The sequence below is a fragment of the Cavia porcellus genome, unplaced genomic scaffold, assembly GCF_034190915.1.
Source record: "Cavia porcellus strain 051 isolate PalLab524CR breed Dunkin Hartley unplaced genomic scaffold, mCavPor4.1 scaffold_24, whole genome shotgun sequence".
Taxonomy (NCBI): domain Eukaryota; kingdom Metazoa; phylum Chordata; class Mammalia; order Rodentia; family Caviidae; genus Cavia; species Cavia porcellus.
Genome location: NW_026947507.1, coordinates 33,713,105 through 33,856,312, shown reverse-complemented (window position 1 = coordinate 33,856,312; position 143,208 = coordinate 33,713,105). Strand labels below are relative to the sequence as shown.

Genomic DNA, 143,208 nt, shown 5'->3' with positions numbered 1-143,208 from the left:
AAAGGAAGCAGACAACCCCCAACTTACACTGGCTCGTTTATCACCTTTAATTTTAGCATGGGGTGAAACAATACAAGTTCAATAGAAACCACACTTCGAATGTTGACTCTGTCTGTTACTGAGTTAGTGATTCCCAGGGTAAACAACAGTCTCTTACCACGGCCAGCTGCTCTGTGCACACTTTAGCTAGGATGAGCTCAACTAGGATGAGTTCTTTGTTCAAGAGGCACAAACAGCATTTTCAACTTCCAGTGGGTTTATTGGGACATGAGTGCATTATAAATCAAGTCTGTATATTAGTCCATTTTCTGTTGCCAATAACACGATGCCAAAGACTACGTAAGCTGAAGCAGGGAGTTTGTTTTGGCTCACAGTGTTGGGCCTGATGTTATAATGACAGAGAGTCAGTAGCACAGGGTATCACATGGCGAGCCATAAGGAGCGGGATATGTGTGTGTTTTCGGTTTTTGTTTCTTTATAAAGCCAGCAGGATTCAATCCTGGGAATCCCATACTGATGACCACACCAATCTCAGTGTTCTCCCAAAGGTTCCAACTCTAAACACCACAGATGAATTAAGTCCTTCACCTCCTTTTTTTCCCCTGGTACTGAGGATTCACTTCAGAGCTTTAACATCGAGCTACATCTCCAAGTCTTTTTTTTTTTTTTTTTTTTAATTTTGAGACATGGCCTTGCTAAATCGCCCAGGCTGGGTTTGAACTTGCAATCCTCCTGCCTCAGCCCCTCAGAGTGCTGGGATTACAGGCATATGCACCATACCCAGCTAAGTCTCTACCCTCTGAACATCTCACAATGAGAGCTAAATTTTACCACAGGACACCTTGAGGGACATAACTTAAGTTATAATAATCTGTATTCATCTTTTGCCTCAAACCGACACAGCTATCCAAGCTCCATTTTGCTCACATGCAAAATGATACAACTCAGCTGTGGGTACCAATAGCCTATCTGACTTCCATAGCCAAGTGTAACACACTGGGTGTCTAAATCAGCGAAATTGTCACAGTTCAAGGCATCGGGAGAGTAAATTTCTTCTGTGGCTTCTCTGTTTGGCTCATAGAAGGTTATCTTTGCCCTGTATCTTCATGAGGTCATCGTTTGGTGTGTGTTTCTGTCCTGATTGCCTTTTTTTGAAGGATACCAGTCACATTAGACTAAGACCTATCCAAGTGACCTCATCATAACCTAATTACTTCCCTTAAAGGCCTTAGGTCCAAGTACTATACCATTTAGAAGTATTTGGGGTTAGGGTTTTAACATACAATTGGTAGGGGGAGTAGATATGACTCAGCCCAAACCAGGAATTATTTAGTCCCTAGGGATGCTCTGATACTTGGTTTCCCTGATGGTGAATCAGGAGCTTTGGTTGGGCTTTTCTCCCCTAGTGCACAGCTGCAGGGACCATATGAGCTTTGCAGAGAGGCCCTGGGGAAATGACCAGGTTGCCCACTGGGCCATTCATACAGTGGAACACTCAACAAAAAGGAAGTCCTGTGGGTGCACACCACAGAAGGGAGAAATTCTTGGCCAGTAGCAACCAGAGTAAGACCTGCACTCTGTGATGCAGACACAAAAAAACTTCTTAGCAATCAAATGGATACCTTGTTTTCCAAATCTAAAATTGTTTCTAAAAATTGTTTTCTAAAACTAAAACACTTGAAGCTATTAAAGTCATATGTTGAGTGAAAGAAGCTGATTAAAAAAGCCTCTTGGTTTGTGATTCTATTAATATCCATCCCGGAGTGACAGAAAGCAAGTCTGGGGTGGGCAGAGAGGGTGTGAAGAGGGTAAAAGAGAGGATCACAAAGCTGCCTGGGTAATGGGCAAGTTCACCAGCTTGATTGCGCTGAGGACAGGTGTATTGACATGACCCGAGGTACCACAGAGTAGACTTTAAACATGTGTGTTTTTATTATGTGTCACTTATAATAAGCAGCTAGAGGAAGACAGCTGACTTATTAGAAAGCCCACTGAGAGGAGTATCAGGAAGATAAGAGACAACTTGTCTACAGCTCCTGAGAAGTTCTGGGCCAAGTGAGGAGAACCATGAGCAGGTGGAGTGGGTAAAACTCAGCACTCAGTAGCCACACACCCAGCTACCCTCTGAGATCGGACAAGGGAGGGACTGACCCAGCATGAGCTTTCTGGGACTGGGTTCAAGTGTTTGAATGGAGGAAAATCCCTGTGAAACCCACTGTCCTTTCCTCTACTACCTGAGTCACAAAAGAGGGAACCTGAGCACTGGCCCACATTATGCACAGGTGCTAGCTGTAGGCAGGAGCAGGTGACTTACCCTGTGCTCTCTGGGTCTCCCCTAAGGCAGAGACAGTAATCACTAAGCTTCAGGACTTTGGTGGCATTAACACTTGGGACACTGCCTGTTGCCATGGGCGCATCCCTGACTGCAGGCTCTGTGGTTTGAAGAGGTCCAAGGGGGAGACATCTCTCACACTCTTCTTCCTTTCACCCCTGCTGCCCGGTATGTCCCCTTCAGACCACAGGGCTGCTCTGTGGCTGCACTTGTGATCCCCTAGGTCCCAGAGGTCCAATATGCTTCCCAAATCCATCATAATACCACCCCAAACACTGGCCGGAGATCTTCCAGGAACTTGACTTTCCCTCCCTCTTTCTCACCCATTACCCCCATCTCTGCCCAGTTCTACCCACATCTATTGCTCCCACCCACAGCCAAGCACCATAAAGCACAGAAAGAGTGTTCCCCACTCCTGTCCCCAGGGCTGGCAGGCAGCGCAGCCACTCAGCAGACATCCACGTTTCCCATCACTAGCATATCTAACATGGAACTGCACACTGACTTCTTCTTCAATGCTACCATTTCATAGTTCACTGTGTATTTTTATTATTAGTAGTAGTACACGTGTTGGTTAAACTTGACTGTCAACTTCAAGGGTCAATAAAGTCCTGAAGAGGCGACGGGATGGTGAGAGCATTAACCCACCCATGGCACCTCGTTCATAGCTGTATGGACTATGATGTACTGAGCTACTGGGAAAAGTGGGCTATGGGGGCATTTGTTAGGGTCTACAACGGGCCCCTCACCTCTTCTTATCTGAAGTTCTTTCCTTGCTCTTTGTTGCCCAGATGCCTCAAGTTGAACAGCTTTCCTCTGCCATGGCTTTCCATCCTGAAGGTTCTTGGAGCCAGTCAGCCATGGACTGGTACTTCCAAAACCATGAGCCAAGTGAATCTCTCTTTTTTGAATTGCAGCTGTCAGTTGTTTTGTCACAGAAACTAAAAAGATGACCAAAACATTGTACATCATTATTTAGTTTTTGAAGTAGGATAGAAGAAATAAAAGATAGGTAGAAAGGAGACAAGGAGATCAGAACTAAGAAACTGTACTTTTAAGAAAAGTTCATCTAAGCATTCTTTTGGTTAAATTTAGGCCCCTTTCCTATCAGACCCATCACACTCAAAATTCTTCAGGAATACTAAAAGTTTGTAAATAGGCTTAATTGTGAAAGTAACAAAAAGGATCCTGATTCCAAGATAAAGAAGCAGATTGAGAGACACCAAAGAATGTTCAAACTACCAACCAAAAAAACATAAACTACCCATAACTGTAGAAGGAACAAACATTTCACAGTTGCAAAGCTCAGTGCACCTCATTTCTCTGAGTACCTCCACTCCAATCTTGAGTGTGCCCTAAAATCTCTGCCCAATAAAGCTGTATGATGTCTTACTGACTCTTTCTCCACAAGAGTCAGCAAACCTGCTGCAAAAGGCTGGGTTAATTAAATTCTTTATTTCATCCTCAGGGGTCCTCAGACCCAGCCTGTTCTTATATAGAGGATTTGGAGGAAGGTCTTTGGTTCCAGGAAACCCATTGTCCACTGTAAGGATTGCTGCTGTCACAGTTCTGAATGCACATGCAGATGGCACCTGACACTCTGAGGAGAGTGTGGGGGTGGAGAAGGGGTTAGCTTCTCAGGACACCATAACTACTACCTCTGTATCTAGAATATCATCCAGCCAGCTTGTGCAGCCTTGGGGAGGGGAGAAGGGAGGAAAAAGGGGAAGAGGAGTCCAGGAGCCATGGGGATGGGACGGGTCCCAAGCACAGAGTTTTCCTCCACACACACCCCGTAGAGGCTGAACATTTATTTGCTTTGTACAGAGGACCATTTATTCAGGGGAATGTGGGAGGGAGAGGCTGAACAGTGTGAGGTGGCTTGATGCCAGCATCCTACTGCCTGGGTTTGACTCTTGCTTCTGCTTTCCAGTGGTGATAGTCTTTAGAAAAGGCATTTAACTTCTCTGTGACTCAGTTTACCCATCTATAAAATGGTGGCTTAAATAGTCCTTTCAAGTAAAATTGTTGAAAGAATATATATGCCATTCCATTGTCTGCTATCTTGGCCGCTTTATCTAGGCCAACTGCAAGAAACTTTCAGGTTGAAGAAACTAAACAGGTTGTGAAAGAATTGCTCACCCAAGGACAGGGTTCCTAGGATGGAACTCCATCTTCAGATTCCTGATTCAAACCCTTCCCTTCTGTTGGAGCTTCAGTGGCTTTAAGCTAAGCTGTTAAAATGCAAACTCTGAGGCCAGAGACGTAGCTCAATGGCATAGTGTTTACCTGGCAGGCATGAGGTCCTAAGTTGAGGTCCTGAGTTCAGTTTCCTGTACCAAAAAAAAGAAAGAAAGGAAAAGAAAAAATGCCACTGTTTCCTGGGAAGTCTAACCCCAGGTTATTAGCACCTTAATGTTCAGTGATGTAAATGGGGTTAACACATCATCTTTCTTTCATTTATTTTCTTTCTTTCTTTCTTTCTTTTTCTTTTTTTTTTTTTTTTTTTTAATCGGTACCTGGGATTGAACTCATGACCGGCTGCTTGCAAGGCAAGTGCTTATGCAGCTGAGCTAAATCCCCAAACCCCTTTTATTTTCAACTCAGGTTTGAAAATACAAGCACAGAAAGGGTTGACTTTATGCCAAGGATTTGTCAGCTCCCTTCTCAAAGACATCCTGTCTCTCTCAAGTGTGCACCAAGGGTGAGATTCCTGTTCTGGGAGTGTGTGGAGTCAAGTGCTTGTCCACGTCACCCACCTTGACGGCCTTTGTCTAAGAAAAAGGCTGAGAATCAGCCTCTGAACTCAAACTGGCATCTGCAGTGGGCTTGGATGATGAAACAGGAAATGGAGAGACTTTTCCAAATCTCGAGTTGCTCCAGGAGTGAAAGCAGGTGGGTGAGACAAGGCCTGTGCTGTCCTTTCAATTATCTCTCATTCACACACGCAGTCACACACTATGAGCACCAACACCGCGCCAGAGGCAGATGACAGCCCCAGTCTTTGGGCAATGGATGAGCCCATTGGGCTCTTGATACTGGGAGTGATGTTTAATCTAGAGATTGGACAGTCAGTCCAAAAACCCAGAGATAGCCAGAAAATCCATTGATCATCCTTCAGCACCCTCTCTCAAAAAAGGAGGATGGTTAAGTAATTGGTGCTCTTCTCTTTCTTTACTTCTTAAGAAAAATAATAATAGGTTGTTTTTCTTACTAATTAAAGCTTCTAAGTTTAGACCTGCTCCTCTGAGTTTCTTATCTAGGGAACAGTGGACTAGAGGAACGGCAAGGAGGAAGATATTCCGTCAACAAAAGCAGGCCATCTGTGCAAGTTAACTTTGTCAACTTGGCTGAATCCAGGGACTGCAGGAGAGGTGCCTGGATCGGGTGCTACACCCATCTGTGGACTAATTCATGCTCGTAGGTGAAGGTTTTGTTGGGAAATGGAGTCCAGTTGGAGCCAGTGTGTCACTGGAAGCCTTTGGGAGATATATGTCTTACTGGTGCTCTTTCTCTGTGTTCTTCTGCCCACCATGAAATGAGCCCCTTTGCTCCCCCATACCCTTCCGCCATAGTGCTGCTCCTTGGATCCAGTCAGCCATGGACTAAAACCTCTGACACCATGAACTAAATAAACAATTTCCTCCTTTAAATTGTGTGTGTCAGACTTTATGTACCAGCACCAGGAAAGCTGATCAAATACTATCTTCTCATTATGCAACCCGTGTTTTTGAGTTTTATATGACCTTAAAATACTATTTCCTTTGATCTTCATGTATTCCATGAAGCCCAGAGTGCCAAGCATGGCCTGTTTGCTACTCAAAGCCAATACAAGACCAGACCTGAGATTTGAAGCCAGCTTGATCTAAGCCTAGAGCCAGACTCTTCCTATGGTAGCTTCTCCAGCCTTTTGAAGCCTACCAGTGAGCCTCTACCCCCTACCACCCTAGCCCTGCACTCTCGCCATGCCTCTCTCTACTCAGATGTCTGCCTTTATGAAGAACCTCTCCCCTCTTGAAGTGGTCCTCATGCGTCTCTTATAAGTTTACACACAATTCTGCATCCCCACCAAATCACCTATTTAGGAAAAGTGCTCAGACCCGAAAGCTACCAGGAACTCTGTGATACTTTTACATCAATGTATAGTTCCTAATCACAACAGTGTCTACACACATTGAAAAATAGTCTCATGGGAAACTATTACCTACTGCTTATCCAAAATGCTTCCTGTGCCCAAGAATTAGAAAAACCCCCTTGAAATAACTCATGTTCATATCCCTAGGTGCTGGGACTGACTGAAAACACTGCTATTTATCCCTTAATCTCTCCACTTACTAGGTCAAGGAGATCTGGGTCTAGTACATATCTTTTCTGTTCTTGTTTATCTTAGGCTAAAGATCCCTGGTCAAAGGCACTGCCCAGCCCTATCTTCCTGGCTGCCCCACTCAGCCTGGAGAGCTCACTGAAGGCCATAAGGTATTCCAATCAGATTTCTTCTCTTAACAGCAAACAACCCTGCAGCAAAAGCAGCATTTTAAGTTCCTGACAGTTCACACAGCACACTTACTTCAGTCCTCAAACAGCCCCTGAGAAGGTGAGCTTATTCCCACCATTTTCTCCAGGAAACAGTGCTTCCCAGAGGTTAGAGCAGTTGGCCTCGGGCAGCTCAGCTCAGCTTGGGAGAAGCCCCTTCCAGGAGGGTGCCTCTCCTGGCTCCACCTCCCTCACCCTCACCCTCTGGCCTGGGAGGTTTCCAGGCTGCTTCCCTCTCCAGCCTGCATGCAGTGACAGCCCCTTTGGTGGTGGGACGGGTCATTTCCTGTCCTGAGCTCCCTGGACAATGGGAGCGGCTGCCTACAAGCACAGAGACTGCCCAGGAGTCTGGGCCAGCAGAGCCTGAGCCCTGAGCCATGTCTCCTAGACTGTTCACTGGCGATTGCTCCCTGGAGCCTGGAACCAGAATGCAGGCATTTGAGGAAGTCCTGGCTCCACTGACTCCGGGCCCTTGTCTTTCCCACACTCAGCACATCCCTTCCAAACAGGCCCCTCACCTACAACAGAACCCCTTCTGTGGTGCCCAACACTGCTGCGACAGGACAGCCTGCTTTCAAGGCTCCTCCCCAACCCCACAAAGAGCACAGCAACAGAAGCTGCCCCACTCTGGCATCAACCCTGAGTCCTCTCCAAGCCCCCGGGGGTAATTGCCTAACAAACCCTGTCTAATAAAGAGGTGCCCCTCATCTCTGCCCGAGATGACTGAGATGGGATAGAATTTGCACCTTGAGGCCCAGAAGCAAAGGCCCATCTGGTGTTTCTCCCTCCCTCTCCTGCACTAAACAGTTGCAGGCAGGAGCTGGCCAGCTGAGCCAGGCCTCTCTCTGAAGCCCCTCCCCGGAGACTCACCGGGGTGACAACCCCTCCCCATTTAAGGGCTGATGGGGACCATCTGTGCCTGAAGTCTGGGAATCAGGCAGCAGGCCCCAGACCTCCGGGGGCCTCCAAGCTGTGAGGAAAGTCTGCCAAGCCCTCGGCACCTCCTCTAAAGCCCCTGATACTAAAAATAGCCAGCAGTTCCTCTGCCTTCCCCACCTGCCTGGACGGAGAACAGGTGCAGAGCCAGGAGATTTCCTGCAGCCCACCCTGGGAAAACTCAGTCGCTGTTGCTGTCAGAAAGAAGTTTTGAAGCTACTGATTGCTCAGCTCCAGGTACCCACACAATTCAGGCTGGCGACACCAGAGAGACAAGAGGATGAGTGAAGGACAGGGGTGACAGGCAAACACCTCCAATCCCCTGCTGATAGAGAAGCAATGTCAACTAATAGGGTGTGGAGCAAAGAAGTGGGGTGCTGCAGGCCCACTGCCCCCAACTTCACCATAAATTACCACAGGACTCTGGGGCCAAAATGGGTCCTAGAGTTCACTTTTTTTTTTTTTTTTTTTTAAATGGGATTGAACATAGGACTTTCACACCAAGCTGCATCTCCTCCTCTTTTTATTTTTATTTTGCGACAGGGTCTTGCTCCGCCTCCCAGAGTACTAGGATTACAGGCTGGTCCAAGACTTTTATTTTGAAAATGACAAAATCAAAACTCAGTGAGGGTGTAAGGAAAGTCAGCTCATGGCACATTCTGTTCGAGATGCCACCTCTCCTCCCCGTCTTCTGGGGTCTTTCACTGTTCAGCTCTGTCAGCATGAATTTATCACCCCTATATCTCCATGCCTCTGTTTCCCGATTATCCCTATTCCTTTGCATTAGAAGAGAAGGGAAAATAGGAAACCAAGAGAACTTCCTGGAAGACAGTCCTGGAGACCCCTGCCAAGTGCTTTGTGTGACAGTTGCCCTCCCTGTGGGGGGCAGTTGCACCCCAAAGCCCTCTCTCCTCCTAAAACAACCAAACCTGGAGTCCCCAGGAGGGAACCAGAGAAAGTGTGGTGGTTAGAGCAGTTGAGATCTGATGTTCTTTGGCCTGCAGACCGGATTATAGCTTTAGCCCTGTAACGTCCCGATTCTCTCTGTAGAATACATGTAGAGAAAACAACCCCAGCACGCCGGGGAGGAATACAAAGTTAATACACATGTAGCAAATACCATGTGGACATCAATGCACTGAGCCTGCCACCTGTACTGTGCTTACCGTCTGAGGACTGTAAAGAGTTCTTTATTGTCCTGGAGACCCAGACCGGTGGCCCACCCCAACCAAGAAGGGCAATAGATAGAGAGAATCAGTGTATCTTCCCTGGGCTTGGGCCTCCCCTGGGGGTGGCACTTCCTCTGGCTCACTCCATGGATAAACAGATGGTGCTCACGCTTCCCATGGTGCCTGGCCTCCCCCTGAAATGCACTGCCCTCCACCCGCTCAAGTGTTCCTGCTCCCAAGGTGTCACCGCTGCACAGAAGACTCCCCCAGAGTCTACTAACTATTTATATCCCTCTTCTCCAAACTCCTGCTGTGATCCAGCTCATTACTTGTTTTCCCTTCATCTTCTGACAGGATTGGAAGCTCCTTAGGGGCAAAAAAAATCACATCTAGTTTAATTTAAATCTCTTTCATGGTCTGGTGCATGACCAAGTATATGTTTAGTTGGAGACCCATTTGCACATGGTCACTTTCCTGTCTCTCTCAATCTAAAACTCTCTTTTTAGAGATCCTTCTACACAGGGCTGAAATGAAGCCAGAGCTCCAAGGAGATCTGCACAAAGAAGGACTTGTCCACTTGCTTGAAGACACGAGGCTTCCTATTTTTACTCCTTCATTTGTTTTTTTCCATTTCAAGGACAAGGAAGTGACTATCTCTGACAGGCACAATTCATGCTAGAAGGACTCTCATTAGTCATGGGCAAAAGGCTGGGAGACTCCTTCATGCCTTGAGATAGAGCCAACAATTCCTGTGGAGTCGTTTTATATCAATAATCAGTGCAAAGCACTTTTTATGCATCAGTGATCCTAAGAGTTTTGTATTTTTACATCTATAAGCTCCTTCTTTTAAAAAAATAGGATTATTGAGATATAATTATACTATATAAGTCATCCATTTAGACTGCATAGTATAATGCTGCCTTTGATTACTCATACCTGGAAAGCCTCGGACTGTGTTTCAAAGTAGGAACCATTATTATTCCCACTTTGCAGATAATGCAATTGACACAGATAGACAACCTACAAGGGAGTCAGAATCAGGAGGGAAGCCCGGCAGGACCTTGAGTTAAGCGTCTGGCTATGAATGCATCTCAGGCTACAAGCCACAGAGTGCCTGCAGGTGGAGGGACCCAGGGAAGGACAGGACACAGAGAGACTGCAGGGATAGAGCAACTGGAGGGTGCCAGCCTCTCAGACAGAGCCTTGAGTTGCCTGGCTCCTGCTCTGCCACAGCTGCTGTGAGCCTTCTCCTTGCAAGAACATCCTGAGCCTCTCCTGGCAGCTGCTTTTGGAGCTCAGCTCATAACTAGCCAGGCCCAGGACTCCGAATTCCTGCTTTGCGCAAAACCCACCTGCGATGTGAACTTCAGGTGTCAGCTTGACTGGTTTAATGAGTAGATACCTGATAAGCCATTACTGGGCATGCGTGCGTGTGCATGTGTGTGCAAAGTGTTTCCAGAGGAGACTGGTGTGTGTCTAAGTGGGCTGATTGGGAACACAGACTCTCAGCAAGGGTGGACATGGAACTCCAGGCTTTTTGACCTTAGAAATCCAGGACTCGACCCATTTGTTTCCTAGGATTCTCACGCACTGGACCTGGACTGAACCACAAAACCAGACTCTCAGAGTCTCCAGTTTACACATGGAGTGTCGTGGGACTTTTCACTCTCCACAGCTGCATGAGCTAATTCCCCTAATCATCCCTTCTCATCTCTCTAATCTATCCACTGACCAATTGACCCTATGGGTCCTGGCTTTTGGGGGAATCTTAATACACCATCCTTTGTATTTCCAATGCAATTTTCTTCTGCACTGACCTTGTAAAATCTCTAAAGGCCACGCCCCATCTTCAGATCACACAGTGACAACTGCAGGTCTGTTTGCTGTCTGCTGGCATCTACATGGCGGTGATGCAGAAGGAAAATCCCAGTGAGGACAAGAGAGACACTCAGACAACGTGGAGAGGGGAGGATGTGTAGCATCAGCTGCTGAGAAAGCTGAGGCTGCCAGCAAGGGCTCTGCCTCCCTGGAGCTGGAGGGAAACAGCACCTCAGAGTGTCCTTAAACCGAGGAAGGGGAGAACTCAGAGCTGGGCCCACTTAGGCTTGGTGCAGTGACAGCTGTCACAAGTGCAGGGAGGGCACTAGGCTACTACTTTTAGATATGGCCATGTGAGGTGGCAAGGCGTGGCGTGAACTGGACAAGAATTACACCAGCAAACCCAGGTGAGAGTGGAAACTGCTGGCATTGCCCAAATAGATTTGGGAGAAACCGTCAGCAATTAGTGCCCCAGCACTTGTGTGGGAGACCAGCATTTGTGTGCAGTCAAAGACAAGTTCAAGTTCAAAGGGAGCAGGAGCCCCGGGAAGCCTCCTGGCCAGCTGCTATGGGACCAGGACTGAAGAGCAGTCACCTACAGCATGGCTGAGGATGGCTCCACACAGCGGCAAAGCCAGGGCCACAAACTCTTGACATCCTCCTGCCCTTTTGAGGTTCAACTGCTGAAAATGCAGATCACCCCTGGGAACCCCTTAGAGGCAAGGCAGGAGGGATTGTAGTCAGTAATATTTGCTCTGGTAACCATGTGAGTCATTTTCCTTCGCTGTTTTCCATGGTGTCTCAGGATCTCCTTTCCCTGCAGCTGCTGCCCCAGTGTTCTCCCCCACCGCTCTCTACAGGCTCATTTTATTTCAGCCACACTGACCTTGTTTGCCCTTGAAGCATCAAGCATGGACTTTTTTTTTTTTTTTTTTTTTGGTCTTTTTTCATTTTTATCGGTACCAGGGATCGAACTCACGACTGCCTGCTTGCAAGGCAGGCTCTTATGCCGCTGAGCTAAATACCCAGCCCCCAAGCATGGACTTGGCTCAGGGCTTTTGCACTTGCTCTTTCTTCTTCCCAGAAACCCACACAACTTGCTCTTCTCCTTTTGGTTTCTGCTCAGCCATCACCTTGATCTCGCTGAATGCCCTGAATACAATGCATCTCCCCTCAGAACACCTTTCTTGGGTACCCTTCACCTTGCTCTGTATCTCCAGATGATTACCCTCACCTAATATCCATATTTTTATATTTAAATATGTGTGCATGTGCATGCATCTTCCCTTTGATCCTGGTGGAGCACAAGTCCTGTGACAACAGCTCTCTTTTGTTTTTTGGTATATCTCTGGCCCTTGAACAGTGCCTGGCCCCATTTTCAGCAGACATTCAAAGTACCTGTGGGATGGAATGAGCTCCCCTTAGACTACACGATTCCTTCTCCTACAGCTTGAACATTTGTGTTCCATGTGGAAACTTAAGCCCCCATGTGATAATATTAACTGAGGCCTTCTTGATATTAAGTCACGAGGGCAGAGCCTGCAGGAATTGATGAACGCCTCTGTAAGAGATTTGAAGGGGTGAATTCATCACTTATGTCCCTCCTGACATGAGGACCTAGCAAGAAGGTAGTATCTTGGACCCCACTGGCACCTTGATCTTGGACCCTTTCAGTCTGCAGGATTGTGAGATTGTTCTGCAGTCTTGAATATTTTGTTAAAGCAGCACAAATGGACCAACGCACCTTCTCAACCATGCTGGTGACTTGTCTCTTTGTTGTTGTTGTTGTTAATGATGTCCTGTTTGTTGGCTTGTTTCCTAAACCCATGTTTACGGCTGTGAATGGTGATCTTCCTTCCTCATATCCTGTGATGTGATCGAGGGCCCCCCAAACAAGGCTTCACCTCTATCCCTGCTGCTCTCCAAACTACAAACTTGTTTCCCCTGTGTTATTACTGGCTGGTGCTGTTCCCCACAAAATATGAGCTCCCTTCAGTTCATCTAAATCCTATCAAATTTCCTACTCCATCTTCTACCTGCTTTCTCCTGACCCCATCTGTTCAGCACTTTTTCCCTTTTCTGAATCCTTAAATCTCTTCAACACTGTTTAGTGATAAAAGGTAAAAACATGCTAGTTTTACTTCCGAATCAGACTATAGTTCTTTGGGGACACAAAACACACCTTCCTCCTCTTCTGAAGCCCTGTAGGAGAACACCATCCAAAGAGATGGGGCTTTGATGCTGATCAGTTGTCAGAAAGTAAATAAAATCAGAAGGCAGTGTAGAACATTTCTCCCTCTTGCTGACGCGGCTCCTGCTACCTCCATGCAGGTGTCTCTTCAATCACTGGGAAAGATAACAAAAAGCACAGCAAAAGGAAAGACCAGGCAAAGGTCCTGCTACTCATGGGGTCACTTTCTCAGCCTGGATCTAGGGCTCCAGCACTTCACTCTCCAATCTTATCACAAACTCTAGAACCACAGGTCCCTCAGATAGAAGGAGCCTTGGATAGCACCTGGTCCAAGCAGGCAACAGAACCTGGCATGGGCTGAATTCAGCAGGAAAGCATCATAACCAAAGGGCAGAGAAAGAACCCAAGAACTGGCATCTAGGAGCAAAGCTCCAAAATAGGCCATAGAAGATGACAGGCGAGAAAATTATTGCCACTCTTGTGGACCCTGGACTCTATGACTTGCATTAGAGAAATACAGCCCTAAGTATGACAGTGCGTATCCTTCAGAGGGCTCACCACTGACCAGTGGCATCTGATTGGGACAGCAGAGGTCACCATCATGACCACCAAACAGGGCAGGAAAATGCAGATTTGTCATTCTTGGTGAGATGAGATTCTGCTTCTGTCTCCCATTCTTTGGAAGACAGGTTTGCCAAGCAGAAGAGGGGTTCTGATGTCCCTTCTCCTCCTCATACCACAGCACACAACATGGTGGTCCAGAGAGATGGAGTAAATCACATCCCAGGAGTTGGGATAAGAATCCAGGTTCCATGACTCATCCTCTTTCCACTCAGGTGTGAAAGAAGCAAGTCATAAGAAAGAGGAAAACTAGGACAATTCACAAGGAACAATGACCAGTGGTCCCCGTGCCTGGCAGTTATTTTTGGTAATAGCTATTAGATTTGATCACCACTCTGCTTTCCCTCACGGCAGTCTTAGTTCAGACATCGCCTCCTTTGGGAACCCTCTGGAATTTCTACACTCCCTTCTTTCTCAGACTTCAGCTGTCTCAAGCTTGTCACTTAGCTTGTCATTATCTAAATGTGTCTTCCTCACTAGGCTGTGAGCAGCTGAGGGCCAACCCCAGGGCTTGACAGAGCTGAGTCCCCAATGCAATGGGAAGAGTGGACTCTCTGCCCTCAGGTAGGTCCCTTCAGGGAAGTCCTGCATTTGGTGCTCTGAGCTCATTCATGATTAATTTATACACCACGCTCATTAGCCTCTACGCTTGCTTCTGCCTACAATCATCTGTTCTACCACCCTGGCCCTCTGAGGAAGGTGGTTCTGTGTGTCCTGAAGTCCTGAAGTTTTCTCAGTCTTTTCCTTAGAAACAACATAGCTCATGTGTGTTCAGCTAAGTGCTATTTCTACTTAGCACATGAGGTCCACAGAGGATACGCGAAGTTCTGAGGCCTAAGTCCCAAGGCCAGTTGGTGGCAGTGTCTGCTCCTTGTCCCCTGCTTCTGTAATCATCACAGAGCCCTGATCCATGGTCCTCCCAGCAGGCCAGTCCACTGGTGGTGCTCCCTGGGCACAGCCTCTCCCCACACCACCTGGTGTGGGTCAAGATCACACCTGTCACTCACCTGCTCTGTTCTGTCTGCCTAAAGTCACCTTCTCCAAACATCTTTCAAAGCATCCCAGCTACATAGCACAAGCCTCAACTTTCAGGTGCTGGCACTTCAGGTGGCCTGGAGTCACAAAGTCACAGGCAATGTCTCTTCCTGAAAGCAAAGGACAGAGTTAGCAAAGTAGGTGCATCGAGTAGGGAGACAGAGGCCGAGCTGGGCAGCCCTGACAGGATAGGAAATGCAGGCAGGTGCCTGACGGCAGGAACCAGACTCTTGGTATCCAGACGCCTTCAAAACAACAGGGACGGACCTGCCGAGACGCTGACTCAGGCAAGACAAATGTCACAGGAATGAGCTAAGTGCTCCCTGGAGGGACATGTGGCCTTCCCTTCACCTTGGAATGAAAATACTTTGATGTCTGCAAACCTACTCAAGCTCACCGTGGTCCTCCCTAGGTCAGGTCCACCCAGTCTCTGCGGTACTCCAGGCGTAACATACCCACAGCCATCTCTGGGCCTTGGCCTGGCTGTTGTCATGTTTGAAGGCCCCTTCCTGGTGTCTGTCCCTCTGAATTTTCACATCCTTTAAAACCAAACAGCAGGTGCTATCTCCCCCAGAGAGTGTCTCTGGCCACACCTGTGACCCTGCTGATCTCTCAGGGCAGTTTTTGACTCTGTCATTGGCTTTGACACTTTTTTCCCATTGCTATCCTATGCTTTTTTCTGAATGTGGACATATTGTCTACACTCTCCTATCAGTCTTCCAGGAGTTGGTCATGTCACAGTTCCCTTTTCCTCTATAAGGACCTTGTAAAATATGGCAAATATTATTAACAAAACAATCCACTGGTATAATAGTTCACAGTATTTGTTTGGTCTCCATTAAAATAATCTATTGATTATTAATAATCTCTTTTAAAATTAATCCTGCTATCAAGTCAGTGTATATTCTATCAGACACCAGACGTTGAGCCTACAGGACACTCTCCGCAGTTGCTCCTTCTCCACCCCTAACTTCAAGGCTAGAAAAGCCTTAGCTTTTCTAGCTCAATCCCCAGCATCCCTTGCACTCAGGGAGGACAGGGCACACGTCGGTTCTGATCAGTAAGACTGAAGGCTGGTCTACAGTGTCAGCCTCCTTCCCCCTTCCTCCTGTTTCTGCCTGGAATGCAGACAGGATGGCGAGGCCCATCAAGTCTCGTGGCTAATGTGACAAGCATAAAGAAAAGGCCCTAATCCTCCCAGAGATGCTGTCTTCCCTGTCATCGTCAAACCCCCGGCCCAGAAGCCACCACACCTCCAGAGAATGATGAGGGGACTCTATTAGATGAAGCCACTCGGATCAGGTTTCCGTAATTTGCAGGCAGATAAGAACATTCCTAACTGATACTCATCTACACTGCCAAAAAAAAAAAAAGAAAAAGAAAGAAAAGATCACAAAGATGAAAAAAACATGAGAAGTTCATTGCCTATGATCCAGTTTTTGTAAAAATGTAAATCACATCTTTTTTGAAGCAGGATCTTGCTTTGTAGTCCAGGCTGGATTTGAACTTATCGTGTGTCTAGGCTGGAGTTGGACACACTGTGCTTTTCCTGCCTTAGCCTCCCAGGTACTGGTATTATAAGCTAACAGTCACATTTTAATAAAAAAAAAATTGTAATTATATCTTTTACCAGAATCATTTAACACATATTAAAATCTTACCAGCAAGAAGTACACTATACCCTATACCCATCACTATTTTAGGTCATATATACCAGAATTTATTTTCTTCAACCCCTTCTCATAATGTTGGATATCGAGTTGTTTCTATTGCATAACTCTTATAAATATTGTTGTGGAAACCTCTTTGCAGATAATTGTGAAAATGGTAATTCATAACAACTCATTTTTAGAAATGGATTTTGACCATGTGCATGACTTTAATTCGTTTGATATATTATATCAAATTTTCTTCAACAAATTCTATATTATTTTTCCCCATTTATCATTTAGCATAAATGATAAAACACAAAATCTTTGCTATTTTAAAAGGTCCAAGAATAACAAAAGAAAAATAAATGCCTAAAATAACATCAAGCCAGCGAGGCGTGTTGACAATACAGGTAATCCCAGCGGGCTGAAGCTGAGGCAGGCAGATCGCAGGCTCAAGCCTAGTCTAGGCAATTTACCAACTTAACAAGGCTCTATCTCAAAAATCTTTTTAAAAAAGGGTAGGGATATACATCAATATGAAGATCCTGGGCTCAACCCTTTTTCTATGAGAGCTCACAGAACAAAAGAGATACAAGCAATCTTCATTTCTTAATTAATCAGAGAACTGGCTCTGATTAATTGAAGGTGTGGTCACCTTGCCTGGTCAGATCAGGGTCTGTGCATTGCTGCCGCCCTGCTGTCTCTCCATCACCTTGTTCCTGGACTAAGGCCTCCAGTCTCTCTTGCTCCATTTTAAACTCCTCATGCTGTTTGGTAATCTTGTCTGTAACTCAAATCTAATTATATTGGTCTCTAGTTGGAAAACCTTTGTAATTTTTATTGCTGCAAAGTTCCCCCTAATTTGGCCCCAACTTTCTCTTCCAGTGTTTTTCCCATGATTTTCCTCTACTGCATTCTATCCAAAACTTTTTTCTGGTTAGAGCACATAAACCAGAATCTCCCACCCTTTTTCCTTCTCTCTCAACTCCTGCTTTCTTCCATTTCCCTAGAATATTTTCCTTTTTTCAAATATTTGAACATAAAAACATTATCTATCTTAAAATGTCGCACTCTAACACTGTCGCATTTGTGGAAATGTTCGTATTTTTTTGTTGGAAGAAATCTCTCTTTCCTCTCTCATAGTGTTTATTCTGAAAGTCATTATTATTTGTGACGCTGTCTGCCTTATAACAATTCCAGGAAGCCCCAGGGTTAGCCTTGGATTCTTCACTGTAGTTCTATAAGCATCCAGAGCACAGAGCTGCACATAGGAGTGACCACAGAAGGGTCACCAAAAGGGTCAGCCCTTATACTCCTGTTGTTCCTGCTGGTAAATTTAAAATGCATTCATCTAAAATACATGAAATAGCTGTAGGTCAAACATAGCTACCAGAAATCTCAATTGGTTCAAACTTACACATTTTATACACCATTTTAATCCGAACTACCCTCTAGCAAATACATTATTCAGTTCATGAAAGATACCTACATTAATCTGGAATGAAGGATTCTCATTAACCAAATAAAATGTTGGAGATAACTACATGTGGGAAAACTAAGTAAAGATGCACAAAAATGTGTATCTACTTGAACCGAGCTAGCTTACTTTATGAGTATCTAGAAAAGAGATATTGGAAGTCTCCAAACATTTTTCAAAAATGCTAAGGAGAGGGAAAGGCTAATTACTCTGATTTGATGAGCACACGCTGTATGCATGTGTTGAAATATCACACTGTACCCCATTAAGATGCACAATTATTGCAAGTTAATCAAAAATAAAAATTTGAAAAGGGAAGTATTGGCAGGATGTTGGGGTCCCTCACTGTCAGAACAAGGTGGAACTGGAAGAGACAGGCCAGCTGAGTACCTTGGCTTCTCTTTCTGTAGCTTTGACACCCAGTCTGCTTCCTATCAAATACCACACTCCTGATGCAGGGCATGTGCTTGGTGCTACCCAGGCAAAGAGTCTGCCCATGCTGCAATTGAGAGGAGGCTTCTTAGATCCTGGATGCTATGGTTTAGATAAGGTTCATCCCCATCCAACTTCATTAAAATTTATTTCCCAATGTAACAATGTCAATAGGTGGTTGGACCTCTAAGAGATAATTCGGTGTAGGAGGTTTGCCCTCATAAATGGATTAGTGTTTCGTTTTAGAGAATGGGTTATGTCTCTCAGACGTAAGCTGGGTCTCCTGGGACTGGATTAGTTATCGCGAGCACTGACTGTTGTAAAGCAAACTTACCCTTGGTATTTTGCTGTCTTCCATGTGCACTGCTTGCCACTGCTTAACACTCCTGTGTGCCTCCACGGTGCGATGCCATCTGCCATGAGGTTCTCATGAGAAGTCCATGGATGCTAGCACCATACTCTTGGATCTCCAGAACTGTGAATTGAATAAATAAAAATATCTTTTCCCTAGAAATCATCAAGTTTCTGGTATCTTCTTATAGCAACACCAAACAAACTAAGACACTGGTCCTATGATCCAGTAATTGAAGTGAAACAGTGTATAGACAGAAAAGGATTTTTACAACAAAAAGCACATGAATTCAAAGAAATTCACCTATGCCACTCCACAGAAGACATGTGTCTTCAAGCAATATGTTTGGGAAGCATCTAGTAAGATGCTCTCTATAGTGTCTTCAACCTCTAGCATTTTCTAGGTCTGTATATCTCTATAGATAGACCTTACCTTTCTTTTTCCTCTTCCAAACCAGCTCAAGGTTTTCAGAGTTTACCCATACGTGAATTTGGGATGAGATAGAAGAAAACAAGGGAAACTACATTATCAACACAAATTAATAGTTTGACATAAGAATACATTTCAGATCTCTTTTTAATCCATTTATTTCATTTTTTAAAATTTTATCTTGAAGGTAGTAACATACAACAGAACAAGACAGAATAAAGCCCATCGAGACAATGCAGTGAAATGAATACAGAACTTCACAGCAGGATACCGGGATAACAGTAATAGGTACCACAGTGTATCTCGTTATCTTCACAATAGTTGTCCATTCTATTAGGTATAGTGAAATCAAACCAAAACCAGAACATCATAAAACCTATCAAAACAAAATACTGAATAGAACAAAACAATCAGAACAAAGCCAAACAGTGAAAACAAATTTGCCTTCAAACAGAAGATAGAAGGAAATCCCCCATGTTTGCTCTATTACATATGGTCATTCTCCCAAGAGATGCTCAGATGTCTGTCCCTAGTTGCTGGCAGGGAGGGGTGTTTGATTCTCAGCCCACCAGTAGGCTCACAGGAGATGTTGACTGCTTCTCCTCCTGACTGGTACCAGGGAGGGCTTACCAGGAAGGGAGGCGAATTGCTTTTTGCTCTGCTGCCTAAGTTCTACCATGGCTGGATCTTGGGAGATGCTGACTGGTTCTCCTCCTGGCTCGCACCAGGGGGGACTTACCAGAAAGGGATTTATTTCATTTTTGTTCAGCATTTACTCTGCAATGAAATCTAGCTCTGGCGATACAAAATTCACAATGTGGAGTGCTATTAGTTACTGTGAGAAATACAAAGACATTTAAAGAATGGTCCTGCAGTTGAGAAGTGATGATCTGTTTAGGACACAAGCTCAACACACCAGAGGCACTGATGGCCACGCCAGCTTAGTGACTGAGGCTGCAGATATATTTTCTTAGGTGCAAGCTCAAACATTCCTGGCATCGCATGACAAAATATTACACAGACATGGTCCAAAAGAATCATTTATTGCATGGGATTATTTGCTATAGAAAACTGGCAGCAACCAGATCAACAAAACCCTGTACGGCTGACACATTTGCCAAGACCCAGAAATGGAGTTCTTCAAAATTCACTGTGAAAGATGATTTAATCTGCGTTCCTTTGTGACTGTCCCACCCACAGAGCTGAATGACAATGAGTGGGGTTTAACATTTTAGCTACCTTACCATCACTGAGCAGAGACCAGCAAACATTTTTATATTCTCCACACACAGGACTTGGAAGGGAACTAAGACAGGAGTAGAAATAAGCCTGGTGGATTGAAAAGTGAATGAGCTGGGAGCCAGAAGACCCTGAGCCTCATCTTTCCACTGACTTTATCTCATTATATCAGGTTGAGCAAGATGTAGGTATATTAGTCACTTTTGCCATTCCTGAGACATAGTACCTGACCTCCATAACTCAAAGGAGGAGAGATTTAATTTAGTTCACAGTTTCAGTGAATTCAGTTCCTGGTCATCCAGCTCCAAGGCAGAGAAACATTATGATGGAAAGGGTTAGTGGAGCCAAGTTGCTTAGTTTATGAGGCCAGAAAGCAGACAAGGGGAGCAGCATCAGAGAGGAAGAGGAATCACACATAAATCCCACACCTCCGTGAATCACCCAGAACCCACCCAGAAATATGCTCTACCAGTGCTTCCAAAACTAATCAAATTAGTGTTGTACCTTCGCCACCACAGTAAGGAAGGGTTAAAATTTGATATTTATTGTAAGTTCCCAAGGATGTGCCCTGCTCCATTTAATGCTAGTGGGTAAAATTGGAACCCTAATTTTAAATGGCAGACTCTAGGGTGTCTGATATAGACCATTAACGGGGGTAACATCTGCTCCCTTTTTCCAATCCTAGCTCGCATATTTGAAAAGACAAACCATACGGCTCCTCTCCAATGCAGTGAGACTGCCTGAAAATAAGCTGAAAGAGATCATTTCAGGGACCTGCTCATGCCTCAATTTTAACTTTTCAGAAGTTCTGCATGACAGGAGCTTATGAGCTTCAGTGTGATTCTGTGCAGAACTCACAAACCAGACTCCAATCAGAAGTGTTCCTGCTGGAGGTGGATTGCTGAAAGCTGTGGGTTTTGACAGTGTTACCCAGGGACAAATCCCTGTAGTCCCAAACCCTCCTCCTCTCCTACCTCTGTTTATGCTCTTAGTTCCGGAGACTTAGTCAATGACAAAGGGCCAGCTCTGACTCACAACTGCGCTGTGAATACTGTGACCCTGGTGGGCTGGGGGGCCTGTGATGTTTATTTCATTTCCCTTTCCTTCTGTACTCAGCTGGGCTCTTGGGAAGGAAAGGGAAGGAAAGCAGCCCACGCTGAGTGGCCAGTCAAGAGACACTGACTGGGCACTTTCCAAGTAGCATGCATTGTGGGCAAACAGGAGGAAACTCCAGAGCCCAGAGCTTGAGAGCTGCTTGGGGACTTGGTGAGGACCGAATGTCCTGACTTCCTTAAACAAGGCCACCAGCCCTGAGAAAAATCAATCCAGCTGTGCTGCAGTGTGTGAGGGAGGGGAGAGGCCTGGGATAGAGGTTACTGGAAAGCACTTATGACCAGGAGGCTTCAATGTATTAGTGCATTTAAGTAAGCCCTCAAGATAGTCTGAGTCTGAATGATGTGGAGGGTGTAGATGCACATCCTGGACCAAATATGTTCTCAGAAAAAGCAAGGCTGGAGTAATATATAAAGGCACAAATACAGAGCCCCTTGCTTCCTCCTTCAGCCTCAACCCGGGTACACAGTTAGAAGACCCAAGGGTCTGCTCACAGTATGTGCAGTAGAAGATACTATCTCTCCCAGATCAGTGCTCAGGGGAGCAGACTCATGAAAAGGTAGAGGGAAGAGGTTGCAAGTCCAGACAAAAGGGACCATGACAGACAGCAGACAAGAGGCTGGGAATTCAGCATGCTAGGGCACCTCAACACTGCACTGTCTAGAGTAAGTTTTCTGCCCAGTGCAAGCAGGAAAGAACAGCTGCTCCCAATTGCAGATCCCTTACCAGTGGCCAGACACTGCACCAAATGCGATGCTATACTATCTCATTTCATCTTTGCATCACTATCTCTACTCCCCAGGGAGCTGTAATTATCTCCATTTACTAATGAAGGAAGTTAAGGTTCCCAAGGGTTAAGTGACTTGGCCAAATTCACACAGAAAAGGAGAGGAGGAGGGAAGAAGCGGATTGGGTTTGTCTAACTGCAAATGCTGTTGTCCTTTGTGCCTGAGAGGACTGAGTAGGACAGAAGCTGGAAACTCTAGAAAGAAAAAGGAGAAGGAGTTACAACAGAACTAGAGGGCAGGGGCACTGAGGACCTGGGTCCAACCCGGTGAGGACCTCAGCTTTAAAGCAGGATCAAAATCACTTTCCAGAGCTGGCATTCACAGGGGTGCGGGGCCACTCTTGTGTGTCTTCACGTGGATAGAGAAGGTCCTGGACAGAGATTCTCCAGGACCAGAGGACAGACTTCAGACCCTCAGAAAGTTTCCAGTCCCAGTTTTTCTAAGTATTTGTGGACCCAGCCTTCTCCAATGCCACAATAAACTGCAAAGGAAAAGGGATGACCCTGGAGAGATGAACTCTATCACGGCCTGGTGTGATCTTCAGAAATATCACTAAGAAATAGAACCTTCAGATGGGGGAGGATGGCGCATGCCTGGCACCCTAGAACTCTGGAAGGCTAAGGCAGGATTGGAACTTAGACACCTAGCCAGACACTCTCAAAATTTAAAAAGGGCTGGATGGACCTCAGTGTAAAGGGCCTGGGTTCAATCTCCAGTATCTCAAAAAGGAAAAAAGCATGAAGGAGGGAAAGAAAGGAAGAAAGCGAGGGGAAGGAAAGAAAGAAAAGAAGGAAGAGAGAGGTAGAGAGAGAGAGAAAAGACAGGAAAGAAAAAAAAAAGAAAAAGTAAAGAGGAAGAGAAAAAAAGGGAAGTGCAGAGAATAGAGAAATGGGATCTTTTATTGTTTTCCGTGTTATCAAGTCTGGCTTTGATAGAAACTTAACCATAAGGGAAATCGGCAAAACCCACACCTTACTCATCTGTACTCATCCTCGTTGTTTACAGAAGTATAAAGCACACTCTGCCTCCAAGAAGCATGCAATTTTTGTTTGGTTTGGTTTGGTTTGTTTTCTAGGTGCTATATTGAGATATAATTCACATACCACATAATTCCCCAAGTATGCTTTCAGTGTTTTTTTAGTATAGTCACAAAATTGTGAAACCTTCACCGCACTCAGTTTTGGAACATTTCGTCATCCCAGAAAGAAACACTCTAGCCACTCCGTAGGCACTCCTTATTTCCCTCCAAACCGCCCTCTGCTCCCCAGCTAGAGGCTCCATCCATCTATTTCTGTCTGTATAGATCTGCCTGCTCTGGATTGTTCACATAAATAGAATCATACAATATGTCTTAGTCACTTTCTTGTTGCTAGGACAAAATAGCCAACACCCATGATTTAAAGGACACGAGATTTATTTGGGCTCACAGGTTTCGGCCCATAGTTGGCTGGCTCCAAGGTGGAAGGGCATGGGAAAGAGCATGGTGAAAGAAAGATGGGAACTAGAGGCAGCAAGAAAGCAGAGAGAGAGGAAGAGGAGCCAAGAAGAGGAATATGCCCCTCCAGGCCACGCCCCTAGGGGGGCCCCACTTCTTCCTGCCACAGCTATCTGGTAACAGCACATCCAGCCCTGAATCCTTTGTTGATGACTTATAGCACCCTAGTGATCCAGTCAGGTTCCAAAAGCCTTGCTTCCAAAACCAGAAGCCCTCTGGGGGACATTGTAGGTCTCAACCTAGCACAGTATGTTGTCTCAGTACCTCATTCTTTTTTATATTCTGAACCCTAATACTCCATGGTACACATGCACTGCATTTATGTGTCACCAACCCACAGACGTAGGTTATCTCCACCTTTTGACCCCTATGAAAGTGCAGCTGTGAGTTCACAATCAAGTATTTGGCTGGATGTAGCTTTTGTTTTCTCTTAGATATGTAACTAGAAGTGAAATTTCTGTGTCATATGGTGACTTTATGTATAGATTTTTGAGGAATTTTCAGATTATTTTCCAGAATGGCTGTGTCATTTTACATTGCCATTAGCAATACAACTTTCTCCACTTTCTCATCAACACTGTATCTGTCTTTTTTTTTGTTATTATCCTTGTCCTACTGAAGGTGGCATATCATTGTATTTTAATTTATATTCCCTAGATAACAGAGATATCAAGCATCATCTCATGTGTTTTAGGGCATTTCTATGTTCTTTTTGGAGAAATGGGTATTTAGATATTTTGTTCATTTAAATTAAAGACCTTCTCTAAGCTGGCTGTGGTGGCGCATGCCTATAACCCAAGCACTCAGGAGGCTAAGGCAAGAGGATCGTCACTGGTTTGAGGCCAGCCTGAGCTACACAGTGAGTGTAAGGCCAGCCTGAACTACATAGTAAGACTCTATCTCAAAACAAGCAAATAAAGCTTCTCAGTAAGATTCTTGCTCCTAAAAAAAAGTTACAAAAGCAAAATGGCATAGCTGTTTTCTCTGTGGTCCAGAACTGAAAAAAAACCTGCACACTTGATAGAGCAGAGGCTGGAGTTGCCATAAAAAGCTCATCCTCAAAGCACTGAGATTCTAAGAAATCAGGGCTGGGGGGAGGGAAGACACTAAGGCATGTTTGCAAGTTCTGTAAGAAGGCAGTGGTATCTCTGTGCTCTTCTTAGACACACAGACCTTACACACAAATGGCATCTCAGTCCAGTTTAGGTAAATTTGTAGTGCTAAAAACAACCCAGGGTGCCAAAAATAACCTATCGCTAGCAGATTTCTTCCAATTGGGATTAAGTTCATCAGCTGTGCATTCCAGATAACTTGAAATGAGCCGAAAGGCATGGTGGCAAAGTGGATGCCAAGGTCTCCTCCGACAGAATGGCCCTGAGACTGCATACTGGAGCCTGAGAAGACCATTTTTGCCTGGGCTCAGTGCTGGAAGTTGACTGATATTCTTAATTGGCAGTGTAGGAGGACATGAAGCTGTCCTGTGATCATCTTATGTGTCCTGTTAACTGATCAAGCCCTTTCAAAATGAGGTGTCTTAGACTTGGCATTGGATTAATAGAACTTCCGAGGCCCTGAAGGAATTACATCAGCCAGCAGGAGCCCAGGTTGCAGCAGATGAAGAAATCCCAGCTCAACCTGACCATCAGGATCTCCGCTGGCAGAGTCTGAGCAGAATAAGAAATTGAAGAGAATAAATTTTACACTTTAATTTCCTCGAACTACAACTTGCAAAAGCAAGCAAATTTGATTATGGAGATTAGCTTCTTCGAACTTTGACTTGGTAAAGGAATTTAAGTCTTTGAGCTTTAAATTCTCCCTGGGAATCCAACAGTAAGGTGGAATATATATTCAAATCTGAGGTGTTCTTAGATCGTACACATTTAATTATTGATTTGTTTTTATGTAGTTTATAATTGAAAGCCCTTAGTAGGTCATTTAATTTCATTAAAGAGCTTTTGATGTGCTATGCTGACAAATGGGATTACACATAATCTAGGGATGGAGAAGGGAGTCAGGTTGTTTTTTGTTTGGTTGTTTTGTTTTGTTTTTTGGTACTGGGGATCGAACTCACAACCCTGCACTTGCTAGGCAGTTGCTTATGCTGCTGAGCTAAATCATTAGCCCAGGGAGCCAGTTTGTAATCATGGGTACAGAGTGGTTTGGAATCATTTATTTAACTGGTGTACTATTATGACCCATTTGAGAACCTCCAAGGTGCATTACCCTGGAGCGATCCCAGGAAGTTACCAAGATACAGGCAGTGCCCAAGAAGCAGGGACTGAGTGGGGAAGCAGCAAGTCCTGGTTTAGTGTGGTCCTCCAGTCTTAAGGGAAGAGCCTCATGCTTGGTGGGTTCTTTGCTAGATGGCCAGACCCTGTGGAATAAGCATCCAGACTCATGGAGCAATGCTTCTTTCTTGCTCTTAATGTTTCCTTTTCTGTGATGTGTGGCGTCCCTGATTCCATGTCTCTCACCAGTGGGTTTGTTGAGATATCTGTCACTGACTCAAGTCACATTCTCCAACCTCACTTTTGTGAGTAATAAAGGTGATGAGTGTGTGCACTTCCACTATTTCTCTGTCCTTTTAATTAGTTTTGAGTACAAGGTAGAAAGAATGACACTATTTAAAGTCTCAAAAGGACATAATTTTTAAACTGCATACAAGTTTAAACTGCATGAAGTTTATAGATGAAATATATCAACATTTACATATACAAAACTGTGTCATTTGCTGTTGCAAGCTTTTAGAATGCACATCTCTTGCCATTTCTCTTGGTCAGTCATGGGTGAAAAAGTAAAAATGGCCCTGGTCACTCAGAGTTAAGGCAGAGAATCTCCAGATTGAGAGGCATGAAAACCACCTAGAGAGCTTGGTGAAACATAAACAGTTGAATCCCAACCAAAATTCCTGCTTCTGTAGTATGGAGGTGTTGCTGAGACTTCAAATTTTTAACAAATCCCACACTTTGAAAATTACACAGTGGACAATAAGTGCAAATATTCCTCTCCCTCATATCCCCCTCTCATCTTCAGCAGTGGCAGTTAACAACAGTTAACTGATGTCCAAAAATATTACATACGAAATTTCAGAAAAAATTTACAAACTGTAAATTGTGCTCAGTGCTAAATAGTGAGATGAAATCTCACACCATCCCCCACCCCCTCACCCCCAGCAGATATGAGTCATCTCTGTCCACAACATCCACACTGTATATGCTACTCTCTTGTTAGTCATCTAGCAGCTACTGTGGTTATCAGATGGGCTGTTATGGTATCACAGCACTTGCATTCAAGGAGCCCTTACAACAACATTAAATCATAATTCCTAGATCGTTTTCCCCCCTTCATCTCCTCACATGGGCTTTGTTATCATTTCACATCACCACAAGGAGTTAAGGAAAAGTGAGGTGATACAATAGAATATTTTAAAAGAGACTACGTTGACATGTTTTTATTGAAGTAAAGCTCTGCTTGATTCCTAGTTTTTGTTAATCTCTTATGCCTAGTTTACAAATAAAACTTTGTCATATCTATGTGTAGATAAGAAAAACACTTTTTGCACACTGTTTCAGGCATTCACTGAGGAACATATCCAGTGGATAGGGGGACTGCTGTTTTTTGGTTTATAGTTAGAGATCCTCTCTATTTATCTCAGCTCATGTTGTAGTGACCATAGCCAAGCTCAGAATTCATGGAGGCCAGCACTTGTTGACTCCACTTGCAAGTAACTAGAAAAGTAATTGGATTCCATGCTTAGTTGGGAGCAGCCAATGAATACTTGCTTAGTTGCCAAGTTGAGTGGCAGCTTTCTGGTTCCACAGATCCTATAAAGCTCTGTCAAACAAACAAACAAAAAAGTGATCCCAGAGTATCTGACCACAGGAACCTTGAATGTATGTATCGCCACCCTTGCAGAGACCAGCTTGAGTCTCCTTTCTTGGTGCTCATCAAAAGCTAGATATGGAGACAAGAAGAGAGAGTACATGGCAAGACTCTGAATGACTGCCAACTCCACCACACTTTTGGAGGATACCTTTGTTGATGTATAAGACATTCCTGTTATAACAGGCATTGTATCAAGTAGATTAACATCAATAAATCTCTGGGTCAAGTGACAAGTGGTTGGGGTCATGATTCTTGCTTCTAGTATACATAGGAAGAGGAAAAGTAAAATTGCTCACTGCTCATTTTTTTTTTTTTTTTTTGTCTTTTTCATTTTTTATGGGTACCGGGGATCGAACTCACGACCGCCTGCTTGCAAGGCAGGTGCTTATGCCGCTGAGCTAAACCCCCAGCCCCACACTGCTCATTTTTTAAGGGACAGAGTGGGTCCAATGAAACCTAGAAAACATAAAGCAAGTCCTTGAGGGCATAAAATCTTTATATTAATAAAGAGCTACTTGTCAAACCCTCAAACTCTTTTGGTGAGTTGAAGCGTCTGTGCTCTGAGACCTGCACATCCACACTCCTCTTGTGAGAAGTTCTTTGTTCTTCAGTGAGTGCACGTGGTTTGACATGATGCTGTTTTCCAGTCCATAGCTGATTAGATCAGGGATAGTATTTGATACAAATAATCTGGGCTATAAATAAGATGGTTGACAAGGTTGGCTGACGTAATCAGACCTTCCTGGTGTTCAAAAGTGGAAAATGCAGCTGATAAGATAATGTAAAATACATAGAGAAAAGACAACAGGGAGAAACTATACGCAGAAAGAAACTCAGGCAGAAGTATGAAGAAGAGTAGAAAAGGGAATAGAGGAGGGGAAGTAGTTCAGTAGCGATGAGCCCCAGTGTCATTCTCTCTTTATAGCTGCTGTGGTCACCTCCTTGGGTACAAACAATAGTCCTTTCTCTGGGATCCCTCCCTGGGCCCTGCAGAAGCTCTTTTTGTCCTTAACTCCCATGAAATCAAGATAAGCTGAGCATGTTTCTAGTTCTTGCAAACATAATTTTGTTAATAGAATAGACACAAGAAGAGATTCTTGCAGACTAGAATCTCGGACACAAAACGCAGATGAAATAGAAGAGGAGTAAACTGTGATTGTTTCATTTCCATTATAACCACCAAACAAGTCTGACTGGGCAGTAGTGTATGGATTTTAAGTGTCAACAGCCTACCGGAAGCCAGCAACACAGTGCATCTGGTGGAAAAGCAAACTCAGCCTGCGCTTGCCTCCACAATCGCTGAGTGTGAGAGAGAGGCAGAAAGCAGGGGAAACGGCTTCTGTCTGTCTTGAACAAATATTTATATTAATAGTTCTCTTCAGGGGCCCAGATTATGGAAACCTTAACAAGTCAGCGTGTGGGCACCTGGGCACGAAGGTCGGCTGATGGTGGCCCGGATCAGGTCCCTTTCCTAACAGGACTCCTGGATGGCCATGCATCTGCTACTGTGTAACTCTTCACTCACCTTATTTGCTATAACATTTCATTCACCACACCTTATTTTACATATTTGATGACTCTATTTTCTACTGAACTGTCCCACAAAGTTCCACAAGAACAAGGACAAATCTGTGTGCTCACTACTCTGGCTTTAGCACCTAGCTTGGAGTCAAGCAAAGTTACTTCTCTTGAAATATTTGTCGAGTAAGTGAAGAAACAGCATCCCCTGAGTAACAGTGAAGTGAAGTGGGAACATTATATTTGCAAAGAAAAAAACTCAAGCAGCCTGGGTTGTCGTCTCGAATATCTATGAGACTTTGATGTGGAAGAGGGAGAAGGCTTAATAGGAGTACTCAAGTGGGCAGAACCAGGACACAGTCAAGTAGGACCAGCCTATTGCCAGAGCCCTGAGCCCACCACCAACTCAACTCAATTAGCCCTGGGCCAGTACTGCACATCCATACAGGAACTATTGACCTTTGCGTAGATATTGCTGGAAGAATTTTATTTTGACTTCACCAAAACTCCCTAACATTTACAGGTGTTAAAAATAGAATGAATTCTCTCAGAATGCTGAGGTTTTTTGGTTCTTATTTGTGTAAATCTTCAAGCAAAGTTGGGCAACCTCCTGCAACATGTGTCATGGTGAGGATTCTTGCATTGGGTAAGATGCTGGTCAGGCTGACATTTAGCTCCATCAAATTCTAATTAGTGTGTTGGCTTCAGGAGTCAAGAATATAAACCAAAGAAAAGCAATCTCTGTTTAATTCTGTGGTTTAATCTCACAGAGCCTCCAATTTTTTGTTTTTACCTTCTTAGTGAAGCTAGGGACACCTGCTCTTCCTGTGGTTTTTAATACTGCCAAAGATCAGATGAGAGAATGTGCAGATTCTGAACACATAAAAGGCTTTATGAATTACCGTCTCTATTCTTGATAAGAAAAAGACATGCACAGGATACGTTTCTTGATGCCCAGTCCAAGATTTTGTCAGTCTAAAAAAAAAAAAAATTTGTCTTCAAAACCAGAGACGACTTAGAGATAGGACCAGTCATTCTGCCTGCCCCTGCTCGGTGATAATCTGACTGTTAACTTATTTTTACAGTGGGGGTGATTTTACTTGCTACATAAATATCAAGCTCCACTTTACTAGAAGTTAACATGTCTCTTCCCTTTCCTCACAGCAACTTCCTGTTAAATTATTCCTTTATGTGTACATTTTTTTTTCTTTTCAATGTTAAGTCTTAAAATAGCATAGTTCCCCCAACTGCTTTACTGCTTTCAAGGCAATAAGCATGGTGCCTGGCATTGTGGAAGTTTAATGCAAATCACAGTGCAGTTGGCTGTGCTTCAAGATAACAAGACTGTCGCCAAATGGGTGTTTATCAAGGACAGCCTGACAACCCCAGGGGTCTAAATTACCTTATATTTGCAGTGGTTCATTTAGTCTCCTGCCACGCTTTTGCAAGGCAAATGGAGACAAGAGATGGGTTTTATTATCTTCATTTTATTGAGAGGAAAATCTAAGATACAAAACAATTAAGTGCCTTTACAAAGGTCCCTCAGCCTGCCCCAGATGCATCTGAGTCTCGTGAATTTGGTTTCCAGTTGGCACACTGACACCTGTTCCTAAAGATTTCACCTTTCTCAAAAGCTGATTCAAGCTACTTTGCTTATCACGGCATAGAAGCCACTTGACAACTGGCCACTCTTGCTAGGAGAGGCTCTGATCTTAGTCATTGAGGACAACGGCAAACTGAGCTCAATGAGAGTGTTTGGCCCTTTAGCTTATGGGAATATTGGGGAGCAAGAGCAGGAGGAAGGAGGAAGCCCTGAACAAGGGAGATGCTTCTCCATTGTGTACACAGTAACTTAAAGTAGGTTTGCTTCATTTGGATTCAATGCTAACCAGTGAAATATGGATATGTCTGATGAAGCTGGACACTCTAGTTTGCAGATAAGTCAGCTGCTGTCGGATTTACCCACAGCCACAGAGCTGTGAACTCTGGTCTGTAGACAATGCTGGGAGATTGTTTCTCACCCACAGATGAATCTCAAGCATTAATGCTCAATCACAAGGAGATGTTTAGAACATGAAGTCTCTTTTTGGTCTCCCAAAAATAATACCATAGAGATCAACACTCTCCACTATTCTTTTTCTGCCAAAGGCTAACCCTACATTATTAATAACAGGTTGCTGTGCACGTTTCCCTTTCCAGGCAAAGGAGTGTCCTCCTTAGAACTGGCTTTTCCAAGAGAATTTCAGAAACAGAAGCTGAGACTATTTGTTCTTAGCTTTAAAACTCAGCTAGGGGGATGGGGGATTTAGCTCAGCAGCATAAGCACCTGTCTGGCAAGTGCAAGGTCCTGAGTTTGATAACCAGCACACACACACACACACACACACACACACACACACACACACACACACAAATAAAATCAGCCTCCTTGTGCCCGGAGGGGAAAGGACTGTTCCAGAAAATACTCTTGCACAAGAGTGCCTCTTTTTTGTCCCCATCTCCCTTCTGCTACACTCCAATGGAGAGTCACCTCTCCAAAACTCCTTCATTACCACGGCAGCCAGCATGCCAGTCCACACCTTTGGCCTTCTTTGCAAGCAGCTTCTCCCTCCACAGAGACCAAGGCCATCATCCAGACAAGGAAAGGAAAGGTTGAGATCTGTCCTGGGAGGCCCCAAGGCCCCCTGCTCCTCGCTGCACTGATCTCAGCTCTACAGCCGCAGAGCAGCAGAGGTGGGAGGTGGCGGCAGGGAACCTTACTGCTGCAAGTTGAAACAGGACTCCCCCGCCTCCCCTCTCAGCAGCAAGGCTTTAAATAGGATTAATGAGAGAGAACATTCTAAACACTGCTCTGAGAGGTTCCAGAACAAGCAGCCGGCTACTTCCTCCCAAGCTGCCATTTTGGATGTGTTCCCCTGGCTGCTTCCCTGTCCCCTCTACTTAAGGCTCTTGCACTTTTTTGGTAGTCCAGCTCTGCTCTAAGTTTAACCTTGGGCTCTCAAGGACAAGATGAAGTCTTACTGTCCTCCCAGATGCCTGCTCTGATTTTTGTGAAGGACAACTTCTCTCACTTGGATGAATTGTCTCCTTTGATCAAATTCAGAGAGCTTGGGGAAGAAGGGGAGTGGACCTGTGAAGCAGGCCATATTGAGCTATCAAGAGTCTGTATACTTCAGTGGAAAATACTTGATTATATAGCAAACACCACACCTTAGAATTACGGGGGATGCTGTTTTAATCTACCTTATGCCCAACTTCCTGGATTGATATAATTAATATTTTTCAAGAGGTCAATAGGCAGAGCATTAAGAGGCAAGAGACTGGGCCAAGGTTTTATAGTTGCTACATACAGAGTAGAATTCAGAGCTATGTCCTGAACTCAAGGTCTACAGACTCAAAATGTTCTTTTCTTGTTCCGCCATGCTGGTCGGGCTTTAGTCAAATCTTGAGGCCATTTCTGCTAGGGTTTTGATTTGGGGAAGTGGTTGGGAAAGTGAATGAAGACTAACACTTTTTTTAGAAAGAGGGTCTCACTGTGCTGTTTGGGGTTGCCTTGAACTTGCCTCAACCTCTCAAGTGCTGGAAATACAGTTGTGCATCACCCTGCCTGGCTAATAACTAACACTTAAAAAGGGGTTTTCAGGCTTGGCATGGTGCTGCATGCCTATAATTCCAGTATTCAGGAGGCTGAAGCAGGGGGATTGCTGTGAGTCAAGGCCAACCTGGGCTATGTAGTGAGTTCAAGGACAGCCTGAACTACATTGATAGACCCTGTCTCAAAGAAGGAAGGAAAAAAGAGGAAAGAGGTTTTCTAACCATTCAGCACTGGATTTAGCCCTTTATACATAGCACCCCTTTGGACCTGCATAGAGTACTGAGGTAGATATAATTACTCCTCCAATCCCCAGGAAATAGTTTCAGGATTCCAGAATACCCAAACCCATAGATGTTCAAGTCCTTCATTGAAAATGGTATAGTATTTGCATACAGCTTTGGCACATCCGTCTGTAGATTAGACCTTCTCTAGATGACTTACACACCTAGTACAATGTACAGGCTAGGTAAACAGTTTCCATACATTATTGTTTAGGAAATAATAACAGGAAAACATAATCAGTACATGTACAATGCAGACACAATTATTTTTTTCAACACTGAGGCTCAAACCCAGGGACTTAAGCTATACTGTCAGCTCACAACTTTTCAAAAATGTTTTCAATCGCCAGTTGGCTGAACCCAGGGATGCGAAGCTGCAGATACCCAAGACCAGCAATCCTATCACTAGGAAGCTTCAAGTAAACTAATGCGAATTCACAATTTTGTCTCCACTGAACCTTGAAAGCAAAATCAGTTGACCTTAACCAAGAGCCTCTCCTAGACAGACCACTCAGCCTGGCTGCCACACTTTCCTTTCTTTTCTGACTCTTTTTTCTTTTTTTCCCCTAAAGTTGCTGGGAAAATGCTAGAAGCAATCTCAGAGACTGACCTATTATACCAACTCCCCGGCCTCCTACTGCTCCTCCCTGATTTCTGCAAGTGATCACTTTGAGCCCACATAGTTGAGAATCTGAGTTAAATATGTGATTAGCAAATGGAGACTTTGAGATACAGAGTAGAGAGGGGGCAGTTAACACCAGAAAGCCAAAGAGAAGACTGGAGAGCTGCTGAGGAGCACAGGATCTAGAGGGTTTAGTTAGAAAGCTGCAGGCCATCAGGAGTCCTAGCCAGGGCAATCCTTCCCAAATGCCAGTCCCTGACCCCACAATGCTTAGAAAACAATACCACCTCTCCTCCCAGGACTCCGGAGCACCACCCAGAGACACTGTGCTTGAGTAAATGAGTAAATTAAATTGCAACACACAGGGTCTCAAAAACCTCAGCTGTTTGTCTCTGCCCCCTGGGGGAGGAAATGAATGTGCCAACATTCCCCATAGGGGAGCTAAGTGGTTTCCCAGGAGCCCTGGTCTCATATGCTCTATTTGTTTAAATGAGTTTAGGGCTATGAGCAAATGCGAGCATGACAGGGCCCATTTGCAAAAGGCCTCCCTCAGAACTGACAAGGGTTATGCCAACTTCTTTGTCTGTGTGCCTTTCCTCAGCCCTAGGGAGAAATTAGCCTGAAGTCAATTAGTCCATTAGTCACTAACCCTGTGCTCAGGATCAGGCTGAGTATTATTAAGGATACAGAAAAATAAGAAGTGGTCATTGTCCTAATTCATCATCACATGTTTGTTGTGAGTGCCTGCCACATGATCAGTATTGAGCTGAACACTTTAAAAGCTAGCAGCTAAGTAAGATTTGTCCATCCAAAACAGTTGTACACAAGCTACAAATTGCACTGGAAGGAACGAAGAGCAGGAGAGGGTGTGCTATTCAATAGGACTTCGGTGGGATGCTGATGCCACTGGAGTCCGGGGAGGGGTGGCCAGGGCTTGGAGAAAAGCTTGCAAAACAATTCTTAAGTTCTAGGTTGAAGGAGGAGGGCAAGGGCTTGAATGTGGAAGTGGCCTCAGCGGGGCTGGGGTAACAGTGGGGTGCCCTGGGTTTACCCTGACAGGAAGACGTCCATTCTGGGCAAGTGGGAGGGGTCTGAGATTTGGGCTAGGCAGTTTAAATGTGATGTAGAGAGAGAAGCTGTTTTATATTTTGTGATTATGGTGGCTCTCAAAGATTCTCATTGACAAGAGTCAATTCAGGAGGGATTGGCTAGAGAGAGAGAGAGCAAAGGCTTGAGGCTTGGACCTGAATTCCCACTCTTAGCCACCACAACTTCCTGCTTTGGAATTTGTGCCTTCCTGAATTCACAGGTGAGGCGCACAGGTGCATACCAACATCTGTGCTACCTCCAAGCAGCTGGAAAAAACCCCAAGGAGGGTGACTTCATCGAATCTGCAGCTGACTGCTGGATGACGAGGCCAAGACTGTCCTATGTCAGCTCAAGGCCTCCCAGGAAAGGTTTTTCAATCCTAGGCAAGAGATGCAGGAACAAAGAACCTTTATTCCTCAACCCACTGCTGGTTCTGGGTGTGACACCTGATCTGATAACTCCAACCTGTCACCATGAAGCAACTGCCCTGAGGGCAAACCTTGTGCTTCCAGGAAAGCCAAACAGAGAGAAAGTCCCAAGGAGCCCCAGTACTATCCATTGCTATCTATCATGAAACCAAGGTATGAATGCACCTGGGACCTGATCTCAAGTTCTTAACTCTTCAGGCCTATTTTGCCGTGGTTTAAACCAGTTTGAGCTGGTCTTTCATAAATGGAAGCATCCTCATGATTTACAGTTTTAGACTAATATCAAAACCACTGAAGTATACCAGATACTAGGCTAGGATCTTTCTAAGACAGGATGTTGAATTAGAAATAGGCTTTTATAGTCCAATACAAAAGAACGTGGGACAGATTCAACCCAGAATACTTTCTATTTCTCCTTACTGTAGTTCAAAACTAGTCTAGTTGAACACTGCAGGAGTGTCTTAGGAGTTTTGGAATAAAGCTCATTCATGCTAGAAGTCTGTGATTGCCATCTGAACCCTGGTACTGCGTTGGACAAGTTGGCTGGCTCACTATATTCTGCTGCCCATGGCCAGGGATGCCAAATACAACTACAGTTCACACTGCATCTGTTACAAGGTTTTCTGGTAGGTATGGGACATGTGCCATTAAACTCTGGTATCCCAGCTCCAGTGAGGCTAATATCACCCTATCTCCCACATATACCTTTTTGTAAATACTGGAGATTATTGAACTCATGACTTTTGCACTGAGCTACATTCCCAGTCCTTATTCTATTTTTTTTTTTTTTTTTTTTTTTTTTGAGACTGGGATCTCATTAAATTGCTAAGTTTCCCGGCTGGGCTTGAACTTGTGATCCTCTTGCCTCAGACTCTCAGACTGCTGGGAGTACAACAGTGTGCCACCATGCCCATTCTGAGCCAGTTTCTTATCGCGCAGTGTGATACAGTCATTCTTACACTGGAAGAAGAAAGTACACATGTTTCCTAAGGTAAGCTGAGCATCTAAGAGCAGTGGTGTCATCACTGAATGGAAATCCTGATGTCAGCAAGTTCTCCCAGGATACCTAAAAGTGCTTCTTCCCTCAGGGGTTTCTCTGGTCTCCCTAGCCTGGATTTGGGTTAAGCACTTAGAATGAATTTACTGATAATGCTAGTTATGATGATAAACAATTCCTTGAAGTCAGGCAGTACTTTCTAGGAAACTAGAAGTAATGTTTGCATTTATCTCATTTATCTTCAGAACATTAAGGCAAGGCAGAGAAAGAGTATTTCTCCTGCTCAGAGCAGAGTTTACTGAAGCTCAGAGACAGGAAGTATGAGGTGCCCCAGCACTTACAGGTAGGGAAAGTGAATTCTGGCTAAAGAGCTGCCCAGCCAGAGCAACTTCAAAGGAACTGCTTTATTATTGTTGTTGTTGTTGCTATTTGTGTGGGTATGTGTACTGGGCACTGGATCCAGGCTCTCTGAACTGAACTACATCCCCAGCCTTTGGGTTTCAATAAGTTGCTAAGTTGCCCAGGCTGAAGCAAATAAAAAAGAGCTCAGGATGTAGTTCACTGCAAAGACCCTAGGTTGGATTCCCAGTAACACACAGACACACAGATAGACAGACAGACAGACACACACAGACACACAGACACACACACACACACACACACACACACACACACACACACAGTAATATTTTCTATTTTTCATGCCACTTTCAACTTTAATTCTTTTCATTGTCCACCACGGCTACAGATATATAGAATAAATGTTAGTAGACCCCTTTTACTGAGATGCCCTCATTGTAGGAATGAAGGAGCAAATCACAAGCCAGAGCAATAGGCATTGCATCTCCAGTGATGAACAGGTGAGAGATTAGGGATTTTTACAAGAACATAATTTCTATAGCTGAGTCAGACAGAGGAGAGCCTGAGGGATGTGGAGACCCTTGTAGGACATCTTCTCAGGAGCCCAGAAATCCAGGAAGGGAAGCACACTATCACAGACCAGGAAGGGGAAGAGCCCTGATGGGAACCCACTGAGTGTGTGTGTGTGTGTGTGTGTGTGTGTGTGTGTGTGTGTGTGTTGGGGGGAAGAGCTAGACATGCATTCATTGCAATATCATATCCCACTGCTGAATCAGGAGCTATGTGTGGCTTTGGCCTACAGGATCACATTCCTGGGGAGCTTCATGCTCACACAAAGTGGGTGCACACATAACTGCAGTACACCAGAGCCATACCATCAGCCATGAGCCTCCTCCCTCCATTCACAGCCCCATGCCCATCCCCCATCTCAGTGCACCCCATTTATTCCTGAAACATTTCTTTGCTAGGGCATTTCTGTTATTCCATAGTATATACCAGTTCCATCCTCCATACACACAGCAATACACTGCCCACTCCGGCCTGACTTGGTCACTCTAGGACTGCACATCACATCCACTCTCCAGATCATCTCTGACAAATGTCATCCAACAGGAGGACCCTAAAGAACATCTTACCTGAGACACCCCTTTTGCAGACAAGGAAACTGAGGCCTTGCTAGGGATATAACTTGTCCAAAGCATATAAATAACCAGTGATAGGAACAGAACTTTGCCTGGTTTCCTGAAATTCCACATCTGAAGGCACAAAAAATGAGTCTGACTAAGGTCTGGGTCCCATTGATCCTTATTCTACCTTCCAAAAGTCCACTGTTACTTTGGGGTACCAGAATGTTTGATCTGTGTCTACTCATTTGGCAAAAATTCCTGAGACACTCCTATCACATAAGCGAGCACACCTAAGCTGTGTCAATGACAGGGCACAGGACATCTGAGGCTTTCCAGAAAGGAGGTATCCTGTCAGTGAGTGGCTTGCTTGAGTGAAGATTGTACTTTAGGCCTCAGACTCTGGGAGGTAGAGTCAGCTGAGCAGGGGGCAAGCTCCTAGGGTGGAGGGACAGGCCCAGACAAAGGTGAGGGAACAGTAGTTGCTACTATGCGTGGGTACTTAGCACAAGCTAGGGATTTTCACGACAAACCTACATAACCTAGGAATTTATTCATTCCACAAAAAACTTATCGAGTGTCTGCTATATGTGCAAGTTCCGGGTGCTGGAAATGACATCTATAAACAAAGAAGACCAAGTCGACAGCCAAGAACAAAAAAGAAAAAAATCCCTGCCCTCAGAAACTTATGTTCTGGGAAGTGCCACCCTGATTCACAAATGAAAAACCTGAGGTACGGGGAGATTAAAGTACTACCATCAATTATGAGCATCAAGGTCCTGAGAGGCTGAGGCAAGAGGCCCCTAAGGTCAAGCCGAGCTCTAGGTATACTCTAGGTATGTAGGTTAGTATTAAGGCCCTGGGTTCAATTCCCAGTACCAAAAATAAAGAAGTAAAAAGTGAAATAAGACAAAAAGCTAGGTCTATCTGTGTTCTTTGCTGTGCTGCCTTTCAGGAAGCCTGGAATTAAAGGTTGGGATCCTTGGGTCAAGTCCAGAAGGTGGCAAGGATCTCCTACAGGTTTTAGAAAAGGGAGTGGTGGGGCTGGGGATTTAGCTCAGTGGCATAAGTGCCTGCCTTGCAAGCAGGCAGTCGTGAATTCGATCCCTGGTACCGATAAAAGACAAAAAAAAAAAAAAAAAAGATTGATACCTTGAAAAGGGAGTGGTAGAAACAAAATGATTTCCTTTTCCGGGCTGTCTTTCCCCATTCTCTTCCCTCCTCTTTTGCTGCCTCTACAACCCTAAACCTCTCCCTCCATCCCTTCTTCCCCTTTTGGGTGGATTAGCCTCAGAGTGCTCTGGGCTGAGCTTCTGGCAGCACCTGACACCCCCTTCCTAACCTACCAACTCCCATTAACTAAGCCTTTGTCTTCAGGCCTGGACTTGTAAGCTCTGGCCCTCTAGGCTCCAGCTCCACTGCTAGACGGTAAAAGCGACGGTGGAACGCGATGGCGCTACAAGTCTGAGTGGGAATCACAGCTATGCATTAAGTGGGCCTTTGCCTTCACTCGTTGCCTGCGATGGAGGTGGAAAAATTGATTTGAAATTGAAACAGGAGTGCTAGGGTTCTGAGCCAGTCCGGAACCCCGACGTGGAGAAGGAAACCCCCACACGGGTCCTAGAACCCAGAAGTCCAGCCTTTCCCTGGGGCAGAAGGTGGGCAGACAGTGCTGACCGGGAAAAAGAAACTGGTGAGTTAGAGGAGGGGGTAGTCAAGAAATGGGGAATGCAGAGAGCGGGGAGCAGGACGGGAAACGCAGAAAGGAAGCAGCACCTAACCAAAGCAGCAAGCACGGAGTGCAGGTAATGAGAGGATAAAAGATAGGGCGAGATGGGAAATGCCCGAGAAAGGCAGAGACAGACAGCTCTCGGGGCTGCAGGGCGGGTGCGACGGGAGCAAGCGCGGAGAGACCCAGCAGCCGGGCGGCGCGGGCCGGAGCGCTCGGGAGCGGGGAGCCCGGCAGGGCCACAGCTGTCAGCGGGAACAAAGGCCGCGCTGCGCCGGGGACAAGGCAGCCCGCAGCGCCGGCCAATCAGCGGCGCCGGCGCTGGCCCCGCCTCCGCCCCGCCCCGCCCCGCCCCGCCCAGCCAGCGGCTGGGACCCGCGAGGAGGCCGGCGCGCAGCGAACCGGCGGGCTGCGGGTTGCGGGCGGCTGCGGACCGCGGGGAGGCGGAAAGTTTCTCCGCCCGCCTCATCCAGCGAGTCAGCGTCGGCGAGCTACGGGCCCAGCCCGGCCCAGCGCCTCTGCAAAACGAGAGGACCGCACAGCAAAATACACTGAAAAAAAAGAATCCCAAGCCAGCGCCGGGGGCAGGTAAGGTGCGGCGGCCGAGGTCCGCGCACTCCGGGACCGCGTCCGCCCCGCTCGGGCAGAGCTGCGCCCGCGCCGCCGTTTTGTGCGTGCGTCCGCGCGTCCGTCCGTCTTTGTCTGTCCGGGTCTGTGTCTGTCTGGGTGTCTTTGTCTCTGAGCGTGGCTGTCAGGGTCTAACCCTCTGCTGCTACCGTGGGTGCTTCTGATCTGGCCCCAACCCGGAGGAGAGGCTGGTGCGTCCGTCTGTCTGTGTCAGTCTGTCTTTGTCTCGTCTCTAGCAGTCAGGGTTTATCCACTTCCAGCCCCTAACCTGATCTCCAGGACCTCAGCGCTGGTGACAGTGGTATCGGAGGTGAGGAATTGTAGGGGGCGGCGAGTGAGGCCCAGGAGGCCCAGGCCCCGGGAGAGAGCTGGGTCGGACAGTTGGGGACCGGCCACTGAACTTCATCGCCTGGAACTTTGGAGATGGGCTGGGACCGCGCGGGTGACTTGGACCCGGTTAGAGGCTTGGCAAGCTTCCCTGAAGGAGTAAGTCACATGGAGATGAGGTCGACAGAAAGGAAGAAGATGAGCCAGAATATCTTAAGGGACCTCCTGGAGCTGTGAGTCTCCGGGGTCAGTCCTGGATGGAACTCAGGAACTTTCCTTCACCCGCACAGGCAGTCAGGCCCCCCGCCCCTCCCCAGTCCGCCTGCTACTGGCTTAACTCCCAGCCGCACAACTGAGCAGCAACAGGCACTGAAGCTTCAAGGGCCAGGGATGTTTCTCTTTCCTGCTCCAAGTGGAGAGGCTTGAACGGTGGAGCATGAGTGCCCTGCTCGCCCACGAGTGCCGGGCCCTGGGAAAGTGTGGCAAGACTGATGGCTTCAGACTTCCCAGTTTCCCAGGATTAAGGGATGCATAGAAATAGAAATCATAGCACCTACCCAGTCCTCTCTCTCTCTCTCTCTCTCTCTCTCTCTCTCTCTCTGTCTGTCTCTTTCTCTCTCTCTGTCTCTGTCTCTCTGTCTCTCTCTCTGTCTCTCTCTGTCTCAAGCTCTCTCTGTCTGTCTGTCTCTCAATCTTTCAGAGCTGGCAAGCTGGTGGTAAGGCACTGAGTTCTGGATGTCAGGTTGCTCTAGATAAGGACCACCCTCCGCTGAAAGTGCAGCCTAGTCTCACAGGAGCCCAGCCAGTGATGAGCTGCCCAGCTTGGCAATCCTCGCTATGCTCTGAGAAAGAGCTGGAGAGGGTTTGTAACCTGAGCTTCCTCTAAGTTCAAAAACAATTTTCTGCAGGCACGTGGAGGGAAAATGGAGGTGTTTGAAGGATGTGTGCATAAGAGTATTAGAGCTAGCATTTACAGATGAGAAGAGTTTGTGTTTGAAGCTGGAGAAGTCTGTGGGCAGGAATCTGGGGGCAGAGCATGCACACTAATCAGGCGTGGCCCTACAACTTGTATTTATCTGGCACCTTTCTTCTGAGCTGGTTCTGTGCATCTTAGATGTTATCTCATTTGTTATCTCCTTTGTCCTCACAACATAACTTCTAGGTTGGCATGAGCCACATTTACTTTGTGTGTCTTCAGTGAAGAAGCCAAGACAGCAGAAAGGAAGGGTGTTCCCAGAGGTCCCAGAGCTAATGGGAGTTCCAGAAAGAGGGCTCAGCTGAGGACACAGGAGTGTGACGTGCTTATCCTGCTGGAGGTGAGGGAGGAAAAAGAAAAAAAAAAACTTTAGGAAAAGAAGAAAGGGAGCCTGGAGGGCTGCAAGGGGAGACCAGACATCTGCTCTTGAACAGGCTGGTTAGTAGGCACTGCCTGTCTGTGTGGCTTAGTTGATGTTGGCAGGGCTGCTCTCAAAGGAGGGTGCTGGGTGGCTGTGTTGCTAGAGAGTACCAGTGCTTTGCAGGTGGATGATGGCAAGATTTACCTATTGTCAAGAAGCCAAGGGTCTACACATGTGGATGACGAGACAGACAGGCTCCAGCCAGATAAAAATGGCCTTCTTAACCCTGAGAACTTAGCAATATTCTTCTGTGCTTATTCCACATTCATCTAATACATTCTCATTGGTGTCTACCAAGTGCAAGGCTCTGGGCTAAGCCGAGAGGCTACCGAGATGACTAAGGTGATGACAAAGAACCTGTGGTTAAGCAGCTTATACACTAGCATGATGGATAATATTGTAATGAGATTTAATTCTATCCAGTAAGTACACTGAGTGCCTAGTACTTTATTCATTATCTCCTTTAATTTTCACTGCAGCCCACAGGCCATGTATGATTATCAAAAGAGATTTAAATAACAGCCTGAATGATAGAGGGGCAGGGAATTGAACTCAGGGCATAGGACTTCAGATCCTGGCTTCTTCCAGATTCCTCTGCTACCTCTAAACATAGAAACACATTCCTCCTCCTGGTTAGAATGTTCTTGCCCAGCTCCTTCACCTTCTCCCTAAGCAGTTCCCATATGCACTTTTGATTTTAACCTTGGAGATCAACTCCATGCTTTCTCCACCGTTTCCTTGGTAGGATTCAGGCACCTTCCTCTGAGTTTCTGCTACCATTCTGCCCTGTTACTGGCTTCCCACAAACTATGGTTCCTAGAGGTGAGATGATGCCATGAATTTCCAGCTTAGAATATAGCATCTGGCTACCTGAGCAGGCCCTGTGTGATGGGAAAGAAGAGGGCTTGCTCCGGTCCCTTGAGGGACAGCACTGTTTCCGGTGTAACTTCTGTCTAGGCCACTTTACCTACTGGTGTGGCCCCTCACTTCCTGCCCTCCATCCTAGGCCCTCTGCTTGGACACGGCTGCTTTGGCCCCAGCCCTGCTCCCTACAGGTTTGGAGCCTGAGGGAACCTAGCCCCCACCCTCCCTCTCCAGTGCACCCCACCCACAAGTAGAGTTATGGAAGGGGAAGGTGCTAGACGTGATTTATACTTGGGGTTTTTAATTGTGCACTTAGAACCTCAGGGGCAGATGGTTCCAGGGCAGTGATGAGGTGTTTCTGGGGTTTTGCCAACAAAGAAGTGTCCAACTGCTTGGAGGAATCTAGGCAATTTACATCTTTGTTTTTTGAGGTTGCTTTTGAATGGATCTTTGTGCTCTCCTGCTGGACACTCAGCAAGTAATCTGGCTAGGAGTCCTCCCTCCCAGGCCACACACTCACTTGGTGGCTCACTTCCCTTGTCTGTTCATTTTCCTTACTTGTAGTGGCTACAGGTGCTCTCAGTGGTCCACGATGATTGTGGTTTTCCTTTCAGAGAGCATTATTCAAGTGTGGAAAACTCTGCATTTCACTATTGATTAAAGGTCTTCTCCAAATGAGGTGTCAGGGAGATGGATGATTTTTACACAAAGCTGAATAACACTTTGAGGCTAAAATTTGTGATACTAATTGGAGAAGAAGAATCGCCATGCATGCCTCAGGGACAAGTCTCTTGTCCCACTAACTAGATAAGGAGGCTGCCCAGCAAGGGAGGCGGTGGATTGGTTGTGTACTGAACCTGGAAGTGGAGCCTGAGGAGAGCAGAGAGTGGGTGGAGCAACCCCAGGTCCAGGCTCCAAACATGCAGGAGAGCTGAGGGGATGGGCCTTTCTCTTCCAAGGGGAACCCTAGGGAGTGTCTGTCACTTCCCTTCACAAGAGCCAGTGAATGACAAGTGGGAGGTAACTTGCTTGTCACCACTGTGCTGCCCAGCCCAGCCCTGCCCAGCCTTGTACAGATTGCTCCATAAGAGCGCCTCCTCCCTGGGGAGTTCAGGAGTGGGCAGAGACAGGGTAGCTAAGCTCATACATGGCCAGACTGGGCTTGCAGGGTGTTTGCCAAAGCCACTTCTGTGTTGCTGCCTGGAATATTGCATGTGGCTTGTGTGTATGTATGTGTGTGTGTGTGTGTGTGTGTGTGTGTGGTACAGGCATCTGAACCCAAGGAATTTCACACTAACTTACATTTCCTAGCATTTTTTTGTCTTTTGTATTTTTTAATTTTGAGAAACAGTCACTAAGTCACTGAATTGTCAGACTGGTCTCAAACTGGTGATCTTCTTGCTTCAACCTTGCAGACAGAGTGCTGGGATCATAGGCGTGCACCACCAGTCGGGTAGAATAATATTTTTAATGGCCCTTTTCATTTGCATAGCACTTTGCACATTAAAAAGGACATATCGATATTAATATCTCACAGCGACTATGAGAAGACAGCTTAGCATTCAGCAGATGAAGAAATCCATCAGAGGTGAAGGTGTTCGTCACGATTGTCACAGGAACACTGAGACTTAAAATACAGCCATCCTGATACCCAATCACATTGTGTCCATGAAGCTTTACTGATTTTTTTTCTTTTGGGGGGAGGTGATGATGCCAGAGATTGAACCCAGATATTTACATGTGCTAAGAATGTGCCCTACTGCTAGCTACATCTCCTGCTCTGGGCCTTATTAATTAAACAGGCTTGTGTTCACTGAGTAGCTAATGTTCAAAAGGGTTTGTTTGGTTTTTTAACTTATAAGAACTCAGTTACTTTCATAATTATTGTAATTTAAGCTTATGAGACATGAGAAATGACATTCTTCACTTTTTCTGTGCCTCTTTCACCCCTAAGCATTTTATATACTAAGTGACAGGTCAAACTGGTATGTGACCAAGATGTAATATGGTTTGTGTCTGGTGTGGGGCCCTCTGATGATCACTAATAGGTTTGCCTCTGTATCGGTTAATCACCATGGGAGAAGATCACTGCTGCCAGAGCATGCCTGTGCACACACACACACATATACACACACATACACACACACCCCATAGTTCATTCATCCACTGTCATTGTCTCTCCCTCTCTCTGAGTTGTGCTTCCCTGTGACACCCAGCCCTGCATCATGTATCACATCTTCAGAGACTCTCAAGGTCTCAGGACCTGGCAGAGCCATACCTCTGTCCACCTGGCTGATCTCCCTATGACAGCATGATCATGGCATGGTCGGGCATCCCCCTCCCCAGCACCACAGAACCTCAGTGTCTCCCATGTCCAGAGAAGTCTGGAGCAGCCAGGAGCTCTCAGAGCTGCAGATCCTCCTAACAAGCCACCAGAAGGACTAGTCCAGGTGGGACCCAAGCCACAGGCATATAAGAAAGTGGCCACTTAACAGTTCTCAGAAGTGGAGCTGAGTTCTGGGGTGGGAGTGGCCTTTGCTCTCAGACCCTGCCCCATCCCTATGCATGCATGTGACCTTGCAAACTTCCAGGTGGTTGAGGCAACCCCTGCTGAAGGCAGGACTGTGCACTTGGCTCACTGGCCTTCCAACTTCAGGGGCCTCTTCATGCCCCTCGCTGCTGCAAAGCCATTTGCTACTAAATCACCCTCCTCCTGGCACCCTGGACTGCTAAATTGGTCTCAACTTGCTGTACTTCCACCCACCACCTTAGTCATTATTCGCTGGCAGCATTCAGAGAGTGGGTGTAAAAGCAGCTGAACATTATATTCCTGCTGTAAAGAGAGAGAATTGAGTATAGACATGCAAGGAGCAGGGAGAGGGATGGAGGTGAAGAGAGAGTGAAGGAGCCAGAGAGACAAGGCTTGGGGCTTTGCCAGTGCCTTTGCCAGTGACCCTAGTGAACTGGATGGTGGGGTCTATTCACCGCTGAGGGCTGCCTATACCTGACCGGAAAGGAGAGAAGCTGTGGCAGGGAAAAAGGATCCTGCCCTCCATGAATGCAAATGCTCTGCTCCTTGAATTCTACAGTATGCACTTGTCTGTCATCCCTATTGAGCGCTCGTTCACCCTCCCTCCCAGCCAGGAACGTAGGCTCCTAAAATGTATGTTGCCCCTAAAGTCAAAGTGTGTCACCCCTAAAGAGAAAGCTGGTTGTACCTCTGATGAATATCACAAGACCCTGGGTGCAGTTCCAGCTTGGCCCTTCTTGGTTAAGGCTGTTGGCTATAAGGTCCACAGTGACCTCTCCTGCTTACCTTGATTTCATTGCACTGCCCAGGGGACATTGAATTTGGAAGCCAAGCATGCAAGAAGAGAACAAATAGAGGAAACTTGCAGGGCTTCATCTGCCATAACAGGGAGGCAACTGTGGTCAGGGAAAGGGTGGCACACAGCAGACGGGTTGGAACAGTCTACTGTCCTGGCCTCCGACTGACCTCTGTCTAAGGTGGAGTACTTTTCCCATGGCACACCTGATGTCTGGGCCTGGCACTGGGGCTGGCAGGAGATGGAGAACAGAGCAGGCTGTCCTGTCAGGCTTCAGGGATAGCATCAGGCAGGGCAGGGTGACCTTGATGGAAGTTCTGTAAGCCACTGATAACATTTATTGGGTCACTCAGAAAGAGTTTGGGAGGGAAACACAGTGCCAGCTCATGCTGGCTAGGAAGCCAGTGTGCTCCCCAATCCAGGTTCCTTCCCTCCCACCCTCGACTTGAAGACAATAATGAGAAAACCCAGAGAACAGATGCCCCCACACAATAAGGTAGGCAGGGCCGAGAGGGGACCATGCTGTAAGACTGCAGGGGTGGGAGCAGAATGCCCTTGACCTCCTGCCAGTCCTTGGAGGGCAGCCCCATGCCTGGTGTCTACAGATGCCTGAGGTGTGTCACTTTCTGAGCAGCCAGGCCATAGGCAGCAACAATTCAATGGTCAAGTTGAGCTCTCAGGACAGCTCCCTTTATTTATTACAACCTTTAAACATTAGGCTACCTTGCTTCCCCCTGGAAAGACATCCCAGCAGTGCAGGAGGGAGGGAGGGAGGGTTAGACTGCTCAGGCCTTGAGGACACCCCCACCCCCCAGCTGATCAGATTCCCCCAGCCCCAACGCCTCAGTGGCGCCAGCAGACAAACCACACTGCAGCCAGGTGGGGAAAACAAGAGAAGCCCTGCGAGCCTCCCCCACCTCCACCTGCCCTGTAAGGAGAGCTAGCCACTGAAGGAGGCCAGGAAGAGGTCCCCAGCTGCCTCCAGTCCTTTCCTTGGCCGGGCCTGCAGCTGCCTCTGCTCAAAGGCTCCGCAGCCCAAGCCAGTGGGTGGCTGGTTGGGGCAGGTGTGGGCAGGATGCCTGGCTGTTCCTGAGACTAGATTTTCTCATCTGCCAGTTTTTTTCAGATTCTCTGGGCCCTCTAGCAGTACCTGCAGACATTTGTTGACTAAGAAACTTCCTCTTGATGATGAAGTTACTTGGATACAGGAGCTGGAGTCGAGAGTTCAAAGCTGCAGTTCCAAGATTTATCAGGGAACTGAAGTCTGCGTTAAAAAAATGTCAGCGTGCATAGAAACATGAACTTTGGGGTTCAAAGGTCCTTTGCAAGCAGTGCTATTCACATCACCCTCTCCTTGTCCCTCCTCTGTCTGTAAAACTTTCTTCCCCAAGTTGTTGTCTTTTCTGTCTTCACCTCTAAGGAGTCTCGGTTTGAACCCCAGAGCAGCCATTCTTGGTGCCTTGCCCTGTGCTAGACTCCAAGAAGCACAAGCACAGATGGGCCGTAAGGAGGCACAGGTCTGGTATTATAGATGAGACATAAAAAATCCTGAGACACAGGCTTAGTAGAGCCTTCGGGAAAATGTAAAGCTTGAGCATATTCCTTAGGACTGATTTTCTCACAGATGGAGTTGGAGGGGTGGCAAGGTGAAGGGGCCCAGGGAGGTGCCCTCAAGGAGGGCCTTGTCTCCAGGCTGGGTAGGGAATGCAGCGAGCATGCTGCATAGAACAGACTTCAGGCTGGGAAGACTTCTTTCTAGAAATAACCTGACTTGATAGAATGCCTTTCTATTTCCAACTGTGCATCAGCATGTCCCAGAGATGCTGTGCGGCCTGGAAATATTTGGTAACTGGGGCTTCAAAGAGTGGGAAGTTCTGCAAGGCACTGGGTCCAGGACTTATTTCAATAATAGGTTGAATGGATCATGGCTTTGTGAGAAGTCACAGCGGGCTGCGCTCTTTGCCCTCAAACAGATGAAGACAGAGAGGGGAAGGGACTTGCCCAGAGCACCTCTCTTGGTGAGTGGCAGAGCTGAGGACAGAGAGAGTCAGCGCTTCAGGGCTGCTGCCAGGGTCCCACTGGTAATTATGGACTGCGACTAAAGAGCCAGTCGACGTCATCAGCTGCTCAGTCCTTATGCGTTAGGCAGGTTTGTTCTGGGGACACGGAAAGACACCTCACTAGTGAGATGTCACCATGTTTTGTGGATTTTTCTCCCAGAGAGCTGGTCCTCCCATCTCCAGTTTCTTCTGATTTCTCTGGGTGTTGAGACGTCTCTTGCCTTCTGCTCCTCTGCTTTTTCTATCCTTCTGAGTGTTCCGAGATGTACCTGATCACGTGACAGAGAAAGCTTAGTATGCCAGTCACAGTTGCTACCAGTTGGTACTTTTCAAAAATAAGAAAACGGTGCTCTGCCTCTGTCTCATAGGCGCACAGCTTCAATGGAACCCAAACAAACCAGGGAGGTTGAGGGTGCCACTCTGCATGCCCACCCCACTCCCAGAGCAGCCACACACAGAGGGAGGGGTCCCTAGACAAGAGGGAGATACAGGTGTCCATGCTGAGCAGGGTGTCGATGCCAGGGTCCCAGAAGAGCGAGGTGCCAGAACAGTGCCACCTTGCTCCTCTGCCTGCCCAGGAGTCATCAACCCATGCATGCTGCAGGCCTCTCCAGGAGCACTGCTTGCTCATTGGACTGCAGTCTGCCTCTCACTGAGGGAACTTTAGGGGCCAGAAAGGATGTTTCTCAGTGCAAGGAAGTTCAGGAATAGACAATGGGGAAAAATGATTTTTGGAGTCAGATTTGGGAACTGTTGGTTCCTTTTGACTGTGTGATACTGGAGGGTCACTTGGCCTCTCTGAACCCTAGTTTTCTCATCTGTAAAGTGTATTGGGTCTCAGATATCATTTTTTTATTTGTTTGTGACAGGTTCTCAGTTATGCAATTCAGGCTGCCTTGGACTCAGTATGCAGCCAAGGCTGGCCTTGAATTTGCAGTAGTCCTCCTGCCTCAGTGTCCCAAGTGCTGAGATAACAGGAGTGCAATACCACACTGGCTCAGTTGGCAATTATTTTGGAAATTACAAGTGCCAATATAAGTAAAATCACATGAGGCTGAGTTGCCTCTGCAGAAGGCCGTAGCCCAGGCCCACATCTGGGCTACTGACATCTATGTCAGTTAAACTAGGTGTAGGACAGGGGCCTGGGACATCACTGAATGTCCTGTGGTGAGGACCAGATGCACAGCGGACCTCTTTTCAGATCAGCCTGTGTTGAACATGCACACAGGAGGGTCCTGGGGACCTCCAGCCAGCTGTACTTCAGAAGGACATGGGCCTCACTGACAGCCAGCACAGGGACCAACTTACAGGAGGAAAATTCTGGGCAGTGGGCAGAAGGGGTTCAGTTCCCACCTCTTTCTTCCTTTCTCTTGCCACCTGCCTCCAAGCCAAGGTCTTTCCCAGCTGGATTGCTTCCTGCATTATGTAGCACCTAAGACAGGAAAGGGAGAGACAGGAAAACAAATAAAGTGAAAGCTCTGCTCTGTGTGCTCAGCTTACTGGGACTGCCCAGATGTGAAAGGGCAGATATGAGAGCGTCTGGGCTGGCTGGGTCTCCGGTGGGAAACCCAGATGAACAGGCACCTTGGAGAGTCTCATTCTGCACTGGGGAACTGGAGAATCCTTTATTCTGCTCAGTGACACTAAACAAGATGGGGCAGCGTGGGTGGGCTTAGGAACCAAGCTGCTATAGTTGGGGACACACATTCCTATCGGGGGACACGTGTATGAATCTTCCACATGAAGAGCAGGTACCTTCTCGGAGGGATTCATGTTTATTGTCTTCCTTCTCTTATTTGGGATTGAACCCAGGGCTTTCGAATGGAGCTATATCCCCAGCCCTTTATAAACTTTCTTATTTTGATACGAATCTTATTAAGTCTTTTAAGTTGCCCAGAATGAGTTGGAACTTGCAATCCTCCTACCTCAGGCTTCCACAGTGCTGGGATTATAGGCCTGTGCCCCCATGCCTGGTTTTGCCTTCTTGTTTTCCCCCAGTGCAGGAGAGTTTTCCATTAGTGGTGTGGCTCAGAGGGTTGAGGTGACTTTTTTTGCAGGCACATAGCTGTTAGGTGTCCAGTGTGACGCTCATGTGTGTCCACATGCATACAGTGGTTGCTTCGTTCTAACACATTGGTATCTACAGAGGAGAGGGCAGTGGCTCTGCCCCCATGGACTAACTGATGCATATACCAGCTCATTTGCAGATCTAGCTGATTCTAGGACCTGCTGTGATCCAAGAGGTCTCACCACAGCTGCCCAGAAAGTAAAGGAAGCCGTTGGCACTTCCCTCTGGGCACTCTCAGCCCTGCCCCTTCAATTATGCTGTGGTGAGAACCTCCCACCTGTGGGATCCAGGCAGTTCAAAGGGCTGTCGTTGCACAGTCCTGGCCAGCTATTAAACTCCCACCAGCCCTTGCCACAAAGACTCCAAAGCTGATGAAAGATGGGGAACCTGTTAAAGAACCGGCAAGCAGCCTGGAATTAGGGCTCACTCTCATGGGTGTAAGGCGCTTTTAGGGAGAAGTAATGTGTTACACTGAGGTCTCTGTTGGAAGTGTCTCCATCCAGAGGGGCCCAAGGGAGGTGCAGCCCAGGACCAGATCTCAGAGAACCCACAGCCCTTGTCTCCAGCTAACTGTGCTCCATGGCCTGGCCGCAGAGCAGTTTAAAGACAAGGGACCAAGAAGTGGGAGAGGATCTGGTTTAATTGAAGTGTCTTCCAGGTCTTACTCTGACCTGAGTTTCCAGGGCAGTCAGGACAGACTCCAGAGACAGACAAGAGTGACAGTGTACAGCAATGATCTGCTTGACACCTTTCTCCCTGAGAAAGGCTTTCAGGAGCATAGCCTTGGGGGACAGCTTTGCTTCTGCCCTGCGTGACAGAAGGTGCTCCAGAAGGAGGAGTCTGCCTCCTGAAGGTGGCCAATGCATGTTTCTCTTACCAGAAAACCAGGGTAGTTGTGTACCAGACTCAGAATCACAACCTGCAAAGTTGAACCTGACCTTTCCTCTTCTCCTTTATGCTCCTCTCATTCATAATGAGGACTGAAGCCAGGGAGCACTGTGAAACCTTTAGATTTTGAGACAGGGTCTCCTTAACCATCGCAGGCTGGCATCACACTTGTGATCTTCCTGTGTCAGCCTTTCAAGTGTCTAGAATGATAGGTGTGCACTGTCACACCTGGCCCCGCACTACTTACTCCTTACTCACTCCTCCTGGTCCGAACCATGGCTTCCTCCACTGAGCCCTCTTCCCTCCCGGTCCACGACCCACAGGTGCTTAGGCTTCCTCAAGGAGGGTGTAGAACTGGGTACAATCCTGGAGACCGGGACAGGGGCAGGGCTGGCCCCTTGAATGCTGTGGCAGGAGAGCATTGGCCACTGGCCAACATGGTGTCAGCCAGAGACACGAGGTAAGTGCTGCTGGAGACAGCTGGAAGCTGCACCCTGAGGCTGGGCTGCTACCCATCAGAGACTCAGGGACAATGTGGAGATGGCTCCAGTCTCCCATCCCCGCCAGGAGGCAGGCTGTGTGTGTGGCAGAGGAGGGTTCTGGGGACCCCACAGTGAACCTGATAGCCTTACGCCCTGTCCTCAGGGAAATTTGCAATCCACTGTTACATCAGTGATTTTTGAGGCATTAGAGGAGCAATTTCTGCAGACAGTTGATCCTAATCTTGCAGATGCCTGTGTTTTTGATGCTTATCTTTTTTAGTCTAATCTCTAAAGGCCCCAAATAGAAATGTTCTCAAATGGAAATGTTCTCTGTTCTTTGGATTGGGAAAGACAAGAAATAGAGCCCAGGGCTCTGTGAATCTGTGAAACTGGAGAAAAATCTATCAAGACTTTGATCCCCAACAATTCCACTGTGTCCTGAGTCACCAAGTCCCATATGTTAGGGAAAAAAAAAAAAAGAAAGAAAGAAAAGAAAAGAAAAATGAATGCCACACAGTGAGTTCTAAATTATATTCTGGTTTCTTGACAAATGAGGTTTCACTGTGCTAACCAAAGCTCTGCACTGGAGAATGAGAACCACTGAGGTCCAGCTTAGGGGCAAAGAAATAGAAGCTTGGAAAGGCAGCAATCACCAGTGCCCAGGCTGTGAGGGAACTAGGGAATGGGTGACACTCATTCCCAGAGTGGAGGGTGGAGAGAAGGGCACAGAGGGCAGGGCCAGCAGTGGCCCTAGCCCCTGAAGCTATTGTGCACTGCATGTCACTGGGGGCTGCTGACCACAGCCTGGGCTCAAAGCCAGGACACTGCCATTGCTGGGGTAACACCTGTGCCTCCTCTCAGGCTGGGGCTCAGCTGGCCCAGGTCGAATGTGCCCTGTTGAGTCCCAGTGATACAGGGGAATGAAACTCCCAACCTACTATATGCCTGGTACAAGTTCGTGTTCTCTAAAATCAAAGAATGAATTTTAGGAACAACGGAGGTTAAGAGTAGAAATATTTGTTGAAAGAAAGAAAGCTTCTGTCTGGAGACAGAAGAGGTCCCCAGTGGGTTGCCAAGCTTCTGTATTTTCTAGAGATTTTTATAGAGTAAAATCATGAGGTAAGGTGGGTCTAAAATTGGGGAAAACTAAAAAAAAAAAAAATAAAAAATTAAAAAAAAAAAAAAAGATTCTTAGGGGCTGGGGATTTAGCTCAGCGGCATAAGCGCCTGCCTTGCAAGCAGGCAGTCGTGAGTTCGATCCCTGGTACCGATAAAAAGGAAAAAGACAAATAAATAAATAAATAAATAAAAATTAAAAAAAAAAATAAAATTGGGGAAAACTGGGAACTAAGGTAGATGAACATGAGGTGAGACAGAGCTATGTTTAGCTTATAAGATTAATTGTTCAGGTAAAATTGATGAAATTGGGCACAAATAGGGAAGGGAGTCCCGTAGCAGGTGACCATCCTTTATGAATGAGTGACTCTTTCTGAGGAATTGGGATGGTGACTCCTGACTTCTCAAAGTGATCCAGATTTAGTCCCTAAGGATTGTACTTAAGGGTGTGGTTGCATTTGTTTTGCCTTCTGTCCCACGATCTGGCCCACAGCAAGAGCTGTGTGTCTCCTCCAAGGTCCTCAGACATCTGGTCCTCTGCCAGTTTCTTCCAGGGCCTAGCCCTGTCTGACTGCCTGTAACCTTTCTAACTGGCTCAGCTGCCTGTAACACCAAGCCTACAAGTACAGGAGGCACTTGGAGAAGGCAGCCTCAGAGGGAGCCTGATCCCCTGCTGGATGCCATGGAACACATTGTGCAGCTCCAGCCGGGGCATCCCCTCTGGCCCCAGAGCCCCTGCCTGGTCCGTGGCAGGTGGCCATCAGTATTGTAATAATCCCAATATTGAGTTCAGTCATCCAAGTATTGTAACCCTCTTTCTAGTTTTCCTCACAATCCAAAGGTTATATTTGTAATCCCACTGAGGCGTTATTGGACAGCAAGCTAATTCCAGTCTACCACCACCAATGCAACCCACTGCGAGAGTAAAGCACCAAGACATATTCCAAGTTAACGGCAACCAAGGGGTCCTAAATCTAATCTCCTAATGTGGACAAAGGCCTTGATCCTGCACCTCTCCCAGAATTTATTATCTTGCGAAGAAGTGGGGTGGCTCAGGGATGAGTGACAGTGAGGATGGGGGTGGGGGGATTACATGGGTAACTTGAGCTGGCTGGCCAGGTGAGAGAAAGGCACCTCTGTAAATTGCAGAGATAAAGATATGCAAAAGGATCAATTCACATAATCTAATTTGGGGGGCTGGCACTTTAGTTTCTGATATGCAAACTCTTATGCCCTGGGGAGTCATAGCCTCTTTACCTTGAGGCTCCTACCCAGTTGACATTCCTGGAGCTGTCAGCTCTAACATCCTGCTGTGTTCATATCCTTTACATGGGCTATGTGAGGAAACAGGAGACTGTCAGCTTTAGAGATTATGTACCAGTACCTCACTAGCCTTATTTGCAATGCATAGAGCCAATTGAAGAGAGAAGGAAATACCATAGCCAGCTCTCTACATATCAGTATAATGAAGTATCTCCAAGTAATCAAAGTCACAGTAATTGTTTTGCATTCAAGGGGAGTCACTGGAGTTGTCTCCCACGTATCAGCTTTCCAGAGAAGCCTCCTGACAGCAGCCAGGTGCTGGTTCTTTGGGAGGTGGCAGCAGTGAGAATGCAAGTGAGCAAGTGAGTGCCTGCCTTGGGGACAAGTAGGGGACAGCTACAGCAGTCACTCAGCCAGCTCATCAGAGGCCAGCCCAGGAACAGAGAGGAGAGGGTGCTGGGAGCTGAGTTGATGCCACAGCCTCTGTCCCTGCCCTGCCTTGACCTGAAAAAGTAAGGAGCCTGCCCTGCACCCATCTCTGCCTTCTCTCTTCTCCCTCTGCACTGCCTCCTGGGAATGTGACAGAAGCCACCCAGCCATCCCTACCCCGTGGGTGGCACAAGCTCTGCCAAGCTGGGAGATGAGAGGAGCGCATGCCAGGGTACCTAAGAGTATGGCTCCAGTGGGAAGAAGTGTCAGGGCAAGCCCAGAAAAGCCACTGGAGAGCCAGGCAAGGCAGCGGTTGTGCTTCTGCCCCCGTGGAACCTACACTGAGCTGAGGGTGACCTCAAGCCCCAGTAGGAGCTAAGCCCCTGGAGACTGAGCAGCTCTTTACTGTAGGTGAGGAGCTCACAGCACAGGCTGGAATCCTGGCTCTGCGCCTGTCCCAGTGTGACACAGGGCGCGTCCTTGGTGTTCTCTCCGAGATGCCTCTCCTCAGTAGGAAAATAGGAAGAAAGAATTCTCTTAGAGTTTTATTACAAGAATTTTTAAAAAAATAAGAAATATTATGTACATACAGACTATACACAGATTTTTATTTTTCATAAAATACACAGACATGGAGGGCATATGTTTGTAATCTCAATTTTGAGACAGGGTATCACCAACATTTCCCAGAGTAGACTTGAATTTATTATCTTCCTGCCTCAGCCTCCCAGAGTGCTGGCATTACAGTCATGCATCAACCTGCCTGGCTTTTTTTTTAACCTCTTTTTACAGACTTCTTTCAATGGAGTCACAGTGTGTGCTCATTTATGAATTATTCACAATGTATATACTCCCTCCACTATGCTCATTGCTTTGTAATGTTTTCCGCAAAATACCCCAGCTCATTTATTTCACCATCAGTAGGAATTGAGATTTCCCAACATTTCTAATTTGGCACCTTTTCTTATACATAGTGTGAGAAACCTCTTGGCTTGGAACACCTGGATGTGCTGGGTGCACATGATTGTCCTGCATAGACCCTCCCAGCACTTCCCAGGGCTGCCCAGCCTGTCTGTCCTCCCCAAGCTGGGTGGGGTGGAATGCTCACTTCTTCTCCATCTTTGCCAACACTTGGCATGGTCAGACTCCGTGTGGCCATTCCAGTGCTTATCTAAGCATATTTATTCATGATTTCAGTTTCCATCTTCTTAATGCCTAATCATGCTGAGAACCTTTTTAGACCTTTTTAAGCCGTTGCTTATGAAGTGCCTGTTTGGATGTTTCACTCATTTTTAATTTGATGTCTTTTATTGGAGATTTATGGGTTCTTTTTTATACTATGACATAAGGTTTTTGTCTGGTGTGTGTATATAAATCTCTCCCCCTACTTATGAAGCTTGCCTTTTCACCCTCAGTAGAAACTTTTGATGGGAAATTCTTAATTTATCAACACTATCCCTTATTAACATTTTTCCTTTAACCTTTGTACTTTTTATATCATTGCTAAGAAGTATTACCTATTCAAAGATCAAAAAAATATCACCTTACATTCTCGTGCAGGAGATTTAGTTTTTTTCCTTTTGCATTTGTACCTACATCCCATCTGGAATTACTTAAATGTGTAATAAAAAGTAGGAGTTAGGATATATTTGCTCTAAATTGATACTAGATGACCCCACAGCAATTGTTTTCCCACTGTTTTGCACTGACCCTGTCGTAAATCAAATGACCATCTGTGTCAACTGACCATCTACATACAGATCTGTTTCTGGATTTTATTCTACCCGTTGGTCAGTCTGTTCACCTTATCTCAATAGCACTTTATACTTACTTCATAATAAGTCCTTGACATCTGGTAACCAATACCTTTAGTGTCTGGTATGCAACCACTGTTGCTGTTTATCAGGATGAATTTGGCCCTCTGCATTTTAATGTATAAGATGTTGGGATTTTGATTGTGAATTCATTGACCCTGTAGGTCAATTTGGAAAGAATTAATATTTTACATTGTCAAGTCTTCTGATCTATGCACAAACCTGACATGTATCAGTATTCTTTAAGGTCTTTTTATTTTATCATAAGATATCTCACTGTATTCAGTGTAGAGGTCATATGTAACTCTGTGTATTTATTCCCAATCATGCACATTCTGTATATGGTATGAGTTTACAGTTTCTTTTCTTACTTATTCATAATATATGAGAGTGCAACTATTTTTTAAATGTTGGTCTTGTATCCAGAGACCTGACTGTGTCTACTATGATGATTAACTAAGATGATGGGTAAGCAGGGCTCCCTGAGCCTTACCTGTGCACAAAGGAGCAGGAGGGAAGGGGACACGCTCATTACTGAAAGAAGATTTGAGGTGGGAGGTTGATAAGAAACCCATTTCGATGGACCCGAGATAGGTTCCAAGACAGGAACAAATGCCCCTTTACAGTTTGTGAAAGCCATTGACATTCACTGTCATTGATCCTTGCTGTTTTCCTTCAGGCTCACTGTGTGTCATTTTCAGAGAAATAAAAGGGCCTCAGGAGACTCGGTCAAGGTCAGCCCTTGAGGAAGTACACATGTGGAAAGATAGCTTTTGAACACTGCCTTTAGATGCATAGCTTCCGGGAGGGGTTTTCTGAGGCTATCAGATAGTAGAGAGGGTCTCTGGGAGATAAGCCATGGGAGCAGGGCAAGGTTATCTGGAGAGAAGTGACCGTTGCTTTGAGAAATCACTGGGACTGACCTGTGTGCAGGATGGCTGGAGGCATGGAAGGCCAGTGGGACATCTGGGGAGTTGTGTTCTCAGTTCTCTGTTCTAAAGAAAATGAAATGAGTCTTTTTTTACTTTTTTTCTGCCAACTTCATAATTAAAACAAAACCAATAAACTCTACCTTGCATCCTTTGCTCTCCCCACTGAGGACAGCAGGTCACAGCTCCTGCCACATACTCTCACTCGTCTCTCAGAGGTGGCCAACTGGGTCATTGCCACCCTGTCACTTGAACCCTTTCATCTTCTTTAAGACTCCCTTTAAGTGGCTCCTGTCTTCTTTAGGAGGCTGAACTCAACAGGGAGGGTTCACTCACCAACATTCCTTTGTCTTTTTAAGGTGGGTTTGGTCACTGATCTCATCAGTACCTCTCTAAGTGTCTACACTGGAAGGAGCTGTGATGATGCTGTATGTGTGTAGATGGATACAGGAAGGCCTGAAGAACTGACACTCTGAAGGCCACACACCTGGCTAATGGCACCGCAGAACAAATCCCGGATGCCCATTGTCATTGCTTACCTATGGTCACAAAAGCGGGTACTGCGGAATCCATAGCTTGGGCCACTCGAGGTTGCCTGTCCATTTGGTCTAGATATCTGTGGGTTCTGCATCCATGGACTCAACCACTGTGGATCAAAATATTTGGGGGGAGAAGATGGTGTCTTATCACCCCTAATGCGCCCAATCTCGTCTGTACTGCCTTGTAACTTTTTTTCATCTCGCTATTCCCTAAATATAGTGCAACTACTTACATAATACTTTCATTATATTAAGTATTATAATTAAATTAGAGAATTTTTAAAATACAGAGGAAGATGTATATAGGTTAGAAATAAATATACCACTTTCTAGAGGGTCTCAAGCATGTACGAATTTTGGAAAATTCCTGGGGTCCTGGAACCTATCCTAACTGGTACCCAGGACTGTTGTGTTCAGTTGTTGTCCTGGAAGGCTTCCATGGATCCTTCCATGAATCTGGAAGGAAGTGCAGCTTCCAGATTCTCTCCTTTTTCTTCTTCCTCTGCATATGGAGCAGCCAGACTCTGGGGCAGGCAGGATGTCACAGCTGCTCAGACCAGATGTATTTTGGGAACAGCTGGGCAGTTTCTCTGTGGTCTGGAGTTGCAGCCTGCAGACCCAAGTCCTTCTTCCATGTCCCTGGCCACCCCATCTTCTCTGCAGGCTCCACACTCTAGCTTTGCTGATGGAAGGTGCCTGTCAGCAGGAGTCATGCGATCATCTAGAATGGGCTCTGTGTCTCCTCTCAGTATCCAGGGAAGAATTGAAGCAGAAGAGATGTCGACTGGGAAAGGCTCTCTGTGTGAACTGTGGAAACCCCCATCTTCTCTAGGCTTCTGGATACACCTTAGTCTTTTCAGAGCGCTATTAAAATACACTATCAACTGGGGAGCTTATAGACAACAGAAACGTATGACTCATAGTCCTGAAGGCTGAGAGATCTAAGATGAAGGTGCTGACAGTGTCAGGGCCCAAATCTGGTTCATCAATGGTGTCTTCTTGTTGCGTTGCTCCCATGGTGGAGAGACAAAGATTTCCTCTCTCAACAGTTCACATTCTTGAACGCTCTGCCCAAAGGCCCTAATCACATTGGTGGTCAGTTTTCAACATATTAATCTTGGGTGGGCTTAAATAGGCAGCAGTAGCAAGCTACACCCCTTCTTCCCCTCACACAAGTCCAAGAGTCTGGGCAGCTGAGAGACAGCTCACCTTTCACCTCTGAGACCTCTGGAGAGGACCTAGCACTCGACCCCTCCCCGGAAGCCTTCCCCACACCACTCTGAACCCTGAGGGTGGGTGGGGGCTAACTGCAAGGGAAAAAAGGCCATATTCTATTTAAATTACATGGAATTTACATTTACTGAGCACCTAGTATTGTGCTAGAGGCTGTTTTAAACACTTGGCATGTGCCATCATCCCTCATCTAAACTGTAGAAAAGCACAATGGTTTTTAACAAGGGTGGCTTTTATTCCTCAGGGAGTATTTAGCATTGTATAGGAAAACAATTTTTTTTGAAATAAGGTCTCTCTGTGTAGTCCAGGATGATCTCAAACTTGGCATCCTCCTGCCCGAGGCACTGTGAAAACAGGTGTAGACTGCCACACCTGGCTGTAGAGACACTATTTAGTTAGTTAGTAGTTAGTATACAGTTTGCAGTGTGTAATGATTACATTTATTTTGGGGCATTGACACATACACATAACAGATCCTAATTGTTTCAGTGCCCTCCTCCCTCACTTCCCTCCATCTCTTGATCTCTTTCCCTTTTGCGAAAGTTCTAGCCCTTGAGATTTATTTATTTAGTGGTTCTGGGGATTGAACTCAGGACCTTCTCACTGAGCTACATGTCTAGCCCATTTTATTTTGTTCAGAAGAGGTAGAGTCCTGCTAAATCACTAAATTACCCAGTGGACTTGCTATCATCCTGCCTTGGTGTCCTGGAGTGCGGGAATCACAGGCATGCGCCACCACACCTGGATTTCCAGAGACATTTTTAAATGTCACAACTACTATAGCAGGAAAAGGAGGGGCACAGGTGTGTGTCACCAGCCTCTAGTGTTTAGAGACCAGGGATACTGCGATATCCTATACATGTGATAACTCCTTACAGCCTAGAGTTGTAGTCATGCACTGTTATGTCGGGGATATACTCAGAAAATGTGTCTGCGAAGGTAATTCATCCATTTGTGCTCACAGAGTATGCTTGCATCAGCTGATAATTACAGGTCACTCCGTGCGACCTCTTGGTACAGTCATCAAACATGAACATAAGACCGCAAGACATAGGAGGCTGCTGCTAGTGTAACACAGAATACTGTTATACAGCAAAATGTTTTTTTTGTAAGCAAGCGTGTACTCTAAAATACTGATAAAAGGTTAGTACAATAAATGCATAAATCCATCAGTCTCATGGTCAAGTATTCTGTACTGCATAGTTGTATGTGCTGTGCTTTCATACAACTGGTAATAATAGGTTCATTTCCATCAGTGACACTGTAAACACATCAGTAATGTGTTACACATGGCATCGTTAAGGTTAGGACATCAATAGGCAAATAAGAATTTTTCAGCTCCATTAGAATTTATATGGGACCACTATTGTATATGTGGCCAAAACATTGGGGTTTTTTATTGTGGCACTGGGAATTAAAACCAGGGCGTTGAAAATGAGCTAGATTCCCAACTCTTTTCTGAGTTGTTATGTTGAGACTTGCAGTCTTCCTGCTCAGCCTCCCAGAGTGTTGGAGCTACAGGCCTGCACCACTATCCCTTAGTTCTGTGGCTGAGGGGAACTAGCCGTAGTTATCTGCTACACTCAAGCACAATTTACAAATGCACAAATTAAAACCAGTTGGGAGCAGTTCAGTGGCCTTCCCCAGGTGCTATCAGTGCAGGTTCACTTATAATATGCCACTTTGGGAGCAAGTGCTCTCTAGGCCGGCAGACATCTCATTGCAGCTGCTGGCCCAGGAAGCCCTCTGCAGGTCCCAGGAACAGCTGCTAAGGCACAGACCCTCCCCACCAGTGCTCTGATTGGTTAGCAGTGCCAGGAGCATTGCTAAGAAGTCTGCAGGTATCAAGGGGCAGTAGGAAAACAGACTAACTTCCACAGTGCTTTTCTCTCTTAGTTCCTGTTTCACAGTCTTTTTGCTCTGCCCCTCTGGTGACTTGCTTCATACTCCTAACAGCCATCTTCTCAACTATCACCTTTTAACATTGCCGATCAGACACTATACCTGTTGAATTGCTCAGACAGAACGCCTGTTCTTCTGCCATTGCAAGCCCCCAGCTCCCAAGCAATGATTTGAGAAAATATATAAGCAAGGCATGAGCTGGAGACCGAAGCAGCAGGGCTGGCTGGTTGGAGCAGGAATCAGGGAAGAGAAGGCAGATGTCTGGAGGAACTTACCACAGAGCCATCTTCCGGAGAGCTTAGAATGCCAGGCTAAAGTCAGGGTGCAGCTCCAGATGCACTGGTTCTGGAAAGCCTGGGAAGGGCAGCATGGTCTTGACACTGACAGTGCTTTGCAGAATGGAGTTGCCAGAATCGCCAGGCTCCTCCCCTCGTCTGCTGCAGCCACCATTCTCCACTCTCCCACTCTGCCAGGGGTTCTTGAAATAACATTAGTGCAATAGACTCTCCAGGCATCAGAGAGGCGGGCTGTTCTCTTGCAGGTGGTGCTGCCCTTTCTTTCAAACATTCTCATTGCTAATGCAACTTGGGGTCTGAACACGTGTGCACGTGCCCTGGCAGAAGTGGCAAGGGGGAGAATTCTCCCCATGAATGTCAATGAATGGGCAAGAACAATGAGGTACAGTGAATGCCCCAGTTGTAAGGAAGCCTTTCACAAGGCCTGAATGGCAATGGAGCTCCCCAGGAAGGGTGCCAGTGGGGAGACTATGCGCATCCAGAAATCCAGAGGATACAGGGCTGCAGGAGGAGCTAAAGTCTCTCCAATTAGCAGGATGACTGGGCAGAGGACACAGAGGAGAGTGTCCCTCACTGTGAAATGCTCCAAGGTCAGGGCCAGTTCTTCCAAAGAAAGGCTGCAAATAGGAGGGAAATCCAAGCAGTATTTTCCCTGAATAAACTTGGGGATGTGGGCAAGGTGTTCTAAGGAAATCCTGGCCTGGGCAGATGATCTAAGGGCTCTTTCTCTGTATCAGTGTCACTTCCACTTCTCGGGACTGGCACTGAGTTACAGAAAGGAAACTCAGGGGTATGAGGTCACTTTTATAATTTTCCTGCCTTTTTTTATTTTTCTAATAGCCTCCCACTAAAATTTCTTCTAATCTTTCTGGGCCTTCCTGGCTCCTCTCCCTCCCTCTCTGGACAGTTTAGCTGGGTATATTGAGACAGATAAACCAAGGTTCATCTTCAAGAAACCCAAGAGGGAAACAGGTAAATAAAAAACAAACCTACATGAGAAACAGGATATGGTCAGTGCTGTGAAAGTCTCAGGGGTCTTTTGAGAAACATCACATAAAGAACACATGATGTTTCCTCAAGCAAGCAGTATTTGACCTGAGGTGGGAGATTTGGAGGCTAGAGGCTGGGACCAAAGGAGCAAGTGGAGGACGTTCTCAGTTGAGCCCACAGCCTGCGCAAAATGGTGAGGGTGTCGGATACTAAGTGGTACAGGGAAGAAATAGTGACAACTAGTGAAAGGAAAAGACCAAACAGCCGGGCAGAGAGTTGGGATCTCAGTTGAGGAGTGTCATGGGTGTGCTGGGAGGAATGAGAGGGAAATTAGACAACTACTCCAGAGAGAAGAGGGTGGTAGGGACCTCAAGTTGAAGTAATTGGGTCTGTTTGTAAGAAAGGAAGCTTGTAGCTGCTGCAGAGTAAAAGATGTTTGAGCAAGGAAAGATGTAAGGCAAGAAGTTCGTTCACTCATCCATCCATCCATCCATCTGTCCATCCAGTGAACAGGTACTGAGCTCTACTCATGTGCAAGGTCCTATGCTAAATGATGCAGGCTGAGCACAACAGCCTGCGGCACACACAGTTAATGGTCTATGCCTACACCCAGGCCCTGCCCGGATTCCCTCCAGTATCAGAATCTCCAGACTCTGCACTGGAGCCAGATTGGCAGTCAGCATGGACATCCCCGCTGGAAAATTTCCAGGGTGCTGACAAACCCTGTTGTTTTAGATGCTGCACTGAATTCTTGGCTCTGTGCTGATAAAAACAGAGGAAAAAAGGTGCTGTTAGGACACCTCACCACCACTCTTACTCTGGAGAATGCTGGAATATTCTAGTGCCTTGCCCTCCTTCCTCCAATTCATAGAGTAAGTGCCAGCGGAATAGTCCCCTGCTAAAAGCCAAGCTCTTAGACTCTCCTCCCACAATCCTTGGGCTGTCCTGTTAAATGCATGCCAAAGCAAGGTGTGCTGGGACATGCCTGTAATCCCAGCACTCAGGGAGGCTGAGGCAGAAGGATGACAAGTTTGAGCCCATCTCAGGCAACTTCGTAAGACTCTGTCTCAAAATGAAAAAATAAAAGAGAGCTGGACATGTGGCTCAGCATGAAGGTTTTAAGTTCAGTCCCCAGTAGTAGGGAAAAAACGCCAAGGGTGACACAGGGGGATCAGAAGTTTGTGGCCAGCCTGTACAAATTAGGAAGACCTTTGTCCCCAAATAAATAGAAAGGGCTGTGGATGTAGTTCAGTGGTACAGCATAGGCTGGGGTATAGCTCAGAGATGGATACTTGGCTAGCATTCACGAAGTCTTACGTTCAGTCCCTAGCACTGGGTAGATGGATGATGGGTGGGTGTATAAATGGATGCATGGATGGATGCATGGATGGGTGGAGAGAGTACTCAAGTCCCTGATGCCCTCATTTCTGTGGGCAACTTGATTCCTTCCACTCGTCCTGTGATGCACTCAAGTCCACACCTCCTTGCTATCCAGATCAGATCTCTGTAACCAGCAGCTGTGATACCATCTCCACATGCACATTCACATTACACCCTGCTTTGGGGTGCCCCTCACCCTTCCTCTGTCAGCCCTGAGTCTGTTTGGCTGCTCCCTCTGCTGCCACCCACTAGACCCACAGCTCTTTGCAGTTTTCTTGCCTTTCCCCTTCCCTTCTCCCTCAAAGCTCCCTGGCAGGCAGGCACCCTTTGGGATTCCCACTGCTTCCCTCTCTTCCCTCCCTCTCTTCCTGAACTCTCTCAGGCCTCTTCCTCCCATACAGATCCTCCTGCCCCACCCAGGTCTGCATGAGACTTCCAGGCAAGGCAGGGGTGTGGGTGCCCACCAAGAGATGCACAGCTCTTCCTACCCCCAATTTTATGACTCACCCACCTTCTCCATGTATATTATTCTTTGTTCCCACCCACTGTGCTCCAAACCCAAGATCACACCTCTGAGCAAGAGCCCTTTGAGACACACACATGTAACTACTGTCTCTTCGCTTTTGATCACGTTACCTCAGGAAGCCACTAGGTCAGGTCAGGGGGTCACTGAAGGCTAATTTAATTCTCTTTTCCTTAAATCCCAATTCCTCTGGCCTTGGTATGTTTTACTGAGACTTTCTTCCTTCCTGATACTGAAGTCTTACGTCCCAGGAATTTCCGCAGCCCCGGAGAATCAGGATGATGCCTGCTTTGTGCAGCCCAGATACTGCTGGGCATGGAGTACAGAAAGCTCCCACCATCAGGCTTGTGACTCCAGGGCCTCATCTGCATCCCAGCAGGTGGATCTTTCAGCCGAGGTTGCATCTCCATGTGAGGAAGGTCTCACACTTGCCTGTGGACTCCAGTACCCCTGAGCCCTGGCAAGGTGCTCAAAGGAGGGTGTCACTGAATCATAAGTGCCCAGGTAGAGAAGCCTTCCCTGTGGCAAGCTGGGACTAGCTGGTATATTTCCCACAAGGTCCCCTAGGGAAGGGGTTATGGTGTAAAGTTTGAAAGTGCCTGTTCACGGGGAAACCGTAAAACAGAAAATAATTTTTAACCATTTGTTCATCCATTGATTCAACAAACATGCTTTGAGCCCCAGCCAGGAACTAGCTCTAAGTTGGCAATACAGTGTTGGATAAAGCAAAGAGCTGCACTCCTGGTGTGATCAATGCCGTGATAGCAATGAGCAGAGAGGATGTCTCACAGACATGCAGGACATAGGACCACTTTCCAGGGGGAGCATTACTAAGGCAAACCTGGGAAGTCAGGCATTGGGAGCAGTGCAGGGAACCCAGGGAGGATCCTCAGAGAAAACGAGGCCTTGCAGAACTCTGGTCAGTGAGAATGAACTAGGTGAAGGGTGGACAGAGGGAGGGGAGGCAGTGATGTTACCTGATATGACAGCAAGCAAAGTCCGGTCCTGAAGGCCTTCCCATCTTGGTAGGAAATTTGGACTTTACTCTTTAGGCACTAGAGAATCCTTGGGAGAACCTGGAACAGAGCACATAGCGAGTCTATGAATGTGTCAAGGGAAATGAGGTAACAACAGAGGCTAAGGCAGTAGCAGTGGAGTTAGAGGCAAAGAAGTAGCAAAACAGGACTCGGAGATGGTCAGATGCAGAAAGGACAGAGCAGAAGGAGCGAGGCTGACCAGCTTGGACTGCTTATTGGATCAGGCTTCTGGCTGCCAGCTGTGCCCTTCTCTGAGACAGGAGCCCAGAGGGAACAGCGCAGTGGGGGAAGATGAGTGTGATGGTTACTCTTGGTTGTCAACTTGACTGGATGGAGAGACACCTAGAGAACTGGAAAAGCACACTTCTGGGTGTGGCTGAGAGGGTGTCTCCAGAGATACTTGGTTTGTGCAGCAGCTAACTGAAGGGGGAAGACCTCCCCAGAGTGTAGACCATGCCATTCAATCCATGGGGGGCCCGCGTGGATAAACTGTTGGATTTCCCAGCATCCCTGGAGAGCAGTTCTAACAATGGTGGAAGCCAGGCTTCTGTGAATTGAAGAGGAGTGGGAAATGAGTAGGCAGCCATGGGAATATCACCTTCTGTCTCCAGAAGTTGGCCACGAACAGGAAAGATGATGATTCCTGGAAAGAAAATTGGAGTTCAGGAGCTGGTATGCTGTGTTTGAATGGGAAGACTTATGCATGTGCTCTGGAAAGCAAAGCTTTAAGAAACAGAAGGAAGAGAACAGAATCTTCGAGCAAGCCTCTGAGAAGGATAGAGCTGAGGGATTCATACCATGCTGGAAGAATTAGCCTGATTAAGGACAGATGTTGCTCTCAGGGTGACAGAGACATCAGAGGCAGAAACACTTCAACTGCAGTTTTGTGAGTTCAGCGAATGCGGGAGGGAGTCCCTCTCAGTGACTGTCCTTTGCTCTGGGTTGTAGAGACAAAGTTGCCCACAGGGAGTACAGCAGTAGAAGTGGATAGAGGGCCCTTGGAGAATAAGGGAGGTTGGAAAGATGAGACTTGAGAAGTCCCTGTGAGCCTGGGATTGTGGTGTTTTCATGTGCCCATCAGAAGCTGGGCTCAAGAAAGTTTACTATCTGGTTGATAGTGAACGAGTCTATGCAGCAAAACGTTACCTGACACCACAAAGTCTACAGCAGGAGGAACCAGTGAGGGCAGAACCCAGGAAGCTGGATGTCAGGCAGGACAGAGAGGAGGGAAGGGGCTCTTGGGAAGAGGGCGGTGGTCAGGGATCCTGGCCAGCCAGGAAGTCACACTAGGTGTCCTATACATCCTTGGCAGTGAGTGCTGTGACTCTGACCTGTGTGTCATTTGCGAATCCAGCTTAGACCATGTAGCTTGGCATACTGGAGATAGGTGAGAGAAGAAACATTGCACTTAAACTTAGTTTCATCTTCTGGCACGACTTCATGACTAGAAGGGCACACTATCTGCAGGGCTCTGCTGGTGACTGTACTTGGTAAATGCTCAGTAAGTACTCACGTGTTGAACTAATTGCCAGTGCTCTCAGTAGCTGACCCTTCCAGTGCAGGTCTCTGCTACGGAGCTGCTGCTGACACAGGTACTGGCAGGTGGCACTTGTGATGCAAGCATCCACGTCAGGCCCAGCTTTCATCCTGCCTGCTCCCTGACGAGGCTGTGTGTGAGGAAGGTGCAGTTCTGTCCTGGGAGCCAGAAGTCCTGGGTTTTACAATCAGTTCCTGTAGCAGGGGCCCCTGGAACTCTGCATCTTCAGTAGAGTTTACAGTACCTGTCTGTCCAGGTCCAGGCCATTGTTGCTAGGATAGATGAAATCACATGACTGCAGCACTCTTGGTGTCACCCTGGGTACAGCATCAGGCCAGGGGGCCATGAATGTAGTTGGGAGCTCTACTTCTAGTTGCTTCCTGGTTTCTTGACACTAAGTGTTTGAGAGGAGGAACAAGGGGCTGGGTGACATCAAACCTTCAGTCCTTGGTCTGGCCCCATGGGAAGAAATGGATGTTCTACTATGCTAAGGTGACTGTACATCTCCACTTGTGTCTTGTCCTGGCATAATTAACACTAGTGTCCACTTTCACTTGCAAAAGCCTCCAGGTCAGCTGGCTATCTTGGTGATAACTCATGCTGTGTCCATAGCTCCTATCTTCGTAGGAGAGCTTGTGTTTGCAAAATCAGTGGCCTTGGTTGTGCACAGAGAAGCAGGCCAGGTCGAGACTGAGTCTGTGCTGCATGTGCATCGTGTTGGTCTCAGTCACCCCTTCCTGTGTCCCTGGGAGGGAGCTCTGCAGCCAGTACAGGGAAGAGGGACGGTGTTGAGAGCAGTTCTTCATACCTCTGCTCTCTTCCACCTGGCTAGGGTGTCACAGGTTACTATACACGGGCTGCTCAGGATGTCCTTAAAGGGGTTTGTGTGTGAGGGGTCAGAGTTTTGATGCTGCACTCTAAAAGAACAGCTCAACTCAAAAAGCATCTCAAAGAGTTTTTTTTTGTTGTTGTTTGATTGGTTGGTTTTATAGTTTAGTGATATTAGAGATTGAACCCAGAGCATTTACACTGGACTACATCCCTAACCATTTATTAACCTTTCCAGATTGGGCTTGAATTTGCAATCCTCTTGCCTCCCAGACTACTTGAATTACAGGCCCAAGTTCCCACACCTAGTCTTTCAAATGGTTTTTGAAGTGTTTGCAACATTACTGAAGCAGCAATGTTTTCCACCTCTTTCCCATCATTGGGACATGTCTCGGGGTTCCTGACACCAGAAGTGTCCTCAGCCCCTACTCTACCTTTACCTCCAATTTCATGAGCCCCAGATGGCCCGCTGGGGAGATGAAAGGAGAGGGAGAGGTACGAACGTGGTAAGAAAGGAGAGAATTTTCTTTTTGCACTGAGGGCAGCTAAGATTTTCTCTGGATTTTCTACCCAGGGCCTGGATACATGGGAAGGTTGAGGGAATGGAAGACAATAGGAAGCAAGGACTTACATAGATGAAATATAATTTAAATGCACATCTAACTCATTCATGAGACTTACCCAGCATTTCTGAGAATATAAAACAAGATGCCTGCCTCAAGGAGTGTAGGATAATTCTGTGCAGTTCCAGACGTACAGACAAAGCATCAGACTCAGCATCCCAGTGCTGGCCCTGAGCCAACCAGCAGCAGCCGCTCTGTGCCTCCCCCTTCCCCAGATCCCAGGCATGGAGGTTTGTAGTTCTTTACTTGATTTGTTAGACATTTGTTAGTGGAAGAAGGCCAGGGGAATTAAGGGGGCTTCACCTGCCCCTGCCCCTGTGCACCTGCCAGCAGTCTCATTGGGCCCAGAGGCCATCTCTATTAAGGGAAGAAAGGTAGAAAGTTCCTGAGAGGCCAGGATGACAGGTTGGGAAGCGTGTGACAGGTCAGCATCACTGGGCTGGAAGTGCAGAAGGTCCAGGAGTGATGAGTGACATTTGAATGGCCTTCAAGTCCCAGCGCCTCCATGACACTGTTGAGAGAGTCTTCTTGCCCCTCTGGCCTTGCCAACGTGGTAAGCCAGACCAGAATGGCTCACAGAGGCAGAAGGGACAGAATCAGAGACTTCTGTGATAGCTGGGGGCCACTTTGCTGGGCCAGAGCTTCTGGAGAGGTTAAGCAGCTCAGTGTCTGAAGGGTAGGGACAGTGGGCCAGGGTGGGAAGCGTGGGGAGGCTATCGGAGGCACAGCCCTCTGCTGAATATGAGGCTCTGGTTCAGCACTAGAGGAGGCAGCACAGGGAGGAAGCAGGGAGAGGTGACATGGAAGTCACCCTCCCCAGTCAGACACATCAGGTGGCACCAAGAGGAGCTCCAAGCAGGACAGGTAGGGACTCTGAGGCGAGGACTCAGTCTGCTGAGTCGCACAGACTCCCAGCAGATGGGCCTAGCATGGAGCATAGGGACACGCACTCTGGAGCACAGAGGGCACTGAGACCACTTCCAGTGCCCACAGCTGTGCCTTCTGCCAGTTCTTCCCCCAAATCCTAGTGCCTATTATACAACACATGTGCTGTCACTCTGTCAGTGGCTATGAAGGAGGAGCCAGGCTGTGGTGAACGTGAGAGAGGGGGAGCAGGGGAGCAGGGGAGCAGGGAGCGTCTCTCAGTCCTCACCTACCCCTCCACACGGGCCTCTGCTGCTTGCTCTTGCCTGCCCAAAGCAGAGCTCTGCCTGGGCTCTGGTAGGTGGCAAACAGCTTTCCACTTTTTTCTCCCTCCATCCCTTGCCACCCCCTCCCACCAACCGCATAGCTAAGTTCCAGTTTTTCCTAGATTTTTTTCTGGAAAGACACCCCCATCACCTGGCTGCAGTCCCCATCATGGCAGGGATGAACATAAGAAGTCACAGATTAGGGGCTGGGGATTTAGCTCAGTGGCATAAGCGCCTGCCTTGCAAGCAGGCAGTCATGAGTTCTATCCCCAGTATGGATAAAAAGGGAAAAGACCAAAAAAAAAAAAAAAAAAAAAAAAAAAAGAAGTCACAGATTGCAGGGGTGAAGGGAGGGCACTTGGTTTCCTCTTTGGTCTGGTCTGAGCATCTTTAAAGCAAAGACTCTCAGTAGAGAGTAACATTCCTGTCTGTCAGCTTCCTCCTCCCTGTCCACTGTTCAAGAAAGACTTGAGTGGGAGGCACCGGGGAGGAGCCTGGTTCACAGCCCCAGCTCTGCTCCTACCTTGCTGTGTGGCCTGGTACAAGTTGCCAGGCCACCTTGGTCTGTGTGGCCTCTTGCAGTGCAGCATGGGCCAAGTTCTTTCCCCTCCTATTGATCTCTGAGGTCTCCTGCCTCTGCCCACAGGCAGACCTTGGGGACAGGTGGAATGAGGTGGTGGCAGCTTCTATGGTGCCACTGTTGGGCCCCACTTCCCTCTATGTTCAAGGGGTACAGTTAGCAAGGGAAGGGCACCCTTGCCATGTCCCCACCTTTCGCCATTGGGATGAATTGCAGTGTGTGTTGGCTCAGCTGGTACATCTCCTAGTGTGGGAGGATTGTGTGTAGACCTGGGGACAGGTGAATGAAGGGTCAGATTCTGGGGGAGAAGGAGCTAGCCATAGAGCCATTCCTCAGAGCCAAAACCCCAAGAGAACTGGAAACTTCTGCCCTCCAGGTAGAATACATTCCAGTTTGCTAAGCACTAGGTACCAACTTTGGGTACCTGGAGCACATTCGTCACAGAGCTAACAGCATGCCACCACTCCCCTTTCCCAAGCCTGTGGCTGGCGTGGCTTGTCCTTCACAAGTCTTTCCCTAGTGAAGCTGAACTTGACCTCAGAGCACTTTAGTAAGTTCGCAGCAAGCTGTTTTATTGTCCTGCCCAAGAGCCTGTTGGTTCTGGTGCTGCCTCGCTGAGCCTCCGGTGAGAATCTTCAGTTTCACCTTTCTGCAGGGGCCGCTTAGCCTTCGCTCCAGGGCAGGCAGGGGTTGGCTGTCAGGGGGACCATCTGGCCCGACATTCAAGCTCCAGCTGCTCCTGGGTTGCTTGTGTCTGTCCAGGTGGGATGAGAAGGTATCAAGCCAGATGCCCAGCCCTCCTCTCCTGCTTCCTCACCGAGTGTGTGTTTGTTTATTGTGCTATTGCCGACAGAACCCAGAGAATTTCACAATGAGCTACAATCACAGATTTTTTTTTATTATTATTTTGTATTGTGAGTCAGGGTCTCACTATCTTGCCCAGGCTGAATTCTGAACTTACGATCTTCCTGCCTCAGCCTCCCAAAGTGTTGGGATCACAGACACACCACCATGCCCAGTGTAAGTCACAGTTCTTCAGAAGTAGCTCTTAGCTGTTCAGCGCTGTCCAGCCCCCGAGGTCTGTGCCCAACTCATGAATGTGTATGAGGCCGCCTTCTGCTCTGGCACATGGGTGTCGCCTGCCCTCACACAGGGGGTTCAGTCTGCATGAGCTCTGCATGTAACTGGGGCTTTATTTTTGGAAGGGGGAAGGGCAGGTCGGCATTGGTGGGTAATCTTTTTCTTGGGGAGAACTGTCAGTCAGAGCTGCTAAAACACAAGCTGCCCACCGGTAAGGGGGAAGGATCAGCCGGCAGCTGAGCACTGACAGCCCGCACACAAAGGCTGCCAGGCAGAGTGGCTTTTGATTCTTCCCGGAGCAGTGGGAAGCGGAATTGCTTCCGATTATTCGATTATTCGCCGGGTGCAGTGACTCAGCCTGCCAGCGATTGCCCTTTCACTTTCTGCCTTTCTTCCGAATCCAAGTGCTCTTAATTGAGTGCTGCGTGGGCCCTCTCCCAACCCACCGGCAACCTGCTCCCCTTCACCACCTCAGCGCCTCAGCCTCTCCGCGCCGCCCACGCTGCCCCCATCCCAGCCTCCATTCATCCATTCACTCAGAAAATGTGTATTGAGCGCTGTGCACGGAGCCCTTCGGGCTGTGGAGGCTTGCAGACTGGGCTGAGATGATTAACTGGCTCCTAGGCTCCCTGGGCCCGGGCCCCCTAACCCCACATCTAGAGCAGCACGCGGGAGTGGAGGGGAGGGGTCAAGGCCAAAGAACACAAGCCTGGGAGGAATTCCAGATAAGGAAAGCTGAGCCCCGGCAAAGTATGGACTGGGGGAGGGGGTGGGGAAAGTGGTCACAAAAGGGGGCTCAATTAGCCCTCGGCACGTGCCCCATTCAGCCACAGAGAGACCTCTGCCAGGAGCTGACGCTGGCTGGGGGTCCGCCCACCAGTCTGGTGCAGCCAGAGCCCCCATCCCCAGCTGGCAGGCGCCTTGGGGCTGTTCGCACATCCCTGCAAGCCCCAGCTGCTGTCCTGGTCTTGCTGGAAACAGAGAGACAAGTCTGCAGGTGAGAAGGTCCCCAGGAACTCAGCCCTGTGAACCCCAGAGCGGTGGGCATGGAGTGGGTGTAGGGCTGGGAGCTTTTTCCTGAAAGATCTGTAAACCTGTGAATGCCTTTAACTTGATGTGGGAAGAGCAAGTTCCAGTGTCTTTCCAGCTACTTTGTAATTTCAGGAGCTTCGGTTGACACTGATGTGCATGACCTGCTCTTAAAGTGGGCAAGCATTTGGATAACAGCTGATTTCACAGAATCCCGGCAGTGGCTCTGCGTTGTACTGGTCATGCTTATCCCGCACTTCAGTATGTAGAGGTGCTGAGAGGTTGAACCCTGGGCCATGGGACAAAACAGGCCTTGCAATGTGTGATCCTTTGCTGAGAGCAGAGCCTGATGGTAATGAAGCAGGAAAAGTGGGTGCCAGGATAGGGTATGATGTAGGGTGCCCCGTGGTTCCCTCCTAGTGACTTCCAACCTCCCAGCTACGAGTAGTGATAACAGGGACTGGGAAAGGGAAATGCGAGTCCCAAGCTCAGAGTGAGAGAGAACCAGAATTAGCTCCCTGCGAGTTCCCCGACTCCTGCCCATCCTGGCTTCCCTCCGTCCATCCTCCCACAGCATCTCTCTGGACCCTGAGCGCCCTGCAGCCAGAGTGGGAGAAAGTGCAGTGAAAAGACAGTGCCACTAACCTAATAGCCTAAATAGCATCCCCTACCAGAGCATCCAAAAGATGAGGCAAAGGACATGGTAAGAACTTGCTCTTCCTCTCTGAAAGGAAAAAAAATACGAAGCCACTCAGATGCTGGGGATAGAGAGGGACTAATTCTCACCAACAAGCTCCTGAGCATCTTGTGTCTGCAGCTGAATTAGTGCTGCTGTTTACACTCTGTTGACTTCGGTGTATGAGCTTTGGGAACAGAGACCTTGCTCACATTTCTTTATCTCGGTCAAAATCTTTTCACAGGACTGCTCTTTGGGGGAGAGGTTGCTTTAATTCTCCTAAGTCACCAATTGAATGGAAAGTCTTAAGTCACAAAAACTTGCTTGTAAACCAGATTTGGATTTTTAATTTTGTAGACTTGGCTTCAGTGTGTACATGTTGTGAGACCTAGTGTAAGTCACATGTCCTCCCCCATACCTCACCTTCCCATCCAGGACCTATATCAGTAATCCCTGCACATCCCTGAGAGCTGATTTACTAAGAATATTTATTAAGGGTTGAGGATTTAGCTCAGCTGCGTAAGTCTTACAAGTGCGAGGTCATGAGTTCGATCTCTGGTACCAAAAAAAAAAAAAAACATATTAAGCATCTATTATGTTCTTAGCACTGTGTTCAGTGGTGTTTGTGATACAAAAAGCTTTTGTTCCATCTTCGCCTTCAAAAAAGATGACCTGAGGAAACAACACGAGCCTGCTCAAGGGAGCTGAGCACTGGGAGGCCACTGTGGGTCCAGGGTGCTCAGAATAGGGAAAGGAGAGGCACTCCGAGAAGGGGACTACTTTTTCCTATAAAGAGGAAGCTGAGGTTGCAGAGCCACATGCAGGCTCAGGAGAGTCCTGGCCTGCTCGTCTGAGAACCAGGTTTGATGCTTGGCCATTGCTCTGCCCAAGGGACCATGTGTGTTTCAAAGATTGAACTGAGTAAAAAGGTTGGATGTGGCCCCATGGCCAAGATGAGAAGCTCTCCTGGACTGGCCATGCCACCCAGAAGGAAAGAAGCTGGGACATAGTTCAGTGTCTCCCAGTAGCCACCAGCCGTTCCTGGAGGCGAGGCAGCTCGCCCACCACGAGCTACCTATAGGTTCCTCTGCCTGTTGGGGTACTAGAAACCCCAAAACAGTCTTCTCGGATTGGAGCAGCACTGTAAATCCAATGGGGTGAGCCCCATTTTTATTAGCTGCACACACAGCACCCCCTTCCACACCGTACCCAGGTGCCAGTATAGCAGGTAATGCCCTCTCCTTTGTTCAGGAATGGAGCCCATCTGGTCCTGTCTTTCTCGTAACTACCTAGAATGCTGGTCGCCAGCTTGGATTTTGAGCTGAGGCCTGAGGAAGTCTCTTCTCTGCTCTGGACCTCAGTGCAGCCCCAGGATTGTGAAGGAATTGGTTAAAGGATGCCCACAGCCCCACCTGGTTCCTGTGTTTGGGTACGGTGTGCTATAGGAGATGTTGCCACTTGCAAGGAGGCTGCTTCAGAATGGAGAGTTTCTCGGTCACCTGCAGGGAACCACCTTCTCTGCATAGCCAAAGCCCTTTTCCGCCACCATGCCCCAGGCTCCCCACAAAGGGCTCCTCCCTCCCACTCCACGTTGTCAGTGGCCTCTCAGGACTAGCAACACCAGCTGGTCCCTTTCCATTCCTGCTGACAGGTGAAGTGTGATTTAGGGTCTCTCCATCCTACTCCCCGACCTTCCTTTGATGCCTTAGCTAATATAGGGGGTTCAGACACCAGCTCTCTTGGGGAGTTTTGATTTAAGAGAAAGGACTTTCAAAACTAGACAGCTTCTAAGATCCCAACAAAATAAATCTTAGAAAAATCCCCAAATGTGTGCACCAGTAACCCTATACAGGAGAGGTTTAGCAACCCAATGGAAAGATCTGAGGGGTGACAGTGCTTCCTGGCGGCACCTAGCGACCATTGCTACCCCTGTCCATGTGAGTGAGTTGCAGATAGAAAATAAAGAGATTGAGTAAAGCAATCAGGACCACTGACTGATCCATACAATACAATACCATTCCTATAAAGTAAAAAAAAGAAATATCTAGCAGTCATGGGACATGTTAAACGGTTTTGTGACCCCAAAATGTTCCCAACCAAATTCATGAGGATGCACTAAGAGGAATTGGAATGGGGATTGGGAAGGAACAGTAAATGAGGGTTTTGACTCTGAGATGTTTTATACCTGAAACCAGTATCACATTTTAATAATTGTCCATTCTGGATAGGATACTTGGGTTATTCTTATAAGTATTTCAGTTTTAGAAAGCTTTGTTAAAGTGGGAGTGATGGTATACAGCTGTAACCCCAGCACTTGGGGAGACTGAGGCAGGAAGATAGCAACTTCAAGACCAGCCCATGCAACTAGGAAGATTCTGTCTCAAAATACAGAATAAAAGGATAGGGGTGTCATTCAGTGCTAGCACCTTGGGTTCAATACCCAGTACTAAAATTCAGTTTAAAATTTTCAAAAGTAAACACCAGAAGGAAGGTAGAGTAGTGGAGTGTTGGGTCCAAGAAGCCCTAATCTACCTAGCTGGGTGGCTCCCAGGCTGACCACCTGGGGACACCCTTGGACACTGGTCTCAAAGCTGCCCATGTGTTGGGAACTAGGGTAGCTACACTTACAGCCCAGGAGTAAGAGCACTTTGCCTTTGTTTTCTCTTCCTGTCCTCTCTGCCATCTCTCCATGTTTAGAGAAGCAGGGAGTGATTTCAAGTCAACTCGGTGACCAAAGGTCAAGCTCTTAGGCTCCCCAGAGTCCACTTTGGATTCCATCACATAACCCAGACTCGGTCAGTGGAGCTCAGAGGCTGTATCCAAAATGTTGGAGGGGTGCGATTCTCAGAGGAGGGGGTGGCTACATCTCATTATGTTCCCAGGAGCTGTCACAAACCCACATCGCACTTGCAAAGAGCCTAGAGGACACAAGGCTGTGCACAGGCAGAGGGGAGATCTTGTCTTGTGCCCTCTGTGTCCAGTGCCACTCTGTTGCCGCCAGGACTCCAGAACTCAGAAGTCAGACAGAACTCAGAGCCCAGACAGACTGCTTTGCTCCTCCCACGCCATGGAAGGGATAAGGAGAGGAAGGTATCACAAGGAATTGAGCCCTGGTTTCTTTGGGAAGGCCAGTGCAGGTGTCCTGCCCAGGTTCTGTCTATGGGGGTGGGAACAGGAGCCACTCAAGCCATTCCAGAGTAGTGGTGTCTTCCCAGTGCAGGGTGGGCATGGGGCAAAGGTCAAGGCTGCCTCTGAATTCCCTGGGGTGTGAGGTTCAGAAGTGCAGCTGAGAAGGCTGAGACTTCCTTTTCCCCTCAGGCTCAGCGTCTGTGGGCTCAGGCAGATCTTGTGCAGGGGCTGCTGGGCTGAACTCAGAGTCAGCGTCCCCTCCCTGTCCCCCTTCCCTCCCCCTCTCTGGCTGCTCCTGCATCTCTGAGATCTGCACAGTCAGTGGCTGACGTTACCCCTGGCCCATGAGGATTGGCTTCCAGGATTTCAGATATGTCTCCCCTCACCCTGTTCTACAGGGGGCAGGGATAGCTTTGGGGGGGGGGGGCGAATCTAGGCTTAAGGACCAGGCTGGGTCACAGCCAAGCTTTTTTCAAGGCTTTCTCCAACTTTACTGTGAACAAGTCTAGACACTTAGAGGTGTTTAGCTTAGCTTCAGAGTAACCACACAGCAGCTCTGCATGTCAAGACTTGGGGGCAGCTCATAGGTATCTGGGGATAAGAGCCAGGAATGCACTTCAGGCAACCAGAGGTGGCCATCCTTTGGCCATGTGTCTTCTCACTCTTATTCTTTACTCTCAACATTCTTTGTCATCTCTTTCCCAGTCCTGAAGCTCCTAGCACAGACCTCGTGCATACTGAGTCCCCACACTGCTGCTCAGGAGAATGATGGAGCTTTTAGGGACCCAAAACCTCACTGGCATTTATCCACAAAGGAAATGGAGTGATGGCTGGGATCACCAGAGTGATCTTTTCTCTAGAGTTTCTCTTCCTCAACCCTGGAGACTCTTTGCTCTCTGGGACAGGCTCCAAACCTCTCCAAGCTATCATCCCCAACTGCATACTGAAATGTGAAGAGGGTAGCATTTGGGTCTGTGTTCAAATACCCCATTTCTTGCTGGTTAGTTGAGTGAGGCCTTGGCATTGAACCTCTCTGCATTGGTGTTTGGTCTTCCTTATTTTTGTTTTAGGAGCTGTAGATGCAAAGATTTGCTGTCATCAAGGTCATATTCTGGTGGAGATACATACACATGAACAATCCCTTTAAAGATAAGTGTGACAGGCTAAGCCAAGTAGTTTGTAGGCAACAAATAGGTTAATAGAAAGAAGTGGAGGAGCTTGAGTTTTTCTGTGGTATCCAGGGAAACTCACCTTACTTAGAGGTCAGGCTGGAGGAGAGAAGAAAGGGAGAAAGAATCAAGGGGAGAGGCGGAGCAGTAGCAGGTGGGAAGGCTCTGGGTGGGTGGGAAATGGTTTTGTGTATAAACAGGTACGGCTGCAGTGTGGACAGGAGCAAGCAAAATCGAGGGACCAGGCCCCACTTGCCAGGGGCTCACAGGATGTCAGGCAGAGTCTATTTTATGCTAAGAGCTGCAGGAGACCTCAAGGCTTTGCACTGAGGTGCCATGGCCTGGACACTCAGATGTATGTGACCAACAGGCCAGGAAAGTCTCCTTCAGAGGCTCTTTCCAGTCACGTGAGAAGAGAAGGCGGTGAAGCCTCACACAGACCCACAAGCAGATTCATTTAGCATGTGTGTTAGCTTCCGGTCACTGCAACAAAACACCTGAGAAAATCGGTTTGGGCGACGAAAGAAGCCCACTGTCCATGGTCACTTGGCTTAGAGGACTTTGGTGCTACAGGAAGGCAATCCGTGGTGGCAGAGCAAAGCACCTCAGCTCATGGTGTCCAAGAAGCAGGGAGCGAAAGAGGAGAAGCACGCAAGCTGGGGACAAGTTATACCCTTCAAAGCTGTGCCCTCCCCAGCCACCCACTTGGCAAACTAGGCACCACCACCTAAAGTGTCTGCACCTCCCAACAACGCTGTCCATTTGGGATCAGGCCTTCAGGACATGAGTTTTGGGGAGCATCCCAGATCCAAGCTAGACAGCGTATCTGCCTGATATTGCAGGTATGCCTCCTCTGTGTCACAGGCTCCATGAAGGGGCCACATGTGTCTGCCTCAAAATCTGTCACACATATTGTAGAGGATGTAGCCTGACTGAGCATCATACTTTACTTCTGTTTGTGTTTCATCTTCTTAGTGATCCCATGTGGGACCGAACTTTTCCATTTGCATTGAAGAAACCTCAGAGAGGTCAATTTGTACACTGAAATCCGGCTGGCACCATAGCCAGTGGCCCAGCCTGGATGTGGAGTGCTCACAAATAGGGGGCAGATGGGAAGGAGCCCCTCGCCCCAGTGGTACAAGGAAGAGAGGACGGAGAGGCTTTAGGCCAAAGCTGCTTCCCCATGTAGAAGTTCACCTCCTAGGACCTCAGCAAGTTAGTGGTCAGTGACCTGGGTGGACATAAAGCGCGTTTGTCCATGGTCACTGTTAGGTTGACAGAGGAGCCCTGAGCTCCTGGGAAGAGCAATATAGGAATTTAATGCCAGAAAGCTGCTTTGACTCAGAGAACTGGTTCTGGAAAATGCACTGTGGGACTGAAGATCCCATAAGGATTCCAATCATAATGAAAATAACAGATACCAGTTGGTGAGGTGACACATACCTGTGATGCCAGCGCTCTGGGAAGCTGAGCCAGGAGGAACACAAGTTGGAGTGAAGCCTGGGCCATGCAGTGACTTAGCAAGACCCTGTCTCAGAATAAAAAAGGGCTGGGGGTGTAGAGCAATGTGAGGGCCTCTGGTTCTACCCCTAGTACCACAAAAAGAAAGAAGGAAGGGAAGGAGAGGGAAGATGAGAGAGGATCGTGCTTGTACGAATGGAATAGGGATCGCCTTCTTAATGCAGTCTCTGCTCCTCAGCATAACCCAGCAAGTTTCCATCCTGGTGGTGGCAGTCTCTGGCTCTTTCTGTCTTGCAGTGCTGCTCCTCAGGACCCTGCTGGGAGAGGGGGAGATTCTTTGGCCCTTTGAAGGTCAACAGGATAATTTAGAGAACAGACAGCCAGTGTTCCTTCCACATCTCCTATTATTTTTTTAGTTGGTAGTTGTTTTCCCTGTAATTGGTCTAGTCTTATGACCCGGGAATTTCTCCCCCTTCTGTCTGATGCACACACACACCTTTCTCCTTTGGAAACCTAGCTTTACTCAGATATTCTCCTAAATCCAACCCACACATGTGTGCTGTGAACATTCCCAACTGAGCTCCTGTCTGGTACTGACGAGGTGATTGTTAGTGTTTTAAGCACTGACTATAGGAGGAGATCCTATTTTCTAAAAATTGTTAGGTGCCTCCTAGAACTGGTTTGCAAAACTGAAGGGGAAAGATGTCAAATATCTTCCACATCGCAGCTGTGACAGTGGTGGAACTGGGAACCCAGCCAAGCCAATGGTAGATTTCTCAACAGTGGAGACCACAATCACTCCCTCCTTTCTCCCCTGAACCCTCTCCAATACAGCCTTTCTTCCCATCGCTCCACCAAAACTCATCTTGGTAAGGTCTCCAAGGACCTCCATGTGGCCGCATCCCTTAGTAAATAGTCAGTTGTCATCTTCAACACCAACTAACACCATCCTTAATGAAAAGTCTTTTTTCCTATTTTCCTTCACTCTCCACCCCACCATCAGGACCATCTGCATTTCTCCTCTTTGCTCCTCTCTCACCTTTCTAATCTGCCGTTGTTCCATGGGCCAGGCCTCAAGCTTCTCTTGTCTTTCTGCACTTGCTCTGTAGTAACAGCGATGAGTCTCCCAGCTGGCTTCTGTAGACTGGCATCCTTTACATGTTGATCTGAAGCTCCAGCGCCTCCCCCACCCCATACCCCCATCACTCCTTGGACACCCCACAGGCGTTGCCAGCTGGATGTCCTAAATCAAGCCCAATCCTGGCTCTCCATCTCACCTTGCCCTACACCAGCTCACTTGTAGCCATCCATTTCTCTGTAAATGGTATCTTTTTACTTCAGATGGCTGTCATCTAAACTTTAGTCTTTTTTTTTTTTTTCTGGCTTTGCTTTTTTCTTTGCTTTTTCCATTTTTAGAGACATTCTTCACTTTTCTTTCACTGCCTTACATCTATCTAGTCCTTTAGCAAATCCTACAGCTTCAACCTTAAAATTACTTCTAAAATTTAATCCACAGCTATCACCCTTGCCATGCAAGGTGGTGTCTTAGTCACTTACTTAACTGAGCCACCAGTTCCACTCCAGCCCCTCACCAGCCTCTTCCTTACCCTTCAGCTGGAGAAACCTGACCCAGCGTCCCTGTCCCATGCCCAGGGAAACTGCCAGCTACTTAGAACCATCTTAAGACTCCGCCAGTCTCTTAGAACCATCTAGAACTCCTCTTAGCCAGAGTCGAACTAATGCCCTTGCAGCGCCCCCAGCCCATGCTACCTTCCCGACTGCTCCTTCTCTGCCAACCTTGTTGATCCTCTTTCGTCCCACTCTTCTCCAAGCTGCTGTCACCTAGCCCAGCAGGCTCCATCTCAGGGACTTGGGGTTTGGGGACTTGAGTCTCTCTTGTGAGCTGTGCTGCTGGATCCCCACATGGCTTGCCTCTCATTTTGGGGTATTTCTCCAAAAGCTACCCTAACACTCCTTGTGTAGGTCTGTTTGCTGTTGCTCTAACAAAATAGCCCAGGCTGTGTAATTCATACAACAATATGGGTTTGTTGGACTCAAGATTCTGAAGGCTGGGACTTTTAAGATGAAGCAGCCACATCTGGTGAGGTCATCTTGTCGGTGGGGACTCTGCAGCCTTCAGAGGTGCTGCAGGGCATCCCTTGGTGATCTTCCTCTTCTTATAAAGCCCCTTCCCCTCATGACTAATACTAATTAACTTCTAACTACTACCCAACTACCATTAACATTAATGACTTTGGGAATTAAATTTCAGGGGCACACCCAAAACACAGCTCTCCCTGGACCAAATCACCTCAAAGCATTCTCTCCTACTCTGCCATGCTCTGTATGGTCTGGTACAGGCCACAGTGATGATGTGTGGGTGGCACCATGAGTGCAGGTGTCTGATGTCCTAGCACCTAGTCCCTCCAGGTGGTGGGGCATGAGGGTCTGGACTGCAGTGACAGATCAGAGAAACACTCCGGAAGTCACCACGTGGGCTGTGCAGAGCCTGGCTCTACCCAGGCTGACGTATATCTTCTGTCTCCTTGCAGGTCTATGGCTGTCCATGCTCTGTGAGGGTTTTGCTATGACCGCAGTCTTCTTGCAAAGTCAGGTCTGCCCCTCACTGTCACAGCCACCTCAAGCCCCCACATCTTGGTCACTGCGTCATTGTCACCATGGGCAGTGTCAGCAGCCTCATCTCCGGTCACGGCTTCCACAGCAAACACTGCCGGGCCTCGCAGTACAAGCTGCGCAAATCCTCCCACCTCAAGAAGCTCAACCGCTACTCGGACGGGCTGCTGAGGTTTGGTTTCTCCCAGGACTCTGGTCACAGCAAGTCCAGCTCCAAAATGGGCAAGAGCGAAGACTTCTTCTATATCAAGGTCAGCCAGAAGGCCCGGGGCTCCCACCGCCCAGACTACACGGCACTGTCCAGTGGAGATGTCGGGGGCCCAACTGGGGTGGACTTTGATCCGTCTACGCCACCCAAGCTCATGCCCTTCTCCAACCAGCTGGACATGGTGAGTGGGGGCCCCTGGCAAGGCTGGGTGGACAGGAAAGTGCAGGGAGTTGACATGGGGAGGGGGCAGGGAACAGTGGCAGCCCAAGTGTGTCCAGGGCCTCCCCGTAGAGACTTCTGGCGGTGAGCATGCTTATTTGCTGTCCAAGTGTTGGTTCTAGCCAGGCCTGGAGGTTTTTGGCTGAATAAGGGCTAGGATTTTGTTATCATCATCAAAGGTTTTGGAAAAGAATCCAAAGTCCAGGATGCTCAGAAATCCAGCCCTTACATCAGCTCAAATATGAATGAGTCCCACCAGGGGACATGAAAATACTGTCCTGTTCAATCCCCGCACCCCTCCCATGGGAAGGGGCCCAGGCTGTGATACACAGGTTATTCAAAGTCCTTTGGACCCAGAATTAAATCATTTTGGATTTTGGATTTGGGTGTGTGACTGTGTGGCACTGTGGATTGAGTTCAGTGAGCTAGGACATTTCTAGAACTTTCTGTTTTTGAGACAAGGCTGGGCTGGAATTTGCAATCCCCTTGCCTCAGCCTCTCTAGTGCTCAGCCTGCCTGCGCCACTCTGCTTGGCTGGAGTCTGGAATATTTGTCTATATGTAATGAGTTATCTTGGGATTAAGATCCAAGGCTAAACAGGAAATTCATTGTTTCATTTATACCTTATCACACAGCACAAAGATAATTTTATGCAGTATTTTAAAAGTTTGTGCACAAAACAGAATTTCATAGTATGACATTTCCACTTACTGGCATCATGTTAGAGCTCAAAAAAGTTTTGGACTTTGGCGCATTTCAGATTTACAATTTTTGGATTATTAATATTCAAACTGTATCAGAAAAGTACCTGCTGTGTTTGCATAAAGCTTCCAGCTTTTACTTTTGTTTTTTACTTTAAAGTTATTTTGTTTTTGGGAGGACAGTGTCTCGCTGTGTATCCACACTGGGCTGTAATTCATAAGCTCCTGCCTCAGTCTCCCAAGTGCTAGGATAACAGGTATGCACCACTACAGGCACAAGCTTCCAACTTTCCAGACAAAAGTCTTATAAATTGCAAAGAGCTTTAACAATGGAAATTAAAATTTTAAAAAAGGGATAGTTAGCTCAGCATGGTGATGTCACCTGTAATGATAGCATTCTGGGAGGCTGAGACAGGAGGATTCCTAGTTCAAGCCTACCCCAGGTAACTAAGCAAGATCCTGTCTCAGAAAATAAAAGGGGCCAGCCATATAGATGGATGTGAAGGCCTTGATTCAATTCCTGGCTCCATACACATACAAAAGAAGGGCTATTTCCGGTGATCCTCCATTCCTGGGAAGAGGCCGTGTTTAGCTTTCTGATTCCAGGCTTGATGGAAGAGGCCATGAAGGGGAAGAAGATCCATTCGAGCTTGTCCAGCCTAAGTCCTCCCGACCACATGGATGCTGGATGAGGAACCCTGTGTCCTTCTTGGCCCATGAATCTAGATAGTGTTTGTCTTCTCAGGAAGTCGGCACAGGCTGGCAGAGTGTCTCAGCCACCATTAAGGACCTTCTCTGGGTACAGAGGGTTCTCACTAGGAGGGCAAGGTGTACCAAGGCTGCAGCATGGCTCTGGGCTCAGGTTGGCACACAAGACCAGCACATATCCTGGTGGGGGGGGGGTGAGCAGGAAGAGCGCAGCTGGGATCAATATGACTCTTTGCCTCCCCAGGGCTCGGAGAAGGGCCCGGTGAGGCCCACAGCCTTCAAGCCGGTGCTGCCACGGTCTGGAGCCGTCCTGCACTCTTCCCCTGAGAGTGTCAGCCACCAGTTGCATCCGGTCCCTCCAGACAAGCCCAAGGATCAGGAGGCGAAGCCAGGCCTGTGCTCTGGGGCGCTTTCTGACTCGGGCCGCAACTCCATGTCCAGCCTACCCACGCACAGCACCAGCAGCAGCTACCAGCTGGACCCACTGGTCACACCCGTGGGGCCCACCAGCCGTTTCGGAGGCTCAGCCCACAACATCATGCAGGGCGTCCTCCTGCAGGACAGCAACATGACAAGCTTGAAGGCTCTATCGTTCTCAGATGGGGGCAGCAAGCTGGCGCACTCGGGCAAGGTGGACAAGAGCGCTTCGTGCGTGCGCTCCCCTATCTCCACAGACGAATGTGCCATCCAGGAGCTGGAGCAGAAGCTGCTGCAGAGGGAGGGTGAGCTGCAGAAGCTACAGCGGAGCTTCGACGAGAAGGAGTTTGCCTCCAGCCAGGTCTTTGAGGAGCGGGTGCGACGCAGCAGGGACGAGCAGGAAGGCCCTGAGCCCAAGGGTGGCGGTGGGAAGCTGAAGCAGGCAGCGTCACAGAAGAGCCAGCGCACACAGCAGGTCCTGCACCTGCAAGTGCTCCAGCTACAGCAGGAGAAGCGACAGCTGCGGCAGGAGCTTGAGAGCCTCATGAAGGAGCAGGACCTGCTGGAGACCAAGCTCCGGTCGTATGAGCGGGAAAAGACCAACTTTGCCCCAGCACTGGAAGAGACCCAGTGGGAGGTGAGGTCATGCCCCAGTTCAGGCTGTGGTGACCTGGCATGTGGTGCCAGTCCCCTCCCCTTGGAAGGTGCCAACACGAATTATCCAGGCACACAGGGCTTCGAGACCCAAACAAGGGCTCCCTGGAAAACTAAGATGGATGCGCTTAGCTCTGAGTTTTCTGACTCCACCAGTATCCTGGAGGCCTGCAGAACTGAGTTCACTGATTGAATAGTCAGAACCCAGACACCCGAGGCCCAGCTGGGCAAATGAGCAGATACCTGCCTCACCTCATCTGCTCACTGGGGCCTCAAAAGAGGCACAGCCACGCTTTTATCAGGTCCAGGGAGAGCATAGGTTGGTTTATGAGAGAAGGAACCTGATCTGCTCCTAAGAGTGTTTATGTTCTTGGCAAATCCCACCAAGGGAATGGGCACCCCCTTGTTAAAGTGTAAGGGCAGTTTCTACTTAGTGAGCTGAGATGGAAACAGGAGAGGAAGGACAGACACACACACATACACACACACACACACACACACACACACACACACACACACACGCGCGCACGCGCTCAGAGCTGCTTTGTAATTGAGGCATCTAGACCTGGCCCAGCTAGAGAGCTGGCATGGGGTGTAGGGCTGCAGGAGGGCAGGTCAGGGTGTGATCAGCAGCACTGTCCTTCACCCCAGAGTCCCACCTGCAGAAAGGCAGGGGTCACTCAGCCTGCTTAGACCAGCACCAGGCCTAAGTGGGGTGACTAACCCTGATATCCTTGAAGCTCCCTGTGCCTATCCTGGAAAGAGAGGTGTCAGGTGTTTTCAGGGGGAGGGAAGAAAAGCATCCTTTCTATGAGTGAGGGGGACTGTGAGAAGGGAGAGCTGTCTTTATTCCGGGAAAAGTTAGTCATTGCTAAGGCCTTGTTCCCAACCTTGACAAAATGATAAAACAAGATTAAAAAAATACATGGACCAAAATATATTGTAGAACCATTTATCCTAATAATTTGCAGCGAATTTAATAAGTGTCAAGTTCATCAAATCCTTGCAATCTCACCAGAAGTAGGTTTAATTCCTATTCCTCAATTCACAGTTCAGGACAAGGAGGCCCAAAGTGATTAAGCGACTTGCCCGAGCTCTGATGTGTATTATGCATGACAGCCAAGATTTGATCCTAACTGTGTGGACACAGACTTCACACTACCCCTACCAGATTGCCACTGTATTCAGGATCACCTGGATCTTAAACAGTGGAGCCAAGATTCAAAGCCAATCAATGCCTCCACTGGGGCTCTGTTGCTCCCTCCCATGAAACAGATGCAGGCTTCCTGTTAGTCAGCTCTCTGTCACTGTAACAGAATAGCTGAGAGCAACTTATTAAGACAAAAGGTTAGTGAGCTTACAGTCTTGTAGGTCCCAGGCCATGATCAGTTGGGCTCTCATGAGGAGGGAACACATCACAGCAAGAGTGTGTGACAAAGCAAACCTGCTTACGTCATCTTTCTGGGAGCAGAGGGGAGAGGAAACTGAAAGGAGGCATCTGCTCCTGTTCCAGTCCCTGCTGCAGGACCCAGGCCATGGTCTTCTGTGACTCTTGCTCTTCTGTCAGCCTGATTGGTCTTGGTCTTCCTTGAATCACTCATGACTCAAAGTGGCTAAGACTTCAGAGACACATGGCTCTGATTCAGAGGCTTTGCATTCCCTCACTGCTCTTGGTTAGACTCTGGATAGAGGAGGGGAAGGGAGTAGGCACCAGGGCACTGTTGGCAGATGTGCCACTGAGGCACAGCAGGTCAGCGTGAGATAGCCCAACCCCAGCACAGATGAGACGAGAACTTTGAATTGGGAGTGAGGTGGGCGCATGGGGAAACTAAGATGCATGCAAAAATGTGCCTCAAAGAGAGGCTTGACCTTTGTGGGTTTCCAACTGGCATGCCTGGGGACCACAGCCAAGGCGCTATGTCCCTTCAGGCAGCAGAGCTGCTCCTTAACCTGGTTAACACTCACCTGTGGCTCTCTCTCTGTCCCTACCTGGCAGGTGTGCCAGAAGTCAGGTGAGATCTCTCTCCTGAAGCAGCAGCTCAAGGAGTCCCAGAGCGAGGTGAATGCCAAGGCCAGTGAGATCCTCAGTCTGAAGGCACAGCTGAAGGACACTCGGGGCAAGCTGGAGAATATGGAGCTGAGGACGCAAGACCTGGAGGGTGCCCTGCGCACCAAGGGCCTGGAGCTGGAGGTGTGCGAGAACGAGCTGCAGCGCAAGAAGAATGAGTCGGAGCTGCTGCGGGAGAAGGTAAATCTACTGGAGCAAGAGCTGCTGGAGTTGCGGGCCCAGGCTGCCCTGCAGCGGGAGAGCGCATCCCTGGGGCCGGGGCTGGTAGCTGTGCCCACCTTCTCAGAGGACATCCCTGCCCTGCAAAGGGAGCTGGAGCGCCTGCGGGCCGAGCTGAAGGAGGAGCGGCAAGGCCACGACCAGATGTCCTCAGGCTTCCAGCACGAGCGGCTGGTGTGGAAGGAGGAGAAGGAGAAGGTGATCCAGTACCAGAAGCAGCTGCAGCAGAGCTACCTGGCTATGTACCAGCGAAACCAGCGCCTGGAAAAGGCACTGCAGCAGCTGACCCGCGGGGACGGGGCTGGGCATTCCTTTGAGATTGACCTGGAAGGGGCTGACATCCCCTACGAGGACATCATAGCCACGGAGATCTGAGGGGCCGCCTGGGGAAGGGGAGGGCTGGGGACCTGGCAGCAGGGGGACAGGGGCCAGCCTGCTCTAAGAGGGGCCCCCTGCACAGCAACTTGGCCGCCCGGCACAGACCCAAGACCTGCCAGTGGTGGTGGGCAGGGGTCACTACATTGCCTCCTTCCCTGATCCCACCTCACCCACTCCGCAGAGCACTGGACCGTGGCTCTGACTCCCCAGCTTTCCAGGAGACAGGCACAGGATCCCCATGGGCCAGTTAAGGGCTCCCTAAATCTTGGCCTCTGCTCAAATGGGAGACCCTCTGCCATGAACCAGGCTGCCTGTGCTAAAGGCCTAAGGACCATGCCAAGGACAGAAGCTCCCATCCACGTCTCATCCCCAAATTCCCCTTAGCCCTCAGGATGCCTTGGAAATAGAAGGAAGCCATGTGTGCCCAGAAGCCTTGATCTGTCCTCATAACCTGAGCCCTGCTCCTCTGGCCTGGAAGGTGTAGGAGTTGGGATGAGGTGGGGGAAGCAGTCAGGGTTACCTGAGGCAGATTAGTGGGGCCTGACATCTAACTAAACAGTGCAGCCCCTGAACAGCTGGTGGCATTTGCCTCCATGACCACTGCTCTCAAAGCCATAGGCACAGAGGCCCTGGGGCACCGGAACAGGGACACTGAGGGCCTGGCTTCCCAGCTGCCCCCCAGTGAGCCTCCTGAATGCCCCACCTAGGACAGAGGCAGGGTTCTCTGGCCGGCAGCCCCTCCTCAAGGACTTCCCAGACCTCAGGCTTCTGCGTTGATGCAGAGTGACCCTCTCTATTGGCAGGGGTGGAGGGGGACTTTTGATCTGGGAGTTTCTTCCTCTGCCTGTGGCCCAAGTCTGCATCCTCTCCCCATAGCATCTTTAGCTCTGAGTGCTGGGTCAGACTTGGAGTAGGTCCCCAAGTCTGAACAGTGCCCAGGGTGCTTGGGCATTGGAGGTGTGCATGCCTGTGCGCGCGCGTGCACACACACACATACACACACACACACACACACACACAGCCTTATGCACACCTGGGGCCACTACTGCCCTCCCTCCCCACCTTGCACCCCACAGGAGCCCCCGGCTGTGTGTCCCTACTGAGAGCAGTGGCCATCCGGGGACACAGGCAGTGTCCATGGGAGGTTGGGCTTTCTCTTTTGAAATGCCCAGAGTAAGGGGAAAAGAACAGCAGAGCTTCTCAGTTGCTTGGTTCAGGAAATTTTTTCTTTTCTTTCTTCTTCTTTTTCTCTTTCTGGTCTTCCTCAGAAGCAAGCCAGATCTAGCAGGCAGCCAGGCTGCTCCACGTTCTATTTTTGACATAGCCGCAGCTGCTGTTGGCAGGACAGCCAGCCCTTGCTGGATTCCTGCTCCTCATGCCTGCCGAGAGGGGCCAGGGTGGAGGAGAGATGAGCACGCCAGAGTCTTGATGGTCCGGGTACAGTCTACAGTGCTGGCTTCCTTCCACACACTGGTCTTTGAACCCGGGCAGGAGTGGGGTGGCTCCCGGCAAACCCACGCCTGGCCCTGCCCTGAGTGTGGGGTGCTTCCCCATGACCCCTTCCTGTTCTCTGGGTTAGGTGGTACCTGTCTTGCTGTGCTCCTGTGACAGGTGTCCCCCGGAATCTCAAACCATTTCTCTTGGTTGCAGGCTGGATTGAAATCTGAAATTACCAAGCTCAAGGGCCTCTCCCTGTCCCCTCTACCGGTGACAGTCCTAACCCCCCACAGGTCCTGTGCTTTGTTCGAGGCCTTCCTCCCAGTGAGACTGCCCCAGCTTGGGCTGAGGACCCCCACCAGGAGCGGGCAGGGCAGAGCAGGACAGGGGTCAGGCTTACCCACCCAAGCTCAGCCTTCCCTCCCCATGGTCCTGCAGCGCTGCCCATTTCGGAGACATCCACCTGCCCTGGCCTTGCCCACTTCGGAGTTGACAGGGCAGACAGCCTTACTAGGCTGCCACCAGCCCCAGGCCCCAGGGCACCATAATGGGAGCGTCCTGCTGGCTCCCTGTCCTGTGGGTGCCCTTCCTTCCTGTTGAAAAGCATCTTGCTGTGCTGGGACCTCACCAAACCCAGCCTGTGAAGGGAGGCTGTGGGCACCTGAGGCCAAGCTGGGGTGGCTGAGCTCAGAGAGGATGCTTGCTCACTTACACTCATGCTGTCTGCTCCCCAAAAGGCCGCAGGCCTGATGGTGCTCAGGTTCTGTATCAGCCAGTAGCTCCTCTTCAAGGAGGGGGTCCCCTCAGGTGTCAGAGGCACCAGACCTAGGGCTCCTCACACGAGTGTTCGGTGAGCTCCAGCTGGGCACACTCAGCCCCCACTGCACTGAGCTCAGGCATCTGCTGAGCCGCGTGTCCCAGGCTCTCCTAGGCTATCTCTTAAGTGACAGAGCTGCCCCAGAGGAAGCCAGGCTGGGCCATAGGGCAGCAGCCTCAGGCCAGGGTTCCCTGTGGCCCCTACCCTACCAGAGCCTGTGACCCCTGGCTGGTGATGCCGGCTCTCGGCGCCTGACCGGTTTCCCTCTGCTGTCTGAGTAAAACTGGCTTTGGGTGGACTGGCACTTGGAAGACTGTACATAGTTATTTTCCTCTCGGTTGTTTCTGGTTTGCTTTGCATTGCTTTCGATGACTTCATCTTATTTTATTTTTGATGTCACTTTTTGGTCATGTAAACTATTTCTGGTTATGTTGTGTTTTTATTTATGAATAAAGAATGCCATTTCTCATGCCGTTCATAGCCATTTTTGCCTCCCCAAGTTGCTGTGCTCTCCTTGTGCTCCCACCCCAAGAACAAAGGAGCTGGGGAGGCACCCAGGGCAAGGGACAACGTGGCCCCTGCCTCTCACCGGCCTGGTGACTTATGTGTGAAATAGGCCCTGGAGCAACCCAGGGGAAGGAGGGCACGCAGCCAGGTGTCCCGCGCCTGTGTGGAGTCTGGGCCTCTCCCTGCTTCCTCTGCCAGCTGCTCGGCTCACAGCAAATGTGTGGCCTGCCACAGATGGCATCTTGGCAAGAGACCAGAGTGGCTATTGTTGCCACTACCTCAGGCCCTGAGGAGGTACGGTCACTGCAGTGGCCATCTGTCCCAGTGGCCTGGTACCAGCCTGCCTGGTCCACCTTGACAGGCTCTTTCCTCTCCTGGGCTCAGACCCCCAGGCCCAGCTGGGTAACAGGAGACAGAATGGATGAAGCGGGAGTTGGGATGGGGCACGTGGCCGTGTCTCTGAAGGACCAGTGCCACAGGGTTGGTGTCCCCAGGAGGTGACAAGCAGGCGAGGACCTTGGGAGGTCAGGGTAGAACACGGAGTGAGCAGGAGGGAGAGGATGGCATCACACCAGGAGCAGGACGGCTCCACCCAGGAGGCTCCATCAGGGAAGCGGACAGCCAGAGAAGCCACTGCAGCAGCCCCAGTGGCAGGGGAGGTGCAGGCAGAAGTGACCAAGCAAGACAGGTGCCACCCTGTAATTCAAAAGCCCTGGTTTTGGAGTCCTTTCAGTGGCAACATATTTAAGCCACTAAAGTCAGGGCGATGCCACACAAGGCCATGATAACCAAAATGCCCTCCAGGGAGCCCCACCTTAGCCTGCCTGCTATCTCAGAGCCCCTCCCCAGGCCCCCGCTGGTGGAGGGACAGTGATGTGGGAAGCAAGGGCGTCCCCACCACTTCCTCCTGAGTCCTATTGGGGACCCAAACCTGCCTGGATCACCCTGATCTCCTCCTTATTCTACAAAAGTAAAATTAAAAAAGAACACAAGGAAAACGGGAGAACTCCATCCCCTGACAACAGGCGGATCAATCGTCAGCCCCCGCAGCACCGGCTCAGGGTATTTTTATCCAGCCTCAGACAGACTGCACAACTGTGCCTGAGAGGAGGAGGGCGGATTGCGAGCCTTCCCAGGCATCCTCAGTAGCAGGTGCTTAAGTTATTTGAAGATCACTATGCCCCCAAGTTTCTTCATGACCCAGGTGTCACCAGGCTGAAATACCATCCTTTCATTCAGTTGTGCGTGCAAATGTTCATTCAACAAACATTTTTTTTCTTCAGGTTCTTCACACATACACCTCCAGCCCTTTTAATTTAATTTGCTAACTGACTTACGTGTTGTAGCACTGGGGATTGAATCCAGAGCCTTCACAATGAGCTACACTCTTCCCTTTCATTTCTAAATTTTGACATACAGTGTTGCTTGGTCATTAAGATGCCCAGGGTGGGCTTAAACTTGGGATTTTGCTGCCGCACCCTCTCAGATTTCTGACACTGTAGGTGTGCACCAATGTGCATGACTTTTCTTTTTCTTTTTTATTTTGAGACAAGATCTCACTAAGTTGTCAAACTTGTGATCCTCCTGCCTCAGCCTCCTAAGAGCTGAAATCACAGTCACGTACCTCCACATCCAACTTCCACAAGTATTCCATGAATGATTTATGCCAAACCTTATTCTAGATAGCAGAAATGAACGAAAACACCCAAGAACCTGTCTCTTTATGGAACTTACACTAGACAATTAGACAATATTCTGTCCCAGTAGGTGTGAGAAAGGAGATAAACAGGGTGGTGCATGCTGACTGGGTACAGAACTCTGTATCTGCAGGGTTGTGCTAGGGGGCATTGGGACAGGAAAAGCTGGAGAATCACATGTGTCCTTGGGCTTCAACATCATAAGAAAGCCAGCCTGCCACCACCCTTTCCTCCCCTGGATGCTATCCCAGGCCCTTCTCGGGAATCTCCTCTCCCCCTTGGGACCTCAGCACCCGTTTTCCTACCTGGAGACTGCTTCTGTCTCTGGCCTCAGTTTCCTGAGTTACTGACCCCAGACATCTCCAGCCCAGACAACCTAGACCCTCCCATCTGAAGCACACTGTTCCCGCCTCCTCCCAGGAAAGCAGCAGATGCTAAACCAGGTGTGGTGCCCCATACACTCTGGGAGGCTGAGGCAGGAGGACACAAGCTCAGCCCAGGCAATTTAGCAACTTAGGGAGACCCTGTCTCAAAAGAGGGGCTGGGATGCTGGAAATGGAACTAAATGTGAAGGTCCTGGGTTCAATCTTCAGCAAGAGGGAAAAAATAAAAGGCCTAAGCATTAAATATTGTTCTCTCATACATGAAAATTAAATGTGAAAGGGCACACTCCTTAGAAAGATACTGAAATCAAATGACTTGACTTGATTAATCAATCATAACTTGAAGAATGTTTAGCTTCAGCTGAGGCGTGGTGCCTGTAAACCCCACACTTCAGAGGCTGAGGCAAGAGGATCGTTATGAGTTTGAGACCACCCTGGGCTACAAAGTGAGTTCGAGTCCAGTGCGGAATTCAAAGCAAGACTGCATCACAAAAGAAAGAAAGGAAAAGCCTGTTTAGCTCCAGGGAACGTGTCCATCCAAGTTTGTCACTGCCCTTGCTTTGCAGAGAGACCCGTGGCAGAAACTTCCCAGCCCGCCATGTAATTCACACTCTGCCCACAGAATCTCCCCTCACCTGCCCACTGGAACTAGGGTTGGTTTTTACCTGTCTGTCATCCTCTCTAACCAGTCAAAACCTGTGGGATCCACTCTTCCCTGCTGCTGCCACAGCGCTCAGGTGGAACCCAGCACCTCACACCCGCAGGGCAAGAATCCTGCCCCTGAACTCCGCCTGAGCCCAGGATCTGTCCACTCTGGAATGCCCTCTCCTTCTCTTCTACTTCTACGTATTGTCCCAGCTGACGACATCTAAAGAAGAACAGATGCTGGGTGTGGTGGCTCATGCCTGTAACCCCAGCATTCCGGAGGCTGAGGTAGGAGGATCCTTGCAAGTTTGAGACCAGCCAAGGCTACAAAGTGAGCTCAAGGCCAGCCTGAACTGCATAGTGAGACCCTGTCTCAAAAAAAAAAAAAAAAAAGCACAGAACATCCAAGACATCCCAGATTCAAATTCCAGCCACCTGTGCATTACAGATATACAAAAGCAGTCCCAAGTGGGACAGAGAACTTCCCAAGGTCACAGCTATAGACTGGTCACCTTGGAGGCCTCAACAGCCCTGCTAGATGCTCTGCTCCTGGTCCACAGAGCCTATGAGTGCCTGGTAGCCAGGTCGCTGCCCCAGGGCCCTCCCCACATACCCCTTTACAGCACCAAACCTCCGGTGGCCCCCATGGGCCTCAGAATGAAGTCCAGCCCCTTCCCCTGGCACTCCAGTCTCTCCATTGTAGGGTTCCAACACCCATCATGGGGAACCTCAATCTAAGCACTGGGAAAAGAGGATTCCCCTCCATCGTCTACCGTGGAGCTCGCTCAGCCCTGAGGATTCCTCTTGCTTCATTGTCCTCAGGCCAGACTTTACGCCACCAGTAGTCCTGGCTTCTGCCATGAGCAGTGCGGAGCAGGGGGTCAGTGTGCCATGGCAGAAGCAGCACAGCTGCTGGGTTCACCCAGAGTCCCCTGCTGCTGAGCTGGGTGACATCACATACCAGGACTTAACCTTTCCGTGCTGCCTCAAAGCTTTGTTTTGACAAATGAGGTAATGTTTAAGAGATGTTAGTGAAAGCACTGCCTCTGTTGTTATCACTGCCCCCACAGTTTGGCGTTGCTATCTCTGTTACCATGTCAGTATGACGTCACTGCACTTCAATCCAGGATGAACCACAGCAGGTTCCTTCGGCCTGGCTGAGCCACGCTCAGCATAGACAGCAGACTCCAGCAGCCTGCAGCCTTTGCACCTCAACTTTCAGCCCCAGAAGGTGGTTGTTGGGGTGGGGGTGGGGGAACCCTGGGAGAGAGGGCATGGCTGGGGAAGAAAGGGACAAAAGGATTTGCTAGGGGTGTGGAGGAGCAAACTTTGACCAAGGCGGTTAGAAACCTCTCTCCCCACTGCCTTGGGAGCCGCCCTTCCCCTCCCCTCTTTCAGCTCTTTCCCTGCGGTGCTGGTCCACACTTGCACATGCACATATGCACACATGCACACACGTGTGCACAGCTTTTCTGTGTCCTCTCTTCTGCTGCCTTGTCCCACCCTTCACGGCCCAATGACAGCTAATTTAGAGCTGAGCCGGCTCCAGACAGCTTGGGTAACCAGTGACAGGTGAGGCAGATTCAACTCCTTACTCCAAAAATAACGGGGAACTGAGTGGCACTCAGAGGCGCCCGCCGTCTGACAGGTACAGCTTAGGTCCTGGGTCCCAGGTTCCAGTCCCTTACCCAGGTTGGCTCTGTAAGCAAGAACTCCCAGGGTCTCTCTGTCCTCGTCCCCGGGCTCAGCTCCTGAGGCGCCCCTGTGCTTTGCATGTGAGGAAGCTGCCGCTTGGAGAATTGAGTCCCATCGCCTGGATCCAGTCCTGAGGCCAGACCTTGTCCAGTGCCGGCTGTCCCCTCCCTCCACGCTTACTGCTGCACCCCAGTCCCAGCCGTCCCTGATGCCCACAGAAAGCGGTCCCCTCGCACTCCTTCCACCCATGTCCCCACACAAGGATGTTGCCCAGGGAGCCCCACTCTTCCCTTGACCTACCCCTTTCAACACAGTCCTGAAAACCCACATCTTCAGGCTCAGCTATCCTATAATGCGGAGCAGCTTTCCAGATGGAGACAGAGGTTCCTTGAGACTGCTGGGCTCTGCTGCTAGGTAAGGGGAACTTGTGGTGGCCCAAGATGGGGCAGTAGTTGTCCAAGTTCAAGGGTGCTCTGCTTTCCCCTCACGCCTCATTAGAGTGCAGAGAATCTCGAGACCACCATCTACTGCCCTGACTTAGCCTGCTCAGTACTAGCTTCCATCACCGCCATTCTGGGTGGAGATGGAGGCCACCACTCCAAGGTCCACCAGCCCCAGGGCTGTCAGGTCCTCCCTCCGTTGATAAAGGGCCCAGGGCACCAAGGCCATCGTGCAGAGGAGAAGCAGGGTCCATCTGACCACCTTTGTTCCTCCAGATCCTCCCAGCACCTCAACCTGCCTCCCACCCACCGTGTGCAGACAGTGCTTTCCAGGGAAGTTCTGGCGCCACTACCTCCTGGCTGGGCCTCAAAGACACAACTTAGAAAGCAGGAGGGGTTGCAGCGAAGCCAACTGGCCAGATCCAAGTGAGAGCTGGCACCACGGAAAGACGCAAGTTACAGGGAAACTGAAGTCAGGGCCCCAATACAAAGCCCTGCTCCCCTCCCCGCCCCATCTGGTGGCCAAGAAAGTGAATCACTCTCTGGCTTCATTGCATGCAGCCATCTCGGAAACATCCAGATGGGCAGGGATTTCCTTACTCGTAGACATACACAGCTATATCAGAAAAGGAAAAAGTGTAACACACCAGTTTCCTTTGCACGCACAACAGTACAAGGCACTCATTTTCTCTGGTTTTTAGATGTCTTAAAGCATTGATATTAAAAATTAGGGCTTAAGAGATGCAGCCATGTGGGTGTGGATGTGAGTTGGTAGGTGTGCATGGATGTGGATGCATGGGTACATGTGAATGGGTAGGCGTGTGTGGATGTCTGAGTGTGGATATGAGGGGGTGTGAGGCTGTGGCACAGATGTGTATATGCACGGTGATGGCGGGGTGTGTATGCGTGTATGTGGGGAGAGTGTGTAGGTGTGGGAGGGGCTGGAGCATGTCCCCAAGGAGGGAATGGGCTCATTTCCTCCTCGCCTTCCTTTGTCCCCAGCTTTCCTGGAAACCGGCCTCTCCTGTAGCATCCAGACACGTTGGCACGTGGCCTCCCTGAGGAGCTCTCCTCGAAGCACCTGAGACAGGGAGCCAGTAGGGTGGGCAGAAGGTGGAGGTAGCCAGGGGGTGGCCACAGCAGAGGCCAGGTTGGGTGAGAGGCTGGATCTGTGTGACCTGACCCTCACTTGACCCCATGCTGCAGCCCTTGCCTGTGCCTCGCTTCCCCCCTAACACCACCACCAAGCCTGGCTTTCTCAGGAAGCTGAGCAGCCCCTCAGGGCTGCAGCTGAGCTGTACGCACTATACTCCCAATGGGCAGGGAAGGAGAGCTTCATCCTAAAGGGGCTTCACTGTGGCCTCCAGCCACAGCCCCACGTCTCTTCTCTTCTGTGTCCTCTGTGAGCCCTGCACCACCCTATGGAGGCACCATGAATGACCTGCAAGTCCTGGGCACAGCCAAGGGGTGGATTTCCCTCCCAATACCCCTCATCCTGCTCCTAAATCCAGCCATGTGGTTGTGCAGTGACCCCCACTGCCCAAAACCAAAGGGGTTCATGAAGCCAGGGAAAGCACAAGGAAGAGAAGGAATATTTGTGAGATACCTCCAGCATCCCCCAGAATTGGCCAGAGAAGGGCCCTGGCCAAAGGCCAAGGTGGTCGATTTTGTCAGGGGAGCTTCAGTTGTGAGCCACTGCAGAGCAGTAACCCCATCTTTCCTTTGTGCTAGTCAGCTTTCCATCACCATAACAAACACCTGAGCTGAGAAAAAGTGTATCTTCACTCACAGTTTTAGTGGTTTCACTCAGTTGGTCCCGTTGTCTTGAGCCTGTAAAGAAGCAGCACATCATGGCAGGAGCTCATATCAGAGCAAAACTGTTCCTCCATAACAGGAAATCCCCAATAACTTTCAAGGACAGGCCCCCCAGTGACCTAAAGACCTTTGACCAAGCCTGGCCTCTTATAGGCTCTACCATGTCTCAATTATGTCACCACACCTTAATAGGAGGAGACATTTCAGACACTTCAGTGCATCCTCTCAGGAAGCTGGCCCAGCACATACATAGCCACAGCCACGGCAGGTGCTCAGCACTAAGGCAGAAAGGGCTTGGAAGAAACCCTTCCTTCGCAGCTCCACTCCTGGTTCTCTCCACGGATGCTAAGCAAGCCCCTCGACCTCCAAGCTCCCTGTACCCTCAGGGACATAGTGTCCTGGGCATTTGTGGCAAGCAGGGCTCTTATCTCTGGGCTGCCTGGTGAGGCCTTCCTAGGTGGAGAATGACAGAGAAAGTGGCCATTTCCAGGCCATTGTGCTCTCCAGAGAGGACGGAGTCAAAGCCGAGACAAAGGCCAGACAAATGCCACAACAGTGGGGAGGCCTGGGGTTCTCCATTTGGCAGCCTAACAAGGCAATGAGATCATGAAGGCCTCTTCAGCACTCTGCAGAAGAGGCTGGGTGTGATGCCCTTGCTATGTGTCCCAATTAGGTGACCTTGGGGGCAAGCACAGGACTCTGTGTGTGAAGCTTGGTATCTTTAAAGCAGCTTGAGGCTGGACACCCCAAGACCCTCACAACATCTCCATGCTGGGAGATTTGTTCTCCTCACCTCACAGATGCCAAGAACAGCGCCAGTGCCTGTTTTCATCTTGCTGAGCTCTGGTCCCCTCGGGCCTAGGTGGAAGGTCAGACAAGGTTGATGTAGGGACACCTCACCTCACCTCGAGCGATGGCATCCACAACTCCCACCTCTTGGGTTCAGGTAGAATTTTGGGTTATCTGCAACCTGCCTGTATTCCCCGGGAAGACCACAGTGTGTCTGAAGAGCAGGGCAGTGGGGAGCTTGATGAGGGCCACTGGAAGGCTTGGGTTGGGGTGGGGACATGAACCCCTTTTGGTGCCAGCAGCCTTCATCCTGGCTGCCACACTCTGGTGTACCAAGTGCATGGTGCACGACAGGGTACAAAGGTCTTCTGTGGGAGGCCCACAAGAAGGGCAGCTTCAGCACTGCAGATGAAGTGGCCACAGGCCAGTGCTCTGGCTCGGGCCTCCCAGGGGAGGGTACAGTGCAGAGCTACCAGCGCCTGGAGGTGCTAACACTACCCATCACTGAGAGGCTCCCTGATTAAGCGGGCAAATACAGAGCAAAATGGGGGCAGGATGAGCTCCGGGTTCTGCCCTCAGTTTACTGTCTGGTCTAGAAGACACAAACACAAACAGGTCACTGTCTGGTCTAGAAGACACAAACACAGAGGGCTGGCTCTATCCTTCCAGCCCTCCCAACCCCCTTTCCATTTCACTATGTGACTTCAGGGCCCTGGCTGAATCTTAATTACAGTGGGCTTCCTTTCAGGATTCGGGGGGATGGACAATAAGCACAGGGTGGGGGAGGGAAGGACTGCTCACTCAACAGCAGGATGGAACCCTACTACAGAGGGCCTTGCAAAACTGCCTGCAAGTGTGGATTGTGAACACAGCAGAGGCTCAGTGACTTTATTTTTTGACCTAGAGAAGGTCAAACAACCTTTCAGAGTCTCAGTTCTTGTTTTTCTGGAAGCCTAGGCTGGCCTTTAACTTGTGGCAATTGTCCTGCCTCAGCTTCCCAAGAGCTAGGACTGCAGGCATGTGCCACCACACCAGGTCTGACTCCTTAAACACCTAAGAAAGGAGAGACCACCTGCCTTTCAGGAGTCTGTTCTTTTCCTGGGTGCCATAACAGGCACCACAGAATAGGAGCCTCTAAATAACAGAAGCCTTGTTCTCTCATATTTCCAGGGCAGGAGTCCAAAATCAAGATGTCAGCCGAGCCACACTCCCTTCTAGGGGAGGATCCACCCGTGCCTATTGTGACTTCTGGTGGCCCTGGGTGTTTCTTGGCTTGTGGCAACGCCAGGTGCTTTGTATATCTGCACTGACCCTGTCTCTACATAAGGCGCACAGCCCAGGGGCGGGGAGTCAGAGCTTCCTATCTGTCAGGAGGACACAATTCAGCCTGTAAGGGGAGCGAGGAGATGGGATGAGTTAAAGGGTGTAAATGCAGGATGGGGCGATACAGTCCAGATGGAGACAGACCCCATTAAGAGGACTGCTCCATACAGAGGAGTCCTCCCTGGGGGTGCCTAGGGAGTGTGTGCCTTAAACTTGCAGGGCTTGTTTAAAACCGCCCTCCTGTTAGCAAGGGGTGGACCCCGCTGGGTAACACACTCAAAGCAACTTGATTTTCTCCAGAATAGACCCTGTCCCAAGAGGAGGGAGCAGAGGCCCAGCCCTCTTTGAAGTGCAAATGCCGACCCCTGGCGCAGCCCTCTCGGAATAATCAGGGCTTCGCATCTGCTGCCCTGGGCTGCCCCCGCCGGAAGTGCGCCCCGCCAGCTGCTCGGTTCTCTGGGTGCCCCCCTGGCTGAAGTCAGGCGGCCTGCGAGGATCAGGCCCCAGGCAGACCCAGTAATCACCACTTAGCTGCGAGAGGGAATTAAGAAAACCGAGTGTGTAATGTGCCGGCAGCAGCTGCTGTTCTGTTGCCCAATTTGCTTGGCTACCCGGCTGTCCCGGCTGCTTTTTGGGGATGAGGGCAGCACGCAGGGCCTTTTGTTTGACATGGGCTTACTTCCCTGAGCCCCAGGCACCAGGCAGGATGCAAAGGACATTTGGTGGCTTTTTTGGTACAGTATGCAGACTCAGTGACAGGGGTGCACGGGCCAGATTGTCCTGGCAGCGGGATCCCAGCTGGCTGCCCTAGTGTTCCCCTAGGGGTTGCTACCCAAACTCCGGGGCCTTGACACAGGACAGACCAAAACCAGCTCCCAGAATTTTATCCCAAAAGCCAGGCTTGGGAATCCCATGGAGTAGATGGGGAGGCTGTCGGGGACGCCATTCCTCTGAGATAGGCTGACATCTTGTGGTCAAAAGTGGGACCGCAGCAAGTCACTGCCACGTGGGCAGGGCAGGAGAAGACAGGACTAGTGGTTATATCAAAACTAGTCCTAAGGTGGGACAGCAAAGCATCAGGGAAGGAATTCTGTCAAAATGATAGTGTGGGAGAACATCCACTTGTATGTTCCTAGGGAATCTCAAGCTAATTAAGGAAAAACTCAGGAAGGAAGAGAAAATGTAGGCAGATGGCACTGGAGCCCTAAAATGAGGTAGACAACATGCTGGGGAGACTCTCCTACCTCCCTTATTGAGACCAGACAGCAGCTGTTGCTTCCCAGCTTATGGAAACTCCATCAGCAAGGGCCACGGTACCCACAGAAGCTGCCTTTGTATGCTTCGGTTATCCTGATTTCATTTTCATGCTTTGGAACTTTTTCTTAAATAATTTTCTAAATCCCACATGGTAATTGCTCGATATTAAGAAGCCCTTGTGCAAAAAATTAACTAAACATTTTTTCAAAGTGAGGGAAAAGGGAATCGCAGGCCCCTTGGTCCTGGGGCCATTGACACTGGCTTTTTGGGGACTCCAGGGCCTGTCACACAATATCACCCCCATAGCACAGTTCTGACTTGCAAGCTCCAGCCATGGCTGAGACTTTCTCCAATAAAGATGATTCCCAAGGCTTTCATCTTTTTATGTGGTTATCTGGGTCTGAAATCAAAGAGCCAACTCCGGGAATTCACCCTGAAAGCAGAGCACTGCTGAGCACTGCACTGCTGGGCTCGGCACCCACCCCACTGTGCCAAACTTGGCTGTGTCTTCTGTTCAAATTCCTAGTTGGTCTAATCAGTCCTTTTTGAGAGGAGGTCACCTCCGCATGTCTTGCGCATCTTGCTATCCAGAAAGGTGGAGGAACACAAGCCCCCTGCCAGATGGGTCAGGTCATTTTCACTTAGGTGACACTTCAGAGATCACAAATTGTTTTCTTAGTGCCCAGAGTAGCTCGGTGAGGTGATGCTGTCAGCAATAAGCCTGGAACTGGTTTTCATCACATTTTGCTTCCTTAATGGCCTTCATGGGCATGTGTTGTAGCCAAATAAAGTGCAGTTGCTTTCTTTATTGTGATTTACAAAGAGATGGTTTTGATCTTGGAACCCAGGGACTTTTCAGACCATTGATCTTGGGATGGAGGGAGGGAGTTCTTTTAACACATTCGTCTCAAATGATGCATTCACTAATGAATTCAAAGAATAAAGGGAAAACCCATGTTTCTCCACGTCATGTTTCACATCTGCTGTTCGATGACTGCAATCTCATGAAAGCCATGGGAAATGCATGTCCTTCTGCGGGGAGGGGGGCTCCAAGAGCTGCACTCTCCTGGAAAATGGATTCTGACTCTCAAAACCCCAGGGAGAATGCGATTCCTGGGGCACAGAAAGCACAGGCCTGGTCAGGCTCCTGCTGGTCTCCTATGATCCCTGGAGGTACAGAAGGGGCTCGGGCTCTGGGTTGTTTAGTGTCCACTGTGATGCTGGGGCTCCAGCAGTGGCTTGAGCAGCTACACGCAGTAGCCAATTTGGACTGCAGAGTCCAACAGGAGCAGAGGGTAGTATTATGGCTTGGGTCTGGATGTCCCCCAAAGCCTCCTGTGGGGCTTTTTCAGAGGTGGCTGGACCCACAGTGTGTGATGCTGGGATTAAGGGTGTGTGATGACCAAATCAGTCCACTGATTGGTTTGGTTACAGGGGCTTGTGGCTTGTCACTTGCTTGCTTCTGTTGTCCTCCACCTGTGATGAACAGTCCATCCTCTTCCATTACACTCCACCTTGGAGCCAGCTGACGCTGGACTGAAACCTCTACAAACTGTGAGCTGAATAAGCTTTTCCTCCTTTAATTTTGAGTGTCGGGTATTTTGTCTCAGCAATGAGAAAAGTAACTAAGACAGCTGGTTTCTCCCACAAAAGTAAAGGGTCGAGACCCAAGTACCTGTCCACCACATTGGCGAGAGAGAAGGTGAAGGCTGGCTTAGACTTTGTGGAGCCTCCGGGCCAGGTGGGGGAGCTCTATTCTGGACGCTACCAAGGTTCCTGGGTGCAGTTCCGGCTTCGTCGCCCCGCCCAGGTCCTGCTTTCACTCTTGTTGCCTGTTGACCTGCCCCCTGCCCCTTTCTCATCCACTTCTGCCTCGCCGCTGGGGGCGCCTGCGAATCCTCTGCGCTAACCAGGCAGCGGGGTGTCCCTGGGCTCAGAGAGCAGCCTGCTGAGGTTCTGCTTTTTGTTCTTGCACAGCTCAAGTGCTTTGGATGTGCTTTTGTTCCTCTCCAGGTGAAGAAAGCGCATAACCGAGGATTGCAGTCTGTATCACCACGGCACAGCCTGCCTGGGGCCTCACGATTTGAATAGCACACCTCCAACCAAAGCTGCCTTGAGCTGGCATCGCTGACCACTGGCCAGGAGGGAGGGTGGACAACACGAGGGGCCTGGGCAAGGAGGGGACCTGCGTAAGCAGTGTGGGGTGGTGAGCTTCCTTGAAACTGGATGTTCCAGCCTTCAGGGTCCCAATCCATACAATGAGAATGTCTTCAAGGAGAGTGGGACATGGGCTGATTATCCAACTCTCCTTAGAGGCCCCCAAACCTCTAATTTACAAAGCGTCTTGAGTAGATTGGGAGCCAGGGCCTAGGGTGTGGGGTGCTGATACCTTCCGGGGGCTGGGGAACAAAGGGAACACGTAGCAAAGCCTGTGTGTGATGCGGAGGATGGATCTTTAGTTGCTACCTTATTTTTTTTAGAACTGTAACTCAAAACATGCCTGGTTTGCAGTCTCTTGGTAGACTGAGGCAGAAGATCACAGGTCTGAGGCCTGTCTGGACAAATTAGGGACAGCCTGCCTCAAAATTAAAAGAAAAATAGGCATTCTCGCTGAGTGGTAGCGCACTTGCCCCCCTTGCATGAGGTCCTAGATTCAATCCCTAGAACTGAAAACCATATGTATTTCCTTTAATAAAGGGATGTATTTTTCAACAGAGCTTGGGTTTACTTAAAACAGCTGAAGCGGGGCTGGGGATTTAGCTCAGCGGCATGAGTTCAATCCCCGGTACTGATAAAAAAGAAGAAGACAAAAAAAAAAAAAAAAAAAACCAGCTGAAGCAAAAACTGGTGAAACTCTGCATACATAAACTAAGGAAAGGTGCAAATGCAAAATTAAAATATACATTAGTGGAATATTTATGTAATAGAATAGCAAGCAGAAGACAGACACTGAGTTTTAACATTGTCTCCACTTTGCAGATGGGAAACTGAAACTTAAAAAGTAAAGCTGCTGATTGATGTGGTGGCCCATATCTGTAAATTTGGGAGGCTGAGGCAGGAGGATGACTGCATGTTTGGGGTCAGTCTGGGATACGTAGTGAGCTCAAGGCCAGCCTGGACTCAGCAAGACCTTGTCTTAAAAAAAAAAAAAAAAAAAAAAAAAAAAACACCGAAAACCAACCAATCATCTACCAACCAGATAAATAGATGAACAGTAAACCTGCCCATGGTGGTAGACTAGACAGTTGCAATTTCAGGCTCTTCACTGCCACTTAAATTTCCATTTTTATTGCCTTGTAAGTTTTAAAAAATACACATAAACTCTTAAAAATCCCATTAAATGTTTACTTTTTTGATCAAGTTGTTACATTTTTTGGTTTTTAATCCCTGGCTGTAAAGTACCTTCTCACCAAAACCCGGAACCCAACAATTCCATAAGTGCCATCTGAAAAATACCACATTAGCAAACTTCGGGGTGGGATTCACCTCTCATAACTGAAAGAACCAGTGTGCTTGATATGTAATGATTTAGCTAAATTTTCAAGCAAACAGTGTCTAATTCAAACAGTTTTGAAAGGATCTAGAAGACAATATAGCACGGTAAGAATGATGATTTCCAGGACACTCACATCTTGTAGCATGGCCTGGAATTTTTTTTTTTTTTTTTACCAGTAAATTCTAGTTTATTTTATTGGCAGAAATTTTTAAGAAAAAAATTTTCACTTTGGAATAATACTCATTGATCCAGTGTGGGCGCTTATTTGTACTCACTGACTAACCATGGGCGTGAGGGTTTGGGCAACTATGATACAAAGTGGACACAGCTGGAGAGATAGGTAACTAGAGCTGGTGGTTAAGTTGTGTTGGAAAAAACCTGGTGTGGTGTCGATGTCCGCTCCCGGCCGGCAGGAAGGACACACGACAAAGTCTGGTAGTGGACAACCTTTTCTTTTTATTTTCCTTCTCCGTACAGCCTGCCCTGGGATCGCTCCCAGCCGAAGCCTCCTCTGGTCCGCTCCCCGCGGCTCCTTCCGGGCTTCGCTCCGAAGCCTCTACCGGTCCGCTCTCCGCGGCTCCTTCTGGGCTTTTACTTCCGGGCTTTTACCTGGCTTCTTCTTCCGCCCAGGGGTGGCACCGGTATATATACGGGTACAGTGTCCAATCATGTTAAAGTAAGCAAGGCAAGCTGATTGGCTAACATCATCAGTTGCCAGGCAGACTATATTGTTGAGCGGGTTGTTTACGCGGTAAGCAGGAAACTAACATATTCGATGGGAGGGGTAATCTACCTCAGGCTTTGCTCTTTACCACAGGCCTCACGTCCGCCAAGTGAGGCGACCGGGCTCGGGGCTGCGGCTCCCAACATCTCCCCCTTTTTTATTTTTTTTTATAAATGTGCGCATCGTAGCCCTTTCTGGACTGGGTGCAGAGGCTTATGCCCTATGCGTAGGCCCACCGTAGGTCCTTGGCTTAGACCCTGGTTGGCCATGCCATGGTCTGCCAAGGCCCTGAGGCCCTCGTCCTTTTTCTAGGGCCAGGCACAAACTGGACGGAACCTGGATGCACACAAGCTTGCACTCATTTCCTCTCTGTAAAGAAATCCCCTCGGAGAGAAATTTAGACCTGGGCAGCATCTAACAGTCCAGCGGCTTACGTGCAGGATGGGGTAGGGCCTGGCTTAGGTCGAGTCGTGCTGGGGAGGCACGCTCTTACCCGTCATTGACTCACCTACCCTGCTGTGTATTGTCACCTTATGGAGGAGAATGAGGGATGCCCGCCATATCTAGACTCGGTCGTGGGCCAATTGAGCAAGCCATGTATATGCCTGAGGATCTTCTTGTCCATTTTGGGCTACCGCTATTTCTATTCATCTTATTGGTTGGTCTGTGATGGATCTCCAGTAGGGCAGGTCTGATCTTCAGTCGAGGGCTTTGTTGCCCGTGTCAGTCTCTCTGGTATCCACAGTGGTTCTCGTCCCGGTTCCTGTGGGAAAACACAAACCGCGCCTCGGTTCCAGCTGACCACTGGATCCGGGCCCATCCATTGTCCTGTCAGGACATCTTTCCACTTCACCCACCCTTTATGGTTGGGGGAAGGGTTGCAGTGCTCCACAGCTGGGGAGCGATTATCATTATTTAAATTTAAAAAATTGTGTGTGAATAGTGCCATAGATAATCGTGCCTTTGGGGCCAGGCCTTGGCCTACTCCCCCTTTTTGTTTTTTATTTTTTATTTTTTATTTTTATCTTTTTCGTTTTTTTTTTTTTTTTTTTTTTTTTTTTATTGGTACCAGGGATCGAACTGGCGATTGCCTGCTTACAAGGCAGGCGCTTATGCCGCTAAGCTAAATCCCCAGCTCCCATTTCCTCGACCGGCGTTTTTCTCAGCCTGCTCGGCAGAGAACTCTGTGTACCAGGCTCGCCAATCCAGGTAACTGCCCGAGGGCAGACACGCCTTTGCCAGCTGAATCCAGTCCGCGGGGGTGAGGGGCCCAGAAGACAGATTCTCCAGCATGGCAATGGTGTAAGGCGCAGTCGGCCCAAAGGTTGTAACTGCATTTTTAAGTTCTCTAATCTGCTTTATCTCAAAAGGCTCCCATACATTGCGTCCCTGGCCCATAGCTACTTGTACAGGAAATATCCCGTAGAGGCCACTATCTATCCCAGGTGGATGTACCTCATGAGACAAGCGTCCCCCCTGCCAAAGCCGCCTGTAAAAATACCGACCCGCCGGCGGCGGAGCATAAGACAGCGGCCGTGATTGGGCGGAAAATGGGGGCCCGTGCATCACTTCCTGTTCTGGCGAAAGGGGAGAGAGCTCCCAGGCGGCCGCCTCGTGGCGAGGGATCGCCTCCCTCTCGCGCCGGGGAGCGCTCAGGAGCTCTCTACTCCTCCGCAGACCAGGTTGAGCAGAGCGCAATTCGCGGGGCAACGCTGGAAAAGAACCCTGTGACTCCTTATTGAGCGATTTAGGCTCCTGACAGCTGGTCTCTTTGGCCTCCTTGCCATTCAACTTTCCCTCGTCCTCGGAGTCAGACGACTCCGAGGCTAGAGCCCCGTCCTCCTCCTTAGCATCCTTGTTCCCCTTGACGGACCCCTCTCGGGAGCTCCCTGACTGGGCCTGCTCAGATATCCTGCGTACTTTTGTAAGCTCTTGAGAGCTTTCTCCACAACCACCCTCGCTCTTAGTGTTGCTACCTAACATGTTTCCCATCTTTTAATATGTTACTCACCGCGTGAGGCCCAAGGAATCCGCCACTTACGCGTGAGCCTGAGGGGAGTCTAAAAGCCCTGTAGGTGCGCGCCACCCAGAGCCCAGGCTTATCCCCAACTCACCTGTCTCGCAGCTCTGTACTGGAGCGTTGTCCACTTCCACGTCTCGGGGGTGATCAGTCCCCGGGCGGGCCTCCAAATGTCGATGTCCGCTCCCGGCCGGCAGGAAGGACACACGACAAAGTCTGGTAGTGGACAACCTTTTCTTTTTATTTTCCTTCTCCGTACAGCCTGCCCTGGGATCGCTCCCAGCCGAAGCCTCCTCTGGTCCGCTCCCCGCGGCTCCTTCCGGGCTTCGCTCCGAAGCCTCTACCGGTCCGCTCTCCGCGGCTCCTTCTGGGCTTTTACTTCCGGGCTTTTACCTGGCTTCTTCTTCCGCCCAGGGGTGGCACCGGTATATATACGGGTACAGTGTCCAATCATGTTAAAGTAAGCAAGGCAAGCTGATTGGCTAACATCATCAGTTGCCAGGCAGACTATATTGTTGAGCGGGTTGTTTACGCGGTAAGCAGGAAACTAACATATTCGATGGGAGGGGTAATCTACCTCAGGCTTTGCTCTTTACCACAGGCCTCACGTCCGCCAAGTGAGGCGACCGGGCTCGGGGCTGCGGCTCCCAACAGTGTGGGACGTGACAGCATATTCACCATCACTTTCTGTATCATCTTTCTGAATCTTTGTTTGGGGCCTGCCTCCTGTGTACGTCAGAGAGTTGGATCTTACTGAATTTTCTTCCTGCAATTGGTAGATGAAACTCACTTTCCATTATTGATAAAATAGTTTGGTCTCCACTCAGTCAAGTGAGGAAGAACTCGATTTTTCAGGGGCATCCACAAGACCAGCAAGGTGAAAAGCCAGGGGGTTTTGATGCAGGGCAGGAGAGAAAGAGTAGAGGGTAGGGAGGGTGAAGAATGTCACAGCAGAATCTTGTGTAGAGAAGGAAAGAGAACAAAATAATCAAAGAAAGCCCCATGCCAGTCGAACAGGCACCAAACCGAGGGCCGTTGGCCCACACTGGCACTGGAAGCTTGGCAGGAACAGGCGTGTCTTTTGTGGCCCTGTCTGTGTGGGTGGCTTTCTGCTGGCCCAGCCAGAGTCTCCACCAGTAGCAGGCACTGCCCAAGGACTGAGCATCAGGGACAGTGATCACTTCAGGCTGGAGCTGGTGGTGGCAGGAAGAAAGAAGCCTGATCTGTCATTAGGCCTGGAGGAGCCTGGTGAGTGGGACCTGCAAGTGTACCCTGTCTTTCCTCTGCAGCCAGGCTATGTAGAGGTGCTTATGCCCCAGCAAAGCACCCCTTGGAAGCCCTCGAGCCCCAGCACTGCCTCAATATGACTTCGATACCCCTGAAGGACATCCTGGGGCTCCAGCTCCACCAGGGATGGACGGGCAGCCTCTGGGCTTGTTTCTCCACCCCAGCACCAAAAGCTGAAATAACAGACTCACAGCTTGTAACAAACTCACAGGTTTATAAAGGGCTTGACTAGGGAGGAGTTAGAACTGAAGAACTGGAACCAAAAGAAACCCCTGGGGTCCCCAAAAGAAGCCTTTGGGGTGTAAGAAGCTGTCACTGATGGCAGTGATAAGGCCACACTCATGCTGTACTCAGGTCCAGGGCCCAGGTGGTGACCCAGCAGGGTCTTGGGGCTCTGGTCTGATCACCCCATCTCTCCTTTCCCACCTACCCTCAGTTCTCCAGCACAGTGGACATCCTCTTAGAAAAGATGCTCAGCCAGGGGGACCCCTGCACGGTGAGCACCTGGTACTCAGCCAGGAGTCTGAGCAGCCTTCCAGGAGGAAGGCGAGCTCCTCTCCCATTGCTGCCCCAGAGGGTCCCTGGGCTGGACAGGCTTCCTGGAGAGGCCTTGTCTCTCCTCTACCATAGCCCCTCTTAGAAAAGCACATTGCTCAGTCATCACGTTACCTGGCCCCATTCAGGACTTGCCCAGCGTAGTGAGGCCTCAGGTCCTGGGAGTCAGCTCTGATCCCTGGCTCCCCAGCCAGCCCCTGGGGCCCCATGCGCTCCTTTCTACTGCCTCTGACCCTGTCCTCTCTCACCCCTTCCCAGCTTGCAGTTCCAGTCTCTGCTCACCCTGACACTGCTATGCTCACCTTGCTGACTAGTCCTGTATGTTCTCCATCAAGCTGGATCCAGAGGAAACAGCTGGCCAGAGGGTGCATCCTACCCAGGCCTCCAGACCAACTCACAGCCCGTTGGGTGCCCTCAGACCCACTGCTGTTACCCTGACAGATGGTACCCTGGTCCATACCACTTCTTTCAGTGCCCAGTCATATCTGTGCTCTGCTTTTTCCAGCTGGCAAATGATTTTCAGTGTCTTATGGTACCTGGCCAGGAAACTATGGTAGGGGGCTTTAGGTTGTAGAAGGGAGAATCCAGGTGGCATGGTTTATGGCCGTGGCCCCCAGGCCTCATTTTGCATTGTGCATTTGTGATTGGTTCATTGTCTATAGCTCGCTACACCCACCTAGGGGTGGAGCCAGCATACCATGTAATGGCAGGAAGAAGCTGTGTCTTGCTCTCTTGCTGGTTTCTGCCTTGCTGTTTGCAGCCACCATGAACAATGACCTCGCCATGCCACCCTGCCTTGGAGTCAACTGAGTATGGACTGACGCCTCCAAAAACTGTAAGAAATAAGCCTTTCCTTTCCTAACTTCGGGCATCAGGTATTTTGTCTCAGCAATGAGAAAAAGTAACTAAGACAGAATTTGATACTGAGGGTGGGATCGTTGCTGTGACTATACCATGTTTTTCGAGAGGCTTTGGAAATGGCTTGTGGACAGTTTGGAAAGGTTCAGACATGTCACCTGGATGCATGGAGCTGGAGCAGCTTAGGCTGTTATGTAGAGGAGATTCTGGTCAGAGCTCAGGAGACCAGAAGGCTGATAGAAAACCTGATGGTAAAGACCAGGCTTCGGAGGTTTCTGCTGGGAAGAAGGACTACATTGGTTGTTGGACTCCCCATGATGTGTGTTATGGCTTGGCAGAAAGTTTGTCTGCATTTTGCTCATGCCAGAGACTTTGCCTGAAACTGAGATTAAGGGCAATGGACTGATTAATCTGGCAAAGGAAATTTCAAGGCAGTCAAATGTTTAGGCTGTGGCATGGCTATTGTTGCGGGGCTTTTAGTTTTTAGCAAAGAGCCCAGCAGGATAATTTTAAATGCTGATTTTGGCCAGAAGGAAAACTCCAGTAAAGCTCCAGTGGATTGTAAAGATAGAGCTGAGACTCTGATTGCTGAGAAGGAACAGAAAAATAAGAAATATGGCCAGGGGGCATTCCAGGAAGCAATGGGTCTCCATCCTTTGCAGCCTCAAAACTGAAGAAGTGAAAGAATTTGCTTAGAGGAGAAAGCTGCAGAGCACCATGCTCAAAAATGGCAAGAGGCCACATAAGGTTCCAGGATGGTGGCAGCCACATGAGGTTCCAGAATGGCAGCAACATAGAGAAGCTTTTCCTCAACAATCAAGTAAACAGAGTCTAGCAGAGTCCAGGCACTGGACCCCTCTAGCCAAGAGAGAGAAAAGCCTGGCTACTGCTCTAGCTGGCAGCAAAGCTTAGTGGCATCCACATGATGCTGATTTTAGGTACAAGAAAAATGCACAAGTTCTGAGGGTAAGACAGTTGCCATCTCGACTGCAAATGCTCCACCTCGATTGGGAAGCCAAGTCAGACAGGGCAATCTGGAAAGATGTAAGGGTGAAGCCGAAGGTGCAGCGGAGACCTCAGAAGTTTGGAAAAGACAGGAACGTGGATCATCCAAGGAAAGCTGCAAAAAGCGAGTAGAGAGGGTTTACGAGAGAAGGTTCGGAGCTGAAATCCCTAGAAGTGCCATGGGGTGGAAGCATCCAAGCTTTTTGGAGCTTGTAATCAGATTGCTTCAAATACTGAGCATGGAACTCTAGGACTTAATGTTCACCCTGCTGGATGTTGGACTTGCTTTGTTTCTAATGCTTTATATTCCCGTTTGTCACTTTTGGAATCGTATCTTGGGCCTTTGAATTTTGGAAATGTTTAACCTTCCTTCATTTTTACAGGGAGTTACAGTTAAGTTTGCCATGATCTTGGAGGAGACTTGGGACTTGGACTTCTCAGCAATGCTGAAACTGTTAGGACTTTGGCAACTCTTAGAGATGGACTAAATGTCTTTTGTATAAAGGATGTGCATCAGCCTTTGGAGATCAGGGGTGGAATGTCACGGTTTATGTTGGTGGCCCCCAGGCCTCATGTGTTTGCATTGTGCATTTGTGATTGGTTTGTTGTCTAGAGCTTGGATTGATAGTGTCACTGCTATATCCACCTAGGGGTAGAGCCAGTGTACAATATATTGGCAGGAAGAAGGTGTCTCTCTCTCTCTCTTGCTGGTTTCCACCTTACAGTTTGTAGCCACCATGAACTGTTGCCCTGCCATGCCACCCTGCCATGGAGTCAACTGACTATGGACTGAAACCTCCAAAACCTGTAAGAAATAAACCTTTCCTTTCCAACTTTGGGCATCAGGTATTTTGTCTCAGCGAGAGACCTGTGCACACAAACATAGGTGCCATGAGGTTGGTCGTGGCATTGACACTTTATAACATTAACTGATTAAATGCATGGTGAGGATGGAGAGCAGTCAGTCACCCTGTCACCCCATCAGAACACCGAATGGGAAAGAGCGCCACTTTGGAAATCACACTGGAAGGTTTTTGTTATATTCTGGATCTCAACACCTGCACTGTTCCTGGAGGTATAATTTGAAAATTAAAGTGACCTCAAAACAGCTTTGTTGGCAGCTCCTGGAATCAGGTACAGGGCCGTGTCTCCTATTCCCCTGAAACTCTATGGTCTATGGGAGCGAAGACTACAGATGCCTCTTGGTGGGGATGCAGCATGACAGGGGCCTCATTTTTGTTACCAGAACACTCCACCCAGGAATTACAAGGGGACAGCAGGGTGGGGTGAAGCAGGGAGGGGCAGGGCAGGGCAGGGCAGGGCAGGGACAGAGTAGGACAGGGCATAAATGAGAATGGAGAGTTAGACTAGAAATGATGCCAGTATAACCCTAGAGCTTTTGTGGTGTTTGTATTTGTCTTGTACACTGAAATCCTTTTAGGTAAAAAATTCTGAAACACAAATCCTGATATATGAACAAATTCATTGCAGTCCCTGTGAAAAGCTGAAAAATCCTCAATGTTAAATAATAATAATAAAAACATGATGTGTTTATGGTGGAGTATTATATCGTCATTAAACTATTTGCTTAATAAGTGCAGTTTCTCATGCAATTTATGCATCTGTAGTTTCAACTGTAGTAAAGCCACTTGGAGAGTCACTGTAAATAAAGGGCTGGTTCTTTTTTTAAAGATGATATTAAATATATTTGTAAAAGCCCCATAGAGAGCTGGTCATGGTGGCACATGCCTATACTCTAGGAAGCTGAGGCAGGAGAACTGTCATGAGTTGAAGGCCAGCCTGAACCACAAAGTGAAACCTTGTTTCAAAACAAAACAAAAGGCAAAGCAAAACAAAACACCAGCCCCCTAAATGGCACTTTAAATGGGTGAATTACATGGTGTGAGTTAGGCCTCGGTATACCCGTGCCGGCACACAAGCAGGCAGGCGTACACCCCCTTCTCCTGCACCCCTTCCGTGGTTCAGGACACGGCCAGTGCTCCAGACATGATTCCATAAAGTAGATCCTTCTGTAATTGCCAAGAACCTTCCTATTAAGTATCTTCATCCTCCTTCACCCAGAACATAAATCTTTATCAGATTTATTTCTTTGTGTCTTTCAGAATCGTTAGTCAAATGTATGGGTAACTCCCTGATATTTTACAGCGTGAAGCACTTCGGGGTAAATTACTTGGGCTACCTCCATCTGGAAGAGCCAGAAACAAGCGCATTTACAAACCTTTCTTTCCATACACTGCCCTTGCCTTCGAGAGGAGGTAGAGAATTTTGGCTTGGCCCAACTTCAGCCTGGTCTCCTAGCCCATCTTCCCATGCATTTCAGCCTCACCACTGCCACGCCAATGCCTGGGGTCTCCCCATGGGACAGGGGAAGGGCAGCTCAGAAAAAAGCACAATGGCGAATGCTTTCTCCCAGTTTCCTGAACCTACCCGGAGTCTTGTAGACATCAAAGCAGCTGAAAGAGACAGCTGTGGACCCATGAGAAGAGGGACACTTTTTTTTTTTTTTTTTTGGTCTTTTTCTTTATTTTTTTTATCGGTACTGGGGATGGAACTCACAACTGCCTGCTTGCAAGGCAGGCGCTTATGCCGCTGAGCTAAATCCCCAGCCCTGAGAAGAGGGACACTTTTAAGTACATTGTTGTTACCCTTTCTTCTGTTTTGCTTTTTTTTCTCTTCAAATAAAATTGTCTTTAAAAAAGTACTGCTGGGAACCATACTTCTTAAAAAATCATTTTAATGTCAGTTTTGGTTTCTTGAGCTGCTTTTTGATACCGCTCATGTTAAGCCACATAGCTCCCTACTCTGTAAATGTTGTATTCATGACTCATAGCTTACCCACCTCTGTCCTCACCATGGTTCCCATAATCCGCATATGGACCACAGGAGACAGGAGCCAGAAGTGCCATGGGCTGCAGCTTAACAAGACAGGAGGGCAAAGCCTTGATTGTTAGAGACCTTGAATGATAAAACATTAACAGTTTCCTCTGGGTCTTAGGATGTGATAGTGTTTTCCCTGCATTTATCTGTGCTTTTCAAGTTTTGTTTGTACTATGCACACCTATTAAGTAATCTATTAACAAAACTACCCCAGTGCTAGCATTATGCCTGAGTACCCCTAACAGATGAGCTTGGGGTGCAGTTGGTACTGCAGAACTAGACAGCAGAATGTCTTTGCTCAGAGTGTGTTGAGGTTGCTAGTAACATAAGTTGGCTCGTGGGGCTGGCCTCTGTGACCACCATGGTCAATGCTTGAACACCCCCAATTTGAATGTCTGCTGGGGGAGACCTTGTTCTTCCCGGGCTGCACCTCTGCATTTGGGATTTACTCTCAGTGACAGCCTAGAGCCACGAATCGAGGTACAAAGATCACTGCGCAGGAAGGCTACGTTGGGTTCAAATTCCTTCCATTGACTGAAGAGGTCAGTACATTCCTTTCTCATGGTGTAGGAGCAGAAATGGTGAGCCTTTTAGAGACCAAATACCAAACTGCAACTCAAACCCACTTATGTATCACAAAGAACCAATACGACAATTAAGCCTGAATATTGAAGTTTAGAAAGAACAACTCTACATTAACATCTCGTCTTAAAGCCTAGTGACACACATGCCACAGGTTTGCCACCAGTGGGTTAGGGGAACTAGAAATACTTAGACTGAAGAAACCTGAGCACAAGTAGCAACTTCTGCAAAATGGTAGAGGATTGTCATCCAGAAGTCTCCTGGAGGACAGGCAAAGAATGCCATTATGGGTGGCCGCACCAAGGCCAGTTCTACCTCAGTTTAAAAAGCACATGTCAGACAATAGATACTTAGCCCCCGGCTTGGGCTGCCTCCCAAGACAGTGCCACCTGCATGGGAGCCGGATGGCCTCATCTCAGATGCTCAAAAGGCCCTGCAAGTTCTAGGAGAAAGCACACTCTGCTTATCTTCCCCCACTCAACCCGGATCTCTATGGGTCTGCAGTGTAGGGCTTTCTGCATCTGCTTGATTTACTCCCATCAACAGACAATCCCTCAGCCCCAGGCTGGGGAACCACTCCACAACAGATCACTCCATGAACCACTGAGTTCTCAGTTGCAACTCAAAGCGGCACCTCTGCTGCTCAGAAGCTATTTGGTGACTGTGTGTGGCTACGGAGGTGCTGCTGCCCTCTGGTGGAAATGAAGAGTACAGCTGCCTAGGGAAATGCAGATTGAGGTTCTTTCCTGCACTCCTCATCCTAACCTCCTCTCCTGAGCTTCATTTTTTGCTGTGAGTAGGAAAGTCCCGACTCCACCCATTAGGTCATCTTGTTTACATTCACACCACCCTTCTGTCTCCTAAGACCCTGAAATTCTGGTTGCAATACAAACCAGGTCCCGAAAGTCATGGCAATGTGTGGACGCCTTCCCTGCTCCAGGTAACCTTTGGAAGTTAACAGTGTTACAGAAAAGCCTCTGGATGAGGTCTAAAGGCCCAGCCTCCAGCTCATATTTTGCCACACTCTGTGGGATCTTAGACATTATCTTATATTCACTAAAAAGGGAGAAAAAAAAAAAAACAGTTGAAGAAGGGTTGCAAGGTCATTGCTACACGAAATGATATATAAACTTATTAGATTTATAACATGCTCTAAGGGCTTAGAATCCTTTGGGGAAAAGTTGCACTGTTACTTGAAGCTACTTATCACAGCACAGAGCCACATGTCCTCCTCCGGGCCCTCAGGTGACTGCAGGCGGGTGACCCCAGGTCTGTTCACCCAGGCCGCTGTCTCAGAGGCAGCCAGTGCACCGCTTGTCCTTGAAGCAGGAACTGCAGCAGCTGGTCAGGGAGGGATCAGTGATCTCACGTTGCCCATATAGCTGCACAGCTAGCAAGGCTTCTGGGCAGGGTCTGGCCCTCTATCGAGGGCTGGGCTCAGCGAGGAGTGACTGGGCAGGACTGCTCCCTGTTCCTGAGCACTGGACCCCTGCCCTTGCGGCAGCTGAGGACACTGCGTGGCTCACTGGAGCACTAGGCAGGTGTTCAACCCCAAGCTGCAAAAATGGTTTGGAAGAAAACTGTATATTGCTGAGTAGGGAATGTGCCTATTTTAGTTTTAAAAACAGATTTCTTTGTACCTAGGCTTCTTCACAGAAGAGATTTTTTTCCTTTGCTTTGTTAAGTTCTTGTTGTGGTCCCTAAATGATCTTTCCACTTTAGCCTGGGTCCTCTAGTTCTGGACCAGGCTCACTTTTCTTTACTAGGGTCACAGTGAAGACAGCTTCAAAGGCATGTGGTGCTGTATGGACCCGGGCAGCCCCACAGCCCCTACCCACTCCCTCTTATGGGAAAACAACACCTCGCTGAGGCATTTATGACAGGGGTCTGCAGAGCTCTCCTCACCTACATGAAATCTCACACTCTGAAGTAACAGTCAACTGCGAGCAATAAATGCTGAATGGGCTTTTTAGTTACCTTGAACTTTGAAGATCCTTGTCTTTTTTATAGGCCTTTCCATGAGGTGTCATTATTGATGTAAAAAGGTTTCCTTACACAATTTTCACTAAAAAGCAAAAAGCCAGCTAGCAAAACTACTTAGCCTCCTCATCCCAAGTATCAGGTAAGATAATAAGGCAAATCTGTCTCAACAAAGGTGTGTAAATAAAGGCCAACTCTGAGTGCTGCTACAGACCAGGCTGTGCCTGGAGATTTACAAACCGTATCTCCACGCCTTATATTAACCCTAAAAGGCACAGAAGCAGAGCCGCCTTTCATCCTCGACTACGCAGGCCGCACCGTCAGTGGCACAGCTAGACAAGGGGCTGCATCTCCAGAAGGGAGATAGAGAGCATGATGCCCGGCTGTGGCCAGGAGGTGGCTCTTTTGCAGGGGCCACCACTGAAGCATCACCAACTGAGGCTTCAAGACGTCCTGCATATTCTACTTAACCCTCTCCTCCACTCTGGCAGAGGCTCTAGAGGTCCTGAACACGAACGCCAGAATCACCATGGGGACCAGACAACAGCCTGCTGTAAGAAGCTACCCCTGAAAAACTGCACAGGGCAGCTGGCAAGACATGAGGCTGCAAGGTACAGGTCTGGTCCCTGAAGGCAGAGCTTGGTCTGCTCAAAACTGTGAGCGCAAGAGTCACATTCTCCACATGCTTGCTGCTTTTCTGATTAGAAGATACAGAGACACTGTGGGTAACTTACATTTAATTTAATATTTATTTTCATTTTATATCCAGAGGTCACATTTTCTACATTAAAATATAATCATGCTGACAGCCCCGCCCCAACCCCTCAGAGAAAAAAGTGAAGAACTTTACACAACTGGAGAGATGGAATGCACAGAGTAGGGAAGCTGCCACTGCACCTGAGTCACACAAAACACAAGGCGGCAGGACGGTGACTAGGCAGAACTGTGGAGACAGCTCAGGTTCACGCCAGGCAGGGGCGAAACGCTGAAACGCTATCACTTGTGCCACAAGACTGCTCTGAAAAGGCAGAGCTGGGTCAGCAAGCAGAACTGACCGAGGACTTTCCAAAGGGTGCTCTCTGACAGAGTTGAAAATATCCACAGACTCGAGCCCTCTCCTGCTGGCTGTCCTCAGCATCTGGTAAACACTTTGGAAACTTAGAGCAGTGTCAGCGGTCAGCATGCAGAGTGTCACCAGCTTGCTTGCTTCTTGTATCGTACCCCGACTCTTTCCAAGCAGTAACTCTGTCAGAGACTCTTACTCCTCTGCATGAAACCCGCTGAGGGTCACTGTGCATTCCACCGCCACGGCATGAATGGCAGCAGTGAGAGCTGCAGGGGTCTGGGTGGCTCCCCGGGAGAACAACTGGACACCGCAATCCCAGCTCCCAGAGGAGGAGGAAAGGACACCCTTCCTGCTAACTGTTTACTGTACTGGAAAGAGCAGTGGACAGGAAAAAGTCATCTGCCTGGCGCAGAGAGACCCACAGGCACACAGCACCCGGAGAGGACTCACGAGGCGCCTCCTGGCTCTGGTGAAGGGAGGCTCCTTTCAGACGTGCCCCTAAGTTCCTAAAGCATTTTAGCTTCAGAGCGACACCCTCCAGCGGGCTGAGAGGTAAGGTCTGGGAGAACCCAAACAGTTAAGACATTATTAGGCAACTGACTACACCATTATGTACAAATACATACATCTGTAAGGAAACGTCACCTCCACCCGCAGCTACTTTAAACAAAGCACTGAAGATCGGGCTCTCAGAGTAAGGATATTTTGAAGTCTGTTAGCAGTATGGACATTGCAACACTGGCACATATGTTACCTACTCTTTGTTTTTAATTACGGGGTAACACAGTAAACTCCCACACAGAGGTAGGGATGAGGAGTGCAAAAGGAATCAAGAAAACAACCCACGTTTCACAAGAGGGTCACGCCACGGAAGAGCAGCAACTAATGCTTTGTGGAGTCTCGAGGATAAAATTCACTCAGGGTGCTCTGAGGGATTCTCTTCAGCATCTCTTTGGGAAAGATTCGGAGCAGCTGCCACCCAATGTCCAAAGTCTCATAGACACTGCGATTTTCGTAAGGACCTTAAAAAAAAGTGCAATGAATTAATCACAAGGTGCTGCCAGCTTATCAATGGTAAGTCAGTTATTTATCCTGTTACAATCAGAAAGCACTGTGGGCATAAGAAAGGAATCCGGTTAGATTCTCAAGACTAGATGAGACTGCACGTGGAACAGAAGGTACAAAAGAAACACGAAGGGAGAAGCCAGGGGCCACGGCCAAGGGCGGCCCAGTGTGTGTCTGTGCCTGGGAGAGGGGGCCCGCCTGAGCCCCTGCTGTTTACCACTGGGCTGCTTCCTTGGACACAGACTCTGTGTGAGGAAAGCAACCCAGAACACTGGGCTGATCTGAGCGAGACCTGGAGAGATGCTCAGAAAGCCTCCAAAGCCAGTCACACAGATGAGCGTGGGTGAGGCTGGCGGTTTTCAAAGTCGTTACTCTCAACAGCACAATCACCCTCATCACTCAAGTTTCACTCACTCAGTCGTCAACCCAGGAATCAAGAGTGGCTGTAATTCTGGGTTCCTTTCCTGGAGAACTTTACTCCATGTGTGTACTTAAGGCGCTGAGGTTAAAGAATCCCAGTAATCATGTATATTTTGGAGATTTTAACATGAATAAGGTATTAGAAAAGCACATGAGGAGTCAAGTGTGCCTCTTGAGGCATAATTTCAAAGTAATATACTTTTTTTTTTTTCTTAAATTGGTACCGGGGATCGAACTCATGACTGTGCTTCCAAGGCAGGCACTTATGCCGCTGAGCTAAATCCCCAGCCCCTAATATACTTGTTTTAATTATCACTGAGTCATGAACGGGCAAGCAGAAGCCTGGAAACTCACATGCATAATGCATGGGAACCCGCTGTAGGCCTTTTAGTAGAGGGACTACTGATAAATGACTGAAGCGACCCTTGCGTCATGGAAGATGCTAGAGAAGCCGGCACTCCTGGCCAGCAGTGGTGGGGCCCGAGGATTCGGTACACTCCCAGGGCAATGGCTCCGCCACCTCCCAGGCACTGCACCCCAACACACAGACCCCAGCCAGAACCTGCACTGCGGCACGCTTCCTAAGGGGCCCCATAGCTCCTCAGAGTCGGAGAAACTCTAGACTAACACACTGGAGTAGGCGTGGAAACACAGAAGGGCAGTGTATTTTAAAGGACAGCACACAGTAGCAAATATGTCACCACTGGAGAGTAACTGAGAAGGTTAGGAATGATGCACAGTTACTGAGCCAGGTTAACCAGGACAAGATCCTGCCAAATGTAGACAAGGCCCACTGCAGGTCAGCTGGAAAGAACAATTTGGTTCTGGCCCTCCTGCACCCCAGGGGCCAGTGGCACAGTCACAGCAGCATCTGTAAGGCAGGTGGAGACGTGGGAGCTCAGAAGAGGGTAAGGACAACGTGCGTGGCATCTAGAGTCCACAGCAGAATGAAGTCAGTGTTAAGGGGGGAATAACACCAGTAAAAGGTGACTGAGCTTCTTGGAATATTAGCAATTAAGGAGCAGGAAGAGAAGAAATAAGAAAAGGAGATGAAAGCTGAGGAATCAACAAGTCCCCCAAACCAAGGGACATTGTTACAGAAAAGTTCTCAGGAGAGCTGGTCACGGGGGCGGGTGGGCCGGGCAGTACACAGCGGGAGGGGAGCTGGCCTTCAAAGCACAATGAAGCATGCGACAGCAGGAGGGCAGCGAGGGCAGGCACTGCAAGCAAGAATTCTGGGAGGCTGAGGCAGGAGGACTGGAAGCTCCAACCCACCCCAGGCAACCAGTGAGACTCTGTATTAAATAGGGGCTGGAACTATAGTTAAGATCCTCTCAAGATGTTTAGAAGACAGAGCGGAAGAGGCCCCAAGGTTAAGTTAAAGACAAGGCAGGCGGCAAGAAGAGCTTCTCTACTCAGAGAGCAAACTGTAGGGAGACCAATGTACGCCCCTCAGAAGGGAAGGTCTTGGGAGATGGTCTTCTTACCCTGACTAATGAAGTTCCTCTCAAACTTCTGCAGAAACTCCAAGTACAGGAGATCGTCGGAGGTGAGGGCTTCCTCTCCCACCACAGCTTTCATGGCTTGGACATCCTTTCCAATAGCATAGCACGCGTACTGAGGAGAGGAAAGACGTGAAAACAGGTATTTGGGCACAGCCGCACCCGTGCTACTTCTGAGGCAACCTCAGCAGTGTGCCAGCACTGCGCCCACAAAGCTCCCACAGGAAGACTAAAGGGTTTCGCTACAAAGTACTCTCCCTGGGTGAGAAGGCCTCGGGCCACACAAGGCAGACAGCAGCCACACTACAAAAACATTCTTCCTTCACCTGTCAATCAGCTCATATTTATAGCATTGAAAAAGAAAACTCATAAGCCAAGCAGAAATCCACCTCAAAGTTCCACTCCAAAAACACTTGTGCAGCAGTTTACCATTTCTATGGACATACTTTTACGGACAAAAGTGTATTTTCTTTGTGTTGGGTGTATAATCTCATGAATACAGAAACCAAAGACTTTGTAGAATATGTAAAAATATATCCTTCAGTTTTCTAGTGACTTCCTAATATGTTAAACAAGAAACAAGAGTATGCTTTTGAGAATGTTACTACTAAGAATTAAAACAAACTTATGGTTTGCTTTTTTTTTTTTTTTTAAATTAAAAACTAGTCTTAGAGAACTGGCCATGGTTTCCAAGCTTGGTAGTGTTAATGCTGACTATAAGCATCTCTTCTTAGGAGAAAAAGTCTGCTTTGGTTTAAACAAAGCCTAGGTTACAATTCTACTCGAATGGGATGAAGAGTGAAAGCACGGTAGGAGAGGGACAAGGCGGCTTGAGCACAGCAAGCCTCCCTCTGTGCAGCTCGGGAGGGCTCACATACCAGCTGGTTGGACACATCCGCGTGGTCCTTCCTCGTCATGCCTTCTCCAATAGCGGACTTCATTAACCGTGACAGCGAGGGCAGTACGTTAATAGGTGGGTAGATCTGGGGTGGAACAGAAGGGAAAAGTAATTGTAAGTACCAAGGACAAGCCCTACTGGACAAAGAAAAACTGGGAAGTCACTATTACCCTTTAAAGTACATAAATCTAATGCATTTATTTCCTGGATGGTTCTAATATCTTCTGGGATCAAATGGTGGTAAGAAACACTTTACAGCATAGCATTTCTTTTTTGCTTCACAACTGTTTGGATAATAGAAGTGTGCCACCATGCCCAGCAATGTTCCTTGAGAATCAAACCCAAAGAACCAAAATCTGTAATCCTACAAGACCATCTGGAAAAGCTATAAATTTTCAGCATCTGGCTGGTATCAATTCTGAACAGTCTTTTAAACTGACTCAAAAAAAATCATACATGAAACAAAAAGAGTAATCATTCCCCCTAAATGTTGATTTTTGATGTCAGTTTTTATTACAGAATCATCAAAATTCTGCTCCTCTAATAATAGTATGACTGGCGTATCCCATTCACTATGGAACAGAACACCCTAAAATATGTTTTCTGACCAGCTAACTCCCTTTGTAGGGTCTGCTAAGTGGTCAGCCTCAGAGCGGCATCCTAGTGTCCGATACCTGTCTGTTGTGCAGCTGTCTGTCCACGTAGATCTGGCCCTCCGTGATGTACCCAGTCAGGTCAGGGATGGGATGGGTGATGTCTGCCGAGGAGGACACACCATATTAAGGACATGGCCCTCTTGTTATCACGCCCATGCACAGCTGATCAGCACTGCCCGGAAAGCACTCTTCACTAGACACTTTTGTGAAGAGAGATCTGTCTCTGGGCTGTGTAATGTGCCCCTCATTAGACAACATTGGCCACCGAACCCTTGAAATATGGCCAATTAAACTGAAGAGATTAATTCCAAATTCTTTTTAATTTTAATTAACTTGAATTTACGCAGCTAAAAGTGCCTGGTAAATACTGAATGAGCCCATTTAAGCTGTTTAGTTATAGCAGTTCAGATGTGTTAGCACCACAAGGGCATCAGGCCACACTCGTAAGCACTCTCTCCTACTCAGACGATTTCTCATGAAAATATTAAATAAAATTCCACTTTAAACACAAAGCTCTCTCTCTCTCTCTCTTTTTTTTTGTGTGTCTTTTTCCTTTTTATAGGTACCGGGGATTGAACTCACGACTGTCTGCTTGCAAGGCAGGCGCATATGCTGCTGAGCTAAATCCCCAGCCCTCACACAAAGCTGTCTTACAGAAATCTGTCCACTTTGTATTTACTGACAGAACCCTTGGAGGCCACAACTGTCTCCAACGGACATGAGACAGTTCATCATGCAGGATAGGGGGAGGCCAGGTAAGTAAGACAACACTCATCAGGCATCCATCGAAAGGTCACACAAAGCAACACATTTCCGTGACTGTTAGATTACACACAGCAGTTCTGGAGCTGCTCCTTTGAAAGCCGACACTCTCAGGTCAGAGGCCTAGCAGCGCAATGGTTAGTATATACAAGTTCAGGCTGCCTAGGCTGTGAATCCATCACTTCCTGACCTGGACAGGATACTTCACGGTGCAAGACCCCAGCACCTGCTCAAAGTGCCGCGAGGATCAAACGAGTGAACAGCTCTCAGAGCAACGCCCCATGAACTGTCAGACATTACTGGTTTTGAAAGTATCTTATAGAATAGATTTTTAAAAACTGAATTAAGGACAGCAGGGCGACACCCTAGAAAGAGATTTAGGAGAGGACTTCTGAACAGCCATGCCCCAGGCCGTGCTGAGCACACTCTCAGACAGGCCAGACAGGGTGAGTGACAGGAAGAGACTTCTCCCTGCCCCTGGCTGAAGGTTGTCTCTGAAGTCTCATGGCCTGTACTGTATATGCTCTTCACCTGGCACTTTGTGTAAGCTATCTTACACCACTGGGCATGAACAACACTGTCTCCATATTCAACGGAGAACACAGAGCCTGACATTCCTTACATCTAAAACAATGCCCTGCAAAAAGCAGCTACTCATTAATACCTAGTAAGTAAACATTTAAAATTTAAATGACAAGGAAAATTGGTTTTTGTCCACAAAAGGAACAACTTTCAAATGAAAACATTTATATAGGTACAATTAACTAGTTAAAGCAAGATCTGAGAAATTAAGCTTTCAAAGGAATTTAAACTCAAAAAGGTAGGTGGTGACCCTGTTTTACAACCAAAGTCCTTACAATACTGAGCTCTGTTATCATCTAAAGAACAAGACCTTACCATCATTGGGCATGGTGAGAATGGGGATCTGAGTAATGGAGCCGTTGCGGCCCTCCACTCGGCCTGCACGTTCATATATCGTGGCCAAATCCGTGTACATGTAGCCAGGGAAACCTCGTCGACCGGGGACCTCTTCCCTGGCTGCTGAGACCTACGGTGAGTAACGAAGAACATCACATACCAGAAAGACGATGTGAACTTAGTTAGAACACATTTTTCTGAACACGCCAGCTACAAAGTTTAAAATCCCATCCTTTCATTTTAGATACTTTTTCTTTATTTCTTTTTGGGGGGGGGGGTAATTTGGAATTGAACTCATCACCTTGTGCTTGCCAGGCAGGTGTCTGCCACTGAGCTATATCCCTGGCACTAGATAGGATCTCAAAGTGATGGTTTAGAAAAATCCACAAAAAATATAAATTCAAATTTCTCCGTGGCAGAAATCTAACAAGTGAAAACCAACATTTTTCTTTCTGCCATAACATAAATCTTCAAATGGTCTGCTAGAAAAAAACCTCATTGCAATTTTATAAATGAAGAGAAATTAATTCTAAAACTGTGACAATATTCTGTTTGTAAGACTTATTTCAAGCGTGAAACTAGCTGTATTTGTATGAAGCAATGCCAAAACATCAACAGACAGAAAATATGCACCTGAAATAGCTGTTTCCTTTTGTAGTTAATATTTCATGTAATCCTCTAAGCACCCTACAAGAAAGATTGTCATCCCCAATTTACAGCTGCAATTGGGGTCACATATTTATTAGTTTCTCATATCATAGCACCAGGACACTACTCAACAGCACACAGTATGAGCGGTAATAAACGGTTGTCCTGAGAGACACTTGTCCTGGAGTTCAGGCACACATGCTCGCCTGCGATTGCCAGAAATCTAAAGCAGCAGCGGCAAATCTATGACACCAGTCATATTTGTTTTTCTTGTAAGACAAAAGATCTTACTGTATGTATAGCTGGCTTTTCCAAACTAAAAGGTCAGTATTCAGGTTTAGTTGCAGGGTTGGCATTTTGTATAAGTGGGTTGCAGTTTGGGGACTCGTCTCTAAAAGGTCACCATTGCGGACCTAAAGCATCACCAAGAAGGCAGTGTGGTCAACAGACCAGTAGTTACAAGTGTGTAATGAGACAAGACATGCTTATTCTTATCACTTTGCAACCTGAACATTGAAATACAGCCTTAACAACCTTTAAGAACCAGTGTTAAGTCTGTCATTATAGTAGAATCAACATTTTGCCCCTGGGCCCCCAAAGACTGATGCATATCCCTTTATGCTAAAGATTTAGTCCATCTCTAAGAGTTGCCAAAGTCCTATAGTTTCAGTCTTGCTGAAAAGTCCAAGTTCCAAGTCTCAGAGGAGATTTAAGGCAAACTCTCAGTTGTGAGCCACTGTACAAATGAAAAGTTAAAACACGGAAAAATAGAGATATTTTTATTCCAAAAGTTACAAATAGGGAAATACAAAGGATTGGGACCGAAAAAAGTCCAAAATCCATATGGCAAACATTAAATTCCATGTGCACACTTGAGGCAAACTGTGGGCACCAAAGGGCTGGAAAGACTCCACCCCTCTGGCACTTTTGTGATTGTAGCTCCCAAGGCTTCACTCTTGGGCTAGTTTTGCTCCCTCCTTGCAGGTTTCCTTAGATGGCCCCTGGTTTTGGATCTTTCAAACTTCTGGGGTCTCCACTACACATTTGGCTTTATACTCACAGCTTTACATGCTGCCCTCTTGGGCACACTGCCTGGCCTCCCAGGCCTTCTACAATCAGGGTAGAAGTCTTCTTAACGCCATACTGTTGTATTCTGTGTACACCTAAAACCAGCACCACATGGGTGATGTCAAAGTTTGCTGCCAGCTGGAGCAGTAGCTTGGCTTTCCTCTCCCTTGGCTGCAGGGGTTGAGTTCTTGGATTGCTGGGCACTCTGAATCCAATTTTAAGGAATGAATCTTTTATGCTGTTGCTGTTCTGGAACATGACACTCTGCAGCTTTCTCCTCAAAGCATTCTTTCACTTTTCCATGTTTAGACTGCAAAGGGTAGACTTGCCACTTCTTGCAATGTTCACAGGCTATCTTTTAGATTCTTCTGTTCCTTTTCAGCCATCCTCAGTTCTATCTTGGTAGTGTTCGGCTTTACTGGAATTTCCTTTCTTGCCAAACTCACTTTTTTTTTTGTCTTTTTCTTTTTTATTGGTATCAGGGATCGACAAACTCACATTTTAAATCATCCTGCTGAGGGGCTGGGGATTTAGCTCAGCGGTGTAAGCGCCTGCCTTGCAAGCAGGCAGTCGTGAGTTCAATCCCCGGTACCGATAAAAAGGAAAAAGACAAAAAAAAAAAAACAAAAAAATCATCCTGCTGGACTCTTTGTTCTTGATTCTCAATATAAATCTTATTAAAAGCCCCCAAAATCACCATGCCACAGTGTCAACATTTTAACTGCCTTGAAATTTCTTCTGTTAGGTTAATCAGTCCACTGCCCTTAGTCTCAGGCAGTCTCCGGATATGCAGACAAACTTTCTGCCAAGTCATCATAACACACATCATCAGGAGTTCAAAAACCAGTGCAGTCCTTCTTTCCAGCAGAAACCTTGCAAGCCTGGTCTTTACCAGCAGGATTTCTATCAGCCTTCTGGTCTCCTGAACTCTGACCAGAATCTCCTGTACGGACAGCCCAAGGTGTCTCAGCGCTACTCTTTCAGGTGGTATCTCCAAATCTTTTCAAATCCTTCCCACAAGCCATTCCCAAAGGCTCCTGAACCACATGCTTGGGTATAGTCACAGCAAGGACTCTACTCCTGGTACCAAATTTTGCCTTGGTTATTTTTCTCTTGTTGGTGAGACAAAATATGTGACACTCAAAATTAAGGAAGGAAAGATTTATTTAGCTTACAGTTTATTGATGTTTTAGCCATCAGCTGGCTCCAAAGCAGGGTGTCACAGCACAGGGGCAACAGTTTAAGGTAGTGGATGTCAGAAAAAGCAACAGGATAGCTAGGCTTGGTGGCTCACTCCTGTAATCCTAGCACTGGAAGGGCTGAGGTGGGAGGATCATTGCGAGTTTGAGACCAGCCTGGGCTACAAAGTGAGCTCAAGGCCAGCTTGAACTGCAAATCGAGACCCCATCTCAAAAAAGACAAAAAAAAAAAAAAAAAAAAAAAAAGGAAGAAAAAGCCACAGGAGCACAAAAGGAAAGTGAGGAGAGTAAGTCTTTTTTCTTGTCCTACACACTGCAAGCAGGTCACCACCCCCTAGGGCAGGTGTAGTACTCACACCTTCTCCATACCTTCCTCTTGCACAAGATAAGGATGCTTACAAAATGCAGACCCTGGTCCCCTGCTGAGTCACTTAATTAAACTTCTAGACTTCTCAAGGTCACACAATAAATCAACCATTACAGACACTTTCATTGCAACTGAGCAGAATACATTTTTCTGAATCTAATAGTAAGAACAAAAATCAGGGTTTGAAAATGGTATATTTTTCTAAAAATTTTCCCTTTTCTAGTAGCTCATTTTTGTAATATTTTATACAAGTGCTGGTCTATTATGGCTCAGAGACCAGCAGTCCATCATTAGCTGGCCTACAACACTATAAAAGAAGGAGGTAAAGTCATGCTATGAGATTTGAAGCAGCTAGGTATTTATACAATGTGCTTCTTTGGAAGGCTTTTTCCCTTTTCCATGCTTAAAAGAAAAATATAGGTCAGGCATGGTCGAACTTGCTTGTAATCCCTGCACTGGGGAGGCTAAGGCGGAAGGATTGTTGCAAGTTCGAGACCAGCCTGGGCTACAAAGTGAGTCCAAGGCTAGCTTGACCACATAGTGAGACCCTGTCTCAAAAAGCCAAAAGAAAAATTTACAACAAATTTTTAGTAACGTGATTAGAACAAACATCCCAAAACTTCTGGGTGGTATGAAGAATCTTTTGTGTTCTGCAATAAGCAGTTAAGTCTTATGAAGGAAGGTATTCCTAAGAGATGCTGCCAGGCTATTTAAATTCTACCACCATTAGAAACAGAATTCTAAAAGGGACAAAACTAAAACGCCCAGGAGAGCCAGGGATGGTATCGCATGCTTGTAATCCCAGCACTCAGGAAGCCGAGGCACAGGCATCACAGTGACTTGGAGTTCAGCCAGGGCCACATGGTGCACTCACGGCCATGCTGAACACACTGGGAGACCTTGTCTCAAGAAACAATGAAAAACAACGAAAAAGAACAAAAGAAAGAACCTCCCAGGACAGTAACTCAATGAAGAACTTACAATTTATTCTCTTTTCCAGTTTGTTTTTAGATGATGGCGACAGTCTAATAAGCAGCCTAGTAATTTTAATCTCATCCTCTGACATTTCCACCAAGGTGACACAAAACAAGTGGCATTTTCTTTTTGATTAAGGTATCCTACTAATAAATGAACAATAAACTTTAAAATGTGATGAAAGAAAAAATGGAATCTTAGGGTCTAAATAACCCTGAAAATTAATCCACTGTGTTTAACTGAGGAAAAAAAAAAGCCCAGAAAGCCAAAGTTACCTCTCGAAGTGCTTCAGCGTAAGAACTCATGTCTGTCAGGATCACCAGCACATGCTTCTCACACTGGTATGCCAGGAACTCAGCTGTGGTCAGAGCCAGGCGAGGGGTGATAATTCTCTCAATACTGAAAGGAGATGAAGTCTTAGGTCATTCAAGCCAAAAGTAAAAATCAGTTCTGGAAATAATAGTAGATTTCTTTTTAATATTTTTAATACACTGAGAGTAGAGCAACCATTAATCCAAAAATTCTCAAATAAGGCAGTTGGTTCCAAGTATTTATGTAAGAACTACTTACTGCTATAAAGTTTATTATTTTATAAATACCCTGTGATTTCTCAGAGGTACACAATTTTTCAAAACTGAGAGATGGTGGTAAGGAAAAAAGGGAATAAAGAAATGAAAGCCAGACTGCTCAGATAAGGAGAAAGTCATTCACTGAATATTAGTTATATGGAAATATATAATCATACACAATATATATGTGTTCATGAGATCTCATTTACTGGTCAAAGTAACTTGTGAGACAAGTATTATTTAATACATTTTATGAGCTTCAGTGTCTAATCTGCCCAAGGCCAAACAATTCTCAAGAAACAGGGCTGAAATTTAAATATAAATATAGGCTTACATCGTGCTTAAGCCCACAGGCTTTCATTATCATATTACACATTGGTTTCTCCCTAGTCTCAGGTAAAGCTTCTGACCCTTGGCCTTAATGAACAGAAAGAAACAGTTCTCTTTACTTACGTTGGGTCATTAGCCAAGTTCAAAAAGAGGCAGACATTGTCCATTGAGCCATTTTCCTCAAAGTCAGATTTGAAGAACCGGGCAGTTTCCATGTTCACCTAAATAGCAATGACTTCATCAGTGCGGGGGACAAAGGTGAAACTGAGTCTAAATTATTCCTTTTTTAAAAAAATTTCTAGTACTCCAAAACTTTTCCCAAAAGCCAGACTAAGAGTAAAGAGCTTGCTTTGACACAATGAGTATTATCAAGCGGGAAGAAAATGCTAACTGTTAATCCTTAGTTGGCAAAGCTGCATTTTTCCTTTAGATCTTAGAGATGAAGTCAATTAGTAATGTATGTGTAGCTTACTATGCTGCAGTAATAAAACAAGCCCTTAAGTTTACGTGTCATACTAAATCAGAAGAACTCTATACTTACACCCATAGCAGCAAATACAATTGCAAAATTCTCCTCACTGTAATCCACTACATCTTTGCATTTCTTTACCAAACCAGCCTGGCGACAGATTTGAGCTGCAATCTGAAGAGGAGTAAAAGAACTGAGTCAATATCTGAAATAACATTTCTAGAACAAATTAACTTTTATCTTAAACCTTTAAAACTGTAATATTTAATGAAACAAGATGTACCAGAGGACATAATAAAGAAAACTACATATGTTGTATTTTTGCTAAGATACAGAAATGTAAGCAAGAACACAGATAGGGATAAAGACTCAATGTAACTGGATCACACAAAGAATATTTATTTCCTTTCCAGTTAACAATGATGCATTTAGAGTTCATACCAAACAGACTTCAGTTCTCACCTCATTGTGTGGTAACCCTGCAGCAGAGAAGATTGGAATTTTCTGCCCCCGAGCAATGCTGTTCATGCCATCGATGGCAGAAATGCCCGTCTGAATCATTTCCTCTGGGTAGATGCGACACTGAGGATTGATAGGCTGGCCTAATGCATTTCCAAAAGGGAAATCCTTACTATGTCTGCACATTATTCATGAAGTAGGCATCAAACCAAGTTAAAAGAAAAAGCATTTGAAGATTCAAACTATATAAAGAATTTCTCTTTACCCTTAAAAAACAAACATCAGTTATATTTTTAAATTTGAAACTTGAAAAATTTCCTCCTTGACCCTTTACACTCACAAAACACAATATAACAGAACTTAAGTCCCTAAGATGAAATAAAAATTACAGCAAATAAAAGACAAATCCTAATTTCAGAGCCACAGTTTAACTTTAAACATTCTAATCTACCCTAGTAGTACTTTATAGTATCTTAAGATATTACCCAAAATTTTAAGATAACTTCTATGCAAAAATTGAGTAACAAAATAACTGCATAATTTATAACCTACAGAGAACACTGGTTATATACTTAAGAATAACGCACTAAAAACCATTCTAGTAAATGTACAAGTGAGGCCACTTCCTTCTAGGCGCAGAAATCTAATTCAGTGCTCCTACCCATGATGTCAAGGAAGTCTTCAGCCAGCACAGCAGGGCCTCGGTCAATGGGCTTTCCTGATCCATTAAATACTCGACCTGTGAAACAGTGACAAGGTGAACACAACAGACCCTAAAGTCCATGGAAACACATTTCAAGGGCAAAGGATCTCAGCTTGGAATTAATAACAACGCTCACTTACCGAGCATATCTTCAGACACTGGCGTTCGGAGAATATCTCCAGTAAACTCACAGGACGTTTTCTTGGCATCGATGCCAGAAGTCCCCTCAAATACCTATCAAAAGAGAAAATTAACCAGAAGTCTAAAAGCAATTAACAAGATAAGCATTTGCTTAAAACTTTTACTGTCTGGCCCTTCATGTGATGTAAGAAAACCTCTCTTCCCATAATCAGTGTAGGAACTATGAGGGACAAGTTAAAGGGACCGCTGGCTCCACTACAGTTTTGGTTCCATTCCATAATCAGTGAATTCTCTCTCCTCTTGTGATGTGCTTTCATTTTATTTATTTAAAACAGTATTTCCCCCCTACAGCCACTAATCAACTGCTACAGTAATGCCTAGAAAAAAACAAAAAGTAGTGCTTTTATGTGTTTTCAATTAGGCACAGTTCAACAGGCCCGGTGTGGAAAGCTGACGCTTACCTGAACCACTGCTTTGGAACCACTGACTTCCAGAACCTGCCCACTTCTCTTTGTGCCATCTGGTAATGTCAAGTGGACAATCTCAGAATATCTGGGAAACTAATCAGGAAGAAAACAAAGGATCAGTAACCAAGAGTTGAAAAGCTCCCCAAGTTGCTCTGTGTGCAGCTCTACCACAGCACGTTACATGTGTGACCCTCCTATGCAGGTTTATGCCAGGAGAAATCCCGGTCATACGCACTAATAATACACAGACTATGAATGTAGCACAAAGTACTTCATAGCTTAGAAAGACATGCATGATAATTCCATTTATTGTTTTTCCTCTGTGTGCATGCCCTGAAATCCTGACACTACAGAATAGTATGAAAATTCCAGATATCCCTGTTTCTACCACTGAGAACTAATGTTTAATTTCTGGCCTCTGCATGTAGCCACCTGTGTACTAGATAATAGGAAGGTAAAAAGTTATAATAATTACTACTTTAATAAATTAAATGTTTCCCTAAATTTAGTTCTTTTTAACTAGACATTTATTCCCCAATCAGCCAATTTTTTAATATTTGAAAATACATGTCTCTAAAAATATATGTTCATTTACTGTACTAAAGATTAAATAATGTCATTTTGCAACTTGCTTCTCTTACCTGACTTTAGCATAATAGAATATCAACATTCACCATAACTGATCACCATTCTGAATTACACTGCAAAGGCACTGTATTAATCTCTCTGTTAATACAATTACCTTTCCTGTTCATCTTTGCTAATCTTGTATTTTCTTACTCATCTGTACTTTTACTGACTCTGGATATTAATCCTTTTGCAAATATTGTCTCTTTGTTTTATGAGCTATTGTTCTGTATGATTTCTACATCTTAAGAAAAATCTTCCACCAGAAATCATAAAGTCTTCAATGTTGTTATGGTTTGTGTTTGGATATCCCCCTAAATCCTCATGCAGTCATACAGGCAGGTTTCTAGAATTTGTGACTCCTGGTCTAGTGCTGAGATGATGGGTGTGAGTGCTACAACCACTCTAAAGTAGGTGGCTGCTTACAGTGTAAGGGACAGAGTCTTCTCTGTGCACGCCTCCCTTCTGCTCTTGTTGCTTCTGGTATCTGCCACCACCATGAACTGCTGCTCCTCTGTCACATCTCCCTGCCTTGGAGCCAGCTGATAATATGGTGTCAGGTATTTTGTCCCAGCAACCAAAGAAAAATAACCAAGCATAAGTCTTTTAATAGACTTATGCTTTATTTTGAGCCTTAATACATGTACATTTATCTTTGGCACCTAATTTTATTTTTCTCATTTTTGTTTTTCATATGGGAAATGGATTTCTCCAACAATATTCTGACAAGCACAAGTGATTTTTGTTTTTGTTTTTTAGTGCAGATAGGCCTTAAACTCTCTAAATAGCCTAAGCTGCCCTCAAAGTGACAAGGATCCTCCTACTTCAGCCTCCCAAGTGCTGGGATTACAGGTATGTGTTACCATGCCCAGCAGCATAAGTATTTTCTACAGTCTCACAATGTTGAATTAACCAAGTGAAAAATCCTTAGATGAAGAGTATTCATTTTAGGGATCTTAATTTTGCTCACCGATGTGTTTATTTCTTCACTGAATCTCCATGATTTATTATCTCCTATTGTGCAACTTGAGGAGAATCAATACCTTGACTATTTTGAATCCATTCATTCACTCAAAATAAATGTGATCATTCAAAGTAAGTGGACTCTCCACTAATTCTGGGTGTTTTTTATGATCTTTTAATAAAGTTTGACCTTTTCTATACTCACTTCAGGCACAGAGACTACTACTGACTATGCAGACTGCTTCTGCACCTAGCAACTCTCTTCCTCACCGTTTCTGTTTGCCAAACCCAAGCCATTCAATGGCAAACTTAATCACATCAACAATGAATGACACTTGTTCCATTCCTAATCCCCTTCTATTCTAGTTTTTTCCCTGCAGCACCAATAAATGTCAAGAACAAAGATAACAGTGATAGTGACAACAGGTATTCTCATTTTGTTCCTGAATATGACATTATGATATATATGAAAGGTGAATCTGTCCTTAGTCCACAGTTCCTGTGATTGTCTAAGTGACAGGAATCACAAAGGTAAAAGGAGCATCTTTTATAATTCATAACGAATCCTTTTTAACTGCACCTGGGTACCTCAATGACATTTGGAAAGCCCTGAAGGATACTGGGAGAATGAAGGCACTGTTTGCCAGGGGAATAAGCTCCTGATTAGAGGGGTTGGAACTGCCACCTGATCCTCTGTCCTGAGGAGAGGAGAGAACAACCGTGTGACTTAGTCACCAACTGGCCAGGATTTGACCGATAATATCTATGTAATGAAGTCTCGATAAAAATCCTAATTAAAGGGCTTCAGAGAGCTTTGGAGGTGGTAACAAGAATGTGTCCATGTACTGAGAGGCTGGCGCATCTCAGTTCCAGGGGTACAGAAGCTCCTGTGCAGAGGGCCCTTCAGGACTCACCCTACATAAACCTTCATCTGGATGTCTATTTGTACCCTTTAGATCCTCTTTGCAAAAATCAAGAAATAAACTGTTTCCTTGGGTTTGGTAAGCTACTCTAGGAAACTGCAAAATGAGAAGAAAACCCTCAAAAGCCATGTCAGATAGTAGCTGTGGGTAATGTACAGACCAGTGACCTGAAGTGACAGGCAATGATAGGGACAAACCCTTAACCTGAGGGATCTGTAGTTAATGAGAACTGAGTTAAACCAAGGGGCATCCAGTAGAGTGTATGCTGAAAAACTGAACTATTGTTCAGAAAAAATCCACACACTGGGTATCACAAGTGAAATGCTGAGAAAGCAGGATAGAGGAAATAAGATTTTTTAATGGATTTAAATGAGAATGTTTCTGCAGTTTCCCTCCTATGCTATCTGTTGTAGGTGGTGGTGGTTTTACTTTTCTTGCTGTTGTTGTGTGTAAGTGTTTTCTGAGACAGTAAGACAGTATCTCATATGTAGTTCAGACTGGCCTTGAAATCACTATGTAGCCCAAGTTGGCCTTAATGTCATGGAGGTCCTCCTGCTTCAGCCTCCTGAGTGCTAAGATTACAGGCATGCACTATACCTCTCAATTTTATTCACCAGCCTTTTCCCACTAGAGCTATACCACAAAGTGTGTTTAATAAAACTGTTTTACTCTCTTAAAATTACTTCTTTAAGCCAGTTATGGTGCTATAAGCCTATAATCTCAGCTACTTGGGAGGCTGAGGCAGGATTACCAAATTCAAGGCCAGCCTAGGCAACTTAGTGTGTTTCTACCTCAAGAAATAAAAAGGGCTGCAGTATTTGCAGCTCAGTGGTAAGAGTGCTTGCCTAGCATACTTGAAGCCCTGGATTCAATCTCATGCAATGTACTCCTTCCCCTATTAAAAAGCCCAGATGTTTCCCAAGTCTCTCCAGCTCCTGCCTCTCGCAGCATCCTACTTACCTCTATAGCACTGCTACACCCTTCTGTAATTATACCTCATCTCCTCTATGACTCTACGTGCTTCAGTGAGGAAGGCCCACTGTGTTCACCTCTGTTTTCTGGGCTGAGCTCTGAGCTTAACAAATCTGAAACCTAAGCATCTGGTGAGCTGTTTCTCAGTAAGACTTACTATTATTAAAAATTCCGTATTTAAAAAACATGAGCTAAGCCGCTGTGTGTGTAATCCCGACAACTTGGGAGACTGAAGCTGAAGGATGGTGAACTCAAGCCTAGCAAGGGCAACTTAGTGAGACCCGTATCCAAAAGAAAGCCAAAATTATTTAGCAAAGAATACGGGGAGCGGGGGGCAGGGACAAAAAATGAAGGACGAAGAGACACTTTAAGCTTCCTACTATTTTCCTTAAAAAAAAAAAAAAAAGCGTAGGTTCCAACTGTGCACAACCTGAATGTGACACACTAGGCTCTGATGGATCTGCAGGCAGTATGAAACCATGGGCAGGAGGCAAACTTGCTGGGCACTTTGCCCTTTCAACTTGATTTTGGGCAGTGGGGCGGGGCAGGGTGGTCACATGCCAAATATACCTAGCACCGTTAGCCTCTGCCAACAAACTAGTCACTGTGTGCTTCCCTCTGATGCAGCACAGTAACAGCCAATGTAAAGCCACTATTCAAGACAGCACATCACATGAATGATACTCTCTGAGGATACTCTGCCAGTACCGCTCAGGCAGGAAGCTTGGCCAGGGAGTCTATAAATTACATTCCATGCTTCGCTTTCTAAGATAACAGCAATTGTTTGTAATTAATTTTTTTGGTAATTTTTTACATATAAAAGTTAAAAAATGTGTCACGATTGGTGTAGGCAAAGACTTTATGAACAAAATCCTGATTGCACAGGAACTATCACAAAGAATCAACAACTGGGATCTCATCTTATTGAAAAACTTTTACACAGCAAGAGAAACCACCAACAGAGTGAAAAGGCAACCAACAATGTGGAAGAAAATGTTTGCCAGCTGTTACTCAAACAAAGGATTACTATAGAGAACATATGAAAAACTCAAAAACAAAAATTCCATCTTCCCAGATATAAAGACCCCAAAATGGGCAGCTGAGATGAATACACATTTCTCAGATGAATAAATACAAACAGCAAATAAATGTATGAAAAAATGCTCAACATCACTGGTCATTCAACAGATACAAATTAAAATAATACTGAGATTCCATCTCACCCAGAAAGAATGGTTACTATCAAGAAAACAACCAATAACAAATGCTAGAGTGATTTTGGTGGGGGTGTAGACTGGCACAATCACTGTGGAAATCTGTGTGGAGATTCCTCAAAAAACTAGAATTGGAGGTCCCATCTGACCTAGCTAGTTCCCTTCTGGGTATCTTCCCACAAGAATTAAAAATATGATATCACAGTGATGTATGTGCACTCATGTTTATAACAGTACATTTTGTAACAGCTAGATCTTGAAAAATAGCCTAAATGCCCACCAAATGATGAATAGATAATGAAGATATGGCATTTTTATACAATGGAGTACTACTCAACCATAAAAGATAAACCTGAGACTTTATAGGTAAATGGATGCAATTTGAGAGACAATACTCATAAGTGAAATAAATCAGACATGCCCATGTAAATATCAGATTGTCTTTATAGGTAAATGGATGCAACTTGAGAGACAATACTCATAAGTGAAATAAATCAGGCATGCCCATATAAATATCAGATTGTCGTACTAATGTGAGAAGCTGAAACAATTGTATATATATATGTGTGTGTGTGTATACATATATAAATCTACACACACATATGACAGTTAAGACAGTTATACTACTGATTTCTCAGAGTTCACTGAAGAGAAAGGTTTGCACAAGTATTGTTCAGCCAATTAAATGCAGGTATCTTGTACTGAGTAACTGATTTGAAGATAATGATACGCAACATATATACCACTATTACCCCCTAATTATTGTTTTGAAAAAAATTTTTTTTTCTTTTTAAAATAATAGTTTAAAAAAATGTGTCACGACCTTATAACAAATTGAGTACATATACTCTATGCCCTGGGGTTTTAGTCATTACTGAGACAACTGGTTCTTGTATATTCATTGCTTGAATATCAATACCAGGTTCTCTAAGAAAAGTAACAATGTTTACTTAACAGATTAAACTTTAGTAGAAAAGATAATACAAATATTATTAAAAATAACACATGGCAGTCTAGGACAAGAGATATAAAATACCATTTATCTATGTAGCATATTGAAGGTTATAAAATACACATGTAGCGATTACTCATGTTTTCCTGGTAAAGCTGTTAAGCAAGATTTTTTTTCCTCTCTGATTTTGCAGACAGAGCTCCAAGCCACAGCAGAATCTATACTAGATCAGGTACTAGAATCCTGTCTTTTGACTTTTGATCACAAACTTTTGTCTCCTATATAGATAGCACTGACGTTCAAGCCACACAACCTTTTAAACAAAAGTTTAAAGACTGTTACAAAAAGTTTATAGTATAGTGGAGAGGCCTTAATACCAGGTTTTTAACTAATAAATAGACTGTGACAGGGTGGGATTACCTTCACATGATCCAAGATCACGAGTGGACCATTGACTCCAGACACTGTCTTATATGCTGAAAAAAACCACACACACACAGAAAAGTCACATTTAGTCAAATAGTCCAAGAGCTTATGTTATTTCTAAAAAGCCTCTATTACACCTTTGAAAATAAGGAACACTGATAGCTACGCACATTTTCAATGAATTTGTAAAACACGCCTTTACAATTTTTCATTTTGAATCTTACTGTAAGGGGCTAGGGATTTAGCTCAGCGGCATAAGTGCCTGCCTTGCAAGCAGGCAGTCGTAAGTTCAATCCCTGGTATTGAGAAAAAAAGAAAAAGACAAAAAAAAAAAGGAATCTTACTGTAAGTAAGCCACTGTTCATCAGAAAATAAAACAAGGCACAGAGGCTGCCCTTCACAAGTTCTGCTCTCATGGAGAGGGAGATGAGGTACACAGAGGATTCTATGAGCACAGCAAACAGGATACAGAGCAAGGAAAATCTTTATAGAAGAGATGGCATTCAGCTAAGAAGATGAGGAGGGGAAAGGGATCTTAATGGCTTTTTAGCACAGTGACAAAAATTACAATGAAAATACGAGAAAAGGTAGGTTACAAGGTAAAAACATGATTAAATAAGTCATAAAAACTTGTGAAGGATTGTAGGAAATGGAAGAAAAAAGCCAGGGGTCAATTAAGATATGAAAAATGTTCTTTAAAAAGAAAAAAACAGGTGGGTGGGTTGTTAAAGAGACTGCTGTTAACCACTGTATGGTATGCCACAGACATATCCTGCTTGTTTATTTTATAAGGTATGACCCAAATCCCCCATATTAGAAAGAGGTACTCATTCTTCCCGGCAAGAGCAACAGTGATTAGGCATTAAGAAACACAGAACTAGTAAGAAAGAGCAATTCTAACAGACAAATTCAGAACTCACAAAATTCCATAACCAGAACACCTTAAAAAATAATATTTGAAGAAAATGTACTACAAAGCCTGAAATAATTTCTATGAAGCTGTTCACCAATGAAGAATTTAGGAATTTTTCACTTGCTTGATTTTTGAAGTCTTCTATTGAGCTTGGACAGTTTGCTGGCACAAACACACAGACTGCTAAGAATGAGGAAACCATTTAATCACCAGACTGTCTGCCCAAAGGGCTGTGGAATTTAAAAGTGCGATTCCCATGGCCTGAGGAGGGAGTAAGGGCCCTGGTGCAAATGCCAGGCCACAGCAGGCAAGGAGTCCCATCCTTCACACCGATGGCACGTTTACATCCAGACACCTACATGTGCTGCATGCATCAGTCACCCTGACGGACTCAATAGAGGCCCCCAAGACAGTTTATAAACTTTGGATAAAAGGAGACCACAAGGTGAAAAAACAAGCTACCTGAATGGATGAGAGTGTAAAAGGACCAATATTCTCCTTAGCAATACAGACTACATTTACTGCATGTTCTTCCACTTTTAAGAAACTGCTCCCCATTATTTTTGAAATAAGCTACTTTTTTTTTTTTTTGGTACCGAGGATCGAACTCACAACTGTGCTCCTTTAAAAAAACAAACAAACAAAAAACCCCCTATACTTCCAACATTTAAAATGTTTGTTCATGATTCTCATTTTATAAGACTCAGAACATTCTGTTGTTGTCACTGGTCTCCTCATCCTCCTCTTTCTTTGCTGGTTCAAGGGGTTGAGCTCAATGTCTTATTCCCAGGCTGGCTTCAAACATACAATCTTCCTGCCTCAGTCTCCTGCATAGCTGGATTGCAGGTGTGCACTACCATGCCTCACTGTGAAACATATTTTCTTGAAGTTCAGTTTTCACAAACACAGAAATGCAGGGTTTTTCAAACCTTGAGTTAATGTGTATGGTGTAGGGAAGGAAATCTATAGTTTTCAAATTTACAAGATGCCTTGCTCAGCACGATGGTGCAGGCCTGTAAACCCAGCATTCAGGAGGCTGAAGCAGGAGGACAGTTGCAAGTTTCAGACCAGCCTAGGCCACAAAGTGAGCTCAAAGTCAGCTGGAACTGCACTGGGAGACCCCACCACCCCACACAAAAAAGAAACTGTCTTGAATAAAATGCAGCATTATTAAAAGCCCCCAAAGTCTTCAAATTCTCTATTTTTGCAAAAAGACAGTATCTTCTTTTTCAAATTCTAATTTACAACTGTGCTTCAGAACTGCAGGTTTAAAATTCAAGCTAATTCCACACTACAAAGTTTTGCCAGTCACAAGCAAAAAGCATGACCAAGTAAAACATTAGTCATGGCTTTTCCTGGAAACAATGTGTAGAGCTGACCTCTATTACTTCTCAAAGATAAGATTCTACTTCACCAAGTCCTCTCAAAATCTGCAACAAGGAATACATACATAGTCTTTAAAGTCAGTAAGTGAATCTCACAAGTTCACTGATGGACATCAGTACCACCAAGACATATCTCATAAGTGCTTGTTAGAATTCTCATTTAATCTCCATAACATATGGTTATGATTTGTATCTGGAAGCCCCTAAAGCATCATGGCATCGTGGGGGGGGGGCGGCAGGGTTTTTGGAGGTGGCTGAATTCGAGTTTGTGATTGATTCACAGTTCAGTGCTGGAATTCAGGGTATGAGTGCTCCACCTGTCTTAGGGTGGGTAGTCTGGCATACACTATAAGGGAAGGAAAGAGGTTTGCTCTCCTGTCCTCTCTTGTTGCTTTTGGTATTCTCTGCCTCCATGAACAGCTGCCCCTCTGCCATGTGTCCATGCCTGAGACAGTTGATTTGTTCTGAAACCTCTAAAACTGTGAGCTAAATAAACTGCTCCTCCTTTAACCCTGGGTATCAGGTATTTTGTTCCAGCAAGGAGTGAAAAGTAACTAAGATACATACCAATGAATGAGCTATTATTTAACGTTTCCAAAGATTATTCTCAGAGAAATTTACTTGTCCGAGGATGTGAACCAGCAGTCTGGCTCCAGTCACTTGTTCTTTAATACTGCAGGCAAATTTGAATCTGAACTAGCAATGCCATAGTAGCGGATGTCCTTTTTTTTTAATTTTTATTTTTTTGGTGATATGGTACATTTTGGCACTTACTTGCAAGAATTATGTAGCAAAAAGACTCAAAATAATTTCGTGACTCTGTAATTTTAGCTATGAAAAATAGATTCAGTTTTTACATTTAATCAACCAGCCCATATTGCCCTTGTGTCCACATTTTTTGTGAATAGTGCAAAACAATCTTTCTCCTGGGGAGTCACAGCCACCGACAGTCTACAGAGAATGGAGTGTCTGATGAGAGACGCTGCAGCAGTTTTCTGTCACTGAAAATCATGAAAAGACCACTTGTGTACAAATCGGAAGAGAAACATCCTCAGCACAAATTAAACTGACATATAAATAAATTTCAGAACCCAAGCGAAGTAAAAATAGCACCAAGGTTTATATTTGTACCATGGTTTTAGAGCATTTTCAGAGTTCAGCTTCACAAAATTTGCAAGGTAAGCAAAGCTGATAGATGTTAGCTCCAGCATAATTTAAAATGATGCGGATGATACAGTTCCAGCACTTAGGCTACAAATACATAGTAAGAGACATTTCAAATACAAATCACAGCTCTTTCCATGGTAATGAAACTTTGTGCAAAGAACTGTGAGCAGGAAAGAATGGTACCAAACGATACTTTTTATTCTTCCACAGTATTCATCCAGCCCCACTCACCTGCAGTCCAATCAGAGGTAACAGTTTGAAGTTTCACTATGGAAGGCAGTTGCTCTTAAAATGCCGAAACCCAATCCCAAACTACTTATCAAAATCATTCTTCACTTGAAAGCATCACAAGCACACAGGCAGGCATGGTGAGGATACTAGAAGGCTGATGACATAGTAAATACAAACCTACAATACATACTCTACACATTTTACAACCAAAGGTCCCATCTTCAGCTCTGAACTACAGCAGGCAATCGATGCTTACGGAGTAACATTTTTAAAACCCCCAAAACCCACAAAGGTTTTACGGAGCACATATTTTTTCACATCACACCCTCTGCCTTCTGCAGGAGAAGAGATTGTTCAATGCTATTAACCACCCTCAGTGCTTGTGACACACTCAGAGAAAAAATTCGACAGCCATTGCACAATAAGAGCCCCAGTCTGGAAGCTCCGCCTTATGAACAAACAAAAACTCAGAGCAGTCATCTTCTGCTGCACAAGAAGAGCAAAGACCTAAGCCCGAGCGGGGGCCAACAGAAGATGCCTCACTGACTTTTCTTAGGACTTCTGCTTCACGGTGTCAGACCCTGAAGACTAGCTGACCTGTAACAGGGATGGCAAGCCTTTTAGAGTTTTCAGTGATACAAACAGCTGCTTCTGGCACATGTGCCACAGGTTCATCACCACTGATCAGAGGTCTCGAGAATAGCAAAGATCACTGAATTTGAAACATCAATTTAGCACTCCAAAGTTCTGTTATTTCCCAACCGTGGTCAAGGTTTAAAAAGAAAGCAAGTTTTTTTTTTCCCCCCTGTGATTTTAGACATTCAACTAGTGTTCAAGATTACTAACTTCAAGCTGGGCACTTTACTTTCCATTTCAACAGCTGTGTAATCATGAAGCTGCTTTTAAACAGCATCTAATTTGTACAGAGGAGTTGCCAATATTACTTCACTCAAAGCCACACATTAAATAACTGTAATTACTTAAATTTACATGGTATTATCAATCTTTAATTATAAAAATTAAGATGTTACTTAAAAGTACTTTACTTAAAAGTATTTATTTTTTTGGGGTTTTTGAGACAGGGTCTCTCTATGTAGTTCAGGCTGGCCTTGAACTCAGATTATCCTGTCTCAGCTTCCTGAGTGCAGGGATTACAACAGGGATGTGCCACCATGCCCAGCTCAGAAGCATTTAAAACTGTGAAACACAAAGCCAGGTGTGGCGGCACATGCCTGAAATCAGCAGTCAGGAGGCTGAGGCAGGAGGATCCTTGTGAGTTTGAGACCAGCCAGGGCTACAGAGTAAGCTCAAGGCCAGCCTGAACTGCACAGCAAGACCCTGTCTCAGAACAAAACAAAACAAACAAAAAAATATTGTTCAACAGAATCAAAAAAGTAACAAAATAGGAAAAAGATGATATTTAAATGTGGTTAGTTGTTAACCTATGTATCACATTTCTTAAGCACTTTAGACTAATGCATAATTCAATCAGGTATCCTAACTTCCTATTGATTCCATCTACATTAAAAATATATCCACTTATGGTGTGGTGGCACATGTCTGTAATCCCAGCACTGGTATGGTGACACAGGAAGACTGCCATGAATTCAAGACCAGCCTAGGCTACACAGTGAGTTGAAGGCAGCTCTGACTACATAGGACCCCATTAAAAAAAAAAAATCTACCCACTCAACTCTTAGTACAAGGGGTTTTAATGCAAGCTATATTTTTTAAAGTTATAAGACATCTTCTACGTCAGGCACCAACTGGGGTGCCTGGGCGCAAGGTGCTAGGGATACAAAAAGAGGATCCCTGATCTCTACATTTCCACTTTTAAGCATTATGTTTTATCAGCAGGAATTGCATCTTGAGAGGTTCTTCAGCCACCTGACTAAGTACACATAGAATGTGGAGAAATCACAGTCATCTTCCTAAATGACTTACAGACTTAGGTACTCTTTAACACAATGTTATTAGTCACCTGATATTCCCTGCTCTGGCACTGAGTGATTATACGAAAACTATTCTACTCTTAAAATCTTTTTTCTAGTGGCACCACTAATGTGTGCATCTCTTCCGTCCAAAGCAAAGCATAACATGCAAGTCAGAAAAGAGAATCTGTAATTCTTAGGAATAAATGTACTGCCAAGGGTTATATAACAGCGTGGTATCTATCAATCTGCTAAACATTTACTCCAGCTCATAATAATCCCCTCCTGACCAGGCATTCTCCAAGTCTACCAATTTCCGATGTAAAAGGTGCATCTCAGCAATCTCCACTGAGTGTGTTTTCTTCCTCACACTGCAGTGCTGTCACATGACCCAGTTGACAGATCAGGATGGGATTAGTCAGGCTCTAGACTGCCCCACTAAAACCTTTCATGTGAGATTCTTTTTAACCAACAAGCCACCCACAAACAGGCAGGCTGGCAATTAACCAGTGCAAGCGCTGTCTCACTACCTGGGAAAACAGGAGGCACTTTGCAAGTTTTAAAGAAACATTTATTCCAGAGCTCATCTCCAGTCCTTAAGGAAGCTGTGAAAAGATTTGATGCCACCCAACTGTAATCTTTAGTAAGCAAGAACCATTTCTTTTGGAACTGAACTGTCTATTTAAACAGGCAGCTTATTATGTCCTTTCATACTCTAAACACCTAAACAAGCCTATGTAGGTATGAGATGGGCAAAGCTGCTTGCCTTTCCCAAAGAACCTTGCTCGCAACCCAGACCGGTTAACTGGTCAGTAAATGAAGCAATGGTGGAAAAAAAATGCCTGAGGAGAATTAAGAAATCAGGATTTTTAGTTCCTGTTCTGCCAATAACTAGATATCTGAAGCCTGTGAGTCCTAGCCTTCCCAGAGCCTTCCGGGCTTCTCACTTGTAAAATGAGAGGGTTGGACTGGATGACTTGCAGGGTACTTTTCAGCTCTAAGGTTCTCTGATAACTATGTGTCATGTGAAGCAGCCCCCCGCCTAACGAGCCCCATCTCCCTCCAGCAGCGGCCTGACCTCCATCCACGAGAGGTCTGCCCGCGTCAGCGAGGTCACCGAAGGTCCGCGCTGGGCAGGGGCTCTCCACCCCCACTCCCGGGGCCTCAGCAGCCAGAGGGGATAGGAATAGCGAACAGCGTTAGCCGGACTCCAAGGCATTCGAACAAGGTCAGAAGATTAAGGTCCGAGTGACAGGAAGTGACCCTGTACGACAGGCAAGTGCCTGAGATTGCTCCAGCCCAGGGAAGTTGGAGAAGATGGGGCCACAACCAGGAGCCCACCGACCGCAGGAAAGTTCCCCGTCGGAGCTCTTGTCCTCCGCCCATCTGTGTCACGGAAATGCAACATGCACATTCCTGAGACAGTTCTGGGTGCGGGGTGGGGGAGGTGGGAACACAGTAGGGAAAAATAAACCCCACTGCTTACTCGCTGGCTAAACAGGTGAGTGGGACCAAAGGTTAGACTAAGAGGCAAAGACGGGGTACGTCTTGCTTCTTGATACTCACTGAGCCGAGGCTGGGAGAGGTAGTTCCTGCTGACTGCCAGTGCCTGCTCCCGAGCTCCCGCCACTGGCCCACTGGTGGGCACCGGCAGCTCGGGTGCGGCCCCGTTCACCATCCCCCGCATCGCCCGCAGCGCCATCTTGTCTCCTCCGTCCCGACTGGCCCCGCAGGAGCGCCGCGCAGGCGCAGATATACCAAGGCGGCCCGCGCACCTGGCTCCGCCCATGCGCGTAGCGGATCCTCAGCCTGGCCACGCCCCCTTCGCGACTCACCGCCCCCCGCCTCGTGATTTGGGCTCCACGGTGGCGGAGTTTAGCGCGCAGGCGAGAGGAGCTGACCAGCGTGCTGGGAGGGCGGGCGCGGGGCCGGGAGTAGGGAAAAGGGAAGTGAAAGAGGGTCGCAGGCCACGGCGGGATTGAGAAGATAAGTAAGCGAGGAAAGAGGCGCTTTCTACGAAAGGGACGGAAGAGGTACGCAGACACGTAGAAAAGGTTAGCTGATGTCCATGGTAGAGCAGTCTTTCATTGGATTGAATGGAGAAGACTCAACTATGGAAACCACCTTGAAAATCAGAGGAAATGTAAAACCATCACCTGACTTTACAGCCTTCATATCACTTCAGTTTATACACTCATGTATCCATTCTGCAAACCTGCTGGCTTGTTTTAAGGTGTGGGTAGCCAGGTGAAAAACAGGAATGGATTTGAAAGCTACCTAAAGGAGCAGATGGCTAACACAAGGTGCGGAGCTGACTGTGGGAAATGACAACCCAGGCTGGGTGGAGCCGCTGGACTGATTGGGATGGTCTTGA

At 47.3% G+C, this 143,208-nt stretch overlaps 2 protein-coding genes and 1 long non-coding RNA gene across 3 annotated transcripts; 1 reads left to right on the top strand and 2 right to left on the bottom strand.

Moving 5' to 3' along the window:
• Window positions 1-39,618: 39,618 nt before the first annotated feature.
• On the top strand, window positions 39,619-88,964 carry Lzts1 (leucine zipper tumor suppressor 1). Its single transcript, XM_003479343.5, has 4 exons — window positions 39,619-39,828; window positions 80,585-81,055; window positions 82,747-83,556; window positions 85,570-88,964. Exons 2-4 carry the CDS (start codon window positions 80,711-80,713, stop codon window positions 86,233-86,235), a joined length of 1,821 nt encoding a protein of 606 aa, XP_003479391.1. The 5' UTR covers window positions 39,619-39,828; window positions 80,585-80,710; the 3' UTR covers window positions 86,236-88,964.
• LOC134472706 (uncharacterized) lies at window positions 46,550-60,781 on the bottom strand. Its single transcript, XR_010042632.1, has 4 exons — window positions 57,370-60,781; window positions 56,825-56,896; window positions 49,195-49,273; window positions 46,550-48,110 (listed from the first exon to the last, which is right to left on the bottom strand). It is a non-coding gene; the product is annotated as an uncharacterized LOC134472706 (long non-coding RNA).
• Window positions 88,965-115,174: 26,210 nt separating the features above from the next.
• Window positions 115,175-142,591, bottom strand: Atp6v1b2 (ATPase H+ transporting V1 subunit B2). Its single transcript, XM_003479342.5, has 14 exons — window positions 142,401-142,591; window positions 135,202-135,257; window positions 129,125-129,223; window positions 128,663-128,756; window positions 128,481-128,558; window positions 127,823-127,962; window positions 127,433-127,534; window positions 127,015-127,112; window positions 126,268-126,391; window positions 121,715-121,865; window positions 120,074-120,156; window positions 119,380-119,484; window positions 118,487-118,616; window positions 115,175-116,536 (listed from the first exon to the last, which is right to left on the bottom strand). The coding sequence occupies exons 1-14, from the start codon at window positions 142,534-142,536 to the stop codon at window positions 116,397-116,399; spliced, it is 1,536 nt and encodes a 511-aa protein (XP_003479390.1). The 5' UTR covers window positions 142,537-142,591; the 3' UTR covers window positions 115,175-116,396.
• Between the last annotated feature and the right edge of the window lie 617 nt (window positions 142,592-143,208).

Coding starts and splice junctions, on each gene's coding strand:
- Lzts1 (XM_003479343.5), top strand. CDS start 80,711: ATGGGCAGTGTCAGCAGCCTCATCTCCGGTCACGGCTTCCACAGCAAA. Junction 81,056..82,746: donor TCTCCAACCAGCTGGACATG/GTGAGTGGGGGC, acceptor TTGCCTCCCCAG/GGCTCGGAGAAGGGCCCGGT. Junction 83,557..85,569: donor TGGAAGAGACCCAGTGGGAG/GTGAGGTCATGC, acceptor CCTACCTGGCAG/GTGTGCCAGAAGTCAGGTGA.
- Atp6v1b2 (XM_003479342.5), bottom strand. CDS start 142,536: ATGGCGCTGCGGGCGATGCGGGGGATGGTGAACGGGGCCGCACCCGAG. Junction 128,757..129,124: donor GTTCCAAAGCAGTGGTTCAG/GTAAGCGTCAGC, acceptor CTCTTTTGATAG/GTATTTGAGGGGACTTCTGG. Junction 119,485..120,073: donor GACAGCTGCACAACAGACAG/GTATCGGACACT, acceptor GTTCCACCCCAG/ATCTACCCACCTATTAACGT.